Source organism: Ambystoma mexicanum, chromosome 10 (genome assembly GCF_040938575.1).
Source record: "Ambystoma mexicanum isolate Mex_15411 chromosome 10, UKY_AmexF1_1, whole genome shotgun sequence".
NCBI classification, from domain to species: domain Eukaryota; kingdom Metazoa; phylum Chordata; class Amphibia; order Caudata; family Ambystomatidae; genus Ambystoma; species Ambystoma mexicanum.
Window position 1 is genome coordinate 891,458,610 of NC_090932.1, and position 144,179 is coordinate 891,602,788.

Here is a 144,179-nt window from a genome sequence, read left to right on the forward strand (position 1 = left end):
GAAGAGGGGTAGGGTAAAGCTGTTGTACAATGTAGGCGAGGTGCAGGAACCCTGTGGGACTCTGCAGTGGATGCGGGTCGGGGCAGCACAGGCCTGGTCAGAAAAGACTATCATGAATCTTCCTTCCAGAAGTGATCCAAGATGTGAGAATTGGGCAGCATCCATGAGGTGTCTACAGAGGGTTTTATGATCTTCAAGATCAAAAGCTGCCGACAGATCAAGGAGCAGGAGCAGTGCTGGTTTGCATTTGTCCATAGTTTCCTCTAATTGGTTCTTAAGGTTGAGTAGTGCTGACTCAGTACCATGACGTGGACGGAAACCAGATTGCATTTTACCAAGGATATTGTTGACTTCCAGAAAGTGTTGAATTTGTAAGTATGCAGCTTTGTCTAATATTTTTTGAAAAATGGCACAGTAGTAATGGGTCTGTAATTATTGGGTAAGTCCGGATCCAGGGACTTTTTTTAGCAGCTGGCGAACCCATGACTCCTTGAGGGAGGGGGTGGACGATACCCGAGGAGAACGAAGCACTGATGAATGCTGTGAGGAAAGGGGCTAGTGCGTCTGTGCAATCTTTAATGAGGTTGGCGGGGCAGATATCGCCCGTGCAGAGGGACGGCTTGATGTTTTTCATGATAGCTAGAACTTCCAGCTCGGTAACTTCTCTGAAAGTGAAAGACTTTTTGTCATTGTTTTCCAGAATGATGACTGTTGCAGAGGGCAGGCTGACTTTAGGCAAGGCATTATAGTGAGAGTTGATTTTTTTCTGGAGGATGTCTATTTTGTTCCGCATGGCAGTTTGGATATTGTAACACCAGGCTTCATCTTTAATGAATTCTTGGGTGTTGGTTGGTAGTGAGGCCAACTCCTTCAATATTGCAAACACATCTTTTGACCCAGATTTAGCATTTGAGATGCTGGAGTTGTAGGCTGAAGATTTTGCTAGGGTGATAGCCTTTTCATACTGTGTGGCAAGTGTTTTGTAAGCCTCTAGTGTGGAGTTAGAAGAGCAGTTTTTCCATTTGGTGAGTGCAGCGCGCTTCTGGGATCTTAGTTCAAGTAGCTCTTGAGAAAACCAAGAGTTAGAGTCTTTGTTAGTCTTTGCATCTTTTTTGATCTCTAGAGGGGCAATGTTGTCTACTGCTGCTTTGATGGTGGTGTTGTAGAGTTCTACCAGAGCCATGGGGTCATTGCAAAAGATGGCTTCAGGGCTGAGGCCTTTAGGAGTGGAAGGATCCTATCCTTGGTAAGGAGCCGTGAGGATCTGGCCAGAGCTGAGGGTGCGGGTGTGTTGGGTTTGGTGATGTTCCTGGTCGGGATGTGGAAGGGTATGAGGTGGTGGTTGGTCCATAGGCAGGGGGTGTTAGAGCTGATATCTGTAGCACAGTTGTGGTCTGCTATCCAGTCTAATATGCGACCTTTCGTATGAGTCGGGTCTGTGACTCTTTGGAGGAAGCCCATGTCGTGGAGTGCTTTGGAAAAGGCCTTGCCTAGCTGATATTTCAGATCATTGAAACCAAGGTTAAAGTCTCCTAAAAGGATGGCTTTGGTGTTATTCTTTAGGTTATCTACTAGCAGGTAAAGAGGATTTCCTTGAAAGTCGAGTAGAGGGCTAGTGGGGGAGGGGGGGTGATAGATGATTTGAAGAGTGATAGTTTTGTTGGGTGAGAGGGAGATTTTTAACTGATAGGGCCTCTGCGTTCTCACCTACTGGTGAATTTATTTGTCTAATAGTAAGGGATTCCTTGGCAATAAGGGCCACACCGCCTCCTTTCTTAGAGGTTCTATCCTGACGGAATATGGTATAGTGTGGTGGGAGGGCTAGACAGATTGCTGAGCCAGATGCTTCATGCAGCCATATTTCAGTAAGAGCGTGAACGTCCAGATCTAGTTCGGTGAGCAGGTATCGAATCTCAGGGGCTTGTGCTGGGAGTGAGAGTACGTTAATAAGGGCACATTGGTGTTGGATGGGAGAGGCAGTAAGTTCATTTTTGTTTTGGTAGGGAAAGGAATAGTATTGTCCTTGTTGGTGTTTGGGTTTGCCTTAGGTCTAGGTTTCGGTGGGAGCAGGGGAGGTTGCATACCTTGCTTGGATTTATCAGCGGCTGCTGTATGACCAGAGAGCGCTCGTAATAGTTGATTTCTCATATGGGTGTACCTGGGGTGAGAGATACATTGAGGGTGTAATTCATAGATTTCAGAGCAGTGGCAGCGCACGCGAGCAGCTCAGAGAGGGAGCGTGCGCCAGCGTGCGCCAGCCGTGTGCGCTAAACAGCATTCTGGCGCACTGTGTATTCATGGAATTACCAAGCCATTCTGAGCGGTGGCGCAGAGAACATCTCGCAGCGCCAGTTACGCCCCCAAGAACGCCCCTTGCGCAAGGAAAAGCTATTGAAATCCCCAATGCAGCGCAAAGGGCCGCGCTAACCCTGGACCAGCTCACAGGGCCGCTACACTGCAATCCCGCGAGCGGGGAACGTGTATTCCGGGGGTTCACAGGAATTTTTACATGCGATAGGCCTTGGGCGAGCGGGGTACGTGTATTACTGGGGTGCGCAGGAAGTTTCACACGCGATAGGCCTTGGGCGAGCGGGGTACGTGTATCACTGGGGTGAGCACGAAGTTTCACACGCGATAGGCCTCGGGCAAGCGGGTTATGTGTATAACTGGGGTGTGCGGGAAGATTCACACGCGATAGGCCTGGGGCGAGTGGGGTACGTGTATTCCTGGGGTGCGCGGGAAGTATCACACGCGATAGGCCTTGGGCGAGCGGGGTACATGTATTCCTGGGGTGCGTGGGAACTTTTACATGCGATAGGACTTGGGCGAGCGGGGTACGTGTATTTCGGGGGTTCGCAGGAAGCATTACACGCAATAGGCCTTGGGCGAGCGGGGTACGTTTATTCCTGGGGTGCGCGGGAAGTATCACACGCGATAGGACTTGGGCGAGCGGGGTACATGTATTCCTGGGGTGCGCGGGAACTTTCACACGAGATAGGCCTTGGGCGAGCAGGGTACGTGTATTTCGGGGGTTAGCGGGAAGCATTACACGCGATAGGGCTTGTGCGAGCGGGGTACGTGTATTTCGGGAGTGCACGGGACGTTTTACACGCGATAGGCCTTGGCAGAGCGGGGTACGTGTATTCTGAGGGGTGCGCGGGGAGTTCCACACGCGATTTCGCTGGGCGAGTGGGGTAAGTGTATTCCTGGGGTGCCCGAACACGAATTGGTAGTGTGTGTCCTCCTAGGTGTGCCTTCTCCCCCCTCCCCAGGCCCTGCAGGCAGCCCACAACACAGGGGACTACCCTGCACCCCTGGCCATGCCCCGCAGGCAGCCCATCCACCCTGGCCATGCCCCCCAGCCAGCCCACATTTCACCATGCACAAGTGAGCACCGACTCATGTCCCCCCACCCACTCACCCACCCAGCAGTGACTGGCACCTGCCAGCAGGCCCCGACTCATGTCCCCCTGCGCCCCCACCCACCCGGCAGTTACGGGTACCTGCCAGCAGGCCCCAACTCATGTCCCCCAGCACCCCCACCCATCCAGCATTGACAGGCACCTGCCAGCAGGCCCCGACTCATGTACCCCCATGCACTCACCCACCCAGCAGTGACAGGCACCTTCCAGCAGGCCCCGACTCATGTCCCCCCACCCACTCACCCACCAAGCATTGACGGCCACCTGCCAGCAGGCCCTGACTCATGTCCCCCAGCACCCCCACCCATCCAGCATTGACAGGCACCTGCCAGCAGGCCCAGACTCATGTACCCCCATCCACTCACCCACCCAGCAGTGACTGGCACCTGCCAGCAGGCCGCGACTCATATCCCCCCACCCACTCACCCACCCAGCATTGACGGGCACCTGCCAGCAGGCCCCGACTCATGTCCCCCTGCGCCCCCACCCACCCGGCAGTTACGGGTACCTGCCAGCAGGCCCCAACTCATGTCCCCCAGCACCCCCACCCATCCAGCATTGACAGGCACCTGCCAGCAGGCCCCGACTCATGTACCCCCATCCACTCACCCACCCAGCAGTGACAGGCACCTTCCAGCAGGCCCCGACTCATGTCCCCCCACCCACTCACCCACCAAGCATTGACGGCCACCTGCCAGCAGGCCCTGACTCATGTCCCCCAGCACCCCCACCCATCCAGCATTGACAGGCACCTGCCAGCAGGCCCCGACTCATGTACCCCCATCCACTCACCCACCCAGCAGTGACTGGCACCTGCCAGCAGGCCGCGACTCATATCCCCCCACCCACTCACCCACCCAGCATTGACGGGCACCTGCCAGCAGGCCCCGACTCATGTCCCCCTGCACCCCCACCCACCCGGCAGTTACGGGTACCTGCCAGCAGGCCCCAACTCATGTCCCCCAGCACCCCCATCCACTCACCCACCCAGCAGTGACAGGCACCTTCCAGCAGGCCCCGACTCATGTCCCCCCACCCACTCACCCACCAAGCATTGACGGCCACCTGCCAGCAGGCCCTGACTCATGTCCCCCTGCACCGCCACCCACCAAGCATTGACGGGCACCTGCCAGCAGGCCCCGGCTCATGTCCCCCCCAACACGTCATCATGATCCACAATCATGGCCCTCATGGCTCCCAAATCCCACCGCACACCACCCGTGCCCAGAGAACCAACCAACTATTACATCCTCCCCACATTGAAATTGCCATTACATGATACATCCCAAATGGCATGTATGTACATCAACACATGTCCGTCACACACACACAATGGGTGCCAGTAAATGTGAAAACCCACATTGTGACATGCATCAAACCAATGAGAGAATACGACACATTGAAGTATGAAACAAAAATGTATTGAACACAAAACAAAGGGAATAAAATGAAAATACACAATAATGGAAATACAAAATGAAATGCAGCATGTCCCAAAATGAAAAAAAAGATGAAATCAGAATCCAAATAAATAAAAATGAAAATGTGTCCAAAGTCCACATCCAACAAAGCAAATCCAAAGGGAAAGAAAGAAGTGAAATGTATTGCTCCATGGTGAAATAAAATACAAAATCATGATAAATCCACTGTTCAACTATATACAAATAAGAAATCCAGGGTCCTTGAGCCCAACAATGGAAATGAAACCTACCAAAAATGACTACCTAATAAAGAACTATCTACAAGAAGGTGGGGCATAGTCCAAGCGCCCCAAATGAAATAAAAACATAAATGAAACCTAACACTAACTAACTATATACAATGGTGGTGGGCAAGTCCTACGGCTCACTTTTCGATTTCCCGGGCCAGTGCATCATCGAACTCCTGTTCTATGTCCTGGAGACGGGCCTGTTCCATGGCCCCGAGGTTTTGCAGGGATAAATCCATGTCCACTTCCAACTCCCTGCGAATTGCCTCGAGGCACTCCGCCCTCCTCAGCGCCCTGCGCATGGAGTTCTCCGCCCTGACCATAGTGAGCCGTGCCTCTTCTGCCCCCCGCCGCTCCGCATCTATGTGCTGGCCCAACCGCTGCCACACGAAAGACACTCCCATTCCGGGGTCCTCCTGCCCTCCGGCCGATGCCTGCCCCTCTGATGTTGATGGCCCGAGCCATCATCACTCCCTCCTTGAGCCTGCTGCTGCTGTGCCTGTGCCCTGCCTCTTGCTGCCTGCACGTCCTCCTCCTGCTGGGGTGCAGTTGTTGTGGTGGCCACCCCTGCTGGACCTCCGACTACCGACTGTGGCAGGGATGTGTCCTCCACCAGCCTGGCCGCTGGGTCAGAGGCAGCTCCACAGGGTACCCAGGTGATACATGGGCCGGAAGATGGCACGGAGGACGACTGGTGCATAGGGGGTTCAGGTGAGGCGGTGGTCGCAAGAAGGTCCAGCACACAGAGGAATCCAGCACTGGTGACCCGTCCTAGTAGGTCGACGCGGTCAAAGAGGCATCCGAGATGACGTGCATTGTCTTCCCGAAAACACTGCAGGTCATCTCACATGGCCTGTTGACGCAACGCCATCCCAGCCAGGACAGGCTAAACACGGTCCCGGATTGCCACGTCCGCAGGGAGAGGAAGGCCAGTTGTTGTGCGCTCATCCCCTCCCTGAGAATGGGTCTGGACGTAGGCATCCCTGCTGGTGCGGGATGATGCAGTCACAGGATCGGGGACAGGATTACACACAGGCACCTCCGCGGCGGCCTGTATGCCTCTTGTCCCTGGACTGCACCACTAGCACCAGTGGAATCCCCCCTCCAGACTCCGTGTGTGTCCCTTCCACGGCCTCCTCCTCAACCAAACTCCCAACCAACCTGGTTGACTCTGTGCCATCTTCCACCATCGGACCCTGTGGGGTCTCAGCTGCCCCTTCTGCTGCCGAGGAGTCCCCCTCCGACCTCCGCCTCTTGGGCCTGTGTGGCAAGTGTTTTGTAAGCCTCTAGTGTGGAGTTAGAAGAGCAGTTTTTCCATTTGGTGAGTGCAGCGCGCTTCTGGGATCTTAGTTCAAGTAGCTCTTGAGTAAACCAAGAGTTGGAGTCTTTGTTAGTCTTTGCTTCTTTTTTGATCTCTAGAGGGGCAATGGAGTCTACTGCTGCTTTGATGGTGGTGTTGTAGAGTTCTACCAGAGCCAGGGGGTCATTGCAAAAGATGGCTTCAGGGCTGAGGCCTTTAGGAGTGGAAGGATCCTATCTTTGGTAAGGAGCCGAAAGGATCTGGCCAGAGCTGAGGGTGCGGGTGTGTTGGGTTTGGTGATGTTCCTGGTCGGGATGTGGAAGGGTATGAGGTGGTGGTTGATCCATAGGCAGGGGGTGTTAGAGCTGATATCTGCAGCACAGTTGTGGTCAGCTTTCCAGTCTAATATGCGACCTTTCGTATGAGTCGGGTCTGTGACTCTTTGGAGGAAGCCCATGTCGTGGAGTGCTTTGGAAAAGGCCTTGCCTAGCTGATATTTCAGATCATTGAAACCAAGGTTAAAGTCTCCTAAAAGGATGGCTTTGGTGTTATTCTTTAGGTTATCTACTAGCAGGTAAAGAGGATTGCCTTGAAAGTCGAGTAGAGGGCTAGTGGGAGGGGGGGGGCTATAGATGATATGGAGAGTGATAGTGTTGTTGGGTGAGAGGGAGATTTTGACTGATAGGGCATCTGCGTTCTCAACTACTGGTGAATTTATTTGTCTAATAGTAAGGGATTCCTTGGCGATAAGGGCCACACGGCCTCCTTTCTTAGAGGTTCTAGCCTGACAGAATATGGTATAGCGTGGTGGGATGGCTAGACAGATTACTGAGCCAGATGCTTCATGCAGCCATATTTCAGTAACAGCGAGAACATCAAGATCTAGGTCGGTGAGCAGGTATCGAATCTCAGGGGCTTGTGCTGGGAGTGAGAGTACTTTAATAAGGGCACATTGGTGTTGGATGGGAGAGGCAGTAAGTACATTTTTGTTTTTGGTAGGGAAAGGAATAGTATTGTCCTTGTTGGTGTTTGGGTTTGCCTTAGGTCTAGGTTTCGGTGGGAGCAGGGGAGGTTGCATACCTTGCTTGGATTTATCAGCGGCTGCTGTATGACCAGAGAGCGCTCGTAGTAGTTGGTTTCTCATATGGGTGGGCCTGGGGTGAGAGATACATTGAGGGGGTAATTCATAGATTTCAGCGCAGAGGCAGCGCACGCGAGCAGTGCAGGGAGGGAGCGTGTGCCAGCGTGCGCCAGCCGTGTGCGCTAAACAGCATTCTGGCACACCACGTATTCATGGAATTACCAAGCCATTCTGAGTGCTGGCGCAGAGAACATCCCGCAGCGCCAGTTACGCCCCCAAGAATGCCCCTTGCGCAAGGAAAAGCCATTGAAATCCCCAATGCAGCGCAAAGGGCCGCGGTAACCCTGGACCAGCTCACAGGGCCGCTACACTGCAATCGCGTGAGCAGGGAACGTGTATTCTGGGGGTTCGCTGGAATTTTTACACACGATAGGCCTTGGGCGAGCAGGGTACATGTATTACTGGGTGCACGGGAAGTTTCACACGCAATAGGCCTTGGGCGAGCGGGGTACGTGTATTACTGGGGTGCGCGGGAAGTTTCACACATGATAGGCCTTGGGCGAACGGGGTATGTGTATTCCTGGGGTGCGCGGGAAGTATCACACGCCATAGGCCTTCGGCGAGCGGGTACGTGTATTCCTGGGGTGCGCGGGAACTTTCACACGCGATAGGCCTTGGGCGAGCGGGGTACATGTATTTCAGGGGTTCGCGGGAAGCATTACATGCGATAGGGCTTGTGCGATCGGGGTACGTGTATTTCGGGGGTGCGCGGGACGTTTTACACGCGATAGGCCTTGGCCGAGCGGGGTACGTGTATTCTGAGGGGTTCGCGGGGAGTTCCACGTGCGATTTCGTTGGGCGAGCGTGGTATGTGTATTCCTGGGGTGCCCCAACGCAAATTGGCAGTGTGTGTCCTCCCAGATGTGCTCTCTCCCCCCTCCCCAGGCCTTGCAGGCAGCCCACAACACAGGGGACTACCCTGCACCCCTGGCCATGCCCCGCAGGCAGCCGATCCACCCTGGCCATGCCCCCCAGCCAGCCCACATGTCACCATGCACAAGTGAGCACCGGCTCATGTCCCCCCACCCACTCACCCACCCAGCAGTGACAGGCACCTGCCAGCAGGCCCCGACTCATGTTGCCCCACCCACTCACCCACCCAGCATTGACGGGCACCTGCCAGCAGGCCCCGACTCATGTCCCCCTGCACCCCCACCCACCCGGCTGTCACGGGCACCTGCCAGCAGGCCCGACACATGTCCCCCTGCACCCCCACCCACCCAGCAGTCACGGGCACCTGCCAGCAGGCCTCGACTCATGTCCCCCTGCACCCCCACCCACCCGGCATTGATGGGCACCTGCCAGCAGGCCCCGACTCATGTCCCCCTGCACCCCGACCCACCCAGAATTGATGGGCACCTGCCAGCAGGACCCAACTCATGTCCCCCTGCGCCCCCGCCCACCCAGCATTGACAGGCACCTGCCAGCAGACCCTGACTCATGTCCCCCCACCCACTCACCCACCCAGCAGTGACAGGCACCTGCCAGCAGGCCCCGACTCATGTCCCCACACCCACTCACCCACCCAGCATTGACGGGCACCTGCCAGCAGGCCCCGACTCATGTCCCCCCCCAACACATCATCATGATCCACAATCATGGCCCTCATGACCACCCAAATCCCACCGCACGCCACCCGTGCCAAGAGAACCAACCAACTATTACATCCTCCCCACATTGAAATGGCCATTTCATGGTACAACTCAAATGGCATGTATGTACATCAACACATGTCCGTCACACACACACAATAGGTGCCAGTGAATGTGAAAACCCACATCGTGACATGCATCAAACCAATGAGAGAATACGACGCATTGAAGTATGAAACAAAAATGTATTGAACACAAAACAAAGAGAATAAAATGAAAACACACAATAATGGAAATACGAAATGAAATGCAGCATGTCCCAAAATGAAAAAAAATATGAAATCAGAATCCAAATAAATCAAAATGAAAATGTTTCCAAAGTCTACATCCAACAAAGCAAATCCAAAGGGAAAGAAACAACTGAAATCCATTGCTCCATGGTGAAATAAAATAAAAATCATGACAAATCCACTGTTCAACTATAAACAAATAAGAAATCCAGGGTCCATGAGCATAACAATGGAAATGAAACCTACCAAAAATGACTATCTAATAAAGAACTATCTACAAGAAGGTGGGGAATAGTCCAAGCGCCCCAAATGAAATAAAAACATAAATTAAACCTAACACTATCTAACTATATACAATGGCGGCGGGCAAGTCCTACGGCTCACTTTTCGATTTCCCGGGCCAGGGCATCGTCAAACTCCTGCTCTATGTCCTGGAGGCGGGCTTGCTCCATGGCCCCGAGGTTTCGCAGGAATAAAGCCATGTCCACCTCCAACTCCCTGCGAATTGCCTCGAGGCACTTGGCCCACCTAAGCGCCCTGCGCATGGAGTTCTCCGCCCTGACAATAGTGAGCCGTGCCTCTTCCGCCCGCCACCGCTCCGCATCTATGCGCTGGCCCAACCGCTGCCACACGGAAGACACTCCCATTCCGGGGTCCTCCTGCCCTCCTGCCGATGCCTGCCCCTCTGATGTTGATGGCCCCCGAGCCATCATCGCTCCCACCTTGAGCCTGCTGCTGCTGTGCCTGTGTCCTGCCTCTTGCTGCCTGCATGTCCTCCTCCTGTTGGGGTGCAGTTGTTGTGGTGGCCCCCCCTGCTGGACCTCTGACTCCCGACGGTGGCAGGGATGTGTCCTCCACCAGCCTGGCCGCTGGGTCATAGGCAGCTCCACAGGGGAGCCAGGTGATATATGGGCCGGAAGATGGCACGGAGGATGACTGGCGCATATGGGGTTCAGGTGAGGAGGGGGTCGCAAGAAGGTCCAGCACACGGAGGAATCCAGCACTGGTGACCCGCCCTAGTAGGTTGACGCGGTCAAAGAGGCAGGATCGGAGACAGGATTACACACAGGCACCTCCGCGGCAGCCTGTGCTGCCTCATGTCCCTGCCCCTGGACTGCACCACTAGCACCAGTGGAATCCCCCCCCTCCAGACCCCGTGTGTGTCCCTTCCACGGCCTCCTCCGCAACCCAACCCCCCACCTACCTTAATGACTTCATGCCATCTTCCACCATCGGACCCTGTGGTGTCTCAGCTGCCCCTTCTGCTGCAGAGGAGTCCACCTCCGACCTCTGCCTCTTGAACCTACCCTCAGCAGCTGCGGCCACGGACACGGCACCAGACTCCTCACTCCCCGAGGAGATGACAACATGGGAGGGGAGCCGGGCCTTGCGTCTCCGGCTGGCGGTGCGATCCCTGCCACTTTGCTCCACAGCACCGTCTCCGCCCTCTTCATCAGTTGACGCTGCAGACAGGGAGAGATAGAACACAGGCATCAGGGCACTGTACAATGGTCTGATACACACATGACAGTTGTACATGAGTGGCAGTGTCAAACTTCAAACATGGCATCACACTCCCCAACACACATGTCATTTCAACTCACACACATGAGCACATCAACAGGAATGTTGCGCCAGGCAACCCCATCCATACACAAACAACAGCATGAGCAGCCGAAGGTGAGCCTGACGTCACATGCAACACGGGGAGTGCAGAACACATGCACACACACCACCAGACATACATGCATCTGTACATCTCCACCACCTGTCGCTGTGATAACATCCCCATCCATATCACATTTGGCAATCAGCCTCCTACATGTCAGTGTCACATGCATCCATGGTGTATCACAGTTGCACACGTGTCAAATACACACACATGCAAATGTACATAGTGCAGATACATGCAGGTGGAAGCAGCATCCATGTGTGACACCACAACCATGCCACAGTACATACACAGAAATTCTAAAATGTGTGCACCCACACCTGCATTTGCCAAGCATGCTTACCAACACATACACCATAGATGTGTCTCACACATGAGAGGACTCACATGCCAGGCTCATTTCCCTGTACATACACATGCATACATGGCCCTACACATACATATGTACACCCTGCACACTCCTGCCACACCTCAACATGCACAGAGTCCAAGCAGTACGCATGTACACTTACCGCTCGACTCCAGACGGGTCTGCCTCTCAAGGACCTGGAGGTGGAGCGCTGGGTGTATGTGTTTCAGGACCCTCATCTGGATGTTGGTAAGGCGGATCTGGCACCCTCTGCATCCACTGCCTTCAAGAGGCGCCGGGCCTTGTTGAGGGTCCTGGACCTGAAGTCCTCTCAGCGCTTCCGGACGTGTTGAATGTCGTTGATGGCAGTCACGATGTCCATCCAGATCCTCTTCCGTCCTTCATTGTCGGCGCGCAAACTTCCAAAGAGGGCATCTTACTGCCCCAGGACTCGCTCCACCAGGATACCAACTTCACTGGCACTGAAGCTGGTAGCCCTCTGCCTCTCTGGCTGGGGGTTGCCAGTGGTGCCAGATGGTGTTGTGTCCGACAGGTGTGGGTGGGCGACTGGGTCCTGGGGCTGGGCTGTGGAGCGATGTTATAGCAGTCGGCAGTCTTCTGTTCCAGCAGGGGTGGTCACAGCAACTGCACCCCTGCAGATGGCTGACGTGGAGGCACCAAACAGCAGGGCACGTGGGCAGCAGGCAGGCAGGCAGCAGCAGATGGCAGGTGGGAGCATGCTCAGGGCTCTGGGGGGGCAGGAAAATGGCCTTCTGGGCAGGAGCATGGCCTTCCGTGTGTTTTCGCGTAGCCAGCTTCATACGGAGTGATTTGGCACGTGAATAAACTGCACATCAGCGTGTAATTCGAGGAAAGGCCCTTAGCGCGTAAGCACGTCTGTGACGTTATGCGCACAGGCGTTTACCACAACACGGGTGCATGTTCATTGTAAACGTGCAAAAAATGCACGTCCGGGTGTCACTGCGTGTAATTGGAGGAAAGGCCCTTAGCGCGTACGCACATAAGTGACATCGCACGTGTGGGCTGGCTTAAAAGGTAAGCGTAGGACGACATTTTCTTGTACGTGCTTTTTGTGGAGAGTGAGCGGGTGATTCTTGTACTTCTTGTTGGTTCACACGCGATTACTTCACAACGGTTCCAGTTCGTACTCCCTGTATACTCAGACAGCGTTCAATTCGTCTTTTGGCAGGGGTGTTGCCAACGCGCACATGCGTATCTTTTTCACATTCTTTTTCCAGGCAGACGGTGAGTCGCGCACGTATTTTTCAACTGTGGTTGCCCCCGTGTGTCGTGTACCCATTCAGAGGTCATTGTAGGCTGCGTGTACCACGCGTGCGCTTATTTTTGTGTTTCTGGGTGCCACAGCATAGTGCAGGTTATTATTTCCACGCACGTGGTCTACCAGGGGTCGCGTGCATGTTAAATTTTCTTTTCGGGGGTGCCTGTGCGTTGCGTGACCCGTCATCTTCCCCCAGGGGTCACAGACAGCCTTGCTAGAGCACTAGGGTACGTATTCCATCTAGTACCCTACCCCTTTCACCCCAATTGCCCAGGACAATTGTTTACTGCAACTCCCATTCGCACAACAACATCAGTGCCATGGTTGAGAGGTGACCAAGCAGGAAGGGAGGCAAAGGTGGCTGAGCTCAAAGAGGTGGGCGCGATAGGGGACGTGGCCAGGATGTGCAGGGTGACCCAAGAGGCCAGTGTGTGGAGGACCAATCAGGGACACCTATGCCCCCGCCCCAATGGGTCGGGGAGATGCAGCTGACACCATCCCAACTCAGGCCTTGTTAATCCCGCCCATATTGTCAACTGAACCGGCACAAGATGACTCCCAGGCTGACTTCGTTGTCACCAAGTCAAAGCCACGTGTGGCGGTGAAAGTTGCTGTCACCAGGCCCCATGGATCTGAGGCAGCAATGTCATCTGTTGCCCCAAGTAGCCAGGGTGAGGAGGCTGCAGGGGCAGCTGCACCTCAATCCACCCCAGCTCCGAGTCACCCAGCCAGGACAGTGTTGGTCCAAGTCCATCACACAGAGGTTGGTCCTGCCAACATCACCCAGCAGCCAATGCCTGCAGTGAGACCTTTGGTCATCGTGCCTTTGGCTAGTTCCAGTGCCCAGTCCACCTGCTCTTATGCTCCTACCAACCAGAGCGGCGTGAGCCACTCAGGGTCCGCACCACCTCTGAAGAGGAAGAAGGGTGCTCTTGCGGTACAGGCTGGGACCCCAGCAACGGCTACCCACTCCGGCACGTCAAGGAAGCCTAGTTTCAATGATGCAGAACTAGATGCACTTGTGGGCTACAAGTCGGCCCATGGCCGCAAAATGGTGGTGACTGCAGGGTGCAAGACTACGCCTGCTCAACGTAGGGCCCACTGGCAGACCATTTTGGACCGCATTAGTTCCCTTGGATTTGTAAGGTGCACAGCTGATGATTGCTCTAAGCGGTGGAATGACCTGAAACGCAGAGCAAAGAGCAAGCTGGCTTCCAATCATGCCTCTACTCTGGTGACTGGCGGTGGGTCTCCACCAGAGGAGGACCAACTCACTGAACATGAGTCTATCGCTGGAGCCTTCATCACAGAGGATCAGATCCAAGGCGTGGGAGACCTACCAGATCTTGAGGCAATGTCCGGTGAGTGGCCATGCATGTTTGTGCAATCCATGTGTATGTTGCTTGTGTGATTGTGTGATGTGTTCTGATTGAGTGCCAGGTGAGGCTGTGTACTCATGACTGCTATGGGTCACCCATGTGGTACCTCCAAACCATTCCCCGGCCTTGGGTTTGGGTTTCACGATTCCCTTCTGACCGCAGTTCACAATTTGCACCTGATTACTGCACCTTCCCTTCAAGTGCCATCTTGCCACAACATTGTTCATACTGTTTTCCTGTTCATTCTGCCTGATTGATGAATTCCTTTGCATGTTTGGCAAACATTTTTGGGCCGTTCTGCCCCAAATGTAACATACTTCAGACATAGATTGCACCCCACAATGGACCATATTTGCAACCTTTTTATGGGAATGATTTCACCAATCAGGCTGATTGAGTAATGTGCACCTACACATGGCCTGCACACCATCACTTCGGGGCCCTGTTTGAATGTTGCACATGACTATTGTGTTCTGTCATGTCAAAGTGACCAACCATTGATGTATCCATGTGCCTGCCATCACTGCATCAGTGAACACTGGCTTTGTTGCAGCATGTGGCACATGGGTGTTTTGTCACACTATTTAGCATGTTCAATTTCATGATGTCCATCTCACATGGATGGGTGACAATACTGATTTGCTTCCATCTGCGTGTCCTTGTCAAATCTGCCATGGCTATGCTACGTGCCATCTGTGTGCTGGCAGGTGTCATGTAAGTCGATTGTCCATGCCACTCACAGGCTAATGTGTGATGCCAGTGCTTTCCAGCATGCAGCACATGTGTTACTTATCCATCTTGGAGTCCTCGGTGTCTGCTTTTCGCCTCCCCTTCCAACTCATTGCCACTGCATGCATGCCAGGGTTATTGTCACGTGTGTCATGTGTCATTTATGTACTGGATGTATGCCTCATAATGCCTATGTGTGTGGCCTATGGTGCTCATGCCTGTTTCAATTACTTATCTTTTATGTTTTTGCAGGTGATGAGGCACTTGATGCTGATGAGGTGGAGGAGATGGCGCAGAGCCAGGAGTACTCACTGCCACAACCGGGCACCAATGGATGATGTGGGGTGGTGTACTGTGCATGGGTGTCTCTGGGTACACCTCCGGAGACCTCTATGAATCAGGTGCTGAATCAGACATTGAGACATATGTGCCGTCGCAGGTGAGTGTTTCTGGCAGGGATGCTGTTCTGTCCAACCCACCTGCACCGGGGGTAGACCCCGCCATGGGGATTTCAGTGTTGGAAAGTCTGCCTCTGGTGGTTACGGATGCAGGGTCACACTCCACAATATTTGCTCCTGTTCCTGGGCCAGCAGATCAAAGGAGGAATGCAGTCCTGCAGCCTCAGGCAGTGCCAGCACAGCAAGGCCCACATCACCTTGCCCCAAACAAGTGTGGTGCCCTTCAACGTGGTGGCCGTGCACCACCAGGCAATACTGTGTGGGAGAACTCCATCTACACTATAGCAGCACAACAGGGGGCATCTTGTGAAATGATGGCTCAGGCAATGGATAGGGTAGCCACTTCCATTCTCCCCCCTGAGAGGCCGGTGGAGCTCCAGCAGCAGGCAACAGAGTTGATTTGCCACTCACACAGGGAGGACATGTTGGCGTCCAACAGGGACAGATGGGCTGGACTGGAGACTCTGTGCACAGCCATATCTGCAGAGTCCCAGGGCCACAGGGATGCCCTGAGGTTAGGACACAGGTCCCTCAGAGATACACTGTGTGAACTTTAGGTGTCCCGGAGTAGAAGGGCAGAACAGCAGCTGGAGCAGCTGACACGCACACTCTCATCTGAGCTCCAGGCAACCCGTCAGGAGATCCGGGCATCACGCGAGGCCATGCATGCAGAAATGCATGCTACCCGCGAGGTGCTGCATGGGGATCTCCGTACCATCATCCTGCAGAACCAAACCTTCCAGACCCACATGTTTGCTGCAATGGTAGACCATACCAGGGCTTTGCGTGGTCTGCCTCCCATATCACGGCCACCACCTGATGTAGTACCAGAGGGTTATGGCAGCGACAGCAGTTCTCCCACTGTAGCGTAGCCGTGCAGGCCATGAGCCCATGGAGGTTTTTTTTTCTCAACATCCATGCATGTGGGTGTTGGGGTGCACCCTGTACCTCGTCCCTCCTGGGTGCCCCCCCTTCCTGGTCCACACATGGCCATTTTATTTATTTTTTTAATATTTTTTTTACAGTGTGTTGCTTTGTGTGGCTCCCGTAGGCATCCACTGTGTATTCCAGATGGGCACATGCAGGCTTGTCCTGTCTTTGGGTTAGATGCTTGGGTTCCTGACACACACACCCCTCCTGCTTTCCCTTTCCATGGGCTTGCAAAGGGTGTGACCAAGTGACAGTATCTTACACAGTGACATTGGGCTCCCATGAGTTGTGTGGGCAGTCTGTAGTCAAAACTGTGTGTACATCCCTAGTGGGGATTGTTGTTCGATTCTCCACTGCATGGCGGATTGATATATGCTTGTGCATCCATGTCTTTATCCTTATATATATATGTAGCTTCTTCATGTCTTAACAAGCCCGTCTCCTTTGCAGATGAAGTTCATGTTGTATGCAGTACACTGACACATTTGCCTGACAGCAACACTCTGCAGTTGGAAGGGGTTGATGTGCTGCCTTAGTCAGGTTGTGACACTTGCACTACTTTCATTTTTTACTGTCATATATTGCCACTGTTTCATCCTGTACTGATGTTTTGTGTTGCTGGTAAGTATTTGTTCATGTGTGCTGTTTCTTATTGATTACAGAGAGCATATTGTCTGTGGCCTGTTTCCATTTGGGACAGTGCACTTTGTGACACTTGTGTCATGTGTTGTGCATTCATTTGGTTGCTTTCACATTGCATGCCATGCCATGGTGTGTTGGGTAGCTGAGATGGGTAGGGGTTGGGTGACATGCCACTATTTTGATGTGGTATTTTGCAAGGGGGTAGTCGTTCATGCTGCATGAATGTGTGGTTTTTTGGGACACAGCATTGGGTGTCTTTAAGTAGCTAGGGATGCACACAATGTAACACTTCCAGGTGAACAATCTCAGGCTGGTATGGTTGTGACAGTTGACTGTCCCATTTGTCATCATCATTGATTGTCAGCTGGTATGTGCCAGGGCTGTGTGCACTCCGCAGGGGTGGGATTTTAGGTGAAGTAATTTGCCACAAGCTGGGTACGGGCTGCCTCACCACGTGCCCTTTCACCTCCCATGCGCAGCGGCCGTGCATGTGGTTGGGGATGTGGGGGCACCACCATGTCCACCGGCACGCCCCGCCGGGTTGCAACATTGTGCAGGACACATGCTGCCACTATGATCCTGCACACTACTGGGGGTGCATATAGCAGCTGCCCACCAGAGCGGTCAAGGGAGCGAAAGCATGACTTCAGCACTCCGAATGTGCGCTCCATTATGCCCCGGGTTGGAATATGGGCTGTGTTGTATCTTACCTCGGGTGGTGTGGTGGGGTTCCGAATTGGCGTCATCATGTGGGTGCTCAGATTGTAGGCACTGTCCCCTGGGGAGGTGATAATGGCTATCATTAGTGGGGTTTTCACATTTCTCAGTCTCTGACATGCATGCATGTGCAGAGGCATTTATACTCACCAATTCGCCATGTGTCGCCATGCCGCCCAGCTTCCAGGTCCCGGTTTAGGGGTGACATTCTGAATATGAAACTATCATGGCTTGACCCTGGATAGTTGGCATATACTGAGGTGATGATTCCCTTGGCATCACATACTACCTGCACGTTGATGGAATGCCAGTGCTGGCGGTTTCGATAGATGTGCTCCGTGGCCCTGGGAGGACATAGAGCCACATCGGTGCAATCAATCGCACCTAGCACTTTGGGGAAGTGTGCCACCCCGTAAAAGTCCTGGACCACGGCCTGCCTTTCTGCAGGTGTCCTGGGCATGTATATGTGCCTGCGGGCTGAGGGGCGTGCAGTCATGATGGCCAACACCTGGTGTAGGCAGCATGACTGCGTGGCCTGTGAGACACCCCCAACTATGGCACTTTTCCGCTGAAATGACCCAGTAGCCAAGAAGTGCAGTACATTGAGCACCTTTTCCAAGGGGCTCAGTGCTTGGGAGCACAGGGTGGGTGATGTGAGGTCATCCTCCCACTCCCTGACCAGTTCTAGGATTATTAGTGGTGGAAACCTGTACCTCCCATACACCTGGTCATCAGGCATCCCAAAAAGGCTGGTCCTGGGTAGCAAAATACATGGCCTGGCTATCCTCCTCCTCCTGCGGTGTCCCAAGACCACTGCTGCGTGGAACAGTATATTCATCGTAGCGTATGAGCTTGTTTGTTGTTTGCACGCACTTTTGTGCTGCGCGGGGCCGCTTACACCTGCTTGCTGCTGGCGTACGTGTTTCTGGATTAGCGTGTCTTTTTTGGCATACAGGTTTCCCCTGTTCGATTCCATGAATACGTGTTGTTAGCGCGCCTGTGGGCGTTGCAAGCATTTTCCTCCCGTACTTCCCCCGTAACGCCCACATTTTCACGCGTTGTTCCCCATTCCGCGTGTTACGCCCCGTGTTCCACCCACTTTTCTTGTGTGCGCTACACGATGTGAGCTTTCCCTGTGTGCGTCGCGCACGCCGTTTTGTGACGTGTGCGCTGGCTTGCGCTACCCACGAATTTAGCACACATCCCAGGATTTACAAGCGCAGTGCATTCCATGAATCGATGTGCGCGGCTTTGGCACGCGTGCGCTGCGATTTTCCCGCTTGCGCTGTGATTTTCACTGTTGCGCTCCCCTTTACGGCGCACATTAATTCCATGAATTACCCTGTGAGTGTGTTCTGAAGGGCCCTGCAACTCTGTCGTAGTCAGGGTGTGTGGAGCAGGGGGAGCACAGAAAAAGGACAGCAGGAAGTGCCTGGGGGGAATGTGATCTTAGATTGGCCACTTGTAATCCATATTGTAGGACCAGCAGTGCTAGCTTGGCAGCTGGCAGGGTTAGCACAATGGGATGATGGGCCTTACTGAGCAGGACAACCAGAGGGTTTTAGACCGTCAAGTCTATGGGATCTGATTGGGAATGTTATTAGCTAAACAGTGAGATAAAAAGTACTTTTGTCACAATACATAGTTTTAGGCAGCACGATCATTTGTTTTGAAGTACATTACTGTGGATAAACAAATCATTTAAGTGGATGTTTGTACTCAGAGGCAGTAACTATTACAAAGCAATACAAAAACAGAGTAATGGGCTAGTTGTACCAATAGCAGAAGGTACACGTTTTTGGAAACACTTGGTAAGACATTAAGCGGAGCAGTAATAATCAGTTGCAGTGAGTAGGCCAGAAGCAGAGCATATGGGGCAATATGCACGTCGGAGGAGCAGTCGAAGAAGCATGCATTTGCATGTTCTGTTGGCGGCGATCTCAATGACACCAGCAAGCTGGAAAATGATAATGCCACCGTCGCGAATGGGAGATAGGGCTATCAGACCACGTTAGAGGTGGATGCCGGCCATGAGGGGCAAAGCAAACTATTTTGCGGCCCTAGTAGGGACCGGTGTCAGTAAAAAGTACTTACAGGTCATAGGGTGTCGCAGCAGGGCAGCAAACAGTGGGCAAAGGCGTGTTGGAGGGGCAGGATGTCTGGCCAATGGCACGAATGGCCCGGACAGGCACAGACAGGAACTGGCCTTGAGTCGTGGGCCGGCTAACACCTTCCGGTGTTGCGAGTCGGGAGATAAAGTTCAGAACAGCCTATAGGAGCGCACTGGTCGACTATAACCGTTGACTTGCAACATATCAACAATAATGCAGCAGCCATTTCTGAACGGCCTTCTCAAGCCGCACAAAGCCGTATCAAAATGAAGATTAAGAAGTTGAGTGCCGATGCGCAAGGTACAAGCAGGCTCTGCTCTCAAGACAACAAATGTGGTCCTTGGAAGTCTCAGGGTTCCCTTCCCCAAGACTTCAATTCTGCCGTCTTTACTTGGTATAGTCTTTCCAAAGAAAAGAGTCTTAACAAAACTTCAGGTCAACCTTACCTTCTTTTTGGCCCGCTTTGCCAAATCGTATGTAGTGGTTTCTTTAGACTGTTGTTCTGTGTTCTTAAGTTTCACCATGCAGGCTCTCTGGTCTAGGCGCAGTTGTTAGACCACACAGCCCACACATTACAGGTCACACAACCAGGGCCCCAGGACTCCTCAGAACACAAACACAGGTTTCCTTGGCACTTGCTCCTGTGCACCAAGTCACCTTCACTTAGCTCATTTTGTTGGCCTCTTGGCTTTGTCGGTATTCTTGCACTTCCTTGGCATCTCCTTATAAGCCTTGTTTGCCACCTTCTGCCAAGTTGTGGCCTGGTCATACTGCATTAATTCTCAAAAGGGTCACTGTTTAACTCTTCCCCTTTTGAATATTCTTGTCCTTGATGTTTGAATTAAATCGCTGTACCACATGTGCTCAATTCGTTTCAGTTCGTTTCAGTGTTCAGGTGTGCACATTTATTGTTCAAATTTAAAGTTCTGTTCAGTTCAAGGTTCAATGTGCACATTTTATTTCAATGTTTAAGTGTCCCTTAGGTTCGGGATTTAAGAAACATTTAGTTATTCATAATTAAGTGTCTCTGGAGTTCGGTATTCAATAACCCTTTAATTGTGCAAAGTTAAGTTTCTGTTTCTGTTGTTTATGTGTATTTGTTTATGTTTATTTGTTTATAATGCCCCGGAGCCCGCAGGCATCAGGGCGCAACATATGTAACAGACAGGCATACAACCTACCATCTAAAAGAACTGTTTTCTTCCGTATTCATTTCAACAGGAAGTTTATTCCAGACCAACTCTGCCTGTACCATGAAAGACCGTCCATTGCCTCTAACTCGTTTACATCTAGGTTGAGTCAGACGCATTGAATCCTTAGATCGAGTAACTCTGACATGTTGCTGAAAAATCAGACACTCTTTCAGGTATTCTGTTGCTTGTCCATATAAGCATCTACGCACAATGGTTCTCGTCTTAAAACTTATTCTGGCCTCTACTGGTAACCAGTGAAGCTCCCTCCTATGTGCAGATACTGGGTCCCTCCTTGATGTACCTTTAATAATCCGGACTGCATCATTTGGAAGTGTCTGAAGCTTTTTGATGCAGCACTTTCCTGCTCCGGCCAAAGGTGCACTACAGTAGTCGAGCCTAGGCATTATAACAGCTAGAACCAGTGTTGTACAATTGGCTAAGGAGACATAAGGCTTTACCAATCTAAGCAGTTTTATATGATATTGAGATTTATTCACTGTACTGCTTACTTGGGCTTTTGCCCCAAGGGATGGCTCCAAGATTACCCCTAGGCTTTTCACCTTCAATTCTGTTTTTATATAATGCCTGTCTATGGTGAAGCCTTCGTACTGTATTGCTAATTTAGCACGTCACTGCGTTGAACCAAAAATCAGAAACTCCGTTTTGGCTGAATTAAGACAAACGCCTGTTTGTTATCATCCAAATTTGGATGGATTTGTAAATTTGTTCAATACTCTACAGGTCTTTCTCATACTCCCCACTCAGCTCCATGAAGAGCTGAGTATCATCAGCATAATTCGAGAATCGTACACCAAAAGATCACATAGAGTGCGACAGAAGATAGAAAACAGTACCGGTGAGAGGCATACTCCTTGCGGGACACCGCAGTTAATCAGTTCCAGCTTAGAGCATGCGTTGCCCCAGACTATTCTTGATTTCCTTTTGTGAAGAAAGGAGCTACTCCAGTCAATCGCTCCACTGGAGCAATCGCCATGGTCCGCAAGCCTACTAAGCAATTTCTCGTGATCCACGAGATCGAAAGCTGCTGATGAATCTAATAATATCAGCAGCCCCGATTTGCTCCTGTCCATAATATTAAGAATTTCTACCTGTAGGTCTAAGAGTGTACTTTCTGTGCCATGTTTGGGCTTAAAACCCGATTGCCTGGGGTGAAGAAACTTCTTATTTTACACATACTCCTGGAGCTGAGTGGTCGTCAGTTTATCTATTATTTTCAATAAGAAGGGCACATTTGTTATGGGTCTCAAGTTACTACAGATTTTATGATCTTGCCCCGTTTTCATCATGGGTGTCACGATCACTTTTTTCAACAAATCTGGCACATGATTGGTTGCAAATGTTGCATTAGCAAAACAAACCAGAAAAGGGATAAAAATGTCCCAATGTTCCAGAAAAGTTCTTGAAGGGATAACATCCCCTGCACATGTGGTGGAGTGCATTTTCTTAAGGACTTTCTCTAATTCTTCTCTGGAGATAGCTTCGAAGGAGAACAAAGGGGTGTTAATATGCTGTGATATCCCAGTGGATGCAGACACAGGAGCAGACACGTGTTCATCCAAGTTCTCAGCAATACTGGTCTGCCCTATCCTAATTTTATTTGCAGAGTCTCTCTGGACTGCTTCGCAGTCCTCGTCCGTAGTGTCTACTTTTTTTACTTGGGCCTGTGGCTTCTCCAAGTTCTTAAAAATTTCGAAGAGCTTCTTTGAATAATTTTTTGAATTCAGAATGTGCGTACTAAAGTAATCTTGCTTCGTATTGAAGATTTATTTCCGGTATGTTTCAGACAACACCAGACCAATTAGCTCAGTTTTCAATAAGCATGAATTGCTCAAAGGTAAGTTTCTCTTTAGCTTGGTGTTTATTGACCATTTAATTTGTTCAAGGTTACATTTCTCTTTAGTTCCATATTTTTTAAAAACACATCATGGTTTTCATATTGCAGACCGGTATTCCCTAGCAGTCTTGTTGGAGAGCCCCAGAGCCTATCTGCCTCCTGACACTCACCAGCCTTCTGTGCTTTGGTGGCGTGAGCCCAGCTAGCTCTCACCACACACTGCCAGCTTCAGTGCCTCAGTCAACACACATGCGGTGTCCTCTCTGCTCTGGCTTCACAGCAGCTCCTGTTGCACCTCAGGGGTATGGAAGCTCCCAGGCTTGGGATAGTCACACAACCCGGCTGCATCAGGTCCCCTAAGTCCCCAGGTTGTCTTGCCGGCGTCCTGGCTTGTGCGGCTCTAGTCCCATCACGGCTGTGCCCCGTCTCGCGCGCCTTCTCTTTTTCTCTGTATCTGACTGATCTCCATTTATACACTTGCAGCCCCTTGCCAAGCTGCAGGTGTGGCTGACCAATTAGGATTTGAGGATCACTTGTGCAGACAACTATTAATCATTAAATAAGACACCACATTACAATAAACTGTCGCCAGGACACAGCTTTTTTTGGTTGTAAACTCCTTTTTTTCAAAGTGGCTGACCAATTAGCCTGGTCTGACCACAATCAGAGGGACATGCCTGACCCTTACAACTCTTAGTAGGCATCTTCCTCGTTCCAGTGCCAAAGTAGTCAAAACAGGCAATCTTCACTGCTCTTGGTGAACTCTTCTTCGTCCCATTACTGTCCAGTATTTTATGTGGAATATTGAGGGGAACTGTCTCATAATAGCCCATAAAGGTTGGGGGAGGATTAGGTTGCTTGTCACTAGGCAAAGGGGGATACTGTGTCTTTCCTAAGGGCACCCCACTCCCAAACCTCAAGGACCCTCCACCCAGGTGCAGTGACGTCTTTATGGGAGGGCAAAAGGGGTACTTGCCCCGGGCCCCCACCTTGGAGGGGCCCCCCCACAAGGGTGTCTAATTTAAAGAAGTTAGTGACCATTGTTTACAAAACTTAAATAGAACACGCCAAGATATTATATGGCGTGTTGCTGAGGCTCTGAACCTATTGCCTGCCTGTTGCAACAAATACTTTCTACTCTGATCAATTCATCCTATAATGCTTTCTGCGTTCACTGTCCCACACATAGTTTGTGTGTTCACTACAACTCCTGTAGCAGTCTTACCTTTCTATGGGAATAATATTGATCATGTGCAATAGCCAAATTTGAAATGCATACTGATAGATGTGAGTGCTGTGTCGGTTCAGAAGATAGCTCAGTGTGTTAAGCACTAATTGCAGAGATGTGTGTTCATATGCAAGATTATAATACTGAATTCCAGCAAGGCCAACTCAGCCTTTCCTATGTTTGAAGTTGATAAATCTGCAGGTATGTGTACTTTTTTTTGTAGTGCAACAGGTGTTATTTTCAACAGTGTACCTGTAAGTGTGGTTGCTATAAAAACAAAAAAAAATATATAGCATCAGTATGGTGAAGGTCTAGAAATTGGTTTCTGCAGATGGAGGCTTGTAAAACCTAGGCGGCCGGCTACCTCAAATAGAGACTATGGGCCTAATTAGGACTCCGGTGCTAAACCATGGTGCTATTAGCACCATGGTCTGTGCCGGAGTCCACCATGGCGTAATGGGGAATTACCACCCCATTCCGAGGTTGGTGGGGCGGTAATTCCCCATGCCGCTATGGCCCTTCCCCATTCCCATTTTTGCCCCATAGGGCTCAATGGGGAAGGCGCTAATTACGGTACCACAAATTGCAGTACCGTAATTAGCACCCCTACTTTAACGGCTGGTAAGACCAGCCGTTAAGGTCGGGTCCCTCAAAGGGACCTCGTAATTAGGCGCTAGGTGTTTAACCGCGCCGCAGCCTTTTACGGCACCGTTAAACACTTAGCGCCTGGCTCATTACAAGTCCGGCAGCAACCGTGCTGGTAAAACCGGCAAGTTGCCGCCAGACTTGCAAACATTTCTGGCGCCTGACTTCACGGAAACACTGGGGCATTACAGCCGGCGGTCCGTGAAGTCAGGCGCCGGAAAATGTAAATCCCCATTCCCATTTGGGTCCCATAGGACTTAATGGGAATGGGGAGCATGGAAGCACTGGCACTGTGTGCAACAGTGCTGGTGCTTCCATGAAAGACTGCGGGCGGGTGCCGTTCCACCCGCCAAGTCTGATCCTGGTGGGCGGGACAGCACCCGCCCGCAGACTCGTAGTGTGCTGGTCCGGTAACAACGGTGCCGGTAAGCCTACCGGCACCGTTGTTACCAGACCGGCACACTTATAATGAGGCTCAATAAAGTGTTAGTCAGAGAAGTGATTAGGTATGCAAATTCAAGACTGTGGAACCAAAGCGTGAATGCTTCTATCCTGGCTTCCTAAACACACTCAGGGAGAGGTAAAATTGTATTTCATAGTTCAACATGAAGTGTTATTTTTAAAGTATTTTTCACACACAGGAACACTTCATGGGGTCCACTTATTTCAGCGTGGAGACTATTAGTTATTTGGGTACCATTCAATGTGTGGCCTCAAATATAATTTCTTCTGGGGTAGCCCTCGTAACGTGTGCAGGCTTCTGTCCTTAGGAATGGGGTGCTAGGGTCTTCTGCCCATCTGAGGGTAAGACTCTGAGTTAGTGTCTCAGAGGATCTTGGGGCCACATTTCAGAGAGGAACTGTTTCCATAGGTCATGAGACCTTTATCCTTTTATTGACCTTCACAAGAAGTGTGTGGTCCCCAAGTCATGGATCACTCTGTGATTAAAATATTCATAAAACCTGGTCCGTTGTTCTGGTCTCCCTTTGGTTGATTTTTGTTTTGTTAGATCTGGCTTTTTTCATTTCTAAGTTATTGTCCAGTATTCTCTTTGTGGTCTGTTTTCCTTGAAAATTTACCACTCCATTTGAATTCTGGTATGAGAGTCAATAAAACAGCAGAGGTTTTAGGAGGGTCCTTCCTCCACAACTGAGCTTGGTTTTTTAGGGGGGTACCCCGGCTGGTTTCTTGGGATATCCTTAGTTAAAAAATGGTCGACCGGTTTCGATGATTGTAATTCATCATCTTCTTCAGGACCGTAATTTCAAGCCTGTCTCTGGGAGATCAGGGAGTGGATGAGATCGGAGAAGCTGTCATCCCATCTACCATGCTTTCTTTAGTTGAGTCCACCTTTTATTTTGCTACGTACACAGACCTCCAGAGGCCTTACTCCTTCCTTGTTTCTTTCACGTTGAACAGATTAACATGATTTTTAAAGTAAATGTAATGTTCCGCTCCCCCTGTCTTCATCTGGTGTTTTGCAGGAAACTTTCACGGGCTGGAAGAAAAAGCAAATTGTAATCTCAGCCAGGCACTCTATCCTGGCTTCCCCAGCAGACGATACATTGATCCTGGACAAATGAACTTATTTCACTGACATTACTTCACTGTCTTCCTTGAAATGTTTGCCTTCTCACATGTTGGGGGTATTGTTTAGCCCATTCATTACCTGATCTGACTTTTTATGTAGGTCCTTTCAGCGGAAGGGGTCCTAGACAGAAGAGAGAGGATCAGATATTGCAGGCCTGTGGCAAGCATATTTTAAGGTCTGCTCATTTGGCACAAAAAACTGTTTGCTATTTTGTACAACCAAAAGGTTTTTGTGTATGTTTATAAATAACCATTTCACAAGCCTGTGTTTTGGCCCAATTTAAAGCATTAAAATACAAAAGAGAAACCCAGATGTAATCTTTTAGGATCACATCAAATAGTATGTTGGCACCTATATACTTCCCTTGATGATCCAGAGAATGAAGCTAGGTTCATTCCCATTTTGCATAATGAGCTTCTATAACATTTTGTTTTTATAAATGTCATCTTAAATTATGTGGTTGGTCTACTTTCTAAGTCAAATCTCTAAAATGGGATTATTTTAGTTCATGGTACATACTAGGAAAGCAAGTGGTAAAGTGCAGGAATTGCAGAGTGGGTGCAAATCTCAGCTTCACCTTTTAAACAACGTGTAATCCTGGGCATCTCATTTAATCTTGCACTGCCTAATATGTCACAATTGCCAGTACCTAAACCATTCACAATTGTCACCCTTTTGAGTGATTTTGTTCTCAGGGTATGAGCTTCACAACAGCTTCACACATGGTTTAACTGGCTATAGTGTTGCTTCCTCTATACTAATAGTGAGCATTAATATATTGCACACCACAGCCAGTTGTTTCTTTGCTCTGCAATGGTAACCCTACATGAAAACCATGTCCCTCTTCTAAACTCAATCTGTCTGGATGCATGTACCTTCCTGGTAGCTTCTAATCTTCATCCACTACCTATTCTATGGTAGGTGTATCTTTCTCCTTGCTTCTAATTGTTCTCCTGTATCCATGCTTGAGTATTGTTGTATTCTGTGAGGGAGCTGTCTATTCTGGATTATGTGTGCCTTTTACATACGATCTGTGTCCTGAATCATGTATACTATGACTGGTGTACCTTCCTCGTTACTGCTAATGATGAGAAATGGCCTGTATCTATGCTAGAATGCAAGTAGCCTTGTCGTGGACTGCTGATGTTGGCCTTGAAATGCTACTTCTTTATCATTGTTATTACAGCAAGAATGAAGAGAGTAAGGCAACTGAAAGGGAATACCATTGGCTATTTTAATAGCTGCGAGGTAACATGCCAAGCTATGTGTGTTGTGATCGCGACGACGGGGGCATGACCAGATATTCTGGATACCTTAATTAATTTGGCTTGATGGTGGGGGCCCCCAAAGGTGTTCGTGCCCCGGGCCCCCAAACTGCTTAAGATGGCCCTGCCCAGGTGATCCTCCCTCGCTTCTCCGCCCCCAGGTTCCGGATCCAAAAGGGATGGCCTTTCCCTGGCCAACTGCATAGAGGATCCAAGGGGAGTAGGAGTGAGAATACCCTTAGGTTTTTCACAGGAACTTGTGGCAAGAACAATTGTGTTGATATTTTCTGCATTCTGCTGTCTCTAACTCTTTACCCTCTTTGCATTACAAAAGGTTGCATAGTCTCAAACACACACTGTAGTACATGTTAACACAACTGCTATTCCTACTATTGCTGAAGCCATATCTGGGCGAGTAACTAGCACTGCCTGAGAGGTAAAAAGACTCAGGCGAAGCGCAGACCAAGATTTTTAAACATTTAAATGCATATCTGATTCATCCCACGTGTCTAACAACGTGCAGTATCAGCACATGACCAAGGTGGGGAGAGAGGCACTTAGGAGAGCTGCTATGTGTGCTCTCTCATCCCCTATACTCTGAGTGCTTCCAGAACATTCTTAGATACAGAAATCCTAACAGCCACACAATGCATTATGCATCTATCGCTCTACATAACAAGGTGCCGATTTTAAGGAAAATGGGCCACACTGAGATGGATGTCACAGAAGATGTTGCTGCATGAAGATAGCTACACCAAGACTCAAGAAATGATAGATGACTATTGGAGCACAGACAAGACAAAAGAATATGTTCCTGACGGCCCAAACAAAGGAGAAGCCAGAAAACTGACACAAAAGTAGTTACAATGCCTGAAGACAAGACAAAAGGAGATGGGAGGGATGCCATTGCCGCTGTGACTGGTGGCCTGATCCTTATGAATCTCACAGGATTCCAGGCCCTTCTTCCCAGTCGATACCGGCCCCCCCCCACTGCATTGCCCTTATGAGCCCCTGCTTCGCGGCTCTGCATCTCACCCTTGGGAGTCGGATGCAGTAGCACTTAGCCTGAGGCTCTCCTCCTTGGCTCTCCTTAGCACTTCCCTCCTGGGCCCTTGTCCAGCACTTGTCCACTCCTCTGCTCCCCCCTTCTTCCACCCCATCCTGAGCATTTCTCCTCACTGAACTTGCACGTCCAAATGCCACAAGGCCTAGTAGGACCACGACTCTATATTTACTGTTTTTTTCCATTGTTGTTATTTCCCCTGTTCCCTTCACATTTAGCCTTGTGTCGCTTTGAAGGACAATTCTGTTATATAGGCACCTAACTAATGCTCAATAACATAAAAATAGGAAGGATGCTGGGAGAGACCTCAGCTGCTGGTATACACACATATATCCACAGGAGATGGTAGGATGCAAAGCACATGCACTCTTGGCAGTTCCAGTAGAAGTGGTGCAAAAGGAAAATGACTATTGCCTTAAGAAATGGGCATCAAGTGCAGAACTGCTCACCTGGGTGGAGAATGAAGCAGGTCATATGCCAATCATACTGCTCAAGAATGCTTTCTTGTGGTTCCAGAACGATCGTTCAGTGAAGGTTGGAGAGAACAAAGGATGTGTTGAGAAGGGGGCGACTCGGTCCCACCCCGTAAGCACTTCAGAGTAAGGCGAGCGGCATTCAAAATACTATGATGATCCAGGTGGTAAGGGGGGACAGTGGTATGACTGCACCCCAATATAATCAACCCACATGGTATAGCCCAAGGCGCAAGCAAGACTGCTATTTTGTATAGATGATAGTGCATTCTGTGTAAATGTTAGTAACCATAGTTTGGAGATAAGGCCTGCGTGGCGAATGCAGCATTTCATGCATTGGGCCCTAATTGCGAGACAAGGAAAACCCCAGCCATGCCCGAGCCCCCATGTTATGTTAGCAAATATAATAAAGCGCTCTACCACCTGAAGGTATCTTCGCGCTGGGAGCCCACGTAGCTAAGATACTGTAGCCTAGAACAGAAAGGTCTTCAGGGATTTCCTGAATTGTAGATGATTAGAGATATTTCGGAGTCTGAGCAGCAGGTCATTCCACAGATGAGCTGCCGCCACAGAGAAAGACAGCCCACCAACATGAGAGCGGTGGAAGGAAGGTACACAGAGCAGGCCGGCAGACCCAGAGCGCAAGAGCCGAGTAGGAACCTAGCGACTGAATTTGTCACATAGATACTCTGCTCCCAGGCCAGACAGGGCCCTGTGGACCAGACACAGCGACTTAGATTTCACGCGCTGTGCAACAGGAAGCCAGTGAAGTCAACGCAGCACTGGAGCGGGAGCCATTGGCCAGCCGGGCAGCGAGATATTGTATGCGCTGAAGTCTCTGAACAAGACCTTTAGGCTGAGCAACATAGATGGAGTTGCAGTAGTCCAACCGATTCAGAACCAGGACAGCTACGACTGGCGGTCTGAGTTTATAGGGAATGAGGGGTAGCACTTTCTTAGAGACCCTGTAGAGGAGAAGTTGAATGCCTCTACAGGAAGTCCCCCGCCCCTGCTGCCAGTATGTTGGAAGCCAGATATAGCAACATGCGCAACACCAGTAATGGTGCCTATTCCACAAAAAGCCTTTGAGATAAGGTATCCATTAAGAAAACCCTATCTGATGTATCCCCGGAGAACTGACAATCTCCTGGAAGAAGTCCCCGAAGGAATATGAAGATGAATGAAAGAGGTTAGTGATGTCACAAGAAGTAAGTGTGACGCACTGAGAAGAGTGACTGAAGAAGAGGATTTATATAGTCTGTATAGAAACTGATGACGAAGTAAAGAATCGAGTAAGCATTCACATGTGGAATGCAGATTGCACGTGCGAATAGCACACAAGAAAACACAAGTCATTTTATTACTGTACAGATGCCGCAACGCAAATAGACTAAGTAATCATGAAGGCTAGCTATACGTAGTTATTAGACTGCAGGCTGTGCCGCCACTATATATAGAATCTGGATATTCGATGTTGCAATTTTAGTAAGCTCGAACCCATGGAGAAAGAAGGATTAATAGCTGTGAGTGCGTTGCAGCAAAGAAATAAGCTGAAGCTTGAAGGAAGACCAAGAAAGGCTATCTGCCCTGGTGTCAAAGACTGAAGCAAGCCAAAACTGGTTATCAGCTTTCGAAGAACAGTGAACGTGAGAAGCCGAGGCGTCCCTTGTTAAAGATGCAAAGGAAGAATGCCATGAGCGCCAAGTTTCTTTATTAAAGACAATTAAAGGCTATAATACAGACCAATTCACAGTCTCCTGTCACGTGTGTCAAGGATGAAAATAGAAGTGGGCATGCAGACTAGAATCTTGATAAGCATGTGATCAGACTCCTGTATAATTCCCAGAGAAGGGAAGCTACTACAAGGCTGAGTTCAAAGGCAAATAGCATTGCCGAAGGCATGTGTGTTTAGAGATACTGGGCTAATTGGTGGGGAGACATGGTCAAAGTCCACCAACTGACACCTGAGGTACCAGCTTACGTGCTGCTAGCAAGTCGAATATTCCAGAAGGGTACAAGCGTGCCAACCAATTGTAGAGGGCCGTATAACGAAGAGCCCTATAAGTTTGATAGCCAATGATATCCTGTGTGCTTAATAAATGATGAAGATGACTTGCACTAAGGGTGGGCATGAGTTGTCCACCTGACTGAAGAGACCCAATCACAATCCAACCCCTTATAGAAAGTATACTTAGATGTTCCCCTTAAGCCAACCACAATACCACGTATGTTTTTTTTAGTTTGCCACGTAGTATGACGTCACGAATGATGAGTTTTTGTTATAAAAAGGATGTTTTTTATTAAATTCGCTGAGCGAGCTTGTGCGACGTCCATTGATGTCCATTGTAACTCCCTGTTTTAGACAATTGAAAATAAAACAGTCTATTGAAACATTCTTTGCCAACTTCCTAAGTCGGTGTTATCATTTGGTGTAAGAGTTATTCTGCATCCCATCCATCGTACGATGTGTTACCTCAATTAAAAGGACCGCAAGGCTTTACGTGGTAGCTTGTCGGATGGTTGGAAATAAGACCCATCAACCCGTAAACTCCAGCGTTTCAGACTATCGGGCACCCTCCGCCATCTAGCCGGAAGATAGCAGGTTTCCTGTGGAGAGCGGCCGAATAGAAAACTTGCAAGAAAATCTAGACGGTGGGCAGGGTCCCTCTTTGACAAAATCCCTACATGGTTTCCACAGGCGGGAGTAGATACCGAAGGCCTTGAGCTGAATGAGCGAATGATGAGCAGACTAAGGGGAATGGCAAACAAAGGGAATCGGATTGTGGTAATTTAGAAAGTAACGGGAAATTATAAAATGTACGAATAAATAATGAAAAAGTAATGAGAGATTTATTTTTGTGATAAGGAGAGATAAAAGTCCATGGCCCTCATTACGACCCTGGCGGAGGTCCATGGTGCAATTTGCACCATGGACCATGGCGCAGAGCTGCCAACACCGCCATGGGGGTTGGCGGACTTACCGCCCCATTCCGAGGTTGGCGGGGCGGTAAGTCCCCAATCCCCATTTACCCTTCCCCATTCCCATTTTTGCCCCATAGGGTATAATGGGAGTGGGGAAGGCGTTAATTACGCCACCGTAAATTACGGTGGCGTAATTAACAACAAGTCCCGTAGCGCCATGGATTTTTCCGCCTGCAAAAAGCAGGCGTAAAAATCACCATGGCGCTACGGAATGTCGTAGTCTGGCGGAGAGGTACGCCATGCATTACGCTGGCGTAAACCCCTCTCCGCCAGGGTCGTAATGAGGGCCCATGAGTCCTAACGCAAGGAGTTTTAGAAGAGGTTATCTCACACTCCAATTGGAGTAAAACTAGGCTACGTACAGGCAAGGTGCATATAAAGAGATAATCTACACTCTGTAATCAGGGTAGTATTAAGGGCACGATGATGAGGGTGATCAGCATGGTTTAATGTAAAGAGTTGATCAGTTTGTCTGTTTATGTATTTGTGTTGAATAAAGGTGTTGAGGAATGGCACGAACAGTTGTGTGAGAATTTAAGCTAAGTTAATGAAGTTATACTATCTATCTACAAAACTGTCTGTGCTGACCTAGAGGTAGATTGAGAACATTGAGAAATAGAGGGTTGTGAACAGCGATTGTTGGGGCGCTCTCATAGTTGTTGTTTTCATTAAAGTATTTTTGTAAACACTGCTAAGTATTGACAGTCAATTGAGACTTGTCACAATGGGAGACATCACTCCTCTGATATATTTATGTAAGACATTGCCAAAACATATGCCCAAGCTTAAACAGTACAGTGCAGAATGGGTGAAGGGTACAGCAGACAAGATGTTTATGCCATGGCCACAAGGGAGATCGCTGTCAAAAGCGGTATTGCAACACGTGACCAAATACTTGCACACTGCGTACACAGGGAAGAATTTGGAGAAGAGATTAGCTATTTTTAGCATTTGGAAAATGGATCAGGAAGAGAGAGAGGATCCACCACCCGAGGAATGGATGATTTACCAGTGCAGGGAGGAAGGTGTTGAGCCTTTTGCTCCACTTGCCTCGTATGAAGTAAAAGGCGATAATACAGAAGATGTAGGATTGTATCCGTTGAAGGAAGTGAAAGTGGCGACAGGGTATAGTAACCCGATATACAAACCGCCTGCTTATAGCATTGACGATAGTCCAGAGCAGACTAACAGAAAAGAGGAGATCTTTCAGATCTTACAAAACACAGAAGAGAAAAGTGAGCGATCAAATGTATCTACAGAAATAGAACAAGAGATTAAGAGATGGAAAGGAGAAAAGGATATGGCTGAGGAGGTAATGCTCATGCAGAATGAATGGATGGGAGGGCAGATATTACTCAAGCTAGATGGAAAAAGCATCGAAGAAGTAAGGCAAAGGCATGATCAAGACGAACAACGAGAAAAGGGATTGAAGGAAGATGAAAGCAAGAGAAGGAGTAGACAAAGGCGAGAACAGATGGATAAAGAGGAGCAACAAAAGAAAGAAGAACGGGCAGAGGAACATGACAACAAGCAGAGAGCAATTGAAGAAAGGGACAGAAAAGAAAGGAAAAGAGAAGAGGAGGAAGCGCAGAAATTAAGGAATAAAAGGATGCAAAGGCGAAAGGAAGAGGAAGAACGAAGAGCAGGTCTAAGGAGAGAGGAGATAAGACAAGAAGAGGAAAGGGTTAGATGGGAAGCGAGAAAGCGAAGAGAGTTAGATGAAGAATTAGAATGAAAAAGGAGACAGCGGGAGCGCGATATTGACCGCATTCAAAAGGAGCTAATGGAACCAAGTCCAGTAATACAATGGGGCAATATAGAGGAGATTCTGCCATTACAGGGAGATACAGCAAGACCATCTAGAGAAGCCCTAGAAGAAATTTTTGATATAGGAAGCATCAGAGACAGGATCGATAAGGCTTATCAAGAATTAAAAGAAGGTAGTAAATCGGGAAGCTGAGGGAAGGTAGATCAATTCCTGGTTCCCCACTCACGAAGCAAAGAGTAAAATCTGTTAAGTCTTGAGCATAAAGCCTTGTCTTTAAACAGATTGACCTTAGATAAGGGTGAAGGGGACGAGAGCCACACTAGTTTGGAATTTGACATGTCAGACGAGGAAAGGGAATCCTTCCATGGGGAAGAGGGAGGAGGTGCATGTTCCCCTAAGGGAAGCTTGCAGGTAGACAAGGAAGTGAGATAGTCTGACCTAGAGCAACCAAAGGATAGGATGCCAGATCCTATAGCATATCCAGAGCGTCCCAAAGGACGATCATATAATGAGAAGGGAGAATCACCACCATATGTGAGCAGTTTAAGATCGTTGCCAGGGAGGAGACGGTTAGGAACCATTGTCCCCACCATGGATAGGCAGATGATGGGAGCTGATTGCGTGTTAGGGTTTATGCAGTTCCCCTTATTGGAAAAAGGAGGACGAAGACCATAGTAAGTTCCATGGCCACAGATGGATAAGGATAATCTGAGGTGCAAACTTCCCAGTTTAACATCGTGTGCAGGAAAATGGATTTATGAATTAGAAAAAATGACAGGAGAAATTACCTTGGCAATAGGGGACATTAAGGGTCTCCTAGCAGCCATTCTTGGGGAAAGAGCTGATGATATTAGGAAGAGAACAGCCTACTCAATTGTGACAGCGCAGAACATAGAGCACGATGGAGCACCATTTAATAATTGTAGAGCAGATGTCTGGAGAGCTCTCAAGGTGCAGTAGCCTAACAAATCGGACATGGATGCAATCATGACATGTAAGATGAAAGAGGATGAAGATCCGCTTGCTTACATTCAGGACATTCAGGAACGGTGGACCCTTGAAACTCGAAAGCTGAGGGGAAAAACAGTGGCAGTATTTTACAACATTTTAAGTCAAGGGTTGCCTGAGCATGTACAGAGGCAAATCCAGAAGCAAGTGGCGATGGAAGCGAATCCATGGGTTGAAATACAGTTGACTATAGCGCATCATTTTCGACTATTGCAAGAGAAAAATACGAAGACGAGGCTAGAAAACTCGAGGAAGCCAAGTTAGTTCAGAACAAAATGTCATAGTACTTCCTAGAAGGGGCGGTATTGACAAGCGGAGAAGGGCTGGGGGTGCAGCAAGCAGTGGGTTCATCGCAGGCGAATAATCAGCACCCGATGGACCAAGGAGGGAATGGGTTTGTACCACCAGGTAGAGGAATGGGCTACAGAGGAAGGGGTGGTTTCCAGAACAATGAAGGTGGGCTTTAATAAAGGGGGACTAGTCAGAAGGGATCCCCATATATGTTGGACTTGTGGGATGACAGGCCAGATTACGCACATATGTGGAAGTCAAGGGTATGTACAGAATGGCCAATTTTCAAGAGGGGGGACAGCTTACTCTCCAGCATATAGCTCACAAGCTAGGGAAGGGTTTGCCCAAGATCAGCGTATCAGCGTATCAAGAGGGGCCACCAGATATGTATTACCCAATTGTCACACTAACAACCCCTTATGGAATGTGTATATAATGTAGCTTAAGAACCAATCCCGACCCTCGTTAGGTTGTCTAGGCTGTAACTTCATTTTGTGACGTAATGTATTATCAAAACTGGACAGCAGGCACAACATCGATGAGTGATTGTAGAGAATGCTGAATTGTTCATACTTCAATCCCTGTTATTGAATTTTCAATAAGCGCAGTAAAACGTTGTCCTATGTATCTATCACACCACAAGGTAGGAGAAAAGACAAATACGTAACTTTTTCGAAATGGAGAAGCAAGAAAAGAGGAGTAGGAGCATACATGCCAACATTTTGCAGCAGCTGGGAGGGAGATTCTCTCCGAGCAATCGGAAGAGTTGAATTTCCCCATTAGAATGCATTGGGGTTAGAATTATTTTAGGAGGGAGGCAGTAAAAAACAGCAACATTTTTGCTAACAAAATCGTGGGTTTCCCGCCCAAATCGGGAGGAGCCCCTGGAGGCGTGATATAGGCAAACAGGCAGATTGGAGGACAGGAATGGGGATGACGTAATGGGGAGTTATAGGAACAGTAGCAAATATGTTTCTTTCTTGCTGGTGTATAAAATAAAGAGAAATGCATAATAAGAGCATTTGTGCCATGCCTTACAATTCTATCCCAATGCAATCCAATGGGAAAATTCAATGTATACACTGTTATGTTAATGTTAATGTTAATGTTAAAGGACATTTGTACCGCGTACTATCACCACCGAAGTGGTACCCTGGTGGCTCTGAAAAAGGGAGGAGAGGGGGTGGTTAGTGGGAATAAGCTGGAAAAGTGCAAGAGAGCAGTGATGTGCTGTTGGCAGCCTCAGCCCGGTGGGTCCGTTGGCTGGGCTTGGGGTGTTTTTCGGTCCGTAGTCGTCGTGTGCTGCTGTGCAAGTCTATGTGTGGTTTGTTTTGTTGTTGCATTGTTGTGAAGTTTGTGCGGATTGCTGCGTTTAAGGCTTGTGGTTGTGTTTGGTTAGAGTTTGAGAGGTGTATGCAGAGGGATGGAATTGTTAGTTGGTTGGTTAGTTGGCATTGCTGTCCTTGCAATTATGGGATTCCATCTAGGTGCGGTTGTTAGGAAAGATTTCATAATTGTAAGTACATTTCCTTCCATGTGGCAACCCCCCAAACTTTTTGTTGTTGTTTTACACCCTGATCTAGACTTTGTCCGAGAAGCGCAGCCTTATGCCGCACTCCTCTGGGCTTTCGCTCAATTCTTCTGGGGAAACTGACATGCCCTTAAGACAATCAGTACTGGGAGACTTTGTTTCCCTTAGTCCTTTCCTCATGTTGCAGCTTTGAGCAACATGAAACAAGAGTGCAGCGTAACTTACATTACCGCGCTCTTGGGTCTCTAGTCATTCCAAAGGCCCTACAAACTCTCGCTGGACTTATTATGAAATGTGCAAGTGTGTCACGGACGGGACTGGTGGCAGCTATCGTTTCTTTGTGTTTTGAACCCCTTTTTGCCATGTTAACCGTGCTTCCCGCGTTTGGCCCAAATGGGTGGCCTGGCCTCCAAAATGGCCATGCCACGAGGTTCTTTGTCCTGTCCGCTGACCGTCTTGCCCCTTCACCTTCACCCAGGTCGAGCCGACCCAGAGCAGTCCTTATTTGGTCATGCACTTTCCCACGAAACACAACGCTTTCGCAGGCTTCTGCATGCCTTGTGTGTGCCTCCAGGATGTTTGCTGGAATGTCTGTTCCCAATACACATCCTGGGTGCCAGAGAGTCTAGAGTGTCCTGAATGCCTGGGACCACGGTGGTCCATGATAGGTCCACGTATGGTGTGAGTGTTTGTGAGCGGATCTCCCATTGGGCCCTCTCCTTTTTGGCACAAAGGGAACTTTGGATAAGAGGAGGCTGAAAACGCCACTACCATGTTGATCTCCTGAGTTCTCACGAACAAAGCATAAGGAGCTAAAGTATCCTGCAACTAAGAAGCTTAGTCGAGGAATCGCTGGTGACCCGCTGAAGGTTTGGCACCCTGCACTGCTGTCGTCCTGCGAGACCACTCGGCCTCTGATCGAACGAGAAGGTCTGCAAAGGCGCTTCGACCCTTTAGAATAGTGGGAACAACTATTCTCGGCATCTTCACTAAATCCTGTACGTAAGCCTTCGGAATCGTCCCTGGGCCATCCAGTGGACTGACCAACCTACACAGGAACCTTGCTCTGTCACCGCCGTCTGGCTTACTGCTAATCCCGTGTCCTCGGCACTCTCACACGATTTGTACACTTGGCGTTCCCAGGTATGAAGTGAGACATGTGCTTTGGGACCGGAATACACGCGGTTGCCGAGTTGCCCTGCTGTGGTAACAAACCTGTGCGTGTTCGATGCATTTGGGACACCCTCGAACCTGACTCCTGCTGTTGCAGAATCTACACGGTGTCGAGACGTTCCTCTGATCGCATCTGAACCTGCCAGTACCGAAACTGAACCGGAGAAGCCTGGGTCTGCCTGCATCGGGGACCGGTGAGTAGTAAATTCCCCAACCAGTCGCCTTCCCGCAGGAGCCTGTGGCTTTCCATCGCTGTTGTAAACAGCAAACCCTTTCCCGTGCTCACGCCCTGCTTCTGCCCCCAAGTGGAGGCCTTGCCTGAGTCATGGGGATTTGTTCACCATCTTTTCGTCCACCTTTCTGAACTGCCTGATTTCCCTGAAGAGACTCTCCTTTGCCCGTTGGCACCCGCGTGTGCAGGTACTTTTCAGCACAAGGCTCCACTCTTCGTAAGGCTCGGACTTCCTTCTAGTTAGGTGGCCTCTGATGTCGAACTGGGTCTAACGATTACTTGCACTGCCTGTTTTCCTCCCCATCTAGGTGGTCTGCATATTTCGTGCTTCTAACGCTTTAGACCCCTCGGTCTTGTATATATATTGTATTGATTGTGATGTGTTGGTTTACTGGAGTTTTACCGTGATTCTTTACTATGGTCGATGTTACAAAGGCCTTGTAATAAATGTGTCTATATTTTTAATATAACACCTGTCTGGAGTAATTTGTAAGCGTCCTTGCTTTGTGTGCTCATTGCGGGCTTTCAGTCACCCTCACCCCTCTTGAGACCTAGTCTTGACCGCCGCCATCGCTACGCTGATTGGTCTGGCTTGTCCAAAGGTTACCCTGTTCCTAGAAACTAGGCTGGCCTTCTGAACCTCTGCCCCTCCAGGACAGAGTTCAGAAATCCATCTTAACAAATTGGTGGCAGCGGTGGGTAACGACTGAAGGTATCCAGTGTTGCGCACGAGCGAAGGCATTTCAAGTTATTCCTAACAGGACACGTAGTGAATTGTCGTAGTATAACGTTTTAAAGGCTATAGTGTTATGCTCACCTGGTTCCCACAGAGGCGTCGATCTGAACTGGACAGCTGCGGTCTCCACCAATGTTACGCTTAGGGCCGAGATGACGGACTGGACTGGCCCACCTAGCTTTGTTTGCTTGGCCCGTCGGAATATTCTTCTGTAAATGGAGAAAGGGAAACATGTCTGACTTTCACTCTTGTCTGATTCCTTGCAGTTTGCAGCTTGACCCCAGCGAAGAGTTCCTCGTGGTAGCTGACGAAGTTCAGGTAAGGATTTGGCTTATCCTACACAGTTCAATAAAATAATGCCAGAATGTAACCTGTGGCTTGCTCCCTTATTCAGGTGTGGAGAGAAAATATGAAGTTGGCTCAACTTTGCTGTTCTTGTATTCCTCTTAGGTGCTAGAGTGCGGCGGGAACATGCAGAAGGATGCCGTGGGTCGTGAGGATGCTGCGAAGGCCGGTGAGTTCAGCGCGGCGCTGCAGCAGGCGAGGCGGCGCCCGTAAAATCCTTCTTTCTTCCAGCCACAAAGGCGCGGTGGATCTGGAATTCAGGTAAGGATTGAAGGTTTTGCTCTTATTCTAACCTCTTCTCCTTCTGTTCCTCCCTTTTTTCTAGGAGCTGCAGACTCGAGGCGGGCGTGGCAGAAGACTGGATGCAGGCTTGCAGACACGGTGAGCGTTACGCTGCTGGATGCAGAATAACACGAAGTGTGTGCTGCTCTTCGGGCGTGGTTTAAATAGCCTCCAAAGTAGTCCCAGGTAAGTATTCCTCCCCAGCCCCACCCGAGTAAAAAATAGTCCCTAGGTAAAATAGTCCCTACCAAGCCTCATTTGGCTTGGAGCTCTGCAGCATGGACTGCATCAGGTAAGCTTGCAGCATGGTCTGCATCATGTACGTTCTACTCTATGAGCCTGGTGCCTATGGCACCAGGAGCCTGGCGCCATAGGCCCAGAACACCCAAACAGCCCCTAGCAGGGGTTTTTGAGCTTGCTCAAAGTAACTTGATGCCTGCTTCCGGGGTTGCTGGACCTGGTCTGGTTCCCCCGGGGGTAGGCATCATGACAGCACTCCCCCTCAAGGCCCCTCCTAAAGTCGTTCTTCCCCGTGGTTTTGGTTTGTCTGGAAAATTTCTGTGGAATCTTTTCACCAATCGAGGTGCATGCACGTTGTCACCAGGTTCCCAAGACCTTTCCTGTGGTCCGTAACCCTTCCAGTCGATTAAATAAAAAGGTTTTGACTTCACCATCTTGGAGTCCAGGATGTTCTTAACTTCAAATTCGGGTTCCCTGTCTATAAGGATGGGGTCTGGTGGCTTGGTTAGTCTTGTCCCTGGTTGCACTGGCTTCAAAAGTGACACATGAAAGACAGGGTGAATTTGCATATTAGCAGGTAAGTCCAACTTGACGGCCACCGGGTTGATAATGGCCTTAATAGAGTAAGGTCCCAAATATCTAGGGTTAAAGCTCCGCGTTCCCTTGAGAGGTATGTGTTTTGTGGCCAACCATACTTGGTCCCCTATCTGGTACTGTGGAGTATCACTTCTATGCCAATCAGCATCTTTCTTATATTTCTCCTTCACCTGTTTTAAATGTGAAGTTGCCTCCTTAAAGGCTTGTGTAATCGTAGCGTGTAGATGGTCCACTGCGGGCATTTCTAAGTGTTGGGGTGAGTCAAGGTCTGAGGTTCGAGGGTGGTGCCATATAGGGTATAAAAGGGGCTTTGTCCTGTTCCAGAATGTACTGAATTATTGTATGCATATTCGGCGATCCAAAGAATGTCCTTCCAATTACTCTCAGTCTGATGTAACATACAACGCAGGTATTGTTCAAGAGTCTGGTTGGTCCTCTCTGTTTGACCATCGGTCTGGGGGTGGTGCCTGGTCGATAATCTCACGTCGATTTGCACCAATTGACAACATTTCTTCCAAAAATGTGAAATGAATTGACTGCCACGGTCAGAGACCAACACGGACGGAAATCCATGTATGCGAACAATGTTTTCGAGGAATCCTTTGGCCAGGATTGAGGCTGAAGGAAGTCCTTTTATAGGAATAAAGTGGGCCATCTTGGAAAAAAGATCCACAATAACTAGAATGGTGTTAAACCCATTACAAGGAGGTAGATCGGTAATAAAGTCTAACGATAAGGTGTGCCATGGTGTAGGCGGAATGTCTAAAGGTTGTAAGAGTCCAGCTGGTTTTTTCTTTTGACTTTTGTTTTGGGCGCAAATGCCACAAGACATCAGAAATGATTTAATATCCTTTTGCCAGGTGGGCCACCAGAATTGTCTTTTAATTTTAGCTTCAGTTTTTGTAATACCTGGGTGCCCCTCCATTAGGATATCATGATAACGGGAAATGACTAGCTCTTGTAGTTCCTTGTGTGGCAGAAATAGCCGCCCTTGGTAATAAGGCAGATCATTGGTGACAGAGTAGTCCGGGCCTTTCTTTACCCAGTCCTGCAGGGCTGTAGGATCAAAGAGTTGCTGGATCTTTACCTGAATGTCCTCTAGTGTCTGTAGAGTAGTCATGCCAAGAATCCTTTGTTCGGAAATTATAGGTACTGGTTCTGGGTTCACTTCTGCCTCTCCCATCCCTATTCGGGATAAGGCGTCTGCTTTACCATTCTTATAACCTGGTCGATAGGTTATCATGAAATCGAACTCGGCAAAGAACAATGCCCATCGGAGTTGACGTGACGATTGGACCTTGGCTGTTTTTAAATACTGTAAGTTCCAGTGATAACAGTAATGATATGCCTGGCACCGAGAAGATAGTGCCGCCAAGCCTTGAAGGCGGATTTAATGGCTAATAACTCCTTGTCGGTAACTGCATAGTTTAACTAGGGTGCCGAGAACTTTCTGGACCAAAATGCTACTGGGTGAAGCTGGCCAGTTTCAGGGTCCTTTTGAGACAGGACAGCTCCCTTGGCTAGACTGGATGCATCAGTTTCCACTATGTATGGAAGTCCACGGCGCGGGTGCTTTAACACAGGTGCAGACGCGAATTTCGCTTTCAGCTCTTGGAAGGCATTTTCAGCTTCTTCAGTCCACATAAAGCGTTTATTTTTTCGCAAGAGTGCTGTGATGGGATGTACAACATGTGAAAAATCTGGGATTAATCTGCGGTAGAAATTGGCAAAGCCGAGCATGCTTTGTACTCCTTTAACTGAACTTGGTGATGGCCACTTAAGAATTGCGTCCACCTTTCGTGAGTCCATTCAGACTCCCGTTGGGGTCAGGATAAACCCAAGGAATTCAACTTCTGTGGCATGAAAAACACATTTTTCTAGTTTTGCATATAGTTTGTGCTGGCGCAATTTCTCAAGGACTGCTCGGACGTGCTTCACATGATCAGAATCTGAAGAGGAGTATACTAGAATATCATCGATATACACGACAACACAGACGTCAATGAGTTCACAAAGGACATCGTTCATGAAGTATTGGAAGGCTGCTGGTGCATTGCACAACCCGAAAGGCATCACCTGGTATTCGAATAACCCATACTTAGTGCGGAAAGCAGTCTTCCATTTGTCGCCCTCTTTTACAGGTACCAGATGGTATGCCCCCCGGAGATCTAATTTAGTGTATATTCAAGCGTCCTTCATTTGGTCTAGTAGTTCAGGTATCAGAGGCAATGGGTATCGGTTCTTAACAGTTATCTGGTTCAATGCGCGGTAGTCTATGCATGTTCTGAGGTCACCTTCCTTTTTGGGCACGAAGAACAAAGCTGAAGATGCAGGGGACTTGGATGGGCGAATAAAGCCATTGGCAAGGTACTGGTCTAAGTATTGTCGTAGGTGAAGATTCCCAGGTCCCGTAAGGGCATAGATCCTGCTACAAGGAGGTTGTGCACCAGGTATGAGATCGATTTGACAATCGTATGATCTGTGAGGAGGTAAGGTGTTTGCCTGTTCCTTTTGGAAGACATCCTGGAATTCTTGGTATTTTGGAGGTAGTTGCATGACTGCTGTGGTTACTGTGACCAGGCCTGCATTCTGATTTTTCTTTGGGTAACAGGTTTGTGCACAATCCAGGAAGGTTATTCTCTTCTCTAGCCAATCAATACAAGGATTATGTGTTTCCAACCAAGGTATCCCCAGTATTATTTGGAACTGTGGGGCTTTGATTAGATCAAACACAATAGTCTCTCGATGCCCATCCTGACCCAATAGTGTCATCTCTGCAGTGGAATGAGTTACAGGCCCAGAGGCAATTTCAGTTCCATCGACTGTGGTGATGACATCTGAGGTGGTTTTTCGGCAGAGAGGTAGATTCATCCTGGAAGCCAATTCATAGTCCACATAGTTTCCTATGGCCCCGCTATCAATGTATGCCCTTACTGCGTGCATACGCGATGGCTGCCCTGGATCTACGAGGACCATTGGTATGATGAAATGCAAGGTCTGAGTATCCTTCTTCAAGCTCGGCAAGCAGACCTCTACGCTTGTCGGGAGTGGTCGTTTCCCGAGTCTGACTTCATATGGCTTTTATCAGCAGCCCCTATCACCTTCTTGGGTGGTTTTACAGGGCAATCCCGTAGAAAATGTCCAGAAATTCCACAATATAGACACAATAGCATTTGCCGCCTCCTTTCTCTTTCCTTCTGGGTTAAGGGTCCTTTAACACCTCCAATTTGCATGGGTTCTGAAGCAACTGCTCCTTTGGGGTTAGCGTGGGTTTTGACCAACACCCGATTCTCAAACTTGGCTCGATCAGCCTTTCTGTTCTGAAGTATGTGATCTAACTGGACCACTAAGTCTATATATTCAGCGCAGTCTTGAGGTGGGTTCACAACTTGAGCCAAGACATCCTTGAGTTCTCCTCGAAGCCCTCGATGAAATATCGTGATTCGTTTTACCTCAGGCCATCCAGTTTCCACTATTAACCTATTAAAGGTCGCGATGTAGGATAGAAGGTCCTGGTTACCCTGTCAAAGGGACAAAAGTTTGTTATCCACGGCCTGTCCTTGGGAGTGCCGGGCAAATAGTCTTTCCATGCTAGTTTGAAAGCCCTGAAAATCCCGAAGAATTGGATCATCCTGAGTAACTAGTGGAATTGACCAATCAGCTGCACTGCCGCTGAGATATGACAATACAAAGGCTACCTTGGCTTGATCGTTTGGTAAGGCTCCAGGTCTGCATAAAAGGTGCAAGCGGCATTGGTTCATAAACACGGCGAACCTTTTGGGATCTCCGGCAAAGCGTTCGGGTGGAGCTAATGGAATATTTCCTGGTAGGTTTATTTGCACAGGGTTACTCGATAACACAGGAGCTGGATTTCCCCCGTAACCAGGTAGGGGTGCTTCTCCAGCCTGGCTTATCAATAGTTGCCTAGCAAGGTCATCAGTTCGCTCCTTTGACAAAATCAGTTCTCTCCTAAGAGCATTGGTTTCTTGACAGGTGGAATGCACTTCAGCCCTCAGTTCCCCTAGTAATTGGGCCAATTGGTCAGCTCTGAGGTATCCATAACTCCCGGGTGGGAATTTGTGGGTAGGCTTTGCGTTCTGTTACGCTCACCTGGCTCCCACAGAGGCATCGATCTGAACTGAACAGCTGCGGTCTCCACCAATGTGATGCGTAGGGCCGAGGTGATGGACTGGATTGGCCCACCTAGCTTCGTTTGCTTGGCCCGTAGGAATATTCTTCAGTAAATGGAGAAAGGGAATTAACCACCCGTGGGGTTGAGCGTAAATCCCCCCACCCCTGCTGTTCTCCCCACAGATCACCTTTGATGTCCCCTCTTATAGTCTCCCCTGATGGTTTGAAAAGATGAGCTCTCCATCCTGCATTGAGCGCAGGGGCACATTGATAACCAGTTGCTTCACTGGCTCGAAGGAATTGGTGAGTTCCAGAACAATATTGACTCAGAAAAGTATGTAGTTCGTAAGAGTTCACATGTCTGACTTTCACTCTTGTCCGATTCCTTGCAGTTTGCAGCTTGACCACAGCGAAGAGTTCCTCGTGGTAGCTGACGAAGTTGGTAAGGATTTGGCTTATCCTACACAGTTCAATAAAATAAGGCCAGAATGTAACCTGTGGCTTGCTCCCTTATTCAGGTGTGGAGAGAAAATATGAAGTTCGGGGAATAATGCCTCCGGCGGTAAAATTAGGTAAGTCTATTGTGGTGAGAAGAGTTCCCCTAGTTTGTCCCTTTGTCTCACCTTGTTGTCCTTTTGTTCCCCTTAGGGGCCAGGGTACGGCGAGGATGCAATGGAGACTGCGCCGACCCGTGAAGAGGAATAGTACCCCCGGCGGTAATCAGGTAAGTCTATGGGGGTAGTTACTATTGCCTCTGTTTATTCCCTTGGCTCATCTTTGCTGTTCTTGTATTCCCCTTAGGTGCCAGAGTGAGGCGGGAACGTGCAGAAGGATGCGGTGGGTCGTGAGGATGCTGCGAAGGCCGGTGAGTTCAGCGCGGCGCTGCAGCAGGCGAGGCGGCGCGCGTAAAATGCTTCTTTCTTCCAGCTCGAAGGCGCGGTGGATCTGGAATTCAGGTAAGGATCGAAGGTTTTGCTCTTATTCTAACCTCTTCTCCTTCTGTTCCTCCCTTTTTTCTAGGAGCTGCATACTCGAGGCGGGCGTGGCAGAAGACTGGATGCAGGCTTGCAGACACGGTGAGCGTTACGCTGCTGGATGCAGAATAACGTGAAGCGTGTGCTGCTCTTTGGGCGTGGTTTAAATAGCCTCCTAAGTAGTCCCAGGTAAGTATTCCTCCCCGGCCCCACACGAGTAAAGAATAGTCCCTAGGTAAAATAGTCCCTTCCAAGCCTCATTTAGCTTGGAGCTCTGCAGCATGGACTGCATCAGGTAAGCTTGCAGCATGGTCTGCATCAGGTAAGTTCTAATCTATGAACCTGGCGCCTATGGCGCCAGGACTGACTCTCCATATGAGCCTGGTGCCATAGGCGCCAGGACCGCACCCAAACAGCCCCTAGCAGGGGTTTTTGGGCTTGCTCAAAGTAACTTGATGCCTGCTTCCGGGGTTGCTGGACCTGGTCTGGTTCCCCGGGGGTAGGCATCATGACACATAGTCCTATCTAACAGTATGGAAACAAGTACCTTGTTAACTTTAAATGCTTCTAAATCCGAAACATTGAAAAAGACGTGTGCTGAAAGAGGTATCTCCTCGCAAGGCACAAAAATGGAAATGATCCAAAGAATCATGGCGTGGCAAGAAGCTCAGTTTAGCGCTATAGCTTCAGAGGACAGTGCAGAAGGAGGTGGGGCTGCTCTCACTGGTAGAACTGACAGTTCTGCCGCTGCACTGGTCCACCGCGACCATGAGGACAGGGAGGATGTCCCATGTTTCCTCTGCCAGTGCTGATGGGGAGGCCATACTTGAATTCAAGAAGCAAGAACTGCTGTTTAGGCAGAAGGAGTTTGATTTCAATATGGCCAAACTAAAAATCGAACAGGCAGAAAAACAGAAAGACAGGGATCACCAGTTGAAACTGGCCAAGCTTCAAGTTGCCAATGGATCCAAGGGTCCTGGACATGGGTCTGGGGCCTCCTCTCACCCACGGTTTCCAAAAGATCTGCTCAGTGTGTATGAGGAAAAGAATGACATTATGGACTGGCTGAATACATTTGAGTATGCATGTGAAGTTCACCAAGTTGACAATGCTGATAAAATTGCCTGGTTACTTAGCAGACGTTGCAGTGCCATTATGGAAATGTCGAAGGCTGAGCGAGCAGATTTTGCAATGTTGAAGCAAACTCTCATTTTAAAGTTTGGAAAGACTCCTGCCCAATATTTAAAACGATTCCGAGAGTATAACAAAAAAGAAGGTGGTACTTGGGTATCTTATGTAACCGAATCCTTAAAAAACTTGACTGGCTGGGTCGAAGGTTATAAGGTTTCTACGTTTGAAGTTATGATAAGTCTTGTCATGCTGGAACATATTTTTGCACCTTCTTTCCCTGAGTTTAAGCAGCATTTGGCAGATTCAAAGGAGATAGATCCTAAGAAGTTTAGCAGTGCAGCAGATTTATGGGTGTCACATTTAGTGTCCAATAAGGACAAGACTCATCCTGGTAAGCAGGAGGAAGGGAAAAAGTCCAAAGATAAGGAGGGTGGGGAAACTGATAAATCTTCTTCCCAAAAGGGCCACAAAAGGAAAAATAAGGGTAAGACACAAGAGAACTCACAGGGTAGTGGAGGTCAGCCTCCGAAACAGAACTCTGGTTATAGTAAGCCTCCCTATGTAAACCGACCCAATGGATCGTGTTTTGCTTGCGGAGCAACTGACCACGTGAAGGGGGATCCCAGATGTAAGGTCAAAACCTTGGGGGTCCACTCTGCTAATCTGGCCTTCTCCTCCTACGAGGAAGAAGAGATTACCGGAGCATCCTTCTCCTCAGACTCCTTCCCCAGTGGGATAGAAGCTGAGGTAGTTTTAGTTTCCCTGGGTTCCTGGGAGCCTAAAGTTGCAGAGGCTAATGCTAGGATTCCAGATAACACCAAGCACTACTTTAAAGACAGTGTGCTGATCAATGGAGTAGATACTCCAGCTCTTAGGGATAGTGGGTGCAGTCGAACTGTAGTGGATTCTACCTTGGTAGACTCAGAGGAAGTTGCCAGAGCTACTCTGATGCCCACTAAATTGGCTGACGGCCCACCTCTCATGTTCCCAGTAATACCTGTAAATCTTACTATCAATGTTACAGCAGTCAGGATTCCAGTGAGCATTCAGAGAAGCGTCCCAGGAAAGGTCTTGTTGGGCAATGATCTCCGAGCTTTAGGGCTCGTGGGAGACACTGCTGACAGACCCTGCACAAGGTCTCAAACAAGGGCAGCACTGACCAAGATCAGTGAGCTGCCCCCGCCAAAGCGGAAACCCAAGGCTAAAGGAGTCAGAAAACCAAAACGAGGGAAAGAAAATATTCCCCCGAACTCACCTACCACTGCGGTGGAGGAAGTTGGTCAATAGCCTGGACCTGACGAGGAGGCGGCGATGCCTGAAGTATTTGAACCCAATGACCATCCTGTACTAAACGACTTGTCAGTAGATGGTGGTCCTGACAGGGAAGAATTCAGTAAAGGCCAATGTGAGTGCCCATCTCTGGAAGGCCTAAGGAGACAGGCCTGCTCCCAGCTTGAGGGTGAACCCTCCTGGGAAGCATCGGATTTATTGGGAAGGTGGACTCCTATATAGTGAGCCCACAGAGTCTACAGAAGGAGACCATAGGAGGTTGGTGGTCCCCCTTGCTGTAAGACCCTTCCTCCTGCAGTTGGCGCATGAAGTGCCCCTTGCTGGTCACTTGGTAATAAGAGGACCAAGCAAAGGTTATCCATTCACTTCTACTGGCCCAAGATGGGGGTGCAAGTAGAAAGTCACTGTAGGAGTTGTGCCTCCTGCCAGTTATCTGGTAAGAGTGGCTCAACAATCCAAGCTCCATTGGGACCACTCCCAGTTGTGGGAATACCATTCCAAAGGGTAGGGATCTACATTGTTGGTCCCCTTGACCCGCAAACATCCTCAGGCAATAGGTTTATCCTGGTGCTGGTCGACCATCCTACCAGATACCCTGAGGCCATCCCATTAAAAACTGTAACTGCCAAGTCAGTTGCAAAAGCGTTACTTGGCATCTTTACTAGGGTTGGCTTCCCTAAAGAAGTTGTGTCTGACAGAGGCAGCAACTTTATGTCAAAGTATATGCAGGCTATGTGGAAAGAATGTGGGGTCACCTACAAGTTCTCTTCTGCATACCACCCCCAGACCAATGATCTGGTGGAACGGTTCAACAGAACGTTAAAGAGTATGATTGGGGCTCTGGAAGAACCTCAAAGAAGAAAATGGGATCTTCTTTTACCATGCTTACTGTTTGCCTACCGAGAGGTACCACAGGAGGGTGTTGGCTTCAGCCCCTTTGAACTTCTGTTTGGTCACCCTGTGTGGGGACCCTTAGCCATAGTGAAGGAGGGATGGGAGATGCCCACTCCCCCTATTACTACCAACGTAGTAGACTATGTGTTAGGGCTCAGAAAACGGATGGTACTCCTGATGGGTCTGGCTAGTGACAAGTTGAAGGCAGGACAAGCCCTGGTGAAACATTGGTATGACCAGAAAGCTTCCCTCATCAACTGCATACCTGGTCAGCAAGTCCTGATCATGAATCCCATAAGGCCTAGAGCTTTACAGGATAAATGGTCAGGCCCTTACACAGTGGTGCAGCCCCTGGGTGAGGTCGACTATTTAGTGGACCTTGGAAGGCCTGGACAGGCTCCAAAAGTGTTCCATCTAAATAGGCTGAAGGCTTTCGTCCCAAGAGTCGAAATCGCAGCACTGCTACTGGCTTCAGATGTTGAGGAAGAGGAGTCTGAACCTGCCCCCGACCTGTTCCAAAGCGGTCCTTCAGAGAGCTCCTTTGAGGGTGTCCGAGTGGCCCCTCATCTGACTTCTGATCAGCAGGCTGAGGTGAAAAGTTTACTTAGGCAATTTTCCCCCCTGTTTTCACAGTCCCCTGGTTTGACACCTTGGTGCAAACATAACATAGACACAGGAGACAGCGTACCTACCAAAAGTAGAGGATACAGAGGGCCTCATTAGGACCCAGGCGGTAAGGGGTTTACGGCGGCGTAAACAGCGCCGACCCTTACCGCCTGATTCCGAGGTCCCTTAGCGTCATGGAGGTTTTCATGGCGCTAAGGGACCTTGTTGTTAATTACGCCACCGTAATTTACGGTGGTGTAATTAACGCCTTCCCCACTCCCATTATGCCCTATGGGGCAAAAATGGGAATGGGGAAGGGTAAATGGGTTAATGGGGACATACCGCCCCACTCACCTCGGAATGGGGCGGTAAGTCCGCCAACCACCATGGCGTAAACTTAGTTTACGCCATGGTGGTAAAGGTATGACCCAGGCGGTAATTTACCGCCTGGGTCGTAATGAGGCCCAGAATGTCAGACAAGGTACGGTCTTACATTAAGACAGAGGTCAACAAAATGTTAGATCTTGGGGTGATTGAACCCTCTAGTAGTCCTTGGTCCAGCCCTGTGGTTTTGGTTCCAAAGGCAGGTACTTCTGAATTGAGGTTCTGCATGGATTACAGGGCTCTGAATGCTGTCACCAAGACAGATGCACACCCCTTGCCTCGAACAGATGAGCTGGTGGACTTGGGTGCCTCCAAGTATCTCAGCATGTTTGACCTCACTGCAGGCTATTGGCAAATAGCCCTAGCAGAACATGCCAAGGAGAAGACAGCGTTCTCAACTCCAGACGGTCTTTACCAGTTCAGGGTAATGCCGTTTGGGTTGAAGAATGCACCTGCCACTTTCCAGAGACTTGTGAATCATGTGTTAAACGGGTTGGATGAATTCTGTCTTGCATATCTGGATGATATAGCAGTTTTCAGCGCCACCTGGGAAGACCATGTGAAACACCTCAGGATTGTGTTACAGGCTCTTCAGAAAGCACACTTGACCATAAAGGCTAGTAAATGCCAGATTGGACAAGGCTCCGTGGTTTACCTTGGACATGAAGTAGGTGGAGGGAGGATACAGCCTCTACCCAGTAAAACACAAGCAGTACAAGACTGGCCTACCCCCACTACACGGACCCAAGTGAGAGCCTTTTTAGGACTCACAGGGTATTACCGCAACTTCATGGCAGACTATGGTACCATAGCTGACCCTCTGACTGCTGTCACCAATCCGAAGAAACCCAAGAAGGTAACGTGGACTGAAGAGTGTGAGAAGGCCTTCAATGGCTTAAAAGACTCCTTGTGCCAGGCCCCTTTTCTCAGGGCCCCTGATTACCAAAGACCTTTTATTGTGCAGACAGATGCCTCTGACACTGGGATAGAAGCTGTACTATCACAAGTAGATAAGAAGGGTAAGGAACACCTATTGGTTTCATTAGTCGCTTGCTTAAGGACACAGAGCTCAGATGGTCCACAGTAGAGAAATAATGTTTCTCTGTTGTGTGGGTCCTATGGAACCTGAGGCCCTACCTCTATGGGACCCACTTCACTGTGCAAACTGACCATAAGCCCTTAAAGTGGCTAATGAACATGAAGGGAGAGAATCCAAAGTTGCTTAGGTGGTCCATAAGTCTGCAAGGCTTTGACTTCACTATTGAGCATAGGCCAGGTGTCCAACATAGCAGTGCTGATGGGTTGTCCAGAATGTTTAACCAACCTGAACTAGAAACTCAGCCATGGGTGGATTAGTTCCCCCTGTCCTTAGTCTGGGAGGGGCGAGTGTTAGGAAAGATTTCATAATTGTAGGTAATTTTCCTTCAATGTGGCAACCCCCCAAACATTTTGCTGTTGTTTTACACCCTGATGTAGACTTTGTCAGAGAAGCGCAGCCTTACGCCACACTCCTCTGGGCTTTCGCTCAATTCTTCTGGGGAAACTGACACGCCCTTAAGACAGTCAGTACTGGGAGACTTTGTTTCCCTTAGTCCTTTCCTCATGCTGCAGCTTTTGAGCAACATAAAACAAGAGTGCAGCGTAACTTACATTACCGCGCTCTTGGGTCTCTAGTCATTCCAAAGGCCCTAGAAACTCTCGATGGACTTATTATGAAATGTGCAAGTGTGTCACGGACGGGACTGGTGGCAGCTATTGTTTCTTTGTGTTTTGAACCCCTTTTTGCCATGTTAACCGCGGTTCCCGCATTTGGCCCAAATGGGTGGCCTGGCCTCCAAAATGGCCATGCCACGAGGTTCTTTGTCCTGTCCGCTGACCGTCTTGCGCCTTCACCTTCACCCAGGTCGAGCCAACCCGGGGCAGTCCTTATTTGGTCATGCACTTTCCCGTGAAACACAACACTTTCGCGGGCTTCTGCATGCCTTTTGTGTGCCTCCTGGATGTGGGCTGGGATGTCTAGAGTGTCCTGAATGCCTGGGACCACCGTGGTCCGTGATAGGTCCATGTATGTTGTGAGTGTTTGTGAGCGGATCTCCCATTGGGCCCTCTCCGTTTTGGCGCGAAGGGAACTTTGGATAAGAGGAGGCTGAAAACACCACTACCATGTCGATCTCCTGAGTTGTCACGAACAAAGGATAAGGAGCCAAGTATCCTGCAACTAAGAAGCTGAGTCGAGGAATCGCTGGTGACCCGCTGAAGGTTTGGCACCCTGCACTGCTGTCGTCCTGCGAGACCACTCTGCCTCTGATCGTACGAGAAGGTCTACAAAGGCGCTTCGACCCTTTAGAATAGTGGGAACAACTATTCTCGGCATCTTCACCAAATCCTGTACGTAAGCCTTCGGAAACGTCCCTGGGCCATCCAGTGGACTGACCAGCCTACACAGGAACCTTGCTCTGTCACCGCCGTCTGGCTTACTGCTAATCCCGTGTCCTCGGCACTCTCACACGATTCGTACACTTGGCGTTCCCAGGTCTGAAGTGAGACGTGTGCTTTGGGACCGGAATACATGCGGTTGCCGAGTTGCCCTGCTGTGGTAACAAACCTGTGTGTGTTCGCTGCATGTGGGACACCCTCGACCCTGACTCCTGCTGTCGCGGAATCTACACGGCATCGAGACGTTCCTCTGATCGCATCTGAACCTGCCAGTACCGAAACTGAACCGGAGAAGCCTGGGTCTGCCTGCATCGGGGACCGGTGAGAAGTCAATACCCTAACCGGTCGCCCACCCGCAGGAGCCTGTGGCTTTCCATCGCTGTTGTAAACAGCAAACCCTTTCCCACGCTCACGCCCTGCTTCTGCCCCCAAGTGGAGGCCTTGCCTAAGTCACAGGGATTTGTTCACCAACTTTTCGTCCACCTTTCTGAACTGCCTGATTTCCCTGAAGGGACTCTGCTTTGCCCGTTGGCACCCGCGTGTGCAGGTACTTTTGAGCACAAGGCTCCACTCTTCGTAGGGCTCGGACTTCCTTCTAGTTAGGTGGCCTCTGATGTCGAACTGGGTCTTACGATTACTTGCACTGCCTGTTTTCCTCCCCATCTAGGTGGTCTGCATATTTTGTGCTTCTAACTCTTTAGACCCCTCGGTCTTGAATATATATTGTATTGATTGTGATGTGTTGGTTTACTGGAGTTTTACCGTGATTCTTTACTATGGTTGATGTTACAAAGGCCTTGTAATAAATGTGTCTATATTTTTAATATAACACCTGTCTGGAGTAATTTGTAAGCGTCCTTGCTTTGTGTGCTCATTGCAGGCTTTCAGTCCCCCCACCCCTCTTGAGACCTATGGCCTCATTACACGGATGGCGGTAAGGATTTACCGGTACCGGTTAAATACCGGTACCGGTAAATCCTTACCGCCTTACTATGAGGTCCCTTTGCGGGTTGGGGGATTTAACGCCTGCTTTTTGCAGGCGTTAAAAACCAACCCGCAAAGGGACCTCGGAGCTAATTACGGCACTGCAAAATTGCGGTGCCGTAATTAGCCCCTTCCCCATTCCCATAGAGCCCTATGGGGCAGAAATGGGAATGGGGAAGGGCAATGGTGGAAGGGGGATTTACCGCCCCTCCAACCTTGGAATGGGGTGGTAAATCCCCTTTCCACCAAGGCGGTGCCGGTATTTTACCGGCATGAGCCATGGCGCTAATAGCACCATGGCTCACCGCCTACCGTGTAATGAGGCCCCTAGTCTTGACCGCCGCCATCGCTACCCTGATTGGTCTGGGTTACCCTGTTCCAAGAAACTAGGCTGGCCTTCTGAACCTCTGCCCCTCCAGGACAGAGTTCAGAAATCCATCTTAACAGCGGTACATGCTGACATTCACATTTCTATCTAGGTGTGATGCGAGCTAAAGTTAAGAATTCTATACGAGTGTGGCACATTCTAACCATTACATTTGTATCTAGAATCGACGCAAGCTAAATTTAAGAATCCTGGGTGAGGCACATGCTAACAGTCACATTTCTATCTAGTTGCGGCGCAAGCTAGGGTTCAGAATTTTAAGTGTGGTGCATGTTAAGAATCACATTTCTATCTAGATGCGACGCAAGCTAAAGTTAAGAATCCTGGGTGAGGCACATGCTAACAGTCACATTTCTATCTAGTTGCGGCGCAAGCTAGGGTTCAGAATTTTAAGTGTGGTGCATGTTAAGAATCACATTTCTATCTAGATGCGACGCAAGCTAAAGTTAACAATCCTGGGTGAGGCACATGCTAACAGTCACATTTCTGTCTAAATGCGGCGCAATATCCTTCACACTGCTTACTTAACCACTTGTAAGTAAGCGGTGAGCCATGTTTTTGTTTTTCATGTGAGTGCCAGCCAAGTAGTACTCCACTTTATTTGGCGTGTTGAGAGTAGATTATATTTTAAAGTGCTGATAGATTTTGTATGAAGATTTGGGAGTATTTGGCATAATTGTGTGGTCTTGGTCTATTTCATTGAAGACCAATTACTACACATGTTCCCTTACTTTGAAAAGCAAAGTTCATTGGTTTGGTGTTTCAGTCTGTATCTGTTCTTTGGGCAGTAAACATTTTGTCATGGCTTCACGTCTGATGTCTGGTGAGGAGGCTCTCGGCTTACTGATGCAGTCTGACACGGAACAAGGCACAGAACCAGAAGCAGAATCTGAAACAGAATCTTCTTCTGGGGGTGAGCATGAAGTAGATTCGGCAAGTGAGTTTTCTGTTGAGGCTAGTTCAACCTCCTCATCTGATGAGGAAGGGAACGGAGGGGTACATGCACCTCGTGTGGCACTTCCCACACAAAGTTCACCTGCAAGGTTGAGGGGACATGCAAAGAATATACCAGTTCATCACATGGCTGATGAGTCTGACTGGGTGCCTCCAGCAATGACTCAGCCTGTTGTGCCACCTTTCAATGGAGTATCAGGATGCACAGAAAGTACAGATGGTTTTGAGCCTATTGACTTTTTCAACCTTTTTGTGGATGATGGGTTCATTTCAGATATGGTTGAGCAAACCAATCTGTATGCTGAACAGTTCTTGAGGGAAAGAGGTTCCAATCTGAAACCACATTCCTGTGCACACCTTTGGGTTCCAACTACTAGTGTTGAGATGAGAACATTTTGGGGTCTCACTCTGCTCTTGGGACAAACAAGGATGCCGTCTATTTCTCTGTACTGGTCTACTGAACCTGTATTTGCAAGCCCTTTTTTTCCAGCAACAATGAGTAAAGATTGCTTCCTAGCACTAGAACGTATGCTGCATTTCAATGACAACTCTGCAGCATTGCCAAGAACTGACCCAAATTGTGATAGGTTATTAAAAAATTCAGCCATTACTGAATCACTTTGCACAGCGATTTTCTGAGGTGTATGTTCCTAGCCAGAACATGTTCATTGATAAACCTTTGGTATTGTTCAAAAACCAGCTACTGCTCAAGCAGTATATTTCAAGCAAGAGAGCACAATATGGAGTCAAGGTTTATATGTTGTGTGAAAGTACCACTGGGTCTGCCTACAACATGAAAGTCTACACTGGAAAAGACACGAGCATAAACCCTCCCGGCTGCCCAGCCCATTTAGGGACCAGTGAGAGGATTGTGTGGGATCTTGCCACATCATTGTTCCACAAGGGTCACCAATTGTATGTGGACAATTTCTACACAGGAATACCACTGTTCAAGGAATTGTACAAAGTGGGCACACTGGCATGCGGTAGAATCCGCAGTAACCGCAAAGGCTTCCCCAGACAACTTGTGTGTAAGAAGCTGGACAAGGGAGCATGTATGGCATTGCGGCATGATGAACTGTTGGCACTAAAATTCTGCCACCGAAGGGATGTGCACATGCTGAGTACTATTCATGATGAAAGTACTTCCCTTGTCACTGTACGCGGGCAGGCTCAGCAAGTGCTAAAACCCAAGTGTATTCTGGACTACAACAGGTACATGGGAGGAGTAGACAAAATAGACCAATTACTTGAGTTATACCATGTAGAGCGTAAGACTTGCACATGGTACAAGAAGTTGGCAGTTTACCTTATGCATCTAACTACATACAATGCATATGTTGTATATCGTGCAGCCGCTCTAGAAAACAAACTGACATTTTTGAAGTTTGAAATAGCAGTTTTAACTTCGCTGACCGTTGTGCATGTATCAACTCCCAACTTTGCAGAAGTAGAGGATGTAGCCAGATTGCAAGAACAACACTTTGCTGATTTTGTGCCTGCCACCCCCAGGAAGACACAACCATACAGAAGATGTAAGGTGTGTACAAAACAAGGAAGGAGGAGGGATACTCGGTGTACTGTCCCCAATGCCCTTCAAAGCCAGCCCTCTGCCTACAGCCTTGCTTTGCTTTGTTTCATACAAAGAAAAAATATTGGGAGATCAAGTGATTTCCTGAAATGCCCATCTTTCCTACAAAGTGACCCATAGACTCTCGATTCATGCAACACCCAATTTACTTGTGTCTTGGAAAAGACAACACCATTCAGGCTTCCTCCACTTGAGGCGTGCCTCACCTTCCATCAGCATTAGAATTGCAACTGCAAACTTCTTGATGGCTCTGGCTTGGAGAAGACCAATGAACTAGAACTGAAGCAGATATAATTTGCATTTTCCCTATACATGTGCAAGATCCACTAAGTAGAAATCATGGGCTTCCAGTGGCATTGATCCAAACAACTATCAGTATGTTTTGTTAGAAATTTTGAAATTGGGAAAAATGGCATGATCTGCTGCAAGTGGGAAATTATGTGCTCTGTCTTATACTTTATACAGTTTAAGGAAATAGTATCATGATGCCTGCTCCCGAGGAGCCAGGTCAGGCCCAGCGACCCCGGAAGCAGACTTCATACTCACCAAGCAGGACCCAGCAAACCCCTATAGGGGCTCTTTGGACCTTGTCCTGGCGCCTTTGGCGCCAGGCTCATAAAAGGCATCTGTCCTGGCGCCATAGGCGCCAGGCTCATCATGGCAGAACATATGGTAATGCTTGGGTGAACTCACCTGAGGCAGACCATGCTGCATACTAACCCGAGGCAGACCATGCTGACTGAAGCTCCAAGCCAACTAATGCTGGGGAGGAACTATTTTCTTTCAGGAACTTTTTTCTTACTAGGGTGGGGCCAGTGGAAGAACACTCACCTGAAGCTCTTCCAAGGCTATTTAAACCACGCCCGGATGGCCACACGTGCTTCGCGTTATTCTGCATCTGCAGGAGGACGCTCACCGAGTCGGCTCCTGCATCCTGGCTCCTGCCACGCCCGCCAGCACCTGGAACACCTGCAAGGAGAGAAAGGCAAGCATTAGGACATTACCTACCTTCATCCAGCATCCGGATTCTTCACTCCGTCGATCCTGCAAAAGAAAGTCAAGGGTTAGAAACGCATCTCATCGCTCGCTGCAGCGCCGCTTCCACTTACCTTCACGTGGCGCTGTCTAGCTCTTCAGCGGTCATAGGCGACATCGGCCGCATCCCAGCACCTACGGAAAAGAAAGACAATAGTTAGAAGCGCTCCGCTTCTCACGCTGCCGCGCCGCTTCCACTTACGTTCACGTGGCGCCGGCAACCCTTTTCAGTGCCCATAGGCGACATCGGTCGCATTCAAGACCTACGGAGAAAAAGGACAAAACAAAGTGAGCAACGAACTAATTGCAAAAGGACAGATTACTCACCTTAAGTCTTACCTGAATTTTGTTGGGACCTCAGTTCCCTTTTCGGGTCGGAGCGGCTTTTCTGGCTTTTCCGTACCCCGGCCCCTATGGGGAAATAAGACACACTCATTAAGGTGTCGGAGCAAACCACTACGGCACACCTTCATTAAAAGTACTCACCTGAGCTTACCTCGGCGAATCCATTCCTCCACACGGATTCCTCACCTAGTCCCTGAAAATAAAACAAAGGCCAAGGGACAAATAAGACTTGATCTTTTGAACTATATACCTGCGGCAGCATTTTGGTAAAGGCAAGCAGACATCGAACCCTCGCCAAATCCGAGATCCAGTGAAGTAACTGGAAATCTACGCGCCCCTGCGTCAGAAGCAGGATGGAGAGCTCGTCCATACAGAAATTAAGGTGAGACTCTGCGGAAGGCACAGCTAGGGTTCGAGGAGGGTGAGAAGGGGAAAAAGGGGGGAATCTCACACACAATCTAGCAGACAGTTAACTCCCTTTTCCCATCTACAGAAGGATTATTCTACGGGCCAGACAGACGAGGTTTGGGGGTCCAGTCCAGTCCATCTTCCAAGCACTACGCTTTACCGTGGAAGATGTTGTAGCAGTCCAGAACGGGTCGGCGCCTCCGTGGGAATCAGGTGAGCGTTACAAATAGCTTGTAATCATGGTGTTCAGATATCAAACACAAATGCATTGCAATCACTGTATTTTGTTGTTAGGTGTCATTTTTCATACTTTTATGATGGATGACATATGCATTTGTAATTTGTAATTGAACGTACAAATGTTATGTTTTGTTTTTTTATCTTTTTTATATTATAAAAATATAATCACCTAATCACCCTTTTCTGTGATATAATTTATTTTAATATGGGAGGTATCCTACAACATTTCTACAATGTCAGTACTAACACCTTATATTCTCCTAGTCTAAACATGTATGTGTCCCTAAAGAATACCTTTGTTTACTTTTATCTAAATCCCACCACTATTACCCAGTTAACTTTAAACTAACTATATGTCTCAGATAATTTTACAGCCACTATGAGAATTTGAAAGCAGGTCACGCTTTGAGGTAACCCACCAGCCCGTTTGTCACACTTTATTCACGTGTGGCTTAAACTCCACATTTGTTCCATCGCTCCCATCCCATAACATTTCCTCGTTCCCCATTTGCATTTTTACACGTTGATTTTCCCTCTCTTCTTTATTCATTGTGTATTTGTTCCACCCGAATCATCTTGGTTTGGACTCCATAGATCGTCTGTCCGGTCGTATTTGTCCTCTTTTTAGGCATGCTTTGCAGCAAGTTCCTGGGACTTTCACTGCATAGGACACTTAGTCCATTCAACGATATGGGAGTTTTCACAGGAGTTTGTCCACTGTCAAAACTGCACAGCAGACACATTTGTGTATGGGCATCTGGTTAGGTCCCTTGACCCTTCTCTCTGCTCATAGGTTCGAGTGCCGCCAATTCTCCGGGTATATATAGAGTTCTCTTTCTCCCTGCCTGTAATATAAAACTGAATGAGTTTCCTTTGAAAAATAAGTGTCTCTATCGTCATTTTTTTTCCTTCCAACCCAACCCTTTAAAACCTATTTATGTGTTACCTTTAAACATTCCATTCCTTCTACTCCTCAAACTATCCAGAAGAGACCACATCACTCCAGCCCTAAAAACACTACACTGACTCCCAGTAAAACTTTGCATCACCTTCAAAACAATGTGCATAACGCAGAGGGCAATCAGCGGACAAGGAGCAGAATTCCTACAAAAGAAAATAACAGTCTACAAACCAACGAGACCCCTCCGTCAAGCAACGAAATCCACCTGGAACTCAAACCATACCTTAAGAAAAAACTTGGAGACACCTCCTTCTACCACTTAGCCGCAAAAACCTGGAACAACATCCCAAAAGAAATAAGAAACACTGAAGATCACCTAAAATTCAGAAAATCACTAAAAACCTGGCTCTTCAACACCACAGACTAAGGGCCTCATTACACGGAAGGCGGTGAGCCATAGCGCTATTAGCGCCATGGCTCATGCCGGTAAAATACCGGCACCGCCTTGGCGGAAAGGGGATTTACCGCCCCATTCCAAGGTTGGAGGGGCGGTAAATCCCCTTTCCGCCATTGCCCTTCCCCATTCCCATTTCTGCCCCATAGGGCTCTATAGAAATGGGGAAGGCGCTAATTACGCCACCGCAATTTTGCAGTGCCGTAATTAGCTCCGAGGTCCCTTAGCGGGTTGGATTTTAATCCCTGCAAGAAGCAGGCGTTAAATCCTCCAACCCGCAAAGGGACCTCGTAGTACGGCGGTAAGGGTTAACGGTCACCGTTGCCATTGACGGTGACCATTAACCCTTACCGCCGTCCGTGTAATGAGGCCCTAAATCTGGAAACCGAAACTGGAAAAAAGATTACTAATCCGGAAAGGACACGGACATCCCCGACCCGAGAGGGTAGCTCCCACGGCACCTGGACGGGTGACACCGGATAGACTGGAACACAGGCGGCACGCACGAAGACTGAGCCAACTCCCCCAGACAATCCCACCAACACTTTCGCCCGTCCCTTAGTTACCACCAGGTACCACAGTGGTGTGGAATTGTCGAGATATTGGAAATCACCACTCTACCTGAGAGGTTGACATTGGCAGGTGCACTGGCCACAGGAGTATAAAGGGAGGATAAGGGGAGCTATGAGAGAGCATGTTAGAGGTGGGGGCCAGAGGAGTAAGGAACCTTGTAAGCCAGTCGGACCCAGATCAGGACAGAGCCGCACCAGGGGAGACTGCGCAAGCGGAGCACCTGAATTCAGCATAGAGACGCAAACTAACCAACCCTACTAACAATTTCCCTTTCTGCATACACCTCTCAAACTCCGAACCAAACACAACCAAAATCTACAGCACAACAAACCGCACAAACTTCACTACATTGCAACAAAACAAAAACATGCATAGTCTTGACGACTACCGGCCGCAAACACCCCCAGCCAACGGACCCACCGGGCTGAGGCCGCCAACAGCACATCACTGCTCTCTTGCACTTTTCCTGCCTCCTCCCACTAACTCAACCTCCCCTCCTCTTTCAGAGCTGCCAGAGCGCCAGGGCACCACTCCAGTGGTGATAGTGCGCGTTACAAATGTCCTTTAATATTAACATTAACAGGTGCTCCAAAATGTTGGCATGTATGAGCTTGAGTAGACCTCAAGTACTGGGACGAGGAAGAGAGGCGTGAAAGTACTGCCTGAATAAGTGCACAGTAATCTTCAAGACTCCCAGGAGTCCTCTTCCTCATCACAGCTGTCACCCTGCCGCAGCATGTTTGTGAATATATAGCAGCGGATTATGGGCGGGTAAGAGGTACTATGACAGTGACCAAGGAAGGAAAAAATGGGTCATTATAATATAGGTGGGCGTCTCAAAGGAATATACTGTGACGAGGGAGACTAGGACTAGGGGTCATGAAAGATTACCAGTAGGTAATCGGGGAAAGAAGACCAATTAGACGTGTACATTTGTTGGCATGTCATAAATAAACACCTCAACAAGGCACATTCAAAAAATGCACGCGGCTTTAGGTGAAAAGAAGCCCAAAGTCATTTAAAACGTGGACTTCCGATTCATGATAGCGACGTAATCACTCCACGACTCTGAACAGACGTACAAAGAGGAGGAGCTCGCCCAGACTCGAAACCTTGGCAATTGTGCTGGTATCCTTTCGCTTAACATGGCGGAGGCAGTCAAATAGTTCCGACTTGTTGACAAGTTATATGTCCCATTAGAACACTGCAAAGTATAAATGAAAGAAGGCACATCGAAGGGAAATGTCTTGTATCGAGTACGCGGTGTCTGACCGGTGGGGGTACGCGAGAACCGAAAAAGTAGTGGAAACGCCCCTTCAAAGGAAATAGATCCGACGGCATAAATACAGTGCGCAGCTTTCTATCAGTCTTTCTGATCGTCAAGTCGCCAGAGTTGGTGTTTGTTTGAAATTGTCCACCGTCCAACTGGCAATGTTTGTTGTACCCGGACACTTGACTAATTGGGTATGTTGCTGGACTATCCTTGCATTTCACTACTTTGATCGCCACCATTATGATTTTGACAAAATCCTTCTGTTTGGGAAGGGGATCCCGAACTTACACGTGGATCTGTGTGCCACGGGCATCGTGCGCTGTGCTGTCCAAGTCAGAATAACTGGGTTGGGTTTTTAGTGAGCCCTGCATGGCGGGGGTGCTGCTTGTTTGTGACTAGTGCTTTCGGGAGCTCGGAGTATCGTATTTTTAAGGGAATGCTTTTTGCGCTAATAGGATTGTAACATTTTAAGAATGCATGTTTTTTTTTTAGATGGCCTCGGGGTGGTATTAATAGGACCTTGTTCAAATTAGTTAGCCTTACTAGACCGATTTCAGTTTACGAAATACCCCATCATCCTTAACCGCACTGTTTGCACCTTTTGTGTGCGCGTTGTGCAAGCAAGTTATACTGTAAATGTGTATACTACTTTTTTCAATGCTGACTACTCATTGTATTTGTCATGTTAATATCCTTGGTGGTAAATTATGTGCCCCTTAGAAGACTTTGACTTCTGCATTGTTCCTTGTACTTTGCAGTTTGGCTCTTATAGGGGAAAATAAGGACCGCTCTCCACAGTGGACTACACGGTTGTAGTCCATCACTATAGTGTGGCCGACAAAACTTTTAACCTCATGTTCTCCAGGCCATATGCTAATTATGGTAGATGTTGACTGTCGTGCATTGTAGCCGTACTACTAGTTTTTGGGAGGATAACAAAGTTCCCTGGAATAAAGGGGTGTGGGATATATTGTGTGTTGAAGCACGTATGTTGCATTATTTGTGACCCAACAGAAGTGTTCTAATTAAATTTCATCCGCAGTGTGACACGTGTCGGAATGAACATGCCCGCATCCCGCCGTGTAGGATCGCTGGCCAAACATACATACAGGTAAAGGTTTTTCTTCAGTAGATTGGATGTAACCCTTCCTGGTTTCATGTGACCCTTAAAGCGGCCACTCCCCTAACACGCTTGGCACTTTTGTGGGCAACGTGGGACTGTTAAATGCCATCATTTGTGATGTCGCTACGTTCCAAGCAGATCATTTGTATTGTAGGAGTAGCAACAAGGTGATTCATTGGATCAATCGTGACTTATTTGCTGTAGATGTTATGCAACTTGTGCAAGGAATACAAGTCACGGATGATATCCAGTGCACTAGATGGGCGACCTGATTGTGGTGGTAGTGGTTCTCGGGTTCTGAGACTTGAGGGTTCAGCTAACTGTTAATTGGTATGGGCAGGATTCTAGTAACCACACTCATGCAATGTAATCCTATGTGATGTTTGTTTGTGGGAATGTGCAAGCCTACTAGAAACCGATTGAACAGTGCGGTTATGGGCTTTAAGCTTGCATTGTTCAGGGCTAGTTTTTTGTCTAACCCATGTTGGCGTGCCCGTTAGGCTGGTGTAGCTGAGCATCAAAGAAAAGGGTGATCACAGGACAAGCTCCTAGATAACGTCTACCAGAAATTAGTCTTCTGTTAAGCCGCACGTGCCAGCCATCCCCGGCGGCATCGAAAGCATGTTTTTGCTCAAATTGAGAGGGCTAACTAATTTGCATGTCTGCGATGCATTGAGTCGTAAGCGTTGGCTGCTCTTATTGTCTTACGCCTAAAACCTTTACCTGCATATGACCAACTTGGTGGCTTCAAATGAGGCCGGGTGGGAACTGTTTGAAATATGCGGCCCTCGTAGTAATTGATACGATGCGCTTTGGGACAGTCTTGGCTTTGCTCGCGAAGATTCTGTAACGCTTTTTTGCATCGTCTTAACACACTGCGCCGAATCGTTGGTATTCCTGGACTTGGATTGCTCTACCCACTGAGATGGACACGTTGTTCTCCGGCGACAATCAGGCAATTAGTTCAGCTGCCCGTGGCCGCCATCCCTGGAGGCACGGGAGGCATACATTTTGCTCACATTGAAAGGGCTAATTTGCATGTTTGCAGGAGCATTGTGTCGATCTAAACTGCGCTGAGCTTCCATGAAACTGTTTCAAATATGCCCCCTGTAATATTTGATATGCTTCTTAAAGAATACGATGCGCCCTTTGCATCGTGTCATTGGGACCGTTTTGACTTTACTTTGTTCGCAAGGATAATACCATGGGCCGAATAGTAGCTCCCTCCAGTTTAAGACCATTGGGTGCTGGGGAAATGACCTAGATTGCTCCATCTACCCACTGAGATGGATTAGTTTTGCTCCGGGCACAACGGTTTTTTTTATCGTCTCCAATGAGCGCCTCGGCACAAGTTTCCGCTCATTATTTTACTGAGTTAAATATGTGAACATATCCTACTTTTGCATGTGTGCTGTTGCGTGGGTCACATGTCTGGCCTCGTCCCAGCAAGATTTTACTTCTGTAAAGTCCACACTACTTCACAGATACTCTTCTGGGGGACATTAAGGACCACACTCCACAGTGGACTATACAGTTGTAGTCCATCACTATGTTGTGGTCGACAAAGTATTGTACATAAAATAATTTTCAATACTTGGCTGCACCTTTCCTGAATCAGTTTTCTGTTGCAGGCACTTGGTGGTTATCTACAGCTTGACTTGAACACCTAACAATGCACATGTGAGTAATCAAATGCGGTCCTTTTCCTTTAGTTAAACCCTGGCAGTGGGTGGCGTGTCTAGTCTCCTCCGCGTTGCTGCTTTGACAAGCACGTGTTTTCGACACGCCTTATACGTGTCTTGGCACATTTACTCGAGTTACACTGGAAAAGCAGTTGCCCTGGCCGGCATAGTTCTGGCTAGTGTACAGAAGGCGTACAATGTATCCAAGGGGTTCACTTGAGCACATTTAAGGTTATTTGCATGGGTGGCAGTGTCAATGTTTTTGGGGTAGTAAGACTGAAACGTTAAGGGGAATTGCAACAAATCATTGACGCCAACCCCCAATACAGCGGCACTCTCCTTGCAAGTTGATTGCAAAAGTGGCAAAGTACTTTGGTTGCCATGTTCTTAAATGACGAGTTATCGTGGCGTCTGGATGTATACCGTCAATTGCTGCTAATTGTAGATATGAACACACTTAGTCCCCAAAATACTTTTTTTCTTCTGTGAGGTTATGTATCTTACAGCAAATTCTTGTGGGGAAAAGTAAGGACCACTTTCCACAGTGGACTATACGGTTGTAGTCCATCACTATATTGTGGCCAACAGCATATCATGTCGCTCTTTCAAAATGACACGCAGCTAGTAATATGCCTTGCACTAATTATCCTTTTTAATTTCAGACACGTGGCATGGGTTCCTGAAGCCTGCGTTCATTTTGCCAGTCTGCGGTTTATTCACAGGTATGATCAGCTTGCTAATTTTAGTATGTCAAAAGGCTATTTGTTCCTGAACTCCAATAGCCGTCTAGCAAACTTGTGGTGGTCTTTACACACCCCCTTGTGTAGAGTGTATATTAAACATGCCACCTTAATTCTGGGTTCCTAGATTTTTTTCTTCTAAAATCTCACCATTTTAGGGCATTTTATTCAAAGGCTTCCCGAAATGCCAAATATGCTAACTACCAATTGTGCTGTGACTTCATCCCACTTGTATCTCAATCTGCTGGCTAAGAGCAAATACGTTTGCATACATCTGGCTTGGTCTGTGGCTACACCCTGTGACTTTAAGCAACTCTGCATCCCATGGGGGGCATACCTACTGCAAGCTTTAGACTGCCTCCTTCCAGCATTGCTCCAGTTATGTTGTGATGTCTGTGCTTGTAGCAGTAATGCCAAATGTCCAGTCCACAGCCCCACAATCAGGTTTTCGGGATAACCTCTCCCTGGAAATATTTGACCAGCAAAACTGCATATGTTGTATTTGAACGTGGAAGTGAATTGCCTTTTCAGGGGAGGGCCTAGCAACCGTGGGTTTAGAAGGGACTGATTTTATGCTTGTTGGGTACTTATACAGCAAGTACATTCCTTTCCAAGCACCCAGAGGGCGAGGGAACAGGGGAGTCAGAATACATTACAAACCACAATATTTAATGGCCAAGGAAGGACAAACCTATATCTTCGGTATTCAGAATTTGCCAGGCTCATGGGTTAGCCACAGGTTAAATGTTTTGGCCGGGTGCTATATATGACGGGCAACAGATGAATCTCCAGGCCGGAGGGTGTGCCAAGGCGCAAGTGCTTAGGGTTGACAGGAGCTTGGCTGATGGGGTGTGGGAGGGTTGGGGGGGGGGGGGGGCTGAGGGTGTGCATAAGAGCCCCAAAGCCAATCACAGCAACTGTGGGATTAGCAGAGGAGGCAGACAGTCCTGCTTACGGTTCAGGTGGAGGCTATTCTCATAGGGAGCCAGCTGATGAAAGAATCGACCACCTACTCCCGATTAATAAAATGATTTGCATGCAGTGTTTAGTAAGACATGTGGTCCCTGGGCCCGACAGTTTTGTGGATGATGCAGAGGGATTTGAATTTAATCGGTGCAGCAGCCAATGAAGACTTTTTAGGGCAGGAGATGCTGTCCCTGGGCTTGAAGCCAAGGGTAAGTCTCATTGCCCTATTCTGGATTGGCTAGCGGGGGGGGGGGATCACATAGTGGAAGAAGGTAGATTCAGGGGGAGGCTATTGCAATAGTCCAGCCTAGAGAGAACCAGAGTTTGGGTCACAGTGAGCCTCTTGCGAGAAAAGGGGAATTCCTTTGAGAAGGGGGCATTGTCATGAGTGAGGAGTCGAGAGGGTGGAAGATGACACAATGTTTCTGGCTTCAGAAGGAGGAGCAGGTGAAGGGCCCAAGGAGGAAGCCAAAATGAGGGGAAAGTGGGAATTGTAATGTGCATTACACTCTGCTCCTTCGCCCCAATGTTAGAATAGTGAAACCTGGCTTATAATTTGTCAGATGCTCCTGAGCAGGATGATATAACTCGGCGAGCAAATTGCAGTGAAACTTGAGATTTATTGGGCAAGGGACACTGCTAGAAACAAGAGTAGTGTGCTGGCCCTGTTTTTTATGGTCTAGTTTTTTTTGTTGCAAAATGTATCTTGTGTTGTCTTGCATATTAATATGCGCATGTGATGGCCTGTGTTTCACTGTGTAGTATCAGTGGATTTGACATTGCGTGTGGAAGTCATGTATTGACTACAAGTAGCCCTCTTTAACACCACCAGTCTGCCCAAGTTATCAATGTGCTCCATGCACCACAAACTCCTTTCCTATTACAACCATCGACACCCTACTTGGATTTGCCCTTGCCTGCACAACTTTGAAACTGATGCAGGATAAGTTACAATTCAGCTGCAAGTGCTGCCTTGTCGTTCCCCCTGCACAAAGCAATTGATTCCTACTATCCCTGTCTGTTATGGTGCAACAGCAGGCAGGGACGCTTGGTCTCAAACATGTTTGCTTTTGTTAAAGCATGTACATGGTTTATGAGCAATAACTAAAATGTATACATTTAATTTGGTTTGCAGTATGGAGACTATGGCAGTGCCCTGTGGATCTGGCTCTGAAGTTTCAAGTGCTGGTAATTACTTTTTTCCCTCATCTAAAGGCACATTGCTAATGTTATGGGTAGTTTCATGCCCTAGGAATTTAGCTAGCTGTACTTCTGAAATGGGCACTATCATGATCTGTCCTCCAACCTGGGCTCTTAACATTTCCTCTTGTCATCTTTCTTGATCTCTCTTCTGCCTTTGACACTGTCAACCACACCATCCTGATAAACCGTCTCCGTGATAACCTGGGCATCACTGATCGGCTCTGGCCTGGCTGACCTCTTTCCTCGCTTATCGACCTTCCCAGGTCCCAACTGGGGTCCTTCCTATCTATCTTCCCCCTCTACCTGTGGGGTTCCCCAGGGGTCTAACCTCTCGCCCACTGCATTGCCATTTTCTACTCCAATTTAACTTCAAAATTGGTGTGCCGCCAATGATCTTTGTCTCCATCGGCACACCATCCATCCTTCTCACCGGCACACCATCCATCTCACCCTCTGGCTGCCTCCCTTGGCCCTCCTCCTACCCTCTACCCATGAGGCTAAGAACCTCTGGTCATCTTTGACTCCATGTTCCTTCTCCGCCCACCTCTTCAGATGTACTCTGCCTTTCCTCTATTTTCCTCAGAAGCTCACTGTCTCCCAAGCTCTGGTTCTCTCTAGGTTGGACTATTGTAACGGCCTCTTTCTAAATCTACCTGCCTCTACTCTCCACCCTCTGCAACTTATCCAGAACAGGACTGCAAGACTTCTTTGCCTCAAGCCCTGGGATCGTATCTCTCCAGCCCTGAAATCTCTCCATTGGCCTCCTAGTGGATGCAAAGATTAAATTCATACACTCTGCATTGTCCACAAGGCTTTCTGGGTCCTGGGTCCAAAATAGTGCCAGCTATCCCTATGCAACTAACTCCCCTAGAGCTCTTAGCTCCTCTACCTTCCAGGTCAATTGTTTTTCAAAGAAACAAGCTGGGGGTAGATCTCCTCTTCGGCTGGGGCCAGGAGAACCATCTCCGGTCCCGGAAGAACCTCAAGACACATCCTCTTTGCTCCCCCTCTCCCCTGCTGATCTGCTCTCTTGGCACTGTGCACCTGGCCACCCTCTGTTCCAAGGGCCTAGGTACCTGCTCACCATGCCACCCTCATGCACTGCCTCCTGGCCACTCCTTGTGCTGGGGTCTGTATCTGTACCAATACAGCCCCCCATTTTCTTCTTTTTCTTTACCACAGACTTGCCTAGTCTGCTGCCTTAAAGACAGCACTGGCTGCACTACCACTGTTATTGCCTCCATTTTCTATTTATCTGTTAAAGTCTGCTCTGCACATTCAACTCCCCCTTCCATGCACTGTTTACCTTTTCCATGCACTTGCACATTCTGAATGTCACTGGGCTTAGTAAGATGGTTGTTGTGTTCGCCCCTGTGCCCTTCACTTGCCTAGTCACGCTCTGAAATGTACGAGCGCGTTACAAATAAAATGATCATAACGGCATGTTGAGCTACTTCCTGTAAATGCTGCTCTAATGAGCTAAAACTGGGCTTTTTGGGTTATGATGCAGGATAAGTTACAATTCAGCTGCAAGTGCTGCCTTGTCGTTCCCCCTGCACAAAGCAATTGATTCCTACTATCCCTGTCTGTTATGGTGCAACAGCAGGCAGGGACGCTTGGTCTCAAACATGTTTGCTTTCCAGCAACCACTGTACTTATATGTTGGATTTTCTTTTCAGTAACATAAAGGCAGTGTGGGACCCCAGGCTGCTGCTCTACAATTACTGGTAAGTGTGAACGATTGTTCCTGTACTCCTAAATTTGTCTTCAGGACAAAGCAATAGGGGGTGAGGTTTGGGACATTATCGAGGCTATTAGTATTTTTTATATGGCGCACTCTGATGGTCCTTATTGGACAAGTGAAATGATGGATTTAACATCTTTCGGGACTGTAAAACCTATGATGATAAACCTTAAGCTGATCACTTGGCAGTACATCTGCTTTGTGCCTGTGGGATATTGGCGTTGGTGGATAAATGCCATATTTATTCTCCCTAGGTTATTGACTCTTCCTAGAAGCCAAGTGCAGAGCTCGGTAGTGCAAGTAAGTTACTTTTCATTCGAGGTTCTTCAATGGGGAAGTTGAGTTTATAGCCACAGCTGCATAAGTTAGTGGTGCTGTACAATAATTAATTGGTGCCAAAGATCCACGCTGCGCACTTTGGAAGCCCCTGGATGCCTTTGCTACCTGCATGGTTTCTTGGTGCTGTGTAATGCAAAGGGAGGGGTTGGGACCGAGCAGGAGAATGCGGCAGAGCTGTGATAGACTGGCAGCTCCAGTTGACACCGATGTGTAGGTGTTACCGTTGGTAGCTGCCGTGTGCTGTAAGGCTCTGCAATGTTTAGTTGTGTAGTCAAGTGTCTGTGGTTTGTGCTGTAGAGGTATGTTGTGTTTAGTTCAGAGAGTTGTATGCAGAAGGGTGAGTTTTTGGTAGTGTTGGTTAGTGGCAGGACTTGTTCTACCCCTCCCCAGTGTACCGACAACCCCTCCCCAGTGTACCGACTAAGTACTACAATAACACTTCACCTTTAGTACATATTGGTGTGCAGCAATTAAACCCCAGGGTATGTGTTCCCGTCCCTTCTGTTAATTTTTGTTCCGAGATCATGACCACCTCCTTGTTTCCAACTTGGTCCCCTCTATCCTGTCGAGCCAGTTTCCCTTTTGACCCTCAATGGTACACCCTAGGTTTTAAAACCCACCCTACCATTAAGGTTTCTTACTTCATGCATTCATCCTACTCCCCACTCCTTGGTTGTGTGTTCATTCATGGTGCATAGGTGTTTTAGTAGTTTTCATCCCGTTACTAGTTGAGTTGACATGGGAGTACTATGGGAAGCTGGGGGGTGGTGGGGTAAAGGTAGTGAGTCTGAATACCGCTTGTTAGCCCATCATAACTTGCTTGGTATTACTTGATGGGTGTACATTGGTATTTATTTCGGTAAGATCCGTTAAGGCTATGTACAACTCATTCGCATCATGCCAAGTGACAAATCTAACTATACCCGAGAATGCTCTAAAGATTCTTCTAAAAGCAAAGCTGCTCTTACTGTTTCATAAATGATGCAGCTTGTCACACGTTTAATAAAAATAAGGCCTTTCAACTATTTCTAAAAATACGTGATCTAATTTCCATACCGCAGGTACACATCAATGTCCAACTCATTTTTTGACTTTAAGGTGGCACATTTAATTGAATCCTCAGGGCTGTACTACACTCGGTGGGCCTGTTGTCCCTAAACTAAAACCTTCATGATTTACTATACAACGGACATTGTTTCTGGACAACATTTTACAATACCCTTGATACAGTTTTAGAAGGGCGTTGTCTTGCAGACTTGTTACTGAACAGACATCCCCAAAACCTCATCGGGCAAACCCTTTAGAAAACCAGAATGAAAGTTGCTGTGCAGGTGCAAAAACAAAGGGCATTACCTCAGGTTTATTTTTATGGAGGAGGTCTAACTAGACTTTCATATTCTAAAACATGTTTGTTCCTGATGCCTAACTCGGCTCGGCCATCTCCAGGAGTGCTGGATGATTGCACTAAATGCACTGATTAACTGCATTGTTTTGTTGCGCGGACTTTCGTCCAGTCATTGAGAGGACGGAAATTGGAACTTGTCTCTCGTGCCACGCTGGGTTGACCATACTGCAAAAGCAGTTTCTCCAACCAGGCATTTGTCCGGCAAAAAATAATTCTTTTTGCGGGAAGGGGGCAAATCAAATTCCCAAGGGAGAAAAAGCCAAACCACACATTGCAGCCGCTTCGGTTAGTATGAATTGTTGTAAAACGTGCTTATCTACATGCATAGCTTTGTGAAGGCACTCAATTCTGGGGTGCGTGGGGTCGGGCTTGTTAAATATTTTCAGATTTCTAGGCCATAGTTCATATACTTTGCCATTTCTGGAAACCCACAAGTGAAATGATGGATTTAACATCTTTCGGGACTGTAAAATCAATGATGACAAAACCTTACGCTGATCACTTGGCAGTGCATCTACTTTGTGTCTGTGGGTATTGGTGTTGGTGACTAAATACTGCCATATTAATTCCCTGCAGGTGGTTCCAACATCCCTGTTGGAGTTGGGTGCTCAGTAATGCAATGTAAGTATTGCTTTACATTCGGGGTTCTTTAATGGTGGAGTTTATAGCCGACGGGAATGTGACATGCATATTGATGTGGATTGGAAGCCCCTGGGTGGCAGTGCAGAGTGGTCATGTGGGTGGTGAGGGGAATGGTGGAGGGATTAAGGTAGAGGTGCAGCTTTCCAACCTTGCATCTTGGTGTTTGGTTTGCCGGGCTCTCTTGCATGCTATGTTGGTGGTGTAAATTGACAAAGGGGGCTGTATTGTTTGGTTTGCCACTTGCACGGTTTTCCTTCCTGTTAAAAAGCATCGTGCTAAAATTATTAAATCCCGGATCACTCCAGGTTTTAATAGTAATGCTAGCAGGGTACACACAGGAAGGAGAGTAATGGCACAATCTGAAGTGACTTGGGTGGACCTCTTTCTTAATGTCCAGTGTCCAACGTCTTAAGGGTGGTGCAACAAATACGGTCTAATTTACATTGTTTCACATTGTTTCTGATATGTTGGCCATGTTCATTAAACAGGGTTGTTTGACGTGACTACTTTTCTTTTTCCTACAGAGGACTGCAACTCTTTGTAATGTGGAGTCTCCTGCAGCAGCTCCACGTTTGGATAGAATGCCGATTGAGCTGGTAAATTTCAAGACCTTGTGTTTTTTTTTTGATGTGCTGTGTTGTCAGCAGTTCTCTACTTGCCATGTTGTCCTTGATGCAGGTTAAGTTACACAGCAGCAAACATGCTGTTCGTGTCGTTCCCCCTGCAAAAAGAAACACGATTCATACTATCCTTGTCTATTATAATACAATGGCAGACTGGGACGCTTGGTCTCGTACATGTTTAGCTGGCCTCGAAATAATGGTATTTTGATAGGGGTATTGATTTTGGTTGTATTGCAGGATTTGATTTTTAATAATTTGGTATAATGCTCTTTGGTAGTAACCTGATGTAATTCCATGCTTTAAAATTTGGCTTTTTTTTTTAATGTAGCATCCCAATCTGCGCGCTGGTAATTAAGATGTCCCTCGACAGTGGCTGCGCTTGACCCGGTTGAAATTCTTAAACTACTACGGATTTGTATATCTTTTGAATGGACTTCGATGGCTTGTAATTCCATGTAATCTACAACCACCAGGACAGACACGGCTGGAACGCTGAGCTCAAAGCAACCAATGACCACTCATTCTTATCAATATGCTCACTCTCCCCTTAACATCAACAAATAGAACACAGCTACATCACTCAGATCACTGCAACAGCCTGGTAGAATGCAGCTATATCCCACTAAAAAATCTGCCTAGTGGTGCACAATTCTTACAAAACAGCAGCAAGAATGCAGACAAGCCACCCTCTGCTGATCTTGCATCCACTGCACCACACATGGCATTAAAATGCAGCTAACACGCACTAACCACTCTGGGTGCATACATACTAAGTGCACCCCAGCACTAATCGAAATGGTTCTTAACCCCTCTTTAACCCATCTTTGGAGTTATGGTCTTTAGTACTAGCCTCGTTTAATGCAGTTTGCTTATGTCTCCACTCAATAAAATGCTTTCTGAAAACTTTATTGCCATTGTACTCTTCTGTCTTGGACATGTTTTCCGTCAAATAACATTTGCTTTCAAAGTACTATCATGGCTGTGAACTGTGAATGGATCCCAGACATTGCAACCCTGTTAGATAGGCTGTGAATTATTTCCTTATTAGTTATGCTCAAGCTACCTTGTGACTGGACCAGCGGATTTATGCCCCATCGGTTAAATTATTGCTCAACTTTGATATATGCTATGTAGCCCTTGAGCACCTTAAGAGTGGTTGAACTCGTGATAACTTGCTGGAGCTAGAACCAATGAAACTGCACTTCATTGGCTGATACAAGGTCCTACGGTTGGGATCCATGCTGATGCCAGTCATGTTTTCAGAGTAGTCTAGCAGTTGTCACTCGGGCTTGCAATCATCATGGTCACTCCAAGCCAGGGGGTGTGCAAAGGCGCTACTACTCCCATGATCGCTCACCATTGACTGGGCTGACGCGAGTTAACATCTGAGCAGCTAAAGGCAGAGCACCATGCAAAAGAGCCCTTGGCCAGGTTCCCGGTGCGTGCCCTGAGTTGAGTAGCAGACGATGCCCACCTGAAAGTAAGACCTGAGACTGAATAAAACTGTTTGCGCAAACTTAACAGGCTACTTGGATGTGATTCAGTAAAGCGGGTATCCAAAACTACTTTTACTGTACACCTATAATCCGGCCCAACAATGTGAGCACTGCTATTGTGTATGAATGTGGCGTTTTTGGTTAAGTGTTTTTACTGCTGCAATTGCTCACTATTAACTGAGCTCTCAACTAGTACCGATTGAGGGGGGGGGGGGTGCAATACCGCTGTTGGAGAAAAAATCTGCGGTGTACAACAGTGGTTATTTACAGTGAAGGAAATCGTTTGCATAAACAATGGTAAAGACTAGTCATAGGAAATTAGAGCAGTGTTTTTCTATGCTCTACAGGTTTTTCCATGCGCCCTTGTACTGATGACTGCATTTTAGCAGAGGGGCCCCTAGTTGCAAGAAAAGATGCTCCCATGGTTGGGCCACTGAACATTGTAAGAAAAGCAAAGATTTTAGTTGGCAGCAAAGTGGCTCCATATAAAATGAGACCTTTTGTCTAGGCTCGTGAAAACGATTGGCCACATTACTTGCCTAGTACCTTTCGCTGCTTATGTTTGGGTTGCAAGCAGATATTTCACGCCTTGCTTGGGAGATGTACTGGCCAGAAACGGGCTAGGATTGGATTGGAGTACCCCCTTTTTGGGTTGGTTTTTTGTACCTTTTTTTTTTCATGTAGATATTCCATGTAGTCATTTTGGGCAGTGATGGTTGGGCTGGTATACGTGTCGTTCACAGACTGTCATACCATGATCTGATAATCATGACACCTTGGAAGCCTCTATTCCTGCTCAGTGAATTACTTGCGTGTGCACATTCGGACACGCTGCTTTACCTGTCTTTGTTTAATCTGACAAGTATTTGGTCAGGTACAATCCATTGTCAAGCAATCTTAATATCCCAACTAGAATACAGCACTTTTTATGGGGGGCATGCACCTTTTTCTGTCCAATAGTACTTTGCTAGGTACTGGGCAGGTCTTTGACTGGTTGAACTCTGATCATATGAAACTGGTGCAGTAAGCTTTATATCCTTCCCCAAGTAAGTGTTGGGAAAGGATATATTCCCCTCCAGATGGCTCCCTATATATGCTTGCAGTGGCTTATCCAGCTTGTGCTCAAAAGCCAACCGCTCACTTTGGAAGGGGGGGGGTGTTACTTGGGACGTCTCTGAATGGTAATGTTACGAGATTAGATTGTAGTCTGGGATTGGTACTAGCCTGCTTGCATTGGATGAATGCTGCCCGTTCTGGATAACCTGTTTAAGGATGACTTGGGCAACAGCAGCTAGGATGTCTGCTGTGTCCTGAAGCACCAAAAGCAAACCAAGCCTCTTTTCGCGACCCAAGTGGGTGTATAGGACAGTGGGTCCCATTGAATGCTGGGCCCCATGAATCAAAATAGTTGGTAGCCCCCAAATGCCTGTAGTTCTCTAGTAATAGGTTTCCACAGCAGCCTCATGCCCTCTCCTAGTGTTTTGAGGATCACCTGCATGGGGTCATGTGGCTGATCAAGGTAATAATGAAACTGCGTCAGTGAGATCTGCATGTACCAAATAGAAATAAGCTGCTGTTGTGAAAGTGTTCTTGTAACTGGAGGGACAGCCCTAAAGTCTGACAGGATATAGTGGGCTGGAAGATAAAGGTATGTGTACATTGGTTGTTCCTGTCCTCTAATTCCATACTGCAGTCACTTTTGAGCAGTTTGTGTTTTAAACCTTCCCAAGGGACCCATGCATTAGTGACAAATCCTAATCATGAGGTGAAGAAACAACCATTGACTATGACTGGTTTTATGGTAGCCTCTTTATTATTTTAGTGGCTAGTCTTGAGTTTTTTTTCTTCAAGTGTGCAGATAAAACGAGACAGACACCATGATTTTAACTTGACATAGCTAGGTCAACAACTGTGTATATAAGCAAAGATAAAGATGAACAATGCAGAATGTTGTGAAGTGTGCAGGTATATCCTTTGGCCTTAGCTCCACCCACCTTAGCCATGCCTCTTCCTTTCTGCTCTTTATTCTTAGAATAGATGTCTTGCCTGGATGTCGAGCTGCTAGAATAGGGCAATTGCCCTTTGGACCATGAAGGCCCGAACTCCTGCTCAAACAGGTGGGCATGAGTTTTCTTCTATCCTGCCAGCTATCCCCACAATCACCAGGCAACATTTCCCCTACACGAAGGCATGGACTCAAATGCAGCAACCCCACCCACGTCTGCCTCCTGCTAATCGGCCACCCCCTCACCTTCCACGACATGACGTTGACTATCTTTGTCGCACCTATCCTCTGCCCACTCGTTGGTCATCCTTGGACTGTCTTCACCAGACCACAAAAGTGCAATATCTGCATCGGGTTATCCAAGAGAACGAAGGGACTGTGCCCAGGATGTCCCTGCCCCTGAGGAGGGAGTCCTCTCATGGGGCGGTGGCGAAGACACCGGAAAAGATGCTGTTGCTGAGCCCAGCTCCATCCTCTCAGGTGCAAAAAAGAGTGGTGGGTGATGAGGTCCCAGGCCAGCCACATGCCGTACCCCACGACATGGAGGTTTCATCCTTGGATGAGGACCAGTAGACCATGTACACAATCCACTAGGACGTGGAGGATTATGACGGAACAGATGACCGCGTGGGGCCTAGTAGGCAAACTGCTCAGCCGAGTGATCTCTAGACATCTTTTTGACCCTGCACACACGTGTTGGAAATCAAAAGGGTGCTCCCGTCCCTGGATCAGCCTCCAGTGAAAGAGGAAGTGCCAACCTATGCCCCTTCATTAACCTCGGCACCAGGTGCCCTCCCACCTGAACAATCTGGACATGTACGATGACATCGTCATGGTGGGGTATTGCTGCAGCTGAGGGCATCACATGGGATAAGGGGGGGGGGTTGTTTCATGCTATGGTCGCCAGAGCTTCCGAGCTCTTAGACCAAGAAGGAAGGCTTCCTGTACCGAGGTGCGAGGCCAGGAGGAAGACCATCATGGTGGTGCCCCTCCTGGAGGACGTGTGGAAGTAAGGCCTGGCCCTACTGAGTCCTGCCCCAGCCAAGCAGGATAGGCTACAGTAAGTACCAGGTGCAGAGTCTGCACCACGTGCCTACGGTTGCATTTGTCTCCGGTGTTGGTGGCTGCAAGGAAGAGAATGACTAACCCATCTCATCGTCCTCAGTCCCAGACAGCAAGGGGAAGAAGTTGGACGCCATGGGGAGAAGGGTCATCTACTTCACGGCATAGATGGCCAATGAATTGGTGATCCTGACCAGGTATCTGGTACAAACTGGCCCCTATTCTGGAGGTCCTACATGACAAGCGCATGGAGGCGATCGCACTCCTAGGGGGGGGGGGGGCGGCGGAGTGGCTTCGTACCATCACGGGGGCCCTGGACATCACTGATGCTGGTCCCCAACAGATGGGGAACCGTCTGAGCTCTTCAGGTAGACTGTCAACGTCATTGCAGGCCATCGAGATGGATACAGATGTCATGCGCTGGGTACTCTCCACAGCACCGCTCTTCCTTTCTCTCCTCCGGAGGTCACTCTCGCAGACTGACAAAGGGATTTGGTGGAGGCTCCTCGTACCTTCAACCCTCCCGGTCCACGACCCGGGAGGCCTACAGAGTCCTTTCCAAGGCTTTTGGTGGAGGTGGTCGGCGCTGTTGTATCCCCCAAGGTGGAATGCAGGTGCCCAAGCAGGACTGAACCAGCCAGGATGGGGGCCACCCAGGTGCCCCAGTGGAAGGCTGGCTGGCGGGATCCATCAGCACGTGGGAAAGGTCTCCACCATATGGGTGCTGGACACTCGCCCACTGACGTACCCTGGAGTTTCAGCAAGTGTCCCTGAATTCCCCTCCAGTGGCCAGGAGCAGCACATCCCTCCGCTCCTGCAGGAAGTACGGGCCATGCTAAGAAAGGGGGTGATGGAGCTAGTTCCAAGGCGACTCCGGGCCTCGAGTCTACTACAGCTACTTAGTCAAAAAGACCAGGTGCTGGAGGCCCATTCTAGACCTGCAGTGTTTCGACTGCCTCAAGTGCCAAAAAATACAGGGTGGTCAGGTTGCAGCACATGCTCGGCCAACTGGAGGAAGGAGTCTAGAGGACGCATACTTCCACGTCCCCATTCACAGGAAACCTCAGAAGTTCCGATGCTCTGTGGTTAAGGGAAGCCACTACCAATTCAAGGCCCTCATTTTTTAAAGTTGGCACTGCCCAGTATGTTCTGCCTGGCACCAGTGGCAGCCCATCTATCTACGAGGGATAAACGTGTACCCATAGCTGGACACCTGCCTCATCAGGGTAGCCGAACACAGGACTGTCCAACTACTGACATCTGAGGTTCTCCATCAATTATCCAAAGTCTTGCTTGATACCATTGACAGACGCTCTGTTCTCCAGCATGGGGTCTGGCATGGATTCACATGCTCATGAATATTCCGTCGTCAGGCTGGGAATCCTCAGTAAAGAAAAATCGGTATCGGTTTCGTTTCTGATCTGTCTTTCGTAGTAGTAACCAATCACTGATCTCTGCATCATACTGACCACAGCCAATGACTGCCATCTCCCTAAGCCCCGCCTCTGGCAGCCATCTTCAGATTTTTACCGCACGTTCAAGTGTTGGGATCCTCGTGCTATTGCTCTCGAGCTTTAGTGCTTTTTTTCGCGTTTTTTCCTAGGAAAATTCTTTCGGTCAAAAAAGCCTCAAGTTCCACCGTTTCTTTATTTGATCAACGGGGACCCGTGTCGGATTCTTCTACGCCCCTCAAGGGTGAAGATTTCGTCGAGCCACGCTTTTGGAGGACTCCAGAAGTTTCTCAGGCCCATCTCGATCATGGCCCTGGAGAAGGGAAGCTCGACGCCCGGAAAGCTGTTCAGGGTCTCCTCTGGATGCCAGCTTCAGAATGTCTTTAAGGAGGACGAACACTCCCTTTGCCTCTATTGCCTGCATGAGGACAAGACTCAGGCGGAGAAGGACTGTGCGTTTTGCGGCAATATGTCGGAGCGGACCATGAAGGACCGCCATCTGCGTCTCGCCAACTGGCTGGAAGGGAAGAGCCCGTCGGGCGAGAAGAAGTCAGAGCGGTCTTCTAGGACCTTTGAGGGCGCCCCGGCGACGGGGGTCCAACAGAAGGCCAAGCACCGGGAGCGCCGAACGGTCGGCCTCTACGGGCGCCAGGCAGGGCGCATCCTCCCCGGCGCCATCAACCACGAGCCAACGCTCTGGCTCGGGTAAGAGGAAGGCCGAGCACCCGGCGAAGCTCCTGGAGAGACCCCGGTCAAGCTCGAAGGCCCCATCGGAGGGGAGCGAGGCGGTGGCACCACCCCAAAGAGAAGGCAGTGAGCACACCTAAGGTGGTGAAAGCCTTAATCCATCTGGCCAAGGCCTCTATCACACAGTGGCCCTGGCTCAGCCTGTGGAGGCTACACCAGTGGTGGCGACCTCGGGGCCCAGGGTATCCCTGCCACCGTGGAGGGAGTCCTCTTTCATGCCCATCGACAGGACCCCTGTGAAACCTCTGACGAAGAAAAGGGGGGTTGGGGGGGCAGGAGGTCGTCGTGGATTCAGCCTCAACCTCTGAGGAGGAGCTGATCGAAGTCTTAAGCCACGGCGTGGAAGAAGACCAGCCCTTCGGGAGGGACCCCGACGTAGGAGACGAGAACGTCGAGGGTGCCGACGGGGCTCCTGACCGCCCGTCGGACTCCCCTCAACCAGTGCCGCAAGACAACTTGGCAGCCATTTTGTTAGCTATACAGTCCTTATGCTCAAGGACGAGATTGCCGTTACCACCAACAGAGGAACGCCCGACGAGATTGGATCGTTTCATGCCATGATCGCCAGGGCATCCGAGCTTTTCCAGCTCTGCCCGGAAGAGAAGGAAGGCTTCCTTTATCAACGGCGCGAGACCAAGAGGAAGACGGTCCTCGCTGTACCTCTACTGGACGATATCTGGGATGAGGGTCTCGCCCTCCTCAATAACCCATCCACAACACCTGCGAGAAGGGATCGGTACGAGAAGAACTACCGGGTCCCGGACGCGGCCACCTTGTGCCTTCGGGCACAGCCGACCCCGGACTCGGTCATCTCTGGCGGCCAGGAAGAAAGCGGGGGGGCCTCGGCCTCTACGTCCACCTCCCCGCCGGACGGCGAGGGAAAAGTTGGGCACGATGGGACGCAGAGTCACCTCATCGGCAGCGACGACGATTAAGGCTAACGCCTTGGCTATCGTAGCCCGCTACGACGGAGTTGTGGTACAAAATCGCCCCCCTGCTGGACTTCTTACCAGACGACAAGAGGGCGGAGGCCCTAGAGATCTTGCAGGAAGGAGAAGTGGCGTCGGACCACGCCATTACGATAGCGACGGACATTGCTGACACTGGATTTCGCCAGTTGGGCAACGGCGTGTGCCTTAGACGACGTTGATGGCTCAAGGCAACTGACCTCCGTCAGGACGTGCAGACCAGAGTCTTGGACATGCTGTTCGACGGGAGAAACCTGTTTGGGAAAACAGTGGACGATTCCCTACAAGCCATCAAGACGGAGACGGCCCGGGCTCTTGGTGTTCTCCAGCAACGACAGCTGCCCTTTCGGAGCGGCGGAGGCAAGCAGGGTGCCTCCAAAGGTTCTGGCGGTGGATTTTCCACCTATTGTCAAGCGGCCCGTTCGTCGTCACAGGAAGCCTATAGGGGACGAGGCAAGTCGGGCGGACCCCGCCGTCGTCGCCAAGGAGGACAAGGCGGCAAAGCCTTGTCGAAGCAGGACTGAACCGGCCATGGGGTCGGGCCCCCACCGAAGTACCCCGGTGGGAGGCCGGCTGGCGAGCTTCGTCAGCGTGTGCGAGTCCATCTCCACTGACCGTTGGGTGCTGGACGCCCTGGCCCAGGGTCACACGCTCGTGTTTCTAAAGTGCCCGCGCGTCCCCCCCTTGGCCAGGAAGGAACATCACGTCCCTCAACTTCTCTTGGAGGTAAAGGCGATGCTCAAGAAAGGCGCCATCGAGCTCATCCCAAGAGGCTTCGGGGCTCCGGAGTTTACTCAAGATAATTCCTCGTGAAGAAGACTGGAGGATGGCGTCCCATCCTGGACCTATGACTGAACAAATTCATCAAGGCACAGAAGTTCCGGATGGTCACCCTCCGCATGTCCTGGGTCAACTGGGGGAGGGCGATTTCCTGTTGGATTTGGAGGATGCCTCCTTCCATATCCCCATCCTAAAGGGACACCGAAAGTTTCTCGGATTCGTGGTCCAAGGGCATCACTACCAGTTCAGAGGCCTTCCCTTCGGATTGAGGTCGGCACCCAGGGTGTTCACCAAGTGCCTCGCACCGGTGGCGGCGCGGCTGCGCCTGGAGGGATCCACGTCTACCCCTACCTGGACGACTGGCTCATCCGAGCAAAGACAAGAGCTCGCCGCGGAGCACACGGCGAGGACCGTCCAACTACTCACGGACCTGGGATTCTCCATAAACTACGCCAAGTCCCACCTGGTGCCCGCTCAAGACGCACTGTTTCTGGGAGCGAAGCTCGACACAGTGGCGCTTCTGGCCTCTCCGTCGGAGGAAAGGACGAGGGCCATCTTGGGCAAGGTGCAGCGGATGCTGGTTGCGGACGCGGCCAGGGTGAGGTCCATCAAGTCCCTCCTCGGAATGTCTTCTTGCATTTATCTCATCCACCTATGCAGGCTTCGGATGCGCCCGTTACAGGAGTTCCTGGATGCTCGCTGGATCCAGACGACTGGCCGCTTCGAGGACAGGATCACACTCGATGAGAGCTTCCGACGAGCGATCCGGTGGTGGGGCACCCGCGTGCATCTGACGGCGGACATGGACTTACAGACCCCGGACCACCAGAAGACAGTGACCACGGATGCCTCCCTGGAAGGATGGGGAGCGCACACTGAAAATCTGCACGCGAGGGAGCCTTTGGCTGCCGACGGAGAAGTCCCTCCATATCAACGTCCTGGAACTCTGTGCAGTGTTTTGGGCCCTCAGGTCCTTTCTTCCGTCCCTCAAGGGCAAGGTGGTGAGGATCTTCACCGACAACACCACCACCATGTTCTACATCAGGAAGCAGGGCGGTACCAGATCCCCAGCCCTGTCCAAGGAGGCTCAGGATCTGTGGCATTGGGCCGTCGCCCAAGGGATGTTTCTGGTGCCGTTTCATCTGGCAAGGATAAACGCCGACTCGCTCAGCAGGGAGCTGCGCTCGTGCCACGAGTGGGAACTACGACAGGATCTAGTGGACCGCCTCTTCCGACGGTGGGGCACACCCCTTGTTCGATCTGTTCGCGACGAGGTGCCAGAGGTTCGCCAGCAGGTTTCCCCAGCCGAGGAGCATGGGCGATGCATTCTGGTTCCCCTGGAAGGGCCTGTTCCTATATGCGTTCCCTCCATTGCTGCTGCTGATCCGGCTCATCAACCAGCTCAAGAGGTCACGGTGCAGGATGATCCTCGTTGCACCTGCGTGGCCGAGGCAGATATGGTTCCCCGACCTTCTGGACTTGTCAGCGTCCCCGCCAATCAAGCTGCTAGTGGACGTGGATCTGCTCTCCAGGGAAGGAGGCGCCATCCTCCACCACGACCCGAAGTCGCTGAACTTGCAGGCCTGGCTCCTGCAGCACTAGAGTTTGGAGGATACGACATACCGGCTGACTGCAGAGAGGTTCTTGCAAAGGCCAGGGCGTCCTCAACTCTTAAATGCTACAGACACAAATGGAAGAGGTTCTCTGTCTGGTGCCACGCACAGAAGATTAACCCTCTACGGATTATGGCTCCTCGTACTGCCGTACCTGCTGACGCTGGCCAAGCGCACGCTTCCATCAAGATTCATCTTGCTGCGATCTCCCGATACACCACGGGACGGACGTCTTTGTGGTCTCATCGTCTAGTGAAAGAATTCATGAAGGGACTGTTCAGATCGTTCCCGGGAGCTGAACGTGGTGCTGACCAAGCTCATGGGACCTCTGTTCGAGCCTCTGCACTCAGCTCCGTTAAAGTTCTTGTCGTGGAAAACAGCGTTTCTTGTGGCCGTGGAAAACAGCATTTCTTGTGGCCATCACCTCTGCACGACGGGTGGGAGAGATCCAGGCCCTTTCCTGCAAGCCCCCGTACTTGACTTTTCACGACACGAGGGTAGTGCTCAGGACACACCCCTCTTTCATGCCCAAGGTGCCGTCAGACTTCCACCTCAACGAACCCTTGGTGTTACCTGTCTTCTTCCCGTCGCCGGCTGAAAGGACTTTGCACTCGCTGGATGTGGCTAGAGCGCTGAAGTTCTACGTGGACCGCACGAAGAGTTTTCGGAAGACGTCACAACTTTTTGTGAACTTTGGACCTGTCAATCAGGGGAAGGCTCTCTCGAAGGCTTCCATTTCCAGATGGCTCTCCGGCTGTATCATGTACTGTCATCGGTTGGCAAACCGACCGCTGCCTGGCCGTCCAAGAGCCCATTCCACCAGAGCGATCGCAGCTACCACGGCGTTCCTATCTGGTGTGCCCTTGCTGGACATCTGCAGGGCTGCTACGTGGAGGTCAACGCACACCTTCACAAAATTCTACTGCGTCAATCGGGATTCCAGGGAGGAGTCCAGGGTCGGCCAAGCAGTGCTGCGCAACCTGTTTAAGGTGAGCCTGGTGAGGAGGTAAGAATTGCTTAATGTTGTCTTTTGGATGTAATGCTTAATGTTGAGCCTTTGCCACCTCCCGTGGTTGTGCATGTGTGTACTGCTATGTATTCTTTTATTCATGAGCATGTGAATCCATGCCAGACCCCATGCTGGAGAAGGAACAAGTTACTTACCTGTAACTGTTGTTCTCCAGCATGGATTCACATGCGAACCCTCCCGCCTACCCCTCTGCGGCTCTTCACTTGGTCATACTGCCACTTCACGTGCTACCAAATCTGAAGATGGCTGCCAGAGGCGGGGCTTAGGGAGATGGCAGTCATTGGCTGTGGTCAGTATGACGCAGAGATCAGTGATTGGTTACTACTATGAAAGACAGATCAGAAACGAAACTGATACTGTTTTTTTTCTTTACCGGGGAATATTCATGAGCATGTGAACCCATGCTGGAGATCAAGTTACAGGTAAGTAACTTGTTCCTTCCTAGGAGCCAGGCTCGATACAGTCTCCAGCCTGACGTTGCCCTCAGAGGGTAGTGACCATGCTGGGGAAGCTGCAACGTCAGTCACTGAAGACCACAGTGCGGGCATCAAGTCGCTGCTCAGCATGTCGTCTTGCATCTACCTTATCCAGCTCTGCAGGTTGCAGATGTGACCACTTAAGGAGTTACTGTACGCTTGCTGGATACAAGTGTCCGCAAGTTTAGGACAAAGTCCTACTCGCGGGGTATCAGATAGGCACTAAGGTGGTGGGGTGTACTCCCAACATCGCCCAAGGCACAGTTTTCAAAACCCCCATACCAGGAGATGTCACCAAAGACACTTTTCTGGAGGGCCGGGAAAGCCAACAGTGACGTCTGCACGCCAGAGGCTTGTAGCTGCCGGAGGAGAATCTGCTGCATGTGGTGGTCTGGGCCCTCAAGTCATTCCTTCTGTTCCTGAAAGGCAACGTGGTGAGGCTCTTCACGGACAGCACCACCACAATGTTCTACATCAGGAAGCGGGTGGGCACTTGTCCAAAGAGGTGCTGAACTTCTTCTGGGCCTTCGGGCAAGAGATGTTCCTTATCCCCTTTCACTTGGCCGTAGTCCAGAACACCATTGCCTACTCCCTCAGCAGGGAGTTGCGCTCCTGCCATGAGTGGGAACTTCGACAGGACCAGGTGGACCGCATCTTCATCAAGTGGTGCAGGCCCTAGATCAATGTTTGCGACAGCGAATTCCAAATAGCAGAATATTTGCCAGCAGGTTCTACCAGACTAGCCTGTGGGGTGCATTCTTCTTCCCGTGAGAAAGCATGTTTCTTTGTGTGCCTTCCTCTGGCTCTCCTGCTGCGAGTCATCAGTCAACTCAAACCGTGCTGATGCAGGATACTTGTCGGTGTGGCCGAGGCAGATTTGGTTCATGGACCTTCTCAGCTGGTCAGCATCGCCTCCGGTCAAGCTGCCAGTGGTCGTGTCTCAGCGGTCTTGTATCTGCTCACCAAAGAAGGCGCAATCCTGCATCACAACCCAGTATTGCTGAACCTGCAGACTTGGCTCCTGCAGCACTAGAGTTTGGAGGATACAAGTTGCCAGCGGACTGCAGGGAGGTCCTTCGCAAGGCCAGTGTCTTCAAGTCTTGTGCTATGGTCACGTGCAAGCGTTTTGTGTTGCAGTTTGCAGAAGATTTCCCCCTTCTCCGAGGGTCGCAGCCATGAAGATTCTTCCATGCTTGTTGTCCTTGGCCAAAGCGGGACTGCTGCACGCCTATCGAGGTGCATTTGGCAGCTATCTCCTGCTACACCAGGTCTCCAGGAAGATCTTCTCTTTAGTCCCACTGTCTCGTCAAGGATTTCCTCAAAGGACTGTTTCGATCTTTCCCGCCGGTGAAGACTCCTGCCCTGGTGTGGGAACTCTGATATGAAATGATTTGCCACTTAACAACATACTCTAGTATGTAGCAATTCTTCACGTGGGTGGCTGCAATGAGTCGGCCCTAGAACTACCCTTCAAAAGCATAATGTAGAGTGGATGCAAATTATCCAGGTTCATGGTGTAGCCCTTGCACCAAAAATGCATGCAACTATAGACCCTTATTAGAGGTTAGTCGAACTCTGTTTTTTTTGTTTTGGTGGTGCCATGTAATGCACTCGTAGGTTGCTTTCATGCATTGATCTCGGGCAGTTTCTTTAATATACTTCTGTATGCTATTTTTGAAGCTTTTCTTTTAGCATTTGTTTTTCTAAGATCTAGTTGTGCATGTAAGATAAAACATAGTTGTGATACTAACATGGGTGACCAAAAATAATATACCACGCATATCTATTTGCACTTCAGTGCTGTTATATAGCATTTCACTACAAACCAATTCTTTTAACACAATTTATTGTGTTGAAGCATAATGCAGCACAATAGTATGAATTTGATATTTGTCATACATTTGACCTACAAAGGTCATACTAAGAAGGTAGTGAGCACCAATCCTGGGTCTAAGTCGTGGTATAGTTCCCCCTCCATGTTTTATGGACTGTGTAGAAACAGTTGTTGCTGTGTCCATAGATGTTTCGGCTGCATTAAAAGCTGCCGTCTTATGGGCCTCGTACCGTGTCTCTGGGGAAAAAGAGCATTAAGTATTTAGTGTGGTGTAGGTAGGCAAGTCTCAGTTGTTACCATAATGTTAATTTTCATTGCACAGCCATCGTCGCGGACCAGCGATAGATGGCACACATGGTCCTGGATTCTCTGTATGGGGACAGTATGGAGAGGGAAAGAGCTATGGGGACTGGGTTCCGGTTTGGAACTCATAAAACATATTGAAATGCTAGTGGGCATCATCAATGACTAAGGATAAGCTATCCCTTCCAGGGAATGAGGAAAGTGTTTAGTAGAAGCGTACCAGGGTTTGGGATATCGGCGTTGTGCTGACGAGGCTCATGGGAGCCCCCTTTGAGCCTATGCATCGGGCTCATCTTGATCCTCTAGTGGATAACTGAGTTCCTTGTGGCCACCACTTCTTACAGGAGGGTGGGTGAGATCTAGGCCCTTTCCTACAAACGGCCATATCTGACTTTCTATGAATTGAGAATGGTGCTATGTACTCGCCCCATCTTCATGCCAAAGGTTCGGTTGGAATTCCACCTCCACGATCCTTTGGTGTTACCTGTGTTTTTTCCAAAGCCTTAGTCACTGGCTGAAAGGGCCTTGCACTTGCTGGATGTTGCGCGTACTCTGAAGTTCTACGTAGCTCGCACGAAGAGAATCTCAGCTGTTGGTGAACTTGGGTCCTGTGAACCATGGGAATACCTTGTCCAAGGCTTCCATCTACAGATGGCTCTCTGGCTGTATCACACTGCGCTGAGCTTCCAAGAAACTTTCAAATATGCCCCCTGTAATATTTGATATGCTTCTTACAGAGAATACAATGCGCCCTTTGCATCGTGTCATTGGGACCGTTTTGACTTGACTTTGTTGGCAAGGATTATGTTGCAGTTTGCATTTCCAAACACCCTGCGCCGAATCGTAGCTCCCTCCAATTTAAGACAATTGGGTGCTGGGGAAATGACCTAGATTGCTCCATCTCCCCACTGAGATGGATTAGTTTTGCTCCGGGCACAACGTTTTTTTATCGTCTCTAATGAGCGCCTCGGCACAAGTTTCCGCTCATTATTTTACTGAGTATGTGAACATATCCTACTTTTGCATGTGTGCTGTTGCGTGGGTCACATTCTGGCCTCGTCCCAGCAAGATTTTACTTCTGTAAAGTCCACACTACTTCAGATACTCTTCTGGGGGACATTAAGGACCACACACCCCACAGTGGACTATATAGTTGTAGTCCATCACTGTTGTGGTCGACAAAGTATTGTACATAAAATAATTTTCAATACTTGGGTGCACCTTTCCTGAATATCAATTTTCTGTTGCAGGCACTTGGTGGTGGTTTACTTGAACACCTAACAATGCACATGTGAGTAATCAAAGGCAGACCTTTTTTCTTTAGAGTAAACCCTGGCAGTGGTTGGCGTGTCTAGTCTTCCCCGCGTTGCTGCTTTGACAAGCACATGTTTTCGACACGCCTTATACGTGTCTTGGCACATTTACTCGAGTTACACTGGAAAAGCAGTTTCCCTGGCTGGCCTAGTTCTGGCTAGCGTACAGAAGGCGTACAATGTATCCAAGGGGTGCACTTGAGCACAGTTAAGGTTATTTGCATGGGTGGCAGTGTCAATGTTTTTGGGGTGGTAGGACTGAAACGTTAAGGGGCATTGCAACAAATCATTGACGCCAACCCCCAATACAGCAGCACTCTCCTTGCAAGTTGATTGCAAAAGTGGCAAGTACTTTGGTAGCCATGTTCTTAAATGACGAGTTATCGTGGCGTCTGGATGTATACCGTCAATTACTGCTAATTGTAGATATGAACACACTTAGCCCCCAAAATACTTTTTTTCTTCTGTGAGGTTCTCTGTATCTTACAGCAAATTCTTATGGGGAAAAGTAAGGACCACTTTCCACAGTGGACTATACGGTTGTAGTCCATCACTATATTGTGGCCAACAGCATATCTTGTTGCTCTTTCAAAATGATACGCAGCTAGTAATATGCCTTGCACTAATTATCCTTTTTAATTTCAGACACGTGGCATGGGTTCCTGAAGCCTGCGTTCAGTTTGCCAGTCTGCGGTTTATTCACAGGTATGATCAGCTTGCTAATTTTAGTATGTCAAAAGGCTATTTGTTCCCTGAACTCCAATAGCCGTCTAGCAAACTTGTGATGGGCTTTACACACCCCCTTGTGTAGAGTGTATATTAAACATGCCACCTTAATTCTGGGTTCCTAGATTTTTTCTTGTAAAAGCACACCATTTTAGGACACTTTATTCAAAGGCTTCCCGAAATGCCAAATATGCTTACTGCCAATTGTGCTGTGACCTCATCCCACTTGTATCTCAATCTGCTGGCTAAGAGCAAATAAGTTTGCATACATCTGGCCTGGTCTGTGGCTAAACCCTGTGACTTTGTAAGCAACTCTGCATCCCATGGGGGGCATACTTACTGCAAGCTTTAGACCGCCTCCTTCCAGCATTGCTCCTGTTATGTTGTGATGTCTGTGCTTGTAGCAGTAATGCCAAATATCCAGTCCACAGCCCCACAATCAGGTTTTCGGGATAACCTCTCCCTGGAAATATTTGACCAGCAAAACTGCATATGTTGTATTTGAACATGGAAGTGAATTGCCTTTTCAGGGGAGGGCCTAGCAACCGTGGGTTTAGAAAGGACTGATTTTATGCTTGTTGGGTACTTATTCAGCAAGTACATTCGTTGCCAAGCACCCAGAGGGCGAGGGAACAAGGGAGTCAGAATACATTACAAACCACAATATTTAATGGCTAAGGAAGGACAAACCTACTATAACTTCAGTATTCAGAACGTGCCAGGCTCGTGGGTTAGCCACAGGTTAAATGTTTTGGCTGAGTGCTATATATGACTGGCAACAGGTGAATCTCCAGGCCAGAGGGTGTGCCAAGGCAAGTGCTTAGGGTTGACAGGAGCTTGGCTGATAGGGTGTGGGGAGGTCGGGTGGGCCCTGCGGGTGTGCATAAGAGCCCCAAAGCCAATCGCAGCAACTGTGGGATTAGCAGAGGAGGCAGCAAGTCCTGCTTATGGTTCAGGTGGAGGCTATTCTCATAGGAGGGAGCCAGCTGAGGAAGGAATCGACCACCTACTCCGGATTCATTAAATGATTTGCATACGGTATTAAGACCTGTGGTCCCTGGGCCCGACAGTTTTGTGGATGATGCAGAGGGATTTGAATTTAATCGGTGCAGCGAGCAGTAGCCAATGAAGACTTTTGAGGGCAGGAGATGCTGTCCCCGGGCTTGAGGCCAAGGGTAAGTCTCACTGCCCTATTCTGGATTGGCTAGCAGGGGGGTCACATAGTGGAAGAAGGTAGATTCAGGGGGAGGCTATTACAATAGTCCAGCCTAGAGAGAACCAGAGTTTGGGTCACAGTGAGTCTCTTGTGAGAAAAGGGGAATTCCTTTGAGAAGGGGGCAATGTCCTGAGTGAGGAGTCGAGAGGGTGGAAGATGACACAAGGTTTCTGGCTTCAGAAGGAGGAGCAGGTGAAGGGCCCAAGGAGGAAGCCAAAATGAGGGGAAGTGGGAATTGTAATGTGCATTACTCTGCTCCTTCTCCCCAATGTTAGAATAGTGAAACCTGGCTTATAATTTGTCACAGATGCTCCTGAGCAGGATGATACAACTCGGCGAGCAAATTGCAGTGAAACTTGAGATTTATTGAGATTTATTGTGCAAGGGACACTGCTAGAAACGAGTAGTGTGCTGGCCCTGTTTTTTATGGTCTAGTTTTTTTGTGCAAAATGTATCTTGCGTTGTCTTGCATATTGCACATGTGATGGCCTGTGTTTCACTGTGTAGTATCAGTGGATTTGACATTGCGTGTGGAAGTCATGTATTGTCTACAAGTAGCCCTCTTTAACACCACTAGTCTGCCCAAGTTATCAATGTGCTCCATGCCCCACAAACTCCTTTCCTATTGAAACCATCGACAACCTACTTGCATTAGCCCTTGCCTGCACAACTTTGAAACTGATGCACGATAAGTTACAATTCAGCTGCAAGTGCTGCGTTGTCGTTCCCCCTGCACAAAGCAATTGATTCCTACTATCCCTGTCTGTTATGGTGCAACAGCAGGCAGGGACGCTTGGTCTCAAACATGTGTGCTTTCCAGCAAGCACTGTACTTGTGTTGTATTTTCTTTTCATTAACATAAAGGCAGTGTGGAACCCCAGGCTGCTGCTCTACAATTACTGGTAAGTGTGAACGATTGTTTCCTGTACTCCTAAATTTGTCTTCAGGACAAAGCAATAGGTGAAGTTTGGGACATAATCAAGGCTATTAGTAGTTTGTTTTTATATGGCGCACTCTGATGGTCCTTATTGGACAAGTGAAATGATGGATTTAACATCTTTCGGGACTGTAAAACCTATGATGATAAACCTTAAGCTGATCACTTGGCAGTACATCTGCTTTGTGCCTGTGGGATATTGGCGTTGGTGGATAAATGCCATATTTATTCTCCCTAGGTTATTGACTCTTCCTAGAAGCCAAGTGCAGAGCTCGGTAATGCAAGTAAGTTACTTTTCATTCGAGGTTCTTCAATGGGGAAGTTGAGTTTATAGCCACAGCTGCATAAGTTAGTGGTGCTGTACAATAAATAATTGGTGCCAAAGATCCACGCTGCGCACTTTGGAAGCCCCTGGATGCCTTTGCTACCTGCATGGTTTCTTGGTGCTGTGTAATGCAAGGGGAGGGGTTAAGACCGAGCAGGAGAATGCGGCAAAGCTGTGATAGACTGTTGGCAGCCTCAGTTGACACCAATGTGTAGGTGTTACCGTTGGTAGCTGCCGTGTGCTGTAAGGCTCTGCTATGTTTAGTTGTGTAGTCAAGTCTGTGGTTTGTGCTGTAGAGGTATGTTGTGTTTAGTTCAGAGAGCTGTATGCAGAAGGGTGAGTTTTTAGTAGTGTTGGTTAGTGGCAGGACTTGTTCTACCCCCTCCCCAGTGTACCGACTACTACAATAACCCTTCACCTTTAGTACATTTTGGTGTGCAGCAATTAAACCCTAGGGTATGTGTTCCTGTCCCTTCTGAATTTTTGTTCCGAGATCGTGACCACCTCCCTGTTTCCAACTTGGTCCCCTCAATCCTGTCGAGCCAGTTTCCCTTTTGACCCTCAATGGTACACCCTAGGTTTTAAAAACCACCCTACCATTAAGGTTTCATACTCAATGCATTCATCCTACTCCCCACTCCTTAGTTGTGTGTTCATTCATGGTGCATAGGTGTTTTAGTAGTTTCATCCCGTTACTAGTTGAGTTGACATGGGAGTACTATGGGAAGCTGGGGGGGTGGTGGGGTAAAGGTAGCGAGTCTGAATATTGCTTGTTAGCCCATCATAACTTGGTTGGTATTACTTGATGGGTGTACATTGGTATTTATTCCGGTAAGATCTGTTAAGGCTATGTACAACTCATTCGCATCATACCAAGTGACAAATCTACCTATACCCGAGAATGCTCTAGATTCTTCTAAAAGCAAAGCTGCTCTTGCCGTTTCATAAATGATGCAGCTTGTCACACGTTTAATAAAAATAAGGCCTTTCAACTCCTTAATTTCTAAAAATACTTGATCTACTTTCCATACCGCAGGTACACATCAATGTCCAACTCATTTTTTGACTTTAAGGTGGCACATTTAATTGAATCCTCAGGGCTGTACTACACTCGGTGGACTTATTGTCCCTAAACTAAAACCTTCATGATTTACTAGACAACAGACATTGTTTCTGGACAACATTTTACAATACTCTTGATACAGTTTTAGAAGGGCGTTGTCTTGCAGACTTGTTACTGAACAGACATCCCCAAAACCTCATCGGGCAAACCCTTTAGAAAACCAGAATGAAAGTTGCTGTGCAGGTGCAAAAACAAAGGGCATTACCTCAGGTTTATGTTTATGGAGGGGGTCTAACTAGACTTACATATTCTAAAACGTTTGTTCCTGATGCCTAACTAGGCTCGGCCATCTCCAGGAGTGCTGGATGATTACACTAACCGAAACATCAATGCACTGATTAACTGCATTGTTTTGTTGCGCGGACTTTCGTCCAGTCAATGAGAGAACGGAAATTGGAACTTGTGTCTCGTGCCGCGCTGGATTGACCATACTGCAAAAGCAGTTTCTCCAACCAGGCATTTGTCTGACAAAAAATAATTCTTTTTGCGGCAAGGGGGCAAATCAAATTCCCAAGGGAGAAAAAGCCAAACCACACATTGCAGCCGCTTCGGTTAGTACGAATTGTTGTAAAACGTGCTAATCTCCATGCATAGCTTTGTGAAGGCACTCAATTCTGGGGTGCGTGAGGTCGGGCTTGTTAAATATGTTCAGATTTCTAGGCCATAGTTCATATACTTTGCCATTTCTGAAAACCCACAAGTGAAATGATGGATTCAACATCTTTCGGGACTGTAAAATCAATGATGGCAAAACCTTACGCTGATCACTTGGCAGTACATCTACTTTGTGTCTGTGGGTATTGGTGACTAAATACTGCCATATTCCCCGCAGGTGGTTCCAACATCCCTGTTGGAGAAGTTGGGTGCTCGGTAATGCAATGTAAGTATTGCTTTACATTCGAGGTTCTTTAATGGTGTTTATAGCCGACGGGAATGTGACATGCATATTTATGTGGATTGGAAGCCCCTGGGTGGCAGTGCAGAGGTTGGTTGAGTGGTCATGTGGGTGGTGAGGGGAATGGTGGAGGGATGAAGGTAGAGGTGCAGCTTTCCAACCTTGCATCTTGGTGTTTGGTTTGCAGGGCTCTCTTGCATGCTATGTTGGTGGTGTAAATTAATAAAGGGGGCTGCATTGTTTGGTTTGCCACATGCACGGTTTTCCTTCCTGTTAAAGCATTGTGCTAAAATTATTAAATCCTGGATCACTCCAGGTTTTAATAATAATGCTAGCAGGGTACACGAAGGAAGGAGAGTAATGGCACAATCTGAAGTGACTTGGGTGGACCTCTTTCTTACTGTCCAGTGTCCAACGTCTTAAGGGTGGTGCAACAAATACGGTCTAATTTACATTGTTTCACATTGTTTCTGATATGTTGGCCATGTTCATTAAACAGGGTTGTTTGACGTGACTACTTTTCTTTTTCCTACAGAGGACTGCAACTCTTTGTAATGTGGAGTCTCCTGCAGCAGCTCCACGTTTGGATAGAATGCCAATTGAGCTGGTAAATTTCAAGACTGTTTATTTTATTTTTTTTGTACCATGTCAGCAGTTCTCTACTTTGCCATGTTGTCCTTGATGCAGGTTAAGTTACACAGCAGCAAACATGCTGTTCGTGTCGTTCCCCCTGCAAAAAGACACGATTCATACTATCCTTGTCTATTATAATCCAATGGCAGACTGGGACGCTTGATCTCGTACATGTTTAGCTGGCCTCGAAATAATGGTATTTTGATAGGGGTATGATTTTGGTTGTATTGCAGGATTTGATTTTTAGCAATTTGGCATAATGCTCTTTGATAGTAACCTGATGTAATTCCATGCTTTGAAGTTTTTTTAATTTGACTTTTTTTTAATGTAGCATCCCAATCTGCACGCTGCTAATTAAGATGTCCCTCGACAGTGGCTGCGCTTGACCCGGTTGAAATTCTTAAACTACTACGGACTTGTATATCTTTTGAATGGACTACGACGGCTTGTAATTCCATGTAATCTACAACCACCAGGGCAGACACGGCTGGAACGCTGAGCTCAAAGCAACCAATGACCACTCCTTCTTATCAATATGCTCACTCTCCCCTTAACATCAACAAATAGAACACAGCTACATCACTCAGATCACTGCAACAACCTGGTAGAATGCAGCTATATCCCACTAAAAAAATCTGCCTAGTGGTGCACAATTCTTACAAAACAGCAGCAAGAATGCAGACAAGCCACCCTCTGCTGATCTCGCATCCACTGCACCACACATGGCATTAAAATGCAGCTAACGCGCACTAACCACTCTGGGTGCATACATACTAAGTGCACCCCAGCACTAATCAAAATGGTTCTTAACCCCTCTTTAACCCATCTTTGGAGTTATGGTCTTTAGTACTAGCCTCCTTAAATGCGGTTTGCTTTTGTCTCCACTCAATAAAATGCTTTCTGAAAACTGTTATTGCCATTGTACTCTTCTGTCTTGGACATTTTCCGTCAAATAACATTTGCTTTCAAAGTACTATCATGTCTGTGAACTGTGAATGGATCCCAGACATTGCAACCCGTTAGACAGGCTGTGAATTATTTCCTTATTAGTTATGCTCAAGCTACCTTGTGACTGGACCAGTGGACTTATGCCCCATCGGTTAAATTATTGCTCAACTTTGATATATGCTATGTAGCCCCTGAGCAACTTAAGAGTGGTTGAACTTGTGATAACTTGCTGGAGCTAGAACCAATGAAACTGCACTTCATTGGCTGATACAAGGTCCTACGGTTGGGATCCATGCTGATGCCAGTCATGTTTTCAGAGTAGTCTAGCAGTTGTCACTCGGGCTTGCAATCATCATGGTCACTCCAAGCCAGGGGGTGTGCAAAGGCGCTACTACTCCCATGATCGCTCACCATTGACTGGGCTGACGCGAGTTAACATCTGAGCAGCTAAAGGCAGAGCACCATGCAAAAGAGCCCTTGGCCAGGTTCCCGGTGCGTGCCCTGAGTTGAGTAGCAGACGATGCCCACCTGAAAGTAAGACCTGAGACTGAATAAAACTGTTTGTGCAAACTTAACAGGCTACTTGGATGTGATTCAGTAAAGCGGGTATCCAAAACTACTTTTACTGTACACCTATAATCCGGCCCAACAATGTGAGCACTGCTATTGTGTATGAATGTGGCGTTTTTGGTTAAGTGTTTTTACTGCTGCAATTGCTCACTATTAACTGAGCTCTCAACTAGTACCGATTGAGGGGTGGGGGGGTGCAAAACCGCTGTTGGAGAAAAAATCTGCGGTTTACAACAGTGGTTATTTACAGTGAAGGAAATCCTTTGCATAAACAATGGTAAAGACTAGTAATAGGAAATTAGAGCAGTGTTTTTCTATGCTATGCAGGTTTTTCCATGCGCCCTTGTACTGATGACTGCATTTTAGCAGAGGGGCCCGTAGTTGCAAGAAAAGATGCTCCCATGGTTGGGCCACTGAACATTGTAAGAAAAGCAAAGATTTTAGTTGGCAGCAAAGTGGCTCCATATAAAATTAGACCTTTTGTCTAGGCTCGCGAAAACGATTGGCCACATTACTTGCCTAGTACCTTTCGTTGCTTATGTTTGGGTTGCAAGCAGATACTTCACGCCTTGCTTGGGAGATGTACTGGCCAGAAACGGGCTAGGATTGGATTGGAGTACCCCCTTTTTGGGTTGGTTTTTTGTAGTACCTTTTTTATTTTTCATGTAGATATTCCATGTAGTCATTTTGGGCAGAGATAGTTGGGCTGGTATACGTGTTGTTCAGACTGTCATACCATGATCTGATAATCATGACACACCTTGGAAGCCTCTATTCCTGCTCAGTGAATTACTTGCGTGTGCACATTCGGACACACCGCTTTACCTGTCTTTGTTTAATCTGGCAAGTATTTGGTCAGGTACAATCATTGTCAAGCAATCTTAATATCCCAACTATAACTATTTATACAGCACTTTTTATGGGGGGCATGCACCTTTTTCTGTCCAATAGTACTTTGCTAGGTACTGGGCAGGTCTTTGACTGGTTGAACTCTGATCATATGAAACTGGTGCAGTAAGCTTCATATCCTTCCCCAAGTAAGTGTTGGGGAAGGATAATATTCCCCTCCAGATGGCTCCCTATGTATGCTTGCAGTGGCTTATCCAGCTTGTGCTCAAAAGCCAACCACTCACTTTGAAAGGGAGGGCCTTACTTGGGACGTCTCTGAATGGTAATGTTACGAGATTAGATGGTGTAGTCTGGGATTGTAGAACTACATGGATGGATTTTCCTCATGCGCCTTCCCTGCCCCAGGGTTTACAGAGCAATCGGTGGGCTATGGAATGTTGACCAGCCAGTTTAGTGTAGGCTACAACTGAAGTAAGCGCTTTACTCTCCCAGCACTTGCATGTACTAGTTCTAACTGTTCTTCTGGCTGGGGTCGTGTTGGCTCAGATTGAGTACCATCACCCTTGCTTGATTCACTGTCTTGGTTATGAAACCTCTATGGTGGAAGTCTGCCAAAATGCCTCACGGTTTGGAATGTACTAGCCTGCTTGGATGAATGCTGCCCGTTCTGGATAACCTGTTTAAGGATGACTTTGGCAACGGCAGCTAGGATGTCTGCTGTGTCCTGAAGCACCAAAAGCAAACCAAGCCTCTTTTCACTACCCCAAGTGGGTGTATAGGACAGTGGGTCCCATGAGTCAAAATAGTTGTTAGCCCCCAAATGCCTGTAGTTCTCTAGTAATAGGTTTCCACAGCAGCCTCATGCCCTCTCCTGGTGTTTTGAGGATCACCTGCATGGGGTCATGTGGCTGATCAAGGTAATAATGAAACTGCGTCAGTGAGATCTGCATGTACCAAATAGAAATAAGCTGCTGTTGTGAAAGTGTTCTTGTAACTGGAGGGACAGCCCTAAAGTCGGACAGGATATAGTGGGCTGGAAGATTAAGGTATGTTTACATTGGGTGTTCCTGTCCTCTAATTCCATACTGCAGTCACTTTTGAGCAGTTTGTGTTTTAAACCTTCCCAAGGGACCCATGCATTAGTGACAAATCCTAATCATGAGGTGAAGAAACAACCATTGGTTATGACTGGTTTTATGGTAGCCTCTTTATTATTTTAGTGGCTAGTCTTGTGAGTTTTTTTCTTTAAAAAAAGGCTCAAGTGTTCAGATAAAACGAGACAACACAGAGAAACACCATGATTTTAACTTGACATAGCTAGGTCGAAAACAGGTCAACTGTGTGTATATAAGCAAAGATAAAGATGAACAATGCAGAATGTTGTGAAGTGTGCAGGTATATCCTTTGGCCTTAGCTCCACCCACCTTAGCCATGCCTCTTTCTTTCTGCTCTTCATTCTTAGAATAAAGATGTCTTGCCTGGATGTCGAGCTGATAGAATAGGGCAATTGCTGTTTGGACCATGAAGGCCCGACCTCCTGCTCAAACAGGTGGGCATGAGTTTTCTCTTCTATCCTGCCAGCTATCCCCACAATCACCAGGCAACATTTCCCCTACACGAAGGCATGGACTCAAATGCAGCAACCTCACCAACGTCTGCCTCCTGCTAATCGGCCACCCCCTCACCTTCCATGACATGACGTTGACTATCTTTGTCGCACCTATCCTCTGCCCACTTGTTGGCCATCCTTGGACTGTCTTCACCCAGACCACAAAGGGGAGTGCAATATCTGCATCGGGTTATCCAAGAGAATGAAGGGACTGTGCACAGGATGTCCCTGCTCCTGAGGTGGGAGTCCTCTCCTGGGGCGGTGGCGAAGACACCGGAAAGGATGCTGTCGCTGAGCCCAGCTCCATCTCCAGGTGCAAAACAGGGTGTGGTGGGTGATTAGGTCCCAGGCCAGCCACATGCCGTACCCCACGACATGGAGGTTTCATCCTTGGATGAGGACCAGTAGACCATGTACACAATCCACTAGGACGTGGAGGATTATGACGGAACAGATGACTGCGTGGGGCCTAGTAGGCAAACTGCTCAGCCGAGTGATCTCTGGACATCTTTTTGACCCTGCACACAAGTGTTGGAAATCAAGAGGGTGCTCCCGGCCCTGGATCAGCCTCCAGTGAAAGAGGAAGTGCCAACCTATGCCCCTTCATCAACAACCTCTGCACCAGGTGCCCTCCCACCTGAAGGATCTGGACACAAGGCTGGACATGGACGATGACATGGTGGGGTATTGCTGCAGCCGAGGGCATCACATGGGATGAGGGGGGGGTTGTTTCATGCTACGGTCGCCAGAGCTTCCGAGCTCTTAGACCAAGAAGGAAGGCTTCCTGTACCGAGGTGCGAGGCCAGGAGGAAGACTATCATGGTGGTGCCCCTCCTGGAGGACGTGTGGAAGTAAGGCCTGGCCCTACTGAGTCCTGCCCCAGCCAAGCAGGATAGGCTACAGTAAGTACCAGGTGCAGAGTCTGCACCACATGCCTACGGTTGCATTGTCTCCGGTGTTGGTTGCTGCAAGGAAGAGATTGACTAACCCATCGGTCATCGTCCTCAGTCCAAGACAGCAAGGGGAAGAAGTTGGACGCCATGGGGAGAAGGGTCATCTACTTCACGGCATAGATGGCCAATGAATTGGTGATCCTGACCAGGTATGAGGGGGAACTGTTACAAACTGGCCCCGATTCTGGAGGTCCTACACGACAAGCGCATGGAGGCGATCGCACTCCTGGAGGGGGGGGGAAAGTGGCTTTGTACCATCACAGGGGCCCTGGACATCACTGATGCTAGTCCCCAACAGATGGGGAACAGTGTCTGTCGTGGCTGGCTGAAGTCCACCCATTTGTCATGTGGTCAAGACGAGGATGCTGGACATGCCCTTTGGAGAAAAGCTCTTCTTGCAGGCCATCGAGATGGATACAGATGCCATGCGCTGGGTACTCTCCACAGCACCGCTCTTCCTTTCCCTCCTCCGGAGGAAACTCTCGCAGACTGACAAAGGGATTTGGTGGAGGCTCCTCGTACCTTCAACCCTCCCGGTCCACGACCCGGGAGGCCTACAGAGTCCTTTCCAAGGCTTTAGGTGGAGGTGGTCGGCGCTGTTGTATCCCCCAAGGCGGAATGCAGGTGCCCAAGCAGGACTGAACCAGCCAGGATGAGGGCCACCCAGGTGCCCCAGTGGAAGGCTGGCTGGCGGGATCCATCAGCGAGTGGGAAAAGATCTCCAACATATGGGTGCTGGACACTCGCCCACTGACGTACCCTGGAGTTTCAGCAAGTGTCCCTGGATTCCCCTTCGGTGACCAGGAGCAGCACATCCCTCCGCTCCTGCAGGACGTACGGGGCCATGCTAAGAAAGGGGGTGATGGAGCTAGTTCCAAGGTGACTCTGGGCCTCGAGTCTACTACAGCTACTTAGTCAAAAAGACCAGGTGCTGGAGGCCCATTCTAGACCTGCAGTGTTTCGACTGCCTCAAGTGCCAAAAATACAGGGTGGTCACGTTGCAGCACATGCTCGGCCAACTGGAGGAAGGAGTCTAGAGGACGCATACTTCCATGTCCCCATTCACAGGAAACATCAGAAGTTCCGGTTAAGGGAAGCCACTACCAATTCAAGGCCCTCATTTTTTAAAGTTGGCACTGCCAGTGTGTTCTGCCTGGCACCAGTGGCAGCCCATCTTTCTACGAGGGATACACGTGTACCCATAACTGGACAACTGGCTCATCAAGGTAGCCGAACACAGGACTGTCCAACTACTGACAAATCTGAGGTTCTCCATCAATTATCCGAAGTCGTGCTTGATACCATTGACGAACGCTCTGTTCCTAGGAGCCAGGCTCGATAGTCTCCAACCTGACGTTGCCCTCGGTGGAGAGGGTAGTGACTATGCTGGGGAAGCTGCAACGTCAGTCACTGAAGACCACAGTGCGGCCATCAAGTCGCTGCTCAGCATGTCGTCTTGCATCTAACTTATCCAGCTCTGCAGGTTGCAGATGTGACCACTTAAGGAGTTACTGTACGCTTGCTGGATACAAGTGTCCGGAAGTTTAGGACAAAGTCCTACTCGCGAGTATCAGATGGGCACGAAGGTGGTGGGGTGTACACTCCCAACATCGCCCAAGGCACAGGTTTTCAAAACCCCCATACCAGGAGATGTCACCAAAGACACTTTTCTGGAGGGCTGGGAAAGCCAACAGCGACGTCTGCACGCCAGAGGCTTGTAGCTGCCGGAGGAGAATCTGCTGCATGTGGTGGTCTGGGTCCTCAAGTCATTCCTTCTGTTCCTGAAAGGCAACGTGGTGAGGCTCTTCATGGACAGCACCACCACAATGTTCTACATCAGGAAGCAGGTGGGCACTTGTCCAAAGAGGTGCTGAACAACTTTTGGGCCGTCGGGCAAGAGATGTTCCTTATCCCCTTTCACTTGGCTGTAGTCCAGAACACCATTGCCGACTCCCTCAGCAGGGAGTTGCGCTCCTGCCATGGGTGGGAACTTCGACAGGACCAGGTGGACCGCATCTTCATCAAGTGGTGCAGGCCCTAGATCGATGTTTGTGACAGCGAATTCCAAATAGCAGAATATTTGCCAGCAGGGTCTACCAGACTAGCCTGCGGGGTGCATTCTCCTTCCCGTGGGAAAGCATGTTTCTTTGTGTCCCTTCCTCTGGCTCTCCTGCTGCGAGTCATCAGTCAACTCAAACAGTGCTGATGCAGGATACTTGTCGGTGTGGCCGAGGCAGATTTGGTTCATGGACCTTCTCAGCCGGTCAGCATCGCCTCCGGTCAAGCTGCCAGTGGTCGTGTCTCAGTGGTCGTGTATCTGCTCACCAAAGAAGGCGCAATCCTGCATCACAACCCAGTATTGCTGAACCTGCAGGCTTGGCTCCTGCAGCACTAGAGTTTGGAGGATACAAGTTGCCAGCAGACTGCAGGGAGGTCCTTCGCAAGGCCAGTGTCTTCAAGTCTTGTGCTATGGTCACAAGTGCAAGCGTTTTGTGGTGCAGTTTGCAGAAGATTTCCCCCTTCTCCGAGGGTCGCAACCATGAAGATTCTTCCATGCCTGTTGTCCTTGGCCAAAGCGGGACTGCTGCACGCCTATCGAGGTGCATTTGGCAGCTATTTCCTGCTTCATCAGGTCTCCAGGAAGATCTTCTCTTTGGTCCCACTGTCTCGTCAAGGATTTCCTCAAAGGACTGTTCCGATCTTTCCCGCTGGTGAAGACTCCTGCCCTGGTGTGGGAACTCTGATATGAAATGATTTGCCACTTAACAATTTAACATACTCTAGTATGTAACAATTCTTCACGTGGGTCACTGCAATGAGTCGGCCCTAGAACTACCCTTCAAAAGCATAATGTAGAGTGAATGCAAATTATCCAGGTTCATGGTGTAGACCTTGCACCAAAAATGCATGCAACTATAGACCCTTATTAGAGGTTAGTCTAACTGTTTTTTTTTTTTTGGGTGGTGCCATGTAATGCACTCGTAGGTTGCTTTCATGCATTGATCTCGGGCAGTTTCTTTAATATACTGCTGTATACTATTTTTGAAGCTTTTCTTTTAGCATTCGTTTTTCTAAAATATAGTTGTGCATTTAAGACAAAACATGTTGTGATACTAACATGGGTGACCAAAAATAATATACCACGCATATCTACTGGCACTTCAGTGCTGTTTATAGCATTTCACTACAAACAAATTCTTTTAACACAACTTAATGTGTTTAAGCATAATGCAGCACAATATGAATTTGATATTTGTCATACATTTGACCTACAAAGGTCATACTAACAAGGTAGTGACCACCAATCCTGGGTCTAAGTCGTGGTATAGTTCCCCCTCCATGTTTTATGGACTGTGTAGAAACAGTTGTTGCTGTGTCCATAGATGTTTCAGCTGCATTAAAAGCTGCCGTCTTATGGGCCTCGTACCGTGTCTCTGGGGAAAAAGAGCATTAAGTATTTAGTGTGGTGTAGGTAGGCAAGTCTCAGTTGTTACCATGATGTTAATTTTCATTGCACAGCCATCGTCGCGGACCAGCGATAGATGGCACACATGGTCCTGGATTCTCTGTATGGGGACAGTATGGAGAGGGAAAGAGCTATGGGGACTGGGTTCCGGTTTGGAACTCATAAAACATATTGAAATGCTAGTGGGCATCAATGACTAGGGATAAGCTATCCCTTCCAGGGAATGAGGAAAGTGTTTAGTAGAAGCATACCTGTGGCTCGCTGGCTAAGGGTTTGGGATATCGGTGTTGTGCTGACGAGGCTCATGGGAGCCCCCTTTGAGCCTATGCATCGGGCCCATCTTGATCCTCTAGTGGATAACTGAGTTCCTTGTGGCCACCACTTCTTACAGGAGGGTGGGTGAGATCTAGGCCCTTTCCTACAAACGGCCATATCTGACTTTCTACGAATTGAGAATGGTGCTATGTACTCGCCCCATCTTCATGCCAAAGGTTCGGTTGGAATTCCACCTCCACGATCCTTTGGTGTTACCTGCGTTTTTTCCAAAGCCTTAGTCACTGGCTGAAAGGGCCTTGCACTTGCTGGATGTTGCGCGTATTCTGAGGTTCTACGTAGCTCGCACGAAGAGAAAATCTCAGCTTTTGGTGAACTTGGGTCCTGTGAACCATGGGAATACCTTGTCCAAGGCTTCCATCTCCAGATGGCTCTCTGGCTGTATCACACGCTGTCTTTGACTGACAGACTGCAGCCTGGCCATCCAAGAGCCCATTCCACCAGAGCGATCGCTGCGACAACAGCGTTCCTGTCTCGTGTGCCCCTGCTGAACATCTGCAGAGCTGCCACGTGGAGGTCTACGCACACCCATGAGATTCTACTGCATCGACAGGGATTCTAGAGGAGACTAGGGTCTGCCTAGCAGTGCTACATAACCTGTTGGCTTGAGGCGTCTGTTTCAGAGGTATGAGTATTGCTTCTGTTGTGCCTTGCCACCTCCTGTGACTGTAATGTTGTACTGCTATGTATTCTTCATTCATGTGAATCCATGCCAGAGAAGGAACAAGTTACTTACCTGTAACTATTCTTCAGCATGGGTCTGGCATGGATTCACATGTGAACCCTCCCTCATCTGTGGCTCTTCTTAGTCATTCTGCCACTTTACATGCTTAGCAAATCTGAATTTGGCTGCCAGAGGGGCCTAGGGACAGGGCGGTCATTGGTTGGGGGCAGTATGGCCAGAGTACAGTGATTGGTTTAGAGGAGAAATACAGTTTGTAAGTTGGTTTAGAGGAGAAATACAGTTTGTGTGAAAGTGGAACTGTTTTTTCTTTTACGGAGTATTCCCGGCCTGACAGGAAGTTTCATGAGCATGCGACTAGATGCCAGACCCATGCTGGAGAACAATAGTTGAAGGTAACGCGTTCCTTCATTGTCTCGATAGGATAGCTCTGGGGCAACGTGCTCTTTGGAAACAGAACGCAGAGCAACACTGTTTTGATCCCTGCCTACGATTATAAACCTATGGGTTTTGAGTGTTATAAATACATTATCATAAGCTGTATTTGAAGTACATTGGGTCACACCAGTAAATCCTGCCTTCTGCGCATGTTAGCAAAATTAGTGTAGGAGGTATACTTGTCAGGCTGTGCATATTTTTGATAGGATTGCTACTGGTGTAGTGTGGGACGGAGTTGGTGTTCATAACTGTAAAAAAAATAGATGAATAAAACTGAGAAATTTAGGAGCAAAGCGGCACATGGTGAAGGCACAGGATTTGACAGGCCAGCAAGGTGTTCTGAGAGGGCATCACTACAAATGTCTTATCTTGGCTGCTGAACAGTGCTGAGCCTTGCTGCTTTGTGCTTTTCTGCAGTAGTTGTTGCAGTTGCCGCTTGAGCAGGGAACCTTGTGGGTACAACCCAGCCAGCCAATCCACACAAGCTGTCATGGATGGGTCATCTCGCCAAGCTAAAACGAATGACATCCAAAGGCATGTCTTTTTGTCTGTCCCCTGCAGCCTCCTTTCATAACTGGACATGGATTATATTTACAGTTTATTGTGGCACCAGGATGAATAGGGTCCACTTATGTTCTGAACCAGATACAGCCCAGTAAGTGGTTCTACTAGCACCAACAACTCGACTTCTATGGTTCAAAAGCTGCATTTATTTCTAAAAAATCAGAGTATCCTGCCCTCATCAGATGGCGGTTTAGCATTCCTTACTAAACCGATTTCAATTTACGAAATACCCTACCCCTAATTCTCCTCCTTAAGCGCACGTTTTATACTACCTAGAGGGTGCGCGTTGGGCAAGCAAGTTATACTATAAATGTGTATAGTGCATTTTACAATCCAATGTTGACTTTTCTTTGTATTACTGCATTGTTTGAAATCACAGCGCATCACGTTAATATCCCTGCATGTAAGTCGGAACCTTTTTTCAACGCTCTGCCCCTTAGACTTTGACTTCAGCATTGTTTCTTGTACTTTGTAGCTCGGCCCTTAAAGGGGAGAATAAGGACTGCTCTCCAGTGGACTACGCGGTTCTAGTCCATCACTATAGTGTGGCCGAAAAAATGTTTAACCTAATGTTCTCCAGCATGGGGTCTGGCATGGATTCACATGCTCATGAATATTCCCCGTCGTCAGGCTGGGAATCCTCGGTAAAGAAAAAACCAGTATCAGTTTCGTTTCTGATCTGTCTTTCGTAGTAATAACCAATCACTGGTCTCTGCGTCATACTGACCACAGCCAATGACTGCCCTCTACCTAAGCACCGCCTCTGGCAGCCATCTTCAGATTTTTACCGCACGTTCATGTGTTGGGATCCTCGTGCTATTGCTCTCGAGCGTTAGTGCTATTTTTTCGCGCTTTTTCACAAAAACTTCGATTCTTTCGGTCAAAAGAGCCTCAAGCTCCACCGATCCTACATCCGATCAACGGGGACCCGTGTCGGATTCATCTGTGCCCCTCAAGGGTGAAGATTTCGTCGAGCTACACTTCGGAGGACTCCAGAAGCTTCTCAGGCCCGGTCTCGGAGATGGCCCAGGAGAAGGGAAGCTCGACGCCCGGAAAGCTGTTCAGGGCCTGCCCTGGATGCCAGCTGCAGAACGTCTTCAAGGAGGACGAACACTCTTTCTGCCTTTACTGCCTTCATGGGGACAAGACGCACGTGGAGAAGGACTGTGCGTTTTGCGGCAACATGTCGGAACGGACCATGAAGGACCGCCATCAACGTCTCGCCAGCTGGCTGGAGGGTAAGAGCCCGTCTGGCGAGAAGAAGAAGAAATCTGAGCGGTCTTCTAAGACCTTTGAGGGCGCCCCGGCGACGGGGGCCCAACATAAGGCCAAGCACCGCGAGTCCGCTGAAACCGGGAGCGCCGAACGGTCGGGCTCTACGGGCGCCAGGCAGGGCGCACCCTCCCCGGCACCATCAACCACGAGCCAACGCTCTGGGTCGGGTAAGAGGAAGGCCGAGCACCCGGCGAAGCTCCTGGAGATACCCCGGTCGAGCTCTAAGGCAGAGGAGGAGCGTGGCAGTGCCCCCTCCCTCAAGGATAAGGCGGTGAGCGCACCTAAGGTGGTGAAGGCCTTGATCCATTCGACCAAGCCCTCTATTGAAACGGTCGCGGCGGCCCTGGCCCAGCCTGTGGAGGCTGCACCAGTGGTGGCGGCCTCGGGGCCCAGAATCTCCCTGCCTCCTCGGAGGGAGTCTTCTTTCGTGCCCATCGATAGGACCCCCGTGAAACCCTCCGTGGGGAAGAAGGGGGGGCAGGGCGTCGTCGTAGATTCGGCCTCAACCTCAGAAGAGGAACTGATCGAGGTCTTAAGCCACGGCCTAGGCGTGGAACAAGACCAGCCCGTCGGAATGGGCCCCGACGCAGGTGACGACGACGACATCGTCGAGGATACCGACGGGGCCCCTGCTCGCCCGTCGGATTCCCCTCTGCCAGCGCCGCAAGACAACTCAGCGGCCATTTTGTTGGCTATACAGTCCTTATGCTCCGAGATAAGGACGAGACTACCGTTACCGACGGAGGAACCTCTCCCGTCGGGGGATCCAGAACCGGGACCTTCTGGTGTTCCCCCTACCAAGAAAAGAAGGATCCATCCACCGCCTCCTTTTCAACCGTCGCGCCCCGTCCAGCCCTCCTCCCCGTCCACCCGAGGGGATGATACGGGGACTGACACGGCAGCGACGGGTACGGACGACGAGGCATACGACGAGGATTTTCCGTCGTCGCCTCCCACCAGGGCTTCTCCGCCCGACGAGATTGGATCGTTCCACTCAATGATCGCCAGGGCATCCGAGCTTTTCCAACTCTGCCCTGAGGAGAAGAAAAAGGAAGGCTTCCTTTACCAACGACGCGAGACCAAGAGGAAGACGGTCCTCGCAGTGCCTCTGTTGGACGACATTTGGGATGAGGGCCTTTCCCTCCTCAAGAACCCTTCCACGACGCCAGCGAAAAGAGACCGGTACGAGAAAAAGTACCGGGTCCCGGACTCGGCCCCCCTATGCCTCCGGGCGCAGCCTACCCCGGACTCCGTCGTCTCCGCGGCAGCCAGGAAGAAAGCGGGGGGGGGTGCGGCCTCCACGTCGACTTCCCCGCCGGACGGCGAGGGAAAGAAATTGGATGCCATGGGACGCAGAGTCATCTCGTCGGCGGCGACGACGATTAAAGCGGCCAACGCCTTGGCTATCGTGGCCCGCTACGACAGGGAACTCTGGTACAAGATAGCTCCCCTGCTGGATTTTCTGCCGGACGACAAGAGGGCGGAGGCCCTTGAGATCCTGCAGGAAGGTGAGGTGGCCTCGGACCACGCCATCACCGTGGCGACGGACATCGCCGACACTGGGTTCCGCCAGATGGGCAACGGCGTTTGCCTTCGACGTCGCGGATGGCTCAAGGCTACGGACTTTCGACAGGACGTCCAGACCAGGGTCCTGGACATGCCCTTCGACGGGAACAACCTGTTTGGGAAGACAGTGGACGATTCCCTTCAGGCCATCAAGGCGGATACTGAGACGGCCCGGGCCCTTGGAGTACTGCAGCAACGGCGGACGCCCTTTCGGAGCGGCGGAGGCAAGGGCGCCTCCAAAGGTTCCGGCGGCGGTTTCGCTTCCTACCGTCAAGCGGCCCGCTCGTCGTCGCAAGAGGCCTACAGAGGACGAGGCAAGTCTGGCGGCCCCCGCCGTCGTCGCCAAGGAGGCCAAGGCGGCAAGGCCGCGTCCAAGCAGGATTGAACCGGCCGTGGGGTCGGGCCCCCACCGGAGCACCCCGGTGGGAGGCCGGCTGGCGGGCTTCGTCAGCGTGTGGGAGTCCATCTCCACCGACCGTTGGGTGCTGGACGCCCTGGCCCGGGGCCACGCGCTCGAGTTTCAAAGAAGGTGCCCGCGCGTCCCCCCCCGTGGCCAGGAAAGAACTTCACGTCCCTCAACTTCTCCTGGAGGTAAAGGCGATGCTCAGAAAGGGCGCCATCGAACTCGTCCCAAAGAGGCTTCGGGGCTCCGGAGTCTACTCGCGTTACTTCCTCGTGAAGAAGAAGACGGGAGGATGGCGCCCCATCCTGGACCTGCGACGCCTGAACAAGTTCATCAAGGCGCAGAAGTTCCGGATGGTCACCCTCCAGCACGTCCTGGGTCAGCTGGAGGAAGGAGACTTCCTATCGTCGTTGGATTTGGAGGATGCCTACTTCCACATTCCCATCCTAAAGGGGCACCGAAAATTCCTCAGATTCGTGGTCCAAGGGCGTCATTACCAGTTCAAAGCCCTTCCCTTCGGACTGCGGTCGGCACCCAGGGTTTTCACCAAGTGCCTCGCACCGGTGGCGGCGCAGCTGCGCCGCGAGGGGATTCACGTCTACCCCTACCTGGATGACTGGCTCATCCGCGCCAAGACGAGGGAGCTCGCCGTGGTCCACACGGCAAGGACCGTCCAACTCCTCACGGACCTGGGATTCTCCGTGAACTACGCCAAATCCCACCTGGTGCCCGCGCAAGTCGCACTGTTTCTGGGAGCGAGGCTCGACACAGTGTCCCTTCTGGCCTCCCCGTCGGAGGAGAGGACCAGGACCATCTTGGGCAAGGTGCAACGGATGTTGGTGGCCGACGCGGCCAAGGTGAGGTCCATCAAGTCCCTCCTCGGGATGATGTCTTCCTGCATCTACCTCATTCCCATGTGCAGGCTCCGGATGCGCCCGTTGCAAGAGTTCCTGGATGCGCGCTGGATCCAGACGACGGGCAGCTTCGAGGAAAGGATCAAGCTCGACGAGAGTTTCCGACGAGCGATACGGTGGTGGGGCACCCGCGCGCATCTGACGGCGGGCATGGACTTCCAGACCCAAGCCCACCAGGTGACTGTGACCACGGATGCCTCCCTAGAAGGGTGGGGAGCGCACACCGAAAATCTGCACGCAAGGGGACTCTGGCTCCCGACGGAGAAGTCCCTGCATATCAACGTCCTGGAGCTCCGTGCAGTGTTTTGGGCCCTCAGGTCCTTCCTTCCGTCCCTCAAGGGCAAGGTGGTGAGGATCTTCACCGACAACACCACCACCATGTTTTACATCAGGAAACAGGGCGGAACCAGGTCCCCAGCGCTGTCCAAGGAGGCGCAGGACCTGTGGCATTGGGCCGTCGCCCAAGGGATTCTTCTGGTGCCGTTTCATCTGGCAGGGATAAAAAACACCATCGCCGACTCACTCAGCAGGGAGCTGCGCTCGTGCCACGAGTGGGAACTACGGCAGGATCTGGTGGATCGCCTCTTCCGACGGTGGGGCACACCCCAGATCGACCTGTTCGCGACGGCGACGAACACCAAGTGCCGGAGGTTCGCCAGCAGGTTTCCCCAGACGAGGAGCATGGGCGATGCTTTCTCGTTCCCCTGGGAGGGCCTGTTCCTCTACGCGTTCCCTCCCTTGCCTCTGCTAATCCGGCTCGTCAACCAGCTCAAGAGGTCACGGTGCAGGATGATCCTCGTCGCACCTGCGTGGCCGAGGCAGATATGGTTCCCGGACCTTCTGGACTTGTCGGCGTCCCCGCCAATCAAGCTGCCGGCGGACGCGGATCTACTCTCCAGGGAAGGAGGCGCCATCCTCCACCACGACCCGAAGTCGCTGAACTTGCAGGCCTGGCTCCTGCAGCGCTAGAGTTTGGAGGATACGACATACCGGCCGATTGCAGAGAGGTTCTTGCAAAGGCCAGGGCGTCCTCGACTCTTAAATGCTACGGACACAAATGGAAGAGGTTCTCTGTCTGGTGCTACGCACAGAAGATTAACCCTCTACGGATTACGGCTCCCCAAGTGCTGCCGTACCTGCTGACGCTGGCCAAAGCTGGTCTGGCACACGCGTCCATCAAGATTCATCTTGCTGCGATCTCCCGATACACCAGAACCACGGACCGGACGTCCTTGTGGTCTCATCGTCTGGTGAAAGAGTTCATGAAGGGACTGTTCAGATCGTTCCCGCCGGTGAAGGCTCCGGCCCCGGCGTGGGAGCTCAACGTGGTGCTGACCAAACTCATGGGACCCCCGTTCGAGCCTCTGCACTCGGCCCCGTTGAAGTTTCTATCGTGGAAAACAGCTTTTCTCGTGGCCATCACCTCCGCACGACGAGTGGGAGAGATCCAGGCCCTTTCCTGCAAGGCCCCGTACTTGACTTTCCACGACACGAGGGTAGTGCTCAGGACGCACCCCTCCTTCATGCCCAAGGTACCGTCGGACTTTCATCTCAACGAACCCTTGGTGTTACCTGTGTTCTTCCCGTCGCCTTCGTCGCCGGCTGAGAGGACTTTGCACTCGCTGGATGTAGCTAGAGCGCTGAAGTTCTACGTGGACCGCACAAAAGGTTTTCGGAAGACGTCACAACTCTTTGTGAACTTTGGACCTGTCAATCAGGGGAAGGCTCTCTCGAAGGCTTCCATCTCCAGATGGCTCTCCGGCTGTATCATGTACTGTCACCGGTTGGCAAACCGACCGCTGCCTGGCCGTCCGAGAGCCCATTCCACCAGAGCGATCGCAGCTACCACGGCGTTCCTATCTGGTGTGCCCCTGCTGGACATATGCAGGGCTGCTACGTGGAGGTCGACGCACACCTTCACGAAATTCTACTGCGTCGACCGGGATTCCAGGGAGGAGTCCAGGGTCGGCCAAGCAGTGCTGCGCAACCTGTTCGCCTGAGGTGAGCCTGGTGAGGAGGTAAGATGCTTAATGTTGAGTTGATGTGATGCTTAATGTTGAGCCTTTGCCACCTCCCGTGGTTGTGCATGTGTGTACTGCTATGTATTCTTTATTCATGAGCATGTGAATCCATGCCAGACCCCATGCTGGAGAAGGAACAAGTTACTTACCTGTAACTGTTGTTCTCCAGCATGGGTCTGGCATGGATTCACATGCGAACCCTCCCGCCTACCCCTCTGCGGCTCTTCACTTGGTCATACTGCCACTTCACGTGCTTCCAAATCTGAAGATGGCTGCCAGAGGCGGTGCTTAGGTAGAGGGCAGTCATTGGCTGTGGTCAGTATGACGCAGAGACCAGTGATTGGTTATTACTACGAAAGACAGATCAGAAACGAAACTGATACTGGTTTTTTCTTTACCGAGGATTCCCAGCCTGACGACGGGGAATATTCATGAGCATGTGAATCCATGCCAGACCCATGCTGGAGAACAACAGTTACAGGTAAGTAACTTGTTCCTTCTCCAGGCCACATGCTAATTATGGTAGATGTTGACTGTCGTGCATTGTAGCCGTACTACTAGGTTTTGGGAGGATAACCAAGTTCCCTGGAATAAAGGGGTGTGGGATATAATCTTAATGTGTTGAGGCACGTGAGTTTAGCATTACTTGTGACCCAACAGAAGTGTTCTAATTAAAAACTTCATCCACAGTGTGATACGTGTCCGAATGAACATGCCCACCTCCCACCTCCCACCATGCACGGATAGCTGGCCAAACATTCAGGTAAAGGTTTTTCTTCACTAGATTAGATGTAACCCTTCCTGGTTGCATGTACCTAGCGGTGACCCTTAAAGCGGGCGGTCCCCTAACACGCTTGGCACTTTTGTGGACAATGTGGGACTGTTAAATGCCCTTATTTGTGATGTCGCTTCGTTACAAGCAGACGATTTGGATTGTAGGAGTAGCAACAAGGTGATTCATTGGTTCAATCCTGACTGATTTGCTGTAGATGATATCAAGTACACTCGATGGGCGACCTGATTGTGGTGGTTGTGATTCTAGGGTTCTGAGACCTCTAACTATTGGCATGGGCAGGATTCTAGTAACCACGCTCATACAATGTAATCCTATGTGACGTACGATTTTTTTTTTTTTTTTGGGGAATGTGCAAGCCTACTAGAAACCGATGGAAGGGTGTGGTTATGGGCTTTTAGCTTGCTTTGTTCAGGGCTAGTGTGTTGCCCAACACATGTTGGCGTGCCTGTTAGGCTGGTGTAGCTGAACTTCAAAGAAATGGGTAGATGTCTGTACCAGAAAAGAGTCCTTTCTCTTAAGCTGCACATGCCAGCCATCCCTTGCTGCGCGGGGCACAATGCATCATGCACGAAAGCATGCATTTTGTTCAAATTTAAGAGCTAATTGGCATGTCTGCGATGCATTGAGTCAGTCTCAAGCTTCCAGCTATGGCTGCTTGGTTGTGCCTTGGTATGTATGGTTTATCTGATTATATGACCAGACCGGAGGCAAGCATTCTGCTTTATCTCCTTTATTACTGCTTAACAGCCTTTTAAATTTGGTGGTTTAAATTAGGCCTGGGGTGGAAACTGTTGCCCCCCTGTAATATTTGATATGATGCTTACAGAGAATACGATGCGCCCTTTGCATCGTATCATTGGGACAGTCTTGGCTTAACTTTGCTCGTGAGCATTCTGTAACAGTTTTTGCACCGTCAAATGCCCTGGGCCGAATCGTAGCTCCCTCCAACTTAAGACAATTGGGGTGCGGAGAAGTGACCTGGATTGCTCTACCCACTGAGATGGGCAAGTTTTTCTCCGGCGACAATCATTGTCTCGAATGAGCGTCTTAGCATCCTTAAGTTTCCATTCATTATTTTGAGTTTTTTTTGTATTTGCATGTGTGCTGTTCCGTGGGTCATGTCTGGCCCTAGGGGCTGCTGAAGTTTGCTTTGTTCACAGCAAGATTTTACTTCTGTAAAGTCCACGCTACTTCAGATACTCTTCTGGGGGACATTAAGGACCACACTCCAGTGGACTATACGGTTGTATACGAATTGTCAGTTTTACAATTGGTCGAATTACAATTGACCTTTACACAATTGACCGAATTGTGAAGGTTCATTGTAACACATGTGGGGGGGAAACCCCCACCCAACACAAAACCATCTATCTATCGCGGTCAATTGTTCATTCGAACAATTGTAAACAAACTATTTGGGTGATAACTATACAGTTGTAGTCCATCACCATATTGTGGCCAACAGCATATCTTGTCGCGCTTTCAAAATGACATGCAGCTAGTAATATGCCTTGCACTAATTATCCTTTTAAATTTCAGACGTGGCATGAGTTCCTGAAGCCTGCGTTCAGTCTGCGGTTTATTCACAGGTATGGTCAGCTTGCTACTTTTAGTATGTCAAAAGGCCATTTGTTCCAATGAACTTGCTGGTGCTATTGCTTTCAGAGGTGCCCTGCAAAGGTTTCCCGGTGCCCATTTTAAATTTGGGGGCAGGGGGGAAAGCTTTCCACCTTGTTTTTCAATGAGTAGAGGCGTCTGGTCGTGTCTCCACCCAGTGACTTCTGCCTACATGCCTAGCTTTCATTATAAAATCCACTAGCCGTCTAGCACACTGGTGGTGGGCATTCCACACCCCTTGTGTAGATTGTATATTAAACAGGCCTCCTTAATTCTGGGTCCCTAGATGCTTTCTTGAAGGTTCTAAAAGCACACCATTTTAGGGCACTTTATTCGGAAGGCTTCCCGAAATGCCAAATATGCTAACTACCAATTGTGCTGTGACCTCATCCCATTTGTGTATCAATCTGCTGGCTAAGAGCAACCTAAGCTTGCATACATCTGGCTTGGTCTGTGGCTACACCCTGTGACTTTGTAAGCAACTCTGCCTCCCATGGGGGGTGCATACCTACTGCAAGCTTTAGCCCGTCTCCTTCCAGCGTTGCTCCTGTTCAGTACATGCTTATGTTGTGATCTCTGTGCTTGTAGCAGTAATGCCAAATGTCCAGTCCACAGTCCCACGACCACATCAGCTTTTCGGGATAACCTCTCTGGAAACATGCAGCTTAAATTTGACCAGCTAAACTGCATATGTGGTATTTGAACGTGGAAGTGAATTGCCTTTCAGGGGAGGGCCTAGCAACCCTGGGTTTAGAAAGGACTGCGATTTTATGCGTGTTGGGTGCTTATACAGCAAGTAAATTTCAAAGCCCCCACAGAGCGAGGGAGTCAAAATACATTACAAAACACAATATTTAATGAGGGCAGAGGAGGGAAAAGGAGGAAGGACAAACCTACTATGCCTTGTGAGTATTCAGAACGTGCCAGTGCAGCAAGGAAGAGGGTGTAAGTGCTGGGTTGCCCAGACTCATGGGTGAGCCACAGATTAAATGCTTTTGAGTGCTATGGCCAGGGGCAACGTTAGGATTAAATGTGAACCTGCAGGGCGGAGGGTGTGCCAAGGCAAGTTCTTAGGGTAGACGAGAGCTTGGCTGATTGAGTGTGGGGACGTCAGGGGCCAAAGGGTCTGCATACGGGCCCCAACGCTAATTACAGCAACTGTGGGATTAGCAGAGGAGGCGGCAAGTCCTGCTTAAAACGCATGGGGACGCTGTTCCCATAGGAGGGAGCCAGCTGAGGAAAGCCAGCAACCACCTAGCTTGATTAATGAAATGCTTTACTTGGTTGGTGCCAGAGGAATGTAGGAGTATTTAGTAAGATGAGGACAGTGTGGTCCCTTTGTGGATGATGCAGAGGGATTTGGATTTAATCTGTGCAGCAATCGGTGGCCAATGAAGACTTTGATGCGTTTTCTTGCACATATTGAGATGTGATGGCCTGTGTTTCAGTGTGTAGTATCAGTGGATTTGACATTGCGTGTGGAATTCATGTATTGGCTTTTCACAAGTAACTCTAACTACAGTAGTCTACCCAAGTCATCCATGTGGTGCGTGCACCACGAACCCCTCTTTGCTATTAAAACTTTCATCAACAACCTACTTGCATTTGCCCTTGCCTGCACGACCTTGAAACTGATGCAGGATGTTACAATTCAGCTGCAAGTGCTGCGTTGTCGTTCCCCCTGCACAAAGCAATTGATTCCTACTATCCCTGTCTGTTATGGTGCAACAGCAGGCAGGGATGCTTGGTATCAAACACGTTCTGCTTTTGTTAAAGCATGTACATAGTTTATGAGCAGTAACTAAAATGTATAAATTTAGTTTGCAGTATGGAGACTACGGCAGTGCCCTGTGGATCTGGCTCTGAAGTTTCAAGTGCTGGTAATTACATTTTATTCCCTCATCTAAAGGCATTGCAAATGTTATGGGTAGTTCACATGCCCTAGGAATTTAGCTAGTTGTACTTCTGAAATGGGCCCGAACAGCATGTCCCTGTTGAGCTACTTCCTGGGTATTTACCAGCTGTAAAGGCTGCTCTAATGAGCTAAAACTGGGCATTTTGGTTTATGATGCAGGATAAGTTACAATTCAGCTGCAAGTGCTGCCTTGTCGTTCCCCCTGCACAAAGCAATTGATTCCTACTATCCCTGTCTGTTATGGTGCAACAGCAGGCAGGGACACTTGGTCTCAAACATGTGTGCTTTCCAGCAAGCACTGTACTTATCTCTTGTATTTTCTTTTCAGTAACATAAAGGCAGTGTGGAACCCTGGCGCAGGTCTACAATTACTGGTAAGTGTGAACCATTGTTTACTGTACTCCTAAATTTGTCTTCGGGACAAAGCAAAGTGGTTGTGGTTTAGGGCATGTAAATATTTTTGAGGCTATTAGTAGTTTGTTTTTAATATAGCGCACTCTGATGGTCCCTATTGGACAAGTGAAATGTTGGATTTAACATCTTTCGGGACTGTAAAACCTATGATGATAAAACCATATGCTGATCACTTGGTTGTAGATCTGCTTTGTGCCTGTGGGATATTGGCGTTTGGCTAAAAGTATGCCATATTCTCCCTAGGTTGACGCGTCCCTAGAAGCCAAGTGGAGCGCTCGGTAATGCAAGTGTTGCTTTTCATTCGAGATTTTTTTAATGGCGAATTGAGTTTATAGCCATAGCTGCATACGTTAGTGGTGCTGTGCCATAAATAATTGGTGCCAAAAAGCCACGCTGCGCACTTTGAAACCCCCTTGATAAGGTTCATATACCATGCACTGTTGCTACCTGCATGGTTTCTTAGTGCTGTGTAATGCAATGGGGAGGGGCTAGGACTGAGCAGGAGAATGCCCCAGAGAGCTGTGATGTACTGTTGGCCGCTTCATTTGACACCATTCACCGAGTGTAGGTGTTATGGTTGGTAGCTGCTGTGTGCCATGTTTAGTTGTGTAGTCCAGTTTCTGCAGTTTGTTCTGCTGTAGAGGTATGGTTGTGTTTAGTTTAGAGAGCTGTATGCAGAAGGGTGAGTTTTTAGTAGGGTTGGTTGGTGGCAGTACTTGTTCTACACCCAGTGTACCGACTAAGTACTGACAATAACCCTTCACCTTTAGTACATTTTGGTATGCAGCAATTACCACCCCCATGGGTTCCTCCAGGGTATGTGTTCCCCTTCTGTTAATTTGTTCCATGATCGTGACACCTCCCTGTTTCCATCTTGGCCCCCTCAATCATAAGTTGAGCCGGTCTCCCTCCCAGTTTCCCCTTTGACCCTTCAGGTACAACCTAGGTTTTAAAAACCACACCTACCATTGAGATTTCGTACTACCTGCACTCCATCCTACTCCCAATTCCTTAGTTGTGTGTTCATTCATGGTGCATGGGTGTTCAGTAGCATCCCGTTCGGAGCTGAAGAGCTAGGTTACGTGGCAGGGAGGTCATAAGTGGTCATGGGAAGCTGGGCGGGTGGGGTAAAGGTAGTGAGTGTGAATACCTCTGTTAGGCCATCATAGCTTAGTTGGTATTACTTGATGGGTTTAAACGTTGATTTATTCTGGTAAAATCCATTAAGAAGGCATGTACAACGCATTTGTATCATAGCCAGTCACACTATACCTATACCTTAGAATGCTCTAAAGATTCTTCTAAAAGCAAAGCTGCTCTTACCATGTTGCAACTTGTCCCATGTTTAATGAAAATAGTGCCTCTCCAACGCCTTAATTTCTAAAAATACATTTCTAAAAATACGGGATATACTCTATCCATACCGCAGGTACACATCAATGTCCAACTCATTTTTGGGCTTTTAAGGTGGCACATTTAATTTAATCCTCGGGGTGGTCCTACACTCAGTGGACTTATTCTCCCTAAACCCTTTCATGATTTACTATCCAACGGACATTGTTGATTCTGGGCAACATTTTACAATACCCTTGATACAGTTTTAGAAGGACCTTTCCTTGCAGTCATGTTACTGAAGAGACCTCCGCAAAACCAATCCCTTTAGAAACCCAGAATGAAAGTTGCTGTGCGGGTGCAAACACAAAGGGCATGGAGGGGGGGTGTCTAACTAGACTTTCAGATTCTAAACCGTTTGTTCCTGATGCCTAACTAGGCTCAGCCATCTCCAGGAGTGCTGGATGATTACACTAACGGAAACCTCCAGACACAGGAAATGCACTGATTGCCCAAAATTTTTATAGGGGTGTTAATACTTTGGTTGTATAGCATGATCGATTTTAGTATAATGCTCTTGGGTAGTAACCTGATGTAATTCTATGCTTCAAAAGTTTTTAATTTGACTTTTTTTTATTTAGAACCGTCCTGCCAAAAATGTTGCTATCAGCAATGCCAATCTGCTACTTTAGATGTTCCTCGAATGTGGCTGCACTTGACCAGGGTGAAATTCTTAAACTATTAGACATGTACATCTTTTGAAGACTTGTAATTCCATGTAATCCACGAACCACCAGGGAAGACATGACGAATACTGAGCTTTGAAAGCATCCCAAAAAGGGGGCCACCCGATAACCACTCGCGCCTACCAATATCCTTGCTCTTCCCTTTACATCAACGAACAATAGAACGCAGCTACATGATCATTCCGCCTAGCTACACTATCGCTCAGAACACCAACAGCCTGGTAGAACGCAGCTATACCCCATGAAAAAAATCAGCCTAGCGGCACACAATCTCTTGCACATGCTCCACGGCATCAAGAGTACAGACTCGCCACCCTCTGCTGATCGCACATCCACCGCACATAGCATTAGAATGCAGCCAATCCGCACAAACCACTCTGGCTGCATACCTACCATGTGCACCCCAGCACTAAACAAAATGGTTCTTAATAATATCCCCTCTTTGTAGTTATGGTCTTGTCCCAGCATCCTTGAATTTGGTTTGCTTTTGTCTCAACTCAATAAAATGCTTTCATGTATTCCATCAAATAACATTTGCTTTCAAAGTGCAATCATGGCTGTGTTCAGCTGAACACTTACACAGTAGTTGCTATGCTTCGTGGATTCTATGAACCGTGACATAGTGACCCTTTTACAGGCTTTGTATTACTTCCTTAGTAGCTCAAGCTACGTTGAGCCTGGACGAGTGGACCTATGCCCCATTGGTTAAATTATTGCTGAACTTTAATAGTTGTCCCCCCTGCTATATTGTGTATGGTAGCCAATATTTTTATGAACCACTTTGAGTCCACCTCTATATATCATTCTGAAAATCCATTTAAAAAACATCATTAAAGAGTTCCGTTATATAGACGATGTATTTATGGTGCGGAAGGTTTGAAAGGGGCCCCTAGAGGACCCAAGGCGGGTCACCACACACGATGGAGACGCCAGACACAAGGTTGTATTCCCAAAGCTAGGGTTTTATTGCAAAGCAAAAGTCTGTTGGCCAACTCGGTCTCACGCCCCGCGACATGTATCTCTAGACCTCGAGGGACGCAAGAGAGTGAATTACGTACATCAGTTACATATATACAAAATGCATATCAATCAGCTATGACATGTTTAACACCCCCCTTATTGGGTTTCTTTGAACTTGATGTGATGATGGACATCTCCGACCACTGACACCTTCAAACATCTATTCTAGTAACAATTTGCAATTTGTAATTTGTGAGTTCGAAGGCATCTTTCAGTTATTGAATAGAACACGGCACTTCTGTTCTTGGAAGCGAACTACATACGGGGGGGGAGTTGCATTCCGGACCTTGCTATCTATCAGGTGCTATTCGCGTCCTGGGAGCCGACATGCTCTAGCGGGCTCAGCAAAGGGGGGCCGTTAGAAAAGCATAATTCAAGCCTTTAGCAGTATTCTAACATATTCTACCATATAAAGAGACTGGCCGGCAGCTCTGCAATGATTAAATGCCCTGCAGCTCTGCTTCAAGGCTACATTCGGGAGGGAGCCGGGCATTCTTCCTGGCGCTGCCTAAGTTTGTGTTTCAGCGAACTCTTGTTAGCCTCACGGCCCTGCAGCCTTGTCCTTTTCACATACAGACAACAATGTTTCACAATCGAGCAGTGTAAGCAGAAAATATACTGCGAAGCAATAGGAACATAAAGCAATGGTTAGAAAACAAAATGGCGATTCTTGTTACATCAAAATGGCAGCTCATTGGCAAACTCGAAAACCTATATTCTGTCATATCATGCATGAGACGATTGGCCCACGGCTACCAAAATGCATTTGCGGTCTCAAAGTAGAGGTATCCATAGTTCTAGACTGACAGGTTGACCCTACTCTACTTGACACCTTTTTTGTTTGGCTCAACAAACACGATGAATATATCACATTTCTCCAGCATTGGATCTTTCATGGATTCACATGCTTAGAATATTCCCTGTCAGACTGGGACCCTCGGTACACATATATAGCCTTTTCCTATAGGAAAACTTCTGACACTTTTGTGTCCTATCTACGTCCTTTTAGGACCCGCCTACGCATGCTCCGTAGGCCGTCCCAGTATAAGAGGCCCGCACCCGCGGCTCCCCTTCAGATTTCAACCGTCTCCAAAGTAGTGGGGATCTCCTCGCGTCATCTTACTATTTTGTACAAGGTTGTGTACCTGGAGTTGGAGTTCGAGGAAATTTTTCCTCCATGGCAGGAAAAGCGCTGTTCCGTCCATGTGCGACGTGCGGCTTGAAAAAAGTTTACGAGGGGGACGGACATATGGATTGTATATACTGCCTCCACCCTCATCATTCGGCTGATAACTGCGACATATGCAAAGGGTTTTCTCAAAAGACCCTCAAAGACCGAAATCGTCGTCTGGTGGCATGGCTGAATGATGGAGCGGGGGCATACCCCCCTTCGGAGGTAGGCTCCACACAATCGACGAAAGCATCACATCACACCGCGCTGCCTCGTCGGAACCACCGGCGAAGAAATCTCGACCAACGGAAAAAGAGTCATCCAGCTAGAGTCCTCGTCGAAAAAAATCGTCCTTCATCAAAAAAGTAAGACAAAGAAAGGCCGAAATCCTCCTCGGGCGATCACCATAGATCGACGTCGAGTAAAGGCAGGCCAAGTGTGGAAAAGGCGGGACCGCCTAAACCACCTGCTAAGTCACCGTCGTCGACGGCGGTCCAGTCATCGGCCACCCTGCCACTGACGCATGTGGTATCCACTGTCCCACCGTCAACGACTGCGACGGTGGCCTCGTCAACGGGGGTTCTACAGGAAGCCTGGAGGCCTGAAGTTTTTGATCCGATCCACCCCCCCCCCCCCCCGGATACTTTACTGCAAGAACAGGCTGTGTCGCTGTCCTCTGGGGAGGACGAGAGCGGGAGAATAGCTGGCCCGGCAGACCTAGGGCTACGAGTGGTTGACAAGTCGTCGACGAGGGGATCCGGTATACCGGTATCTGCCCCTCTTCTCAATACTCGATGTGTTTTGTCGTTGGAAATTCTGTCCACGCTTCAGTCTTTGGTACAGTCGTTGGACCAGAGACTACCTCAGGCAAACCTGCCACAGTCACCCGTCGACGAGCCGGGCCCGTCCCGTCCGACGCACTTACGCATGCCAATCTCAGCACTGGCACCCCAAGAGGAAGGTGAGCTGCCAGATTCGGAGTCTGACAGGGGAGCCACGTCGGATATCTCTTCATCCCCCTCCAGGGATCCAACCTGGGAGTCAGAGGTGGAGTTAGAAACCCCAAGAAGCCCAGCTCACCCGTCCCCTCCGGACGACATTGCATCATTCCATTCTATGATGGAGAAGGCGTGTAAGGAATTTGGTTTGTCCCAGGAAGAACAGAAAAAGGACTTCTTTTGTTCGACCACATGGGTAAGAGGAGGTCTGTGTTCTCAATACCAATACTAGACCACGTGTGGAAGGAGGGGTTGCAGACAATGCGTCCCCCTTTTCGGAGCCGGCAGTGAAAGGACGCCTCGAGAAAAAGTTTAAGGCTCCAGAGTCTACCCCCAAGTATTTATCCTCCCAACCAACGCCGGAATCGGTGGTGTCGGCGGCAGCGGCGAGGAAGGCGAAGGCCCAGCACAAGTGCACGACTCCGCCTGAAAACGAAGCAAGACGCCAGGATGCCTTTGGCAAAAAAGTGCTCTCCGTGGGAGCAACCACAGTAAAGGCCTTAAACTCTCTGGCTATTGTAGCCAGATACGCAGAGAAATGTGGCACAGGCTGGCGCTGTTGCTGGATCATCTTCCGGAAGAGCATAGGAAGGCAGCGATGTTACGTGTCCGAGAGGGTGAGGAAGCCTCCAATCACGCAATAAACATTGCGGTGGACCTCGCTGAGTCAGGCTTCAAGCAAGTCAATAATGGGGTCGTATTACGACGACAGTCATGGCTTAAGTGTACCTACTTCAGACCAGAGGTACAATACAAAGTTTTAGATATGCCTTTTGAGGGAGACCTTCTATTCGGAGGGAAGGTAGACGAGGCCCTAAAGGGAATGAAAGTGGACTCGGACACGGCACTTTCATTGGGTGCCCTCCAGAGTGGCCGAAGCTACAAGTCTTTTCGTCCCTTTAGAGGGGCTTCAGGTAATTCCAGATTCTCTGCGTCTGGAGACCGATCCTTTGGCAAGTCGGCTTACCCCTCCCAGGGATACAGGCGTGCTTCCCAAACGGCAAACCGACGCCGAAACTTCCAGACGTCCAGGAAGAGACCATCCTATCCGTCGAGAGACAAGCAAAATAAAGATCAGCAGTGACAGACAACACACCGTTCTGGGGGGAAGAGTGTCAGCATATGTCAACGAATGGGAACGAATAATGACGGATCAATGGGTGCTGGACACTATAAGAAACGGGCACTCTCTACGATTCAAGCACAGCCCTCCGCACATTCCACCTGCGTTCACCGCTCATTCCCATCTGAGGATACTGCAACAAGAGGTAACTCTCATGTTCGCAAAGGGCGTGATAGAATTAGTTCCAACATCACAGAGAGGTCAAGGAGTCTACTCAAGATACTTTGTCGTAAAAAAGCCGAACGGCAAATGGCCTCCCATTTTAGACTTGCGCGATCTCAACAAGTCTTTAAAGAGCCTAAAATTCAAAATACTCACGCTGCAGGAAGTGATCCGCGCCGTTCAAGAAGGGGATTTTCTAGCGTCCCTGGATTTACAGGACGCATACTTTCATATTCCAATGTGTCGGAAACACAGGAAATTCCTGAGATTTGTAATGGGGCGGACTCACTACCAGTTCACGGTTCTTCCCTTTGGGCTCAAGACCTCCCCCAGAACGTTCACAAAATGCCTGGCCCCAGTAGCGGCCTGGCTAAGGAAGCAAGGCCACCACGTATACCCATACCTCGACGACTGGCTGGTAAGGGGATCCTCCCCAGCGTCGACAACACAAGTTTGCAAGCCACCATGCAGCTTCTACAACAGCTGGGATTTGCCATAAACTTCGAAAAATCCTCTCTGCGGCCATCAAACGTTGGTGTTCCTGGGGGCACAGTTCGAGACCCAGTTAGGGCTAGTGAAGCCTTCTCTCGACAGAACCTCAAAACTCAATCAGCTGGCGAGCCGATTACGACAAACCAACAGGCTCTCAGTGAGGAAATACGTTTCGGTCCTAGGGGCCATGGCATCCTGCATCCATCTAGTGGCAAACTGTCGCCTATTCATGAGGCCAGTCCAGGAATTCCTCGCGGACTGATGGACGCAGGCCCAAGGATCGTGGTCAGACGAGATGACCATTGACGACAAGCTGCTTCGGACCCTTCAGTGGTGGCAGAGTTTCCACAATCTGAACAACGGTGTACCCCTACAGGAAACTGAGTTTCAGCGAACCATAGTCACGGATGCGTCCCTGACCGGATGGGGAGCTCACATGGGTACTCTTCAAACGCAAGGTCGCTGGTCTCCAACGGAGTCACTCCTACACATAAACGTGTTAGAGCTCAGAGCAGTACGATGGGCCTTGAAGGCATTCCTACCACACATCAAGGGATCGCGAGTACGAGTACTGGCCGACAATACGACGGCCATGTTTTATGTGAGAAAACAAGGAGGGACGCGATCAAGAACTCTTTCCATGGAGGCCCAGAAAACATGGCATTGGGCATTAAAGCACGAGATTTCCCTTGTGGCTCACCATCTCCCAGGAGTGAGGAATTCGCAAGCAGATTCCCTCAGCAGAAGCATGGCCCAGATACACGAATGGGAAATGGACACAGTTCAGCTGATGAGTGTTCGAGAAATGGGGTCACCTCCCTCTGGACGCTTTCGCAACCAAGGACAACAAGAAATGCGAGTAATTCGCAATTAGATGGCCTCAGGAGGGTTCCATGGGGGAGGCATTCTCCTTCCCATGGACGGACATGTTCCTTTATGCTTTTCCTCCGTTCCCCCTCATACGGAGGACAGTACAGTGGATACGCAGATACAGTTGCCGGATAATTCTAGTGGCACCGTACTGGCTGCGGCAACCGTGGTTCTCTGACCTGCTTCACCTGTCTCTGGAACATCCAATAGCGTTTCCGAGAGTCCCGAACCTACTATCCCGGGACAAAGGCACGGTGTGGCATCACGACCCGGACAGTCTCAACCTTGCAGCCTGGCTCCTGACTTTTCGGAGTTCGGTGCGTTGGACGTTTCGGAGGATTGTCAAAAAATTCTACAGGCGGCTCGAGCCCCTTCTACCAACAAATCTTACACCTATAAGTGGCGGAAGTTCTGTGAATGGTGTCGAGGACAGCAAGGCCTACAACCGTTGACGGTGACGCCGGAACAAGTTCTACCTTACCTGCTTCTCTTGGCGGAGAGGGGTTTATCCTTCACATCGATAAAGGTGCACCTGGCGGCCATCTCGAGGTTCACGAGGAAGAGTAGTCTCCTCTATTCAGCGACAGACTTGTGAAACACTTCATGAGGGGTTTATTTCGAACTTTTCCCCCGGTAAAACGTTTCCCTCCAACTTGAAGTCTCAACAGTGTTGGCAGGCTTAATGAAACCGCCCTTTGAGCCTATGGCCACGTCGGACATGAAATTCATATCGTGCAAGTTGGCATTCTTAATTGCTATCACATCAGCTAGGAGAATCTCGGAACTGCAAGCGCTGGTCGTAGACCCGCCATACTTAAGATTCTTTAAGGACAAGGTGGTCCTGGCAACTAATCCTACGTTCGTCCCAAAAGTTCCGACAGTGTATCACAAACACTCGTCCATCGTTCTACCTACTTTCTTCGCGACCCCATCATCGGCAGCAGAAAAAGCTCTTCATACCTTGGACGTTAAGAGGGCTCTGAAATTTTACCTACATCGTACACAGGAACTCCGGTCTACTCGACAACTGTTCATCGCATATGGTCCGTCGACGAGGGAAAAAGCGATCTCTAAACAAGGATTGGCTCGATGGGTCTCATCGACGATTGCGTTTTGCCACTCCAAGGATGGAAGACCGCTGCAAGGGCATCGTAGAGCCCATTCTACAAGATCAACGTCCTCAGCAGCATTATGGGCAGGAATTCCGCTAACGGATATATGCCAGGCTGCGGCATGGTCAGTGCCCCACATGTTTACCCGCCACTACTGCCTTGCCAGGCAGCATGCGGACGAGGTGCAGATGGGAAGAGCTGTCCTGCGCCATCTGTTTCAGTAAGGTAAGCTCCACGCTGTGGAGAATCTGTTTTCTACCTTTTGATGACAGTATACTGTGTGGGTAAGGTTATATGAGTAAACTTATTCCTGCGGTACATATACATTGTGTATTATGGTGAGGGTATATTACATTCTCACCGCCGTTTCAGGTGTTACTGCTATACAATCTATTCTAAGCATGTGAATCCATGAAAGATCCAATGCTGGAGAAGGGAATAGTTTCTTACCTGTAACTCCATTTCTGCAGCATTGGTATCTTTCATGGATTCACATGCGCCCGCCAACCTCCCCGGAATGCAATGTATTTGCGTGATAAGTTTAACCCTTCCTACTTTGGAGGGGCCGAAATCTGAAGGGGGAGCCGCGAGGGCGGGCCTCTTATACTGGGACGGCCTACGGAGCATGCTTAGGCGGGTCCTAAAAGGACGTAGATAGGACACAAGTGTCGGAAGTTTTCCTATAGGAAAAGGCTATATATGAGTACCGAGGGTCCCAGTCTGACGACGGGGAATATTCTAAGCATGTGAATCCATGAAAGATACCAATGCTGGAGAAATGGAGTTACAGGTAAGAAACTATTCCATTACCATGACCTACGATACAAAACAAATTCCTTTCCTGGACTTATTCATCTATAAAATGGAAACCGGTTTTCTACAAACAAATCTGTACCACAAACCCAGAGCTAAGAATACTTTACTCAAATTCAACAGCTTCCATCCTTTAGGTTTGTGTGAAAACTTAACCATAGGACAATTCCTTATGGTAAGAAGAAATTGTTCTAATTTAAGTGACTACATCCAGGAAGGGAAAGATCTTAAGCAACGTCGGAAAATACGTGGCTATCCTAAAAAATCCATCTATTCGGCATACAATAGAGCTCAACATGCCAACAGACAGATGTCTACACCCTGAAGCAAACATTGAAGAAAGAATGTGTTAGTACATTTAGTCCTATTAGCAATGGACTGCACAAAATCATAAACATTGGCATATTCTATCGCCTCAGTTTTGCCTAGCACAACCTAGGTTTGCTTTTAAACGGCAAAAAACATGAGATATTCTAGTTCATACCCGAAAGAACAGGCACCTCCAACTCAAACAAGGCTACAACCGATTTCATGTGCTGCTACTTATTGAGAAAGGTACGTGAATGTAGTCAAAAAACCCTGATGCTTTTGTTCTTGAAAGCCTGCTCAAACTGCGTAAATCAAGCTGCATGGGATAGCAAGTATTGCGGTGTCATTTCCATTTTGGATGCTCTCTGCCTCATGTTTGAAGTCCCGGCATCTATTGCCACTGTGTCCTTGTACGTGCGCGAAGTGCAGAGTTTTTCGACTACATTTACGTACCTTTCTTAAGTACCAGCATATGAAACGTTGGGTATCGGACGCCAACAATATTTAACCGTCTTGCCTTGAGAGACCTTTTTTGGTTGAAACACGCGTTGGCAGACTTATTCTACTCTCAAGCAGAGGTATACAATACACGAACTTATGAAAACGAATATTGTCTCAGCTAGTGCATCATTTGTATTTAATACTGTAACAAAATTGTGTGCTTATCGCAACCTTTACACAAGCAGCGCGCGGAACTACCTTTTTCGCTTGACATTTTCAGACTAGTCTAGCAGTTGTCACTTGGGCTTGCCATCCATGTTCACACCAAGCCAGGGGGTGTGCAAATACTACTACTCCTACGATCACTCACCATTGACTGGGCAGATGGGAGTCGGCCAAAACATCTGGGCAGCTAAATGTAGCACACCATGGAAAGATGTGCACTTGCCCAGGTTCCTTCTGCATACCCCTCAAGAGTTGAGGAGCAGGCGATGCCCACCTGAAAGACCTGCAACTACATAAACTGTTGGCGCAAACTATTAACAGGCTACTTAGATGTGCTTTAGTAATGCTGGTATCCAAAACTACTTTTACAGTACACCTATAATCCTGCACAACAAAATGTGGGTGATGTTGCAAACCATTTGGTTTGCACTGCTATTTTGTATTTGAACCCCGGCGAGTGTCAATCAGAATGTAACAAATATTCTGATTGGCCCTGACTGGGAATACCTCGGCTGGGATTCCATTGCTTTGTTCCCAGCGGGGTGTGGCAGCCCCTTAGCCAATGAGGAGGCTCGAAACAGGGCCATCCCTGCTCTGAGCCTCCACACGGCCTGGAGGCTGCCATCCTCCCCTGCTGGGATTCAGTTTTTTTTCCCTCCTTTTTCGGGAGCGAACGTGCTGGGAACATTTCTGTTCGCGGCACGTCTGCTCCCGATGGCCGCTATGGAAAGGGAAAACTAAGGGGAAACTGACTGTTTTCCCTTCCCCAGTGGCCATTTTCTGTTACGAAACGCGCATTTCGAAGTGCGTTTCGAAACAGAATAAATGCTATTAGTACCCCGGTCTTGCGGGCTGGGGTACTAATGGCAATAAGCCCCTCGCTGCAGGGGCATTAGTCGGGTAATGCCTTAGGGCCCATTAATGTGACATTTAAGTGTTTTACTGCTACAATTACTCACTTTTAACTGAGCTCTCAATTAGTCTTGGAGGCCAGCACAGGATTGAGATAAGAGGGGCAGGGTCGGACTGGGACAAGAAATAGACCCGGTCACCCAAAAAAAAGTGGCCCACGCCTCGCCCACCCCTCACGACCCTAAACCTCTGACATCACTGGAAGTGATGTCATTTGACCCCACCCCAAAGTGTGACATCCTGGGAAGCGATGAAACACAACCTTTCACCCCTTGACAAAACAGGAAGTGGCATCAAATAGCATTGTCCCCAAGTACACTAAATTACTGTGAATCCAAACAGACGTCCAAGGCCAAATGTTATTGTATAGCACTTACGCCTAAGCTCTTTTTCATAGAACAAATATGCATACAATATCACCCAACCTGTGCTGGTACTCATTTATCGACCTAAGAAGGATGAAAGGCTTTTTGAAAAAAAAAATGGGAAAAAATATATCTTTTTTTTTTTTTTACAAACTGGCCCAGGCATGACCAGAAACCGACCCCACAGTCCCCAGGAACGATTTTGGCCCGGCCACGGCCCAATCAGACCCTAAAGAGGGGGTGCAGGAGAACTCAATGCGGGCAAAAAACGCTCTGGGAGAAAACGGCTATTTACAAAAACCCAAGTTGGTTAATTGTACAGTAAAGGAAATGTGTTCATTTGCATTAAACAATGGTAAACACTAGTAACAGGAAATTGGATAAGTCAAGTGTTTTTCTATGCTCTATGCAGGTTTTTCCATGCATCCTTGTACTGATGACTGCATTTAAGCAGAGGGGGGCCCTAGTTGCAGGAAAAGACACTCCCCCAGTTGGACCACCGAACATTTGAAGAAAAGCAGATTTTAGTTGGCAGCAAAGTGGCTCCATATAAAACTGGACCTTTTGTCTAGGCTCGCTTAAACTATAGGCCACATTACGTGCCTAGTAGATTTCATTGCTTATGTTGGGGTTGTAAGCAGATATTTCACGCCCTGCTTGGGAGATGTTCTTTCCTCTTAATTGGGAAGATGGCGTTGGAAAATAGTGACAATGTGTGGGTAGAAACAGGCTAGGATCGGATTTGAGTCCTCTTTTTTGGGGCTGTGCTTTTTTGTAGTACCGTTTTTATTTTTCCGGCCAAATGTTCCTGTAGTTATTCCATGTAGTCATTTTGGGTGGGAGTAATGGTTAGGCTGGTATACGTGTCATTGTTCTGGGCATAGACACACTGATTACTATGATCATGACACACCTTGGAAGCCTCTATTCCTGCAGTGAATTACTTCACTTAAGTGTGGCACATTAAATACCCTGTTTTCAGGTACGCCCCTTTACCTGCCTTTGTTTCATCTGGCACGTATTTGGCCAGGTACAATGCATTGTCGAGCAGTCTTAATCCCCTCAACTATAACTATTTATACAGCGCTTTTTTTGCGGGGTGGTGGGGGCATGCACCTTTTTCTGTCCAACAGTACTTTTGCTAGGTACTGGGCAGGTCTTTGACTGGTTGAGCTCTGATCATATAAATTCTCTAGTGAGTCCAACATTTTCTGTGGCGTTCCCCAGGGAGCTAGTCTTTCCCCTCTACTCTTCAATCTACATCTACGCCTCCTGTGTGAAGTCTTAGACAACATAAACACCTTTTTTTTTTTTTACTAACTACACTGACACTCAGCTGATGGTGGAACTGAGTGGGGACACACTAAAGACGACAAAATGGTAAACTAACTTTACAATATCATTGAACTGTGGATGGACCTTAAATGGATGTGTTTGAATGGGAAAAAACGGAGCTGATGGTCTTCGGATCCAAACAAGGTAGGGCCAAATTACCATCAGCTATGAGTCATTTACGATAAGTCTCACATCCAAGTAGTGACTAGTGTGAAAACCTTGGGCATGACACTGGAGGCCTCCCTTAGCTAAGATGCTTAAGCCTCCTATGTCAGAAAAAATTGTTCCTACTACCTGAGATTATTAAAAGCCATCAGACCTGTACTTATCAAATCAAACTGCGCTACCGTAGCCAGAGCGACTATTTTCTGGACTACGGCAACACCCTACTATTGGGTGCCAGTAAACAATGCCTGACAATTTCAGCATATTCAGAATTGTGCTGTGCGAATAATCAAGCATAAGAAAAAATCAGATCAGTGAAGCAACTACATTGGCTAAGGGTTGAAGACCGTGTAATGTTCAAATCAATGACACTCGCACACAAGTGCCTATATGGTAAAGTTCCGGCTTACCTGAAGTCCAAGATTGTGGGCTACATCCCAACCCGCATTCTTAGATCTGAGGCCCAAGGACTCATTACAACTAACCACCACAGTAAAGCAAATGGTCTGGCAAGAGCCTTTCCAAACCGGTCCGCTCACCACTGGAACAAATTGCCTCTGAATCTGAGTTGAATCCAACCTTCTAATTTTCCGAAAGCAGTTAAAAACCTTTCTATTAAAATGAACTAAGAAACCCTGAGTAGTACCTGTTTCTTGGCATGCCAAGCGCCCTGTGCCCTGTTTCGTCCAGTCCACCTATTTTATGTATGTAAACGTCTTCATGTGGCGCCCCGATGCTTGTGGGCTTTCGTCGCCTTATAAACAAATAAATGAAACTGTTTAGCCTGTTTGGGAAAGTGCAGTATGATGCACGTTTTGGTGAAGGGTATATTCCCCTCCAACTATTTAAGAGTTGATGCCTCCTTATGTATGCTTGCAGTGGCTTGTCTAGATTGCGCTCAAAAGACAACCACTCTCACTTTGAGAAAGAGGGGACGTTACTTGGCACTTCTCTGAATGGTAATGGTAGAGATTAGATTGCGTAGTCTGGGATTGTAGAACTACAAGGATGGATTTTCCTCATGCGCCTTCCCTAACCCAGTGTTTACAGAAGTGATCTATCGCTATCAGTGGGCTATGGAATGTTGGCCAGCCAGGAGTTTAGTGTAGGCTACATGGACTGTCTGGGGCCAAACTACTGAAGCAAGCTATTTACTCTCCCAGCACCTTGCATGTATGTACTAGTTCTAACTGTTCTTCTGGCTGGGGGCGTGTTGGTTCAGATTAGGTGCCATCAGCCCACCGTTGCTTGATTCACTGTCTTGGTTATGAAAACTATATGGTGGAAGTCTGCCAAAATGCCTCACGGTTTTGAGTGTACTAGCCTGCTTGCATTGGATGGATGAATGCTGCCCGTTCTGGATAACCTGTTTAAGGATGACTTTGGCAACAGCAGCTAGGATGTCTGCTGTGACCTGAAGCACCAAAAGCAAGCCAAGCCCCTCTTTTCACTAACCCAAGTGGGTGGGTCTATAGGACAGTGGGTCCCATTAAATGCTGGGCCCCATTAGTCAAATAGTTGGTAGCCCCCAAATGCCTGTTTCAGTTCTTTAGTAGTAGGTTCTCCCAGCAGCCTCATGCCCTCTCCTGGTATTTTGAGGATCACCTGCATGGGGTCATGTGGCTGATCAAGGTAATAATGAAACTGCGTCAGTGAGATCTGCATGGACCAAATAGAAATAAGCTGCTGTCGTGAAGGTGAGCAGGTATATCCTTTGGCCTAAGCTCCACCCACCTTAGCCATGCCTTTCCTTTCTGCTCTTAATTCATAGAATAAGGATGTCTCTCGCCTGGGTGTCGAGCTGATAGAATAGGGCAATTGCTGTTTGGACCAGGAGGGCCCAAACTCCTTCTCAGACAACAGGTGGGCACTCCCTGACATAAGTTGTCTCCCTCTATCCCCACCATCACCAGGCAACGTTGCCCCTCCACGAAGGCATGGACTCCAATGCAGCAACCTCACCCACATCAGCATCCTGCTAATCACCCCCTCACCTTCCACAACATGTAAGTTGATGCTCACCAACCACCCATCTTCGCTGAGCTCATCACTACACATGATGTTGTCGTGATCTCAGCCACCGCCTACTTGTTGGACATCTTTGTCCCTTGACAGCTACAGCATTCAGCACAGAGTGACCTGACAAGATGGGCAGAGGTCATCCATAAGGCCTCATGCCCCTGCTCCACAATTGAGGTCTACAACCTTTGCGTCTTCAAACTCCTTTCCTGCCTGTTCCCTGATGTGACAGCCTCCTTCCATCTCATTTACAGACTTCACAAACCCAGCACCACAGACTTCACCGACCGAGTCACAAGCATTTTCTTCCTATGTGACTTCCAACTGCCCAGGTTTTAAGGCCACCAAACTGATGAAGGAAGCTCTCCTCTGCCTTCTTGATAGACCCTGCCTCTCAAATCAAGATCCAACACGTTAAAGGATACCTCGACGTAATTGCACTGCCTTCCCTCCACAACGGCTCTCCTATCGCTTGACTGGTCTGACCTCCTGGATGTGCCATGTGAACATCCTGCACATCAACCCAGTCAAGCACCCCCATCAGAAAAACCTTCAGGTCCTTCAAGAAGCCCTCACAGAAGACCTTGGAAAACTCCCCCTTGCACCCCAACATCTGGAAGCACGGCACACTACTTTCATTGACCGACGCATGACTCAAGATACCCCAAAATACTTATTAATCGAGCAAAAAAAAAAGCCCGGTTTACGGACAGATATTTTACTTTCGCCCAACATGAACCAGTCCAAGAACATTGAAAGACAGGATTACTTGCGACAGACTTTTCAAATTAAAAAACTTATTTCAAAATATTGGACAATTGCTAAACTTAGTCTTCCTGACACTCCATCACCAAGGTTTGCTTTCAAAAGAGCAAAAAATATTAAAGACAAACTTGTACATTCCAATTTTCGCAAACCCGCCCCAAGATTGGGACTCTGGGACCTAAGAACTATGGGTTGGCCCCTTCCCCTGTGGCTCCTGTTCTGTTTGCCGCTTCACTCCAAAAATGATTTTCTAATGGGTACAAAAATCTGGACTCTCACAACTCTTACAAATTGCAAAAGCAAGCAGGTTATTTACTGCATTGCATACCCGTGTGGCCTTCATTATGTAGGCCTCACTGCCCGCCCATTGCACATCAGGATTTTGGAGCATCGTTCTCGTATTGGATGCAAAACAGTATCTGCACCTTTAGTCAAACATTTTCTAGTAGCTCACTACACTGCAGATGACATAGTGGTGGGTTCTAGATAGAGTAAGAGATTCAACCAATGTAACAGTTTACACCAAAAAGAGGCCAGATGGATCTATACATTGTCTACACATACTAACAGCTCATCGCCCTGATGAATTTCAGGATAGCCAAGGAGTATATTATCCCTCCCCCTTTTTGTTTTAACAATCGTTTCAAGAGGACCCAGGAACAATTTCCATTCCACCTTTGCCAATGTGATTTAAGATCACAATCATTTTAGTTGCACGCTCCCACAGATGAAAACTAAAAATAATCACTCCTTTTTTGCACCATCCCAGTAGGAGGTGTTTGAATCAAACTATTCCCATATTTAACGGCTGGAATAAGCATTTTTCCATTTTTGGTGGCTCATCCGGGTCCCTGCAGCAAGTTCAGAAATGCAACCTTTATTTTAAAATTCACACTGCACATTCTTAAGGATTACTTCCATTTTTTTCCATTTACATACTTCAGTTAGTAGTTCCGCCACTGCGGCGTCTCTTCAATATATATTATTGTTGCACTGTCAAGTGCCACTAAGCCTCAGCATCAATCTTATGCTTAATTATAAAACAATCCAACATTTGTAATTCTGTATAAAACGTTTTGCAAATATTACTTTGCCTTATTTCAGGTTTAGAGCTACGTCCGTGTATAGAAGTACATAACGAGTTAAATATCATGTACTCGCAATATTTGCAAGCAAGGTTTTACAAATGCTGCCAATATATTCAAGTCTGTGAGGAACGTTCTCACGTAGCTGAAAACAAATGGCGATTGTCTCTCCCAAATTACGAGCAATGGTATACAAGCATTGTCACTCACTTCCTATTTTGCGAGGTAGGCTCGCTTTTCATTAACCAATCACCAGCGCCTCCCGGAAACTGACGAGCATACACGCACACAAGGGCTCGAATTTTCTAACCAGTCAGGTTGTTTTTACAGTTGAGCTGTGGGCCAGTGCACGCCCGGCTACCGAGGAGAAAGGACACACACGACGAACACTGCATAGAAATACGTATGAAGTTTGGACAGTGCCGCTCGAACTTCTTTTTAATTTAATCAATTCTACGTTGCGGACTCAACATTCGTTTTCCAAACTGTGCTTTTTTTCAGTTTTTAACGCTGAATAGTCCGAGGCCGAATTTACTTACGGCAAGATGTCTTCCCCATTTTTGGAAGCATCATCTGACTGAGCTTCATCGCGATCGGCAAACCTTACAATACACGAGTATGCCGATTCTCTCGCTCTTTATTTATTTTTTCTTCTTATTCAGTTTGCATTCCATAACTTGTCGAGAAATGCCTCTCTCCTTTAATACAATATCATACAACCAATACATGTTTGTGCATAAAAAATGTTTTAGCTGTTCTCTTACCATAACATTATGCAGGAAACCACCTGGTGAGCTTTTCACTCAATGCCTTACAAATATCATTTTTGTTTGTTTAAATTACAGGACTGAATTTTGTCCTGAACAAGTAAAACTCGCTGCATCTGAACCCAAAGCACTGACATGGCGTTTCCACCTGTGGGTTGTTAGCAGTTCAACTGCCTGAGTTGCGGTTTTTTGTTCCTCTAGGGTCCTACTTGGCCAGTTCCCTTCAGACTGTGTCCCATTGATTGGGCATGCTGCATTTTAGGGACTCATAGCGATTAATCAGTCAAATACAAGCGCTTTGGCTTAAAGCGCTATATAAATTCAATAAACATAAATAAGCAATGAAATTAAAGTCCAGATGTTTTCAGCCAAACTGATTCAGCAAGCCACACGAAATTAATTTTATTTTTTATATATTTTTTTTGTCTGCTTCCCCATAGGCACAACTTGTCAAGGACAATTCTTTAAAAAATTAAAAGTTGGGAAAGGGAGAGAATGTACTTTCCTGTCCCTATACTTCCTCACAATTCCTTCTTTTATCTTCAACATAAGTGTTCTTTACACTTCTGTTCTTAAATTCATTCATCTTTTGAGATTATTGAATTGGTTGAATTATGTAATATCATTTTTTCTGTCATCAGTATTAATTTATACACGTACTGTTGATGTTTTTTTCTTTTGTAACACATATTGCTGATGTTTTTCTCCTTTTGTAACCCATTGAATAAATCTAAATATATTTTTCTGTAGGCTTCTTGAATATCAAAACTTCAGTGAATTAACTATAACACTGAAATATTAAGTTATTTTTCAGAAATGTTTTACTAGGACTTATTATTACGGTTGTACCAGTGTTTTATTGTGCATGCCTCAAGCACACCTCAAACCCATCGCCACCTAGTACACGCAAGAACTCAACCTCGCAAAGAATTCGGAAACCTGGCGGCACTCCACAAGGAACTCTGAGCAACCTGCTGACACAGCTAAGGCCACCTATCGGAACACAGCAGAAGCGGAGAACAAAAACTGTGCCCTTTTCAAAGTGGTCAAGCAGTGCGTTCACCCATTACCAAGTTCCCCTTCATCCACCACCTTTGTGCTTAGCTTATTGGGTATTTTTTCTTAGCTTTCTTTCCATCTCCCTGTACCAGATTTCCTTCCCGCGACTCCTTTTTGCTTCTCCCTATTAACATCCCCTGGCCCTGATTGGTGCCATGATTACTGGTAGCATAGCCCTTCACTGATTCCCTAAGGGCAGTCCTGGCCTAAGACAACCTACTGTGACTTGTGCGTGGGTCTGAGTACAGCCTTTCTCCAGCATGGTGTCTGGCATGGATTCACATGCTCATGAATATTCCCTGTTATAAGGCTGGGAATCCTCGGTAAAGACAGTTTCACTTCTGAACTGTCCTTATCCTAACGACCAATCGCTGGTCTCTTGGTCATACTGTCCCCAGCCAATGACTGCCCTCTAAGCCCCCTGGCAGCCATCTTCAGATTTTTACCGCACGTTCAAGTGTTGGGAGTCCTCGTGCTATAGCTCTTGCGCTTTTACTGCGTTTTGCAATTTTTCTAAGAGTTCTACTCTATTTTTCCAGTCAATCGAGCCTCCAGCTCTATCGATCCATCTTCCGATTAACGGGGACCTGTTTTTGAATTCTTCAGTGTCCCCTCAAGGGGGAATTTACATCGATTTCTTCTTGCAGGATTCCAGAAGCTTCAAGTTCTACCCCGCGTGGACATGGCAGAGAAGGAACTCTCAATGCCTCTGTTCAGGATTTGGCCTGCGGAACATCTACTTAGACGATGGGCATTCCGTGTGCCTCGACTGCCTGCATTCCGACCAATTGCACATGGAGGATGACTGCGTTTTGCCAGGAGATGGTCCCCTGCACCATGAAGGATCGGCGCAGGCGTCTCACGGAGTGGCTACAGGCCAAGGCCCCTGCTACGGGTGAGTCCCCGCAGCATGCCTCCCCCAGCCACAAGACAAAATCTGAGTGGTCTAAGACCTTTTAAGGGCGCCTGGCGACAGGGGCCCAACGGAAAGCCAAGAGGCACCGGGAGTGCTGTTGCGATGGGCTCCCTGGCGGCCAGGGCGGGTACAGCGTCCCTGGCAACAACGCTCTGATTCGGGAAAGAGGAAGTCTGACCACCCTGGTGCGGACGAGCAGGTTGGACAAGGCCAAGGGGGAGCAGGGCACTGACCCCCAAGGTGAAGGCCCCTAGCTCGACCAAGGTCGTGCAGGTCCTGATTCACCCAGCGAAGCAGTCCATTGAAGGAGGTGGCGTTCCTAGCGAAGAGCACGGACGCGGGTTTGCAGGGTACAGTCCCCAAGAAGTTTCCCTGCCTGCCAGGAGGGAGTCTCGTCATCCCAGCCCATAGAGAAGATGCCGGAGAAGGTGATGCCTGTCATCTCCCCAGTCGCCCCTGGTCGAACAGAAGGGGGGGGGGCACACGGTAGTCCTGCAGGGCACGGACATCTCCTCCGAGGAGCTTTCTACTCTCCAGACCATTTTGGAGAAGAAATTCTTCAAGGCCAAAGCCTACGGGAGGGACCCTTACTAGGGAGACGTCGACTGGCGACGAGATTGACAAGGAGCAGCAGGCCGTGGAGGAGTTGGAGAGCCTTACACTGCTGCCACCGTCACTCCCGGCTCGGCCACCTCAGCAACCACCTCAACCCCCAGAGGACATTTCGGTGGACATTCTCCAGGCACTCCACACCTTGTGTTCGGAGATTCGGACGAGGAGGCCCCTTCTGCCGACGGAGGATCCTGCGGTGCCGGAAGATCCCGCAGCACTGGGGCCATCAGGTGCACCCCCTACCAAGAAGAGGAGAGTGCACCCTCCACCACCTTTTCACCAATCGTCCCCTTCCCCTCCACCGAGGGAGGATACAGACCCGGGTACAGACAGGTTAGGAGACCTCCCGTCTCTACCGCCCAGAGCCTCCCCGCCCGACAAGATAGGCTTGTTCCATGCCATGATCTCTAGGGCCTTGGACCCGTTTAAGAAAGAGGGGTTTCTGTACCAACGCCGTGAGGCAAAGAGGAAGACCATGCTGTTGATTCCTCTGTTGGACGACATTTGGGACGAGAGGCTGACCCTTAGGAGGAACCTGTTGTCTGCCCCGACGAATAGGGACCGGTACGAAAAGAAATGCAGGGTGCCGGTCTCTGCACCCAGGTGTTTAAGGTCCCAGCCTTCACCGGATTCAGTAGTCTCGGCGGCAGTGAGGAAGAAATCCTCTGGCTCGGTGGCGTCTGACCACCGCCTCCCCTGGACAGCGAGGGGAAGAAGTTGAACGCCATGGGACGATGTCACTTCGGCAGAGACGACCAAGGTGGCCCTCGCCATCAAGGTGCGCTACGACAGGGAGCTCTGGACTTCCTTCCCAAGGACAAGAGCAAAAGCTTTGGAGATCCTGCGGGAGGGCGTGGTGGCATCGGACCATGCCATCACAGTGGCCATGGACATTGCCAATACAGGATTCTGCCAAATGGGCAATGGCGTTTGCCTTCAGTGGGGATGGTTGAAGGCCACAAACCTTTGCCAGGAGGTGCAGTTGAGGGTATTGGACATGGCTTTTGACAGGGATAATTTGTTCGGAAAGACTTTGGACAAGTCCCTCCAGGCCATCAAGTTGGATACTGAGACGGCACGTGCCTTGGGCACCCTGCAACAGCCGTCCTTTCGGACCTCTGGAGGAAAGTCCCACGGTTCCTTCAAGGGCTTTGGCAGAAGCTCATCGTCGTACCGTCAACAGTCCCGCTCTTCGGCCCAGGAGGCCAACAGGGGCCGCAGCAAGTCCGGAGGAGGTTGCTGTTGTCAAGGTCCACAAGGCAGCGCCTCCACAGCCAAGCAAGTTTGAACCGGCCGTGATGTTGGGCATCTTCGTCAGCGTGTGGAAGTCCATCTCCACCGACCGGTGGGTGCTGGACACTTTGGTCCATGGTCACACTCTGGAATTCCAACGGAAGTGTCCATGCATACCACCCGTGGCCAGGCAGGAAAATCATGTCCCTCAGCTTTTGCTGGATGTGCGGACCATGTTGAAGAAGGGCGCGATAGAGCTCATCCAAAAGAGGCCCAAGGGCGAGAGTGTACTCTTGGTACTTCTCGTCAAGAAGACGGGCAGTTGGAGGCCCATCTAGACCTCCGCCGTCTGAACAAGTACATCAGATCCCAGAAGTTTTGGATGGTCACCTTCAGCATGTGCTGGGACAGCTGGAAGAAGGGGATTTCCTGTCATCGCTAGACTTGGAGGATGCCTACTTTCACATCCCCATTCACAAGGGACTTTGCAAGTTTCTGCGCTTCATGGTTCAAGGGCAACCCTATCGGTTTTAGGCCCTTCGCTTTGGATTGAAGTCGGCACCAAGGGTTTTCACCAAGTGCCTGGCGGCGTGGCTGCATCTAGGAGGATTCACGTTTACCCCTACCTGGACTGGCTCATCCGAGGGAGATTGCCATCGCACATACAGTGGAAACCGTCCAGCTGCTTTCAGAGCTGGTGTTCTCGGTGAACTATGCAGAGTCTTGCTTGGTGCCATCGCAAGACTCGCTGTTTCTGGGGTCTCGGCTCGACATGGTGTCATGTCTGGCATCCCCGTCTGAGGAGAGGATAGCGGCCATCCTGGGTAAGGTGCAACGGCTGTTGACCCTGAAGATCGCATGGGTGAGGTCCATCAAGTCTCTTCTCGTCATGTCATGCATATACCTCGACTGTGCAGGCTGAGGATGCGGCCACTGCAAGAGTTCCTTGATGCCGTTAGATCCAGGTATCAGTAAGCTTCAAGGACAAGATCACTCGACGAGAATTTCCGTCGAGCGATAAGGTGGTGTCCATGCGCATCTGTAGGCAGACTCGAACTACCAGACCCCACCTCATCAGGAGACTGTCACGACGGACGCCTCCCTGGAGGATGGGGCGCGCACACCGGAAGTCTCCACGAAAGAGGCCTGTGGCTACCGGAGAAGTCGTTGCATATCGACGCACTGGAGCTATGGGCAGTGTTTTGGGCCCTCAAGTATTTCCTTCCTTCATTCAAGGGCAAGGTGATACTGGTCTTCACAGACCACACCACCACGATGTTCTACATCCGGAAGCTGGGGCCACCAGATCCCCAGCACTCTGCAAAGACGCAGGACCTATGACACTGGGCCGTTGACCTGGGGATGTTCCTCGTCCCGTATTATCTGGCAGGAGTGAAGAACATAAATCGCCGATTCCCTCAGCAGGGAGTTGCGCTCGTGCCTCGAGTGAGAACTTCGGCAGGACCAAGTGGGCAATCCCCACATCGATCTGTTTGCACCCTCTCTGCGGCTCTTCTCTTGGTCCTAGGAGGGGTTTAGGTAGAGGGCAGCCATTGGCTGGGGGCAGTATGATCCAGAGACCAGTGATGTTAGGAGAAAGACAGTTCAGAAATGAAACGTTTTCTTTACCGAAGATTCCCAGCCTGACAACGGGGAATATTCATGAGCATGTGAATCCTTGCCAGACCCATGCTGGAGAACAGTTACTGGTAAGTAACTTGTTCCTTACTGTACACCAGTTAAACACCACCACTCTTTCTACCTAATGTTTTACACTGCATCGCTACCACCTGAGGGCAGTCTCAGGCACTCAATCATATGCCTACATTCATTTAACCTAATTATGTACTGTAGCCAATCTTGCTTTGGATTGTGCATAGTTGTATGATCCACCCAGATGGATTTTTTAATGAGTGAAGAGTATTGCACCAGTATGGATTGTGGGCGGTGGGAGATTGGAGAAAAGATTGCATGAAGTGTTGGAAGTATCTCACTTAAAATGTACCATGCGGCAGCTTTCTGCATTGACAGAATACACCTTTCATTTAATTCTCAAAGGTCTAGCCATTTGATCTCGCCTGTAAATATTGAAAACACAAAAATCTAGCTAATTGCATAGTGAAAGCATGAATTGTGTTTTGAGGTTCGATAGCAGAATTGTTTTTTGATGTTTAATGAAGTCCTCATTTCCTGGAGCTATTACCGTTATGGTATGCCAATGTTAGGAAACAAGATTGCAGAGAGACTCCATGCTAAATTCTATATGTAATCATGGTCAAATGGTCATTTGTATAGTGCTTTTGGCAAAGCGGTGTACATAGAACATATTTATCACAATCATCACCAAACTGAAGTTAGTACTCCGATATCGACCATGAAAGGCTGAGTTGGCCTTGCCGGGTTTCAAACCTGCAACCTACAGATCACACACATTGCAGCAACGAGTGCTCAACCAGGTAAGAGTTCTTGTTGGCTAACCATCTTCAGAGGTTGGTTAACTGAGGTATAATAATCAGTGCGTATGAACTGCTACATAAACCTATCTGGATTATACCGGACAGGTTTTGCTGCGTTTGTTTTGAACAGCTCTTGGACTTCCTGGAGAGTCAGGTTTTGGATGTTAATTGTAGTCTTGAAGATGGCTTTAACCCTTGTGATTGGTCTGACACCCTTGAGCAAAGACTGCTGCCACTGACCATTTAGAGTAATTGCAAGGTTGAATGGATGTAAACTAGATCGTGCATAGTCATCATGTTTCACTTTTTATAATTAGAATGTAAATTACAAGTGTAAAAATGATCTGAAAAATACAATTGTGCAATACTAGTTTGCTTTCACTGGAAAAAAGCATAATTTGTTACAAAATATCAATTCTCAATTGCTACTTAGTTTTCCATTTTAATCTTGCAATTGTAAAATGCTAGGAAATTAAATATGCAGTGCTTCTGTTTGCTCCATGAGCAGCAACACAGCAGGAGCTGGATATGATAACGTGCCTATACACAAGTGTTTCAAGGTGCGATGCAGCACGGGGCGGGAGAAGAAACAGGCAGACCATGATCCTTCTAGGCCAGGTCATTCAGATCGCGCAGGGGAAGGGAAAAGTGCAGGGGACAGTGCAGTACATAGGATCAATAGAATAAATAAAACTAAGTTAAGGTATGGCAAGCTGGAGGCTAGTGAAAGGGTAAGTGCAGACATCAGGTGTCAAGTGCTGGTAGGGGACTGTAGGGATGCAGAAAACAGTCCCCAAGTGCGGGGGTTGCCAGGGAGGCAGTGCAGGTGTGCAACTGGTGGGGGAGGGGACCTGGCCCGAGATCAGAGGGAGGCCAGGTAACCAGTGGAATTTCATCAAGGAGTTCAGCAGGGGAGATGAAAGCAAGAAGCAAAGAGGTTTTGAGGCGCTTCCGGAACCGGAGATGGTCCAAGTTTCAGGGAGGCTGTTCTGGAGGTAGGCCCAAGCTGAAGAAAGATCTACCACCAACTTGTTGCTTGGAGAAGCGACTGACCCTGGGGGGAGTTGGAGGTGGATGAGCGAAGAGCTCGGGAAGGACTATATTTATGAAGAGTTGAAGGTATTGAGGCCTCAGGCCCCAGAAGGCCTTGTGGACAATGCAGATGGTTTTGAACTTAATCCTCGCAGCCACTGGGAGCCAGTGCAGAGATTTCAGTCCTGGAGCGATTGTGATCCCTGGGCTTGAGGCAAAGAACAAGTCTTGCAGTCCTGTTCTGGATGATTTGCAGAGGGCGGAGAGTAGAAGTAGGCAGATTTAGAAAAGTGGTTGGCAATAGTCCAAAGAGAACCAGAGCTCTGGAGACAGTGAGCCTGTGGGGAAAGGAGAGGAAAGGAATACCTCTGAGGTGCAGCTGGTAGTGTGACTTCTTGGAGATGTTGGATGTGAAGAGAAGGCGAGTGTGGAGTCGAAGATGATCCCAAGGTTTAGCCTCGCAGGTGGGAGCAGGAAGAGCGCCAAGGGAGGCCGACCAGAGTGACCGGTAAGGAGGGACCCGGTGTGCCGATGAGAATCTGTCTTACTGGCATTAAGGCAGAGATCATTGGTGGCATACCACTCCTGGATAGCAGTCAGATGAGGGGAGAAGAGGTGGCTGAAGGTAGCCTGAAAATGAACGCAGTCATCCGCATAGCACTGAAAGTTGGGGCAGAGAGCAGCAATGCAGTGGGCCAGAAGTGCCAGGTATTGGTTGAACAGCCAGTGAAAGAGGTTGGACTCCTGAGGAACACCTCAGGTAGAGATAGACGAAGGACCCAAGTTGGACATGGGAGTTTCGATCAGACACGAAAGAAGTCAGCTACGCCAGAGCCAGACCAGTGATTCCCAGATTATCATGGAGACTGTTGAGCAGGATGGCATAGTTGACTGTCGGAGGCGGAAGAGAGATCAAGTAAGATGGAGACACTTGGTTTTGGAATCGAGATTGGAGGGCAGGTATTCACAAATGTTCAGGAGAGCAGTTTCCATTCTTCTGGCAGCTCCGACGCCAGATTGATGGTCATGAAGGCAATCAATGGATTCAGTGTAAAGATTAAGCTGGATGATGGGCAGCTTTTCCAGGAGTTTGCCCAGGAGAGTGATTGAGATTGGCCGATAGTTAGCAGGGCAGGAAGGGTCGGCAGAGGGTTTCTTAAAAAGAGGGTGCGCCAGGGTGGATGGGAAGACTCCAGTGGTGAAGGGGTGGTTGCAGAAGTCTGCCAGAGCAGGAGCCAGGGAGTCAATGTGGTCCTAGATGGTTTTGGAGGAACAGGGATGAACCTGTTTCGATGACTTTCATAGATATGACTTGTCTAGAGACCTTCCTTATCTGGGGAGAACGGCAAAGGGAGGGGAGGTGGCTGAAGAAAGGCCATAGGAAGAGCATGGAGTAGAGTAAGGAGGGGGGAGAGGAAGAGAGGACAAGATGTCCTGAGTTTTAGAGATGAAATGAGAAGCCAGAGCCGTGAAGAGGGCCTGGGAAGGGGCAGGAGAGGTAGACTGCAGCAGGATTGGCCAGTTCCTTGCATATTTTAAAGAGTTTGGCCGAGTTGTTAGATGCCGCAGAGACGCAGGCTTGGGTGTGAGCTCTCTTCTTGGTGAGGACAGAGCCGGTATTGACTTTGGAGCTGGCGGCAGGCCAGTTTGTCAAGAGGATGTACAGAAGCACGCAATTTCCTCTCAGCCACCCTGCACTTGAGTTTGAGGGTGACTATGTCCAGGTGGTGCCAGGAGTTGCACTTGGCTTTGGGCTTGAAGCGGATCCTCATGACCGGGGCAAGAATATAGAGTATCAGATATGGCAGAGTGGAGCATGGAAAGGGCTGTCGGGATGCGAGTCAGCCAAAAGGGCTTAAGGGGGTGAGAAAGTGGCTCCGAAAGCCTCAACTGACACATGCTTCATGGGTCAGATAACCGAGAAGGTGGGTGGCAGTGCTGGAGTTGGCTTGGCCTGAGGGGTAGAGGGGGTGAGCTGGGAGGAAAGGAGGAAGTGATCACTCCAGGAGAGAGGAGTGATCATGGAAAGAAACCATTCCTTTTATCCGTGTGCAGTTTCTTTTTTTTTTTTAAAAGGCTTCAGAGAAATGTATTCTGTTTCCATGGCTTGCAATTGTATCCATGTAGATGAAAATCAAAAGAAGCCTTCTGGTTTCTGTCAAGTAACCTGACCTTTGCACTTCCCTCTGCTCTAAACTTGTGTAAATGTACACAGGAAAATAATAAAGCTGTCGTATTGACAAGATTTTCATGTGTAAAAAGCCCTGGTAAGCACCTTATCTGGAGGTAATCTATTGCCACTATACTAAAAACTCACCTTTCTGCATACGCACCCACACACTCTGAACTAAACACAACCATATCTCTACTCCACCACAAACGACACGCACTTCACAACACTGCATGAAAAACCATACACAATCTCACCAACACCACATGACTACCAACTGGAGAAACTGAAGCTGCTAATGGCACATCACCGCTATTGCTCTTCTTCCTCTCCACAACCTCCCTCAATTGCAGATCCTCCACAGCACTGTGGTGACGGTGTGCAGCACAAGACCCGTTAACAAACCACACTCTATTGAAAAAGCCACCATAACTGCCTTAATCGACATGGCGCTTTGTAACAGTATTTGATTCCTGTATGCACCTAACAAGTGAACAATACATATTTGCCAGTCCATACACCAGCTCTGCATCCACAGATCCCACCTCACAAAATCTCCACACCCTGAACAACATTCAAGAGCCTCTCTACAAAGGACCTGGTAGAAACCCAGGCTGCCATCAAAACAACATTATGTACAAACTGCATCCATCCTCAAGACTCACCCAGCAGAAGCTCTACTTCCCTACTTTGAGATAATCTGCTCCATAACTCCAGGCACCTTCCCATTTATCCTAAAGACAGGACACCACTCTACCGCTTTCTCAATGATCTTATGGGGCAATGCAGCCACACAACTGCAGCACACTGACGCCCACATTTTCCTCAACCTACTGATCAGTGTTTGGACCCACATGCCTCACTGAGATTGCTTCCATAAAGGTAGTTGATGCCCTCAACATCCTTGATTACCCTTGTCACCTGGTTCTACTCAACCTCTCAGCTGCTTTAGACAGTGGACCACCAGGTCAAACACCCTCCATTGGCAGATGGGGATCAATGACCTTGTACTGTGGTTCAGGTCCTACCTTGCCAACCATTTGTTCAGATGGACTTGATTGCCAATGGTAACCATCACCTGTGGAGTACCACAGGGTTCCGTTATCTCCCCAGTGATATTTGCTTGGATCCGCTGGGTGCCCTCCAACCCATACACAACATCCAACAATATGATGACCCATCAAGATCAACTCCATCCACAGGCTCAAAACCTGCTTCTTGCTGTCTTGGATGTCCAATCCATACTTGAAGCTCAACCCCTGAATTCCTACTCCTTACCAACACCCAGCCATACAGGCCTGGCCATCAACTCAGAGGGCTTCAGACCAGTGCTTGCCTCCTGTGCCAAGTCCCTTGGGTTCCATATCAACAAACACTTCAAGATACACAGCTACTGAGCTTGGTATCTGCTCTCCCTCCTGCAGAAAGGAAAGCCCTTCCTCCCTCGACAGCTTTAGATCCACTCTTCAAGCACTGGTCCTATCCCACCTGGATGGGGGCAATTCCCTCCTACCTTGTTCCCCAGAGTGTCCTCCATGTGCCTGCATGCTGATCACCCGGCCCTCAACCTTTACTGGCTTCTGCATTGAGTTTCTGGGTTTCACCCCAAACAGCCATTTGGGACCACATTACAAAAATGCACTCCACAGTGCCGGCTCTGAGCAGTTAATCGAAAGCAAGGAGCCGAAGATTATTGAAATTGAACAGCCACATAGATCTACACTTAGTTGTGGGCCAGCACGGAAGCACGGACTGTCTTCACGTCAGGCTTGAGAACCTCAGCCATGTGGCACAGGATCCACCAGCCCAGTTTCGCAGAATGGAATCACCTGACCTCTCAATGTGCATCAACACAGAAGCAAACAGGCACTAGTCTGTTGAGCACCGGTGTTCTGGCAGCAGGTCAAGAAGTGAAGGGTGGTCTGTATTGCTGCACATGATGTGCTATAATATTTTCAGGGTGGAATGTTTTAATCTCTTCTGATTTTGTTACACTATGAAGAAGTTGGAGAAATTCGCAATAGGTGATGGGAAATGTGTTTGATAGTTGCTTGCGGGATCTTGGAAGCACGTGGTTTGAGATTGCAGTTTGCTGATTAATTAACGACAAACATTAATGGTAGCAGGCGGGTTTATTCAAGCTGGTTTTTCAAAAGGACACAATGTGGCATTGCTTCATTGTTTGTTACCATTTGAGAAGCAAAGAAGACACATTTGTCTATATTGATTCATTGGTATCCAGGGTTCCGATAACTAGCAAGCGAGTTAATGACAAACACAATGATGAAAAGCTTGGACTAATAAATGGTAACATATATAGTGAATTTGGGGTACACGTTTCTCCTGCATTGGATCTTTCATGGATTCACATGCTTAGAATATTCCCCGTCGTCAGGCTGGGAATCCTCGGTAAATTATATAGACCTTTTCCATAGGACATTTTTCCTATCTACGTCGTTTTGGGCCGCGTAGCTTGCGCCACTAGGACGTAGAGGTATAAGTAGCCCCGCCCCC

The 144,179-nt window shown here is 48.8% G+C and overlaps 1 long non-coding RNA gene and 12 other non-coding genes across 14 annotated transcripts; all 13 read left to right on the forward strand.

Moving 5' to 3' along the window:
• Window positions 1-61,086: 61,086 nt before the first annotated feature.
• On the forward strand, window positions 61,087-72,602 carry LOC138491841 (uncharacterized). 2 transcript variants are annotated; one of them, XR_011276093.1, is made up of 10 exons: window positions 61,284-61,418; window positions 62,270-62,338; window positions 63,982-64,030; window positions 64,695-64,754; window positions 66,874-66,926; window positions 68,621-68,668; window positions 68,940-68,985; window positions 71,006-71,050; window positions 71,596-71,667; window positions 72,023-72,602. It is a non-coding gene; the product is annotated as an uncharacterized lncRNA (long non-coding RNA). The 2 variants fall into 2 exon arrangements; XR_011276094.1 differs by lacking the exon at window positions 62,270-62,338 and having other exon boundaries at window positions 61,087-61,418.
• LOC138496865 (small nucleolar RNA SNORA63) lies at window positions 66,675-66,800 on the forward strand. The gene has a single exon (XR_011278325.1). It is a non-coding gene; the product is annotated as a small nucleolar RNA SNORA63 (small nucleolar RNA).
• On the forward strand, window positions 68,446-68,571 carry LOC138496866 (small nucleolar RNA SNORA63). Its single transcript, XR_011278326.1, has one exon. It is a non-coding gene; the product is annotated as a small nucleolar RNA SNORA63 (small nucleolar RNA).
• LOC138496903 (small nucleolar RNA SNORD2) lies at window positions 68,799-68,869 on the forward strand. Its single transcript, XR_011278358.1, has one exon. It is a non-coding gene; the product is annotated as a small nucleolar RNA SNORD2 (small nucleolar RNA).
• Window positions 70,862-70,933, forward strand: LOC138496898 (small nucleolar RNA SNORD2). Its single transcript, XR_011278354.1, has one exon. It is a non-coding gene; the product is annotated as a small nucleolar RNA SNORD2 (small nucleolar RNA).
• On the forward strand, window positions 71,323-71,499 carry LOC138496892 (small nucleolar RNA SNORA81). Its single transcript, XR_011278348.1, has one exon. It is a non-coding gene; the product is annotated as a small nucleolar RNA SNORA81 (small nucleolar RNA).
• Window positions 72,603-89,395: 16,793 nt separating the features above from the next.
• LOC138496868 (small nucleolar RNA SNORA63) lies at window positions 89,396-89,521 on the forward strand. The gene has a single exon (XR_011278327.1). It is a non-coding gene; the product is annotated as a small nucleolar RNA SNORA63 (small nucleolar RNA).
• A 227-nt stretch (window positions 89,522-89,748) lies between these two features.
• On the forward strand, window positions 89,749-89,819 carry LOC138496904 (small nucleolar RNA SNORD2). Its single transcript, XR_011278359.1, has one exon. It is a non-coding gene; the product is annotated as a small nucleolar RNA SNORD2 (small nucleolar RNA).
• A 1,978-nt stretch (window positions 89,820-91,797) lies between these two features.
• LOC138496905 (small nucleolar RNA SNORD2) lies at window positions 91,798-91,869 on the forward strand. Its single transcript, XR_011278360.1, has one exon. It is a non-coding gene; the product is annotated as a small nucleolar RNA SNORD2 (small nucleolar RNA).
• A 389-nt stretch (window positions 91,870-92,258) lies between these two features.
• On the forward strand, window positions 92,259-92,433 carry LOC138496891 (small nucleolar RNA SNORA81). Its single transcript, XR_011278347.1, has one exon. It is a non-coding gene; the product is annotated as a small nucleolar RNA SNORA81 (small nucleolar RNA).
• Window positions 92,434-113,265: 20,832 nt separating this feature from the next.
• LOC138496871 (small nucleolar RNA SNORA63) lies at window positions 113,266-113,389 on the forward strand. The gene has a single exon (XR_011278330.1). It is a non-coding gene; the product is annotated as a small nucleolar RNA SNORA63 (small nucleolar RNA).
• Window positions 113,390-113,699: 310 nt separating this feature from the next.
• Window positions 113,700-113,825, forward strand: LOC138496869 (small nucleolar RNA SNORA63). Its single transcript, XR_011278328.1, has one exon. It is a non-coding gene; the product is annotated as a small nucleolar RNA SNORA63 (small nucleolar RNA).
• A 238-nt stretch (window positions 113,826-114,063) lies between these two features.
• Window positions 114,064-114,135, forward strand: LOC138496899 (small nucleolar RNA SNORD2). The gene has a single exon (XR_011278355.1). It is a non-coding gene; the product is annotated as a small nucleolar RNA SNORD2 (small nucleolar RNA).
• Window positions 114,136-144,179: the final 30,044 nt, after the last annotated feature.